This window comes from Myxine glutinosa, chromosome 12 (assembly GCF_964187855.1).
Source record: "Myxine glutinosa chromosome 12, kmMyxGlut1.1, whole genome shotgun sequence".
NCBI lineage: Eukaryota > Metazoa > Chordata > Myxini > Myxiniformes > Myxinidae > Myxine > Myxine glutinosa.
Genome location: NC_136272.1, coordinates 86543755 through 86687933, shown reverse-complemented (window position 1 = coordinate 86687933; position 144179 = coordinate 86543755). Strand labels below are relative to the sequence as shown.

Below are 144179 nucleotides of genomic sequence, written 5' to 3'. Positions count from 1 at the left end.
GAACGTAGAGCAGCAACGAAGCTGGAAAGGGTGGAAATGCGAATGGTTCGGTGGATGTGCGGAGTATCGTTGAGAGAGAGGAAGACAAATGATGAATTGCGAAAGATGATGGGAATGGAGCCTGTGATTGATGCTGTGAAGAGGAACAGGTTGAGATAGTTTGGTCATGTGTTGAGGAAGGATGAAAGTGACTGGTCGAGAAGAGTGATGGAAATGAATGTCGAAGGAAGTAGAGGACGGGGAAGACCGAGAAAGACTTGGCTAAAGATGGTGGAAGAAGAAATGCGGGCAAGGAGGTTAACAAAGAGAGATGCAGAAAATAGGGCAAAATGGAGAAGATTGTCATGGGGACTGCAAGGCTAACCCCCGGTCTCGCAGGAAAAATGGCCTTAAAATGCATGTTGCTTGTTGTTGTACTCCAAAAATTTGGATTTGAGATAAAAAGATGAACATTAGGGGAGAGTTCAGAATGTCAGCTTTTATTTATTGGAATTTATATGCATACATGTTTTACCCTTGTAGAACTATAGCACTTTTCATGTTCGGTTCCTCCATTTTAGGTAAGCATAAGTCTGGGATAGTTTAGGTAAACACAAGTATAGGTAACCATAAGTATTTGCCTGACCCTTTTGTCTTGCAGACTGACGAAGACTTTTTGAGCAAAATCTACGGTGCATACTTGCAGGTGTTTGTGCGTTCCTCTGGAGGACTGCAGCTGTGATTGTGTCCGTGACTCAGATTATTATATTGTATTTGTTTTAGCTTTTAGAAAGTGGAAAGAACAAAGTTGGTACGTTTCCAAAACTCCGAGGAAAGCAGGCTAGTGGATTTCAGGTTTTATCTAGTTTGATGCAGTGTGTGCAGTACTTTCTTACAACACTGACCTTGAACCTTTTACACAATCTTTGTGACTGCACATGCAAAATTGTCCATTTGAAAATAACTTTAAATGGATGTTTTATGCATTCGAGTTAGATGCACAAAGGTAAAATCCTAGCTTGCACTCTTTTCCAACGTGTGAACACGTGCATTTACAATGAGTCCTTCATCAGCTCTTTGTTTTCCTTACGCAGCAGTCGAGTGAGAGATCCAGAATGGCATTCCTTGTATATCACTTCCTGCACAGTGAGTGAGTGAGTTGTGACAATGAGAGTTATTTCGCTGTCTGCACAGATAAGAATGTAATTTAGTTCCGTCGCTGTGAGAGAAACAACGTTGAATCTCTTAACATCTCTTTGCAAGCTCTATCGAATGTTCACAGATGAGATCGCATTTCAAAATGGAAAGATGACCCGTGCTGGCTTGGATGACCGTTTTGCAGCTGTGCTGCTCTTCTTTATCAGCTTGTCTGCATGTCTCACTTTTACAATCTCCACGTAAACTGGCTTTGTCTGCTGCACTGACTAATCGGCTTGCTGCGTGTTTGTATAAATATCAATACCCGATCTCTACCTCATGATTGTCCTGAAGGTCACTCTGAGATGTTGTATCTTTTATGTTGTAAAAGAAAGTTTGTACAATTGTTTTTTATTGTCTCGTTTGTGCAGTGTATGAAATTTTACACCATGAAATTTTAGAATGCCAATTTAAGCACTCGGTCATTGCAGTATAACTGTATAATGTAGCAGGTCATAATCAAGCTTGTTTGTCGAGTTAAAGCTGGCGGGTTTCGTTTTGCTTCATCATTTCAAGGCACTGCAGATAGATGTTGCAACACAACCTTCAGGAAATGCGCATGTCGGGTGGCCTACAAAATGATAACATTTACAATTGCGATTGAAAAGTTGGTCTAAAAAAAAAAAAAAAACACCTTTAGCGGCCATTTTTCCCCGCAAAGCGGGGGTTGGCCTTTTTCGGGAACCGTGGTTGTTGTTGTTTTTTTGGTCCCCTTTTTGAAGCAATGTTTTACGGCCGGATGCCCTTCCTGACGCCAACCCTTTTTGCCGCCTTTAACAACAAACAGGGAATTACCAGTGAACTGGTCTACAAAGCAATAATGTATTAACTAGAACAGCACTCGGTAGAGCACATACTTCATTTGTTTTGTATCCCACTGAGACCAGATCTGCATCCTGACCTGAACCAAAATCAAATTGGATTGTTCTTGTCACCTACCCAACTCATCCACAAAGTATTGTCATCATCCTTTCAAGTCCTGAGAAATCTCACACTCTCACTATCTCTCTCTGACAGGACCTTCTGACAAACCCTCCCATCTACTTTCTTAACAATCCTCTTGAGGAAGTTGTCATTCAAACTCCTAGGTCTCATTATCAGCAATGATATTTCTTGGGCAAGCCACATTTCAAAGTTGGCCTCCATAGCCAGTCTCTGACTGAGCATCCTCTGTCGTACAAAGTCCTTCCTTGGCACACCTGAACTCTTATCCACATAAAAGGTCTTCAACTGCAGCTTGATGGAGTACTGCTCTCCCCTCTAGGCTGGCGCCCCTGCCCCACACCTTTCTAAGCTTGACGCCGTGGAATTGATTGCCTTCAAGATCATTGGAATCTCCCGTGCTGAAGCTGAGTCTATGGGTGTATCACTTTCCGATCGCAAACATGAAGGTGGTCTCTGTCTTAAACAGCCTCCTTTCTGGTATTGCACCCTTTGCTCTTTCCATGCTATGCCCCTCCCTCCCGCCCCCTCCCCCCTCAGGTTCCTGCAGGGCACACATGGTCCACCATCAACCCACCCCCTTTTGGCGAAATTACTTAAATCCAGGATCACTGCTCACCTTCACGCATTTGTTCCTCTTTTTCCTGCCTGTAGAACCAACTTCCACATTCTCTCCAATCACATTGTTCTCTCCAGGTCGTCAAGACAGCTGTTCTCCACCATCTCAGATCGTCCCAATCCAAAACCATGATCTTTTCTACCGTCCTCGGCAACGCATCGACCTCCCCCTCCTCCACCCCCCACCCCCCCCCCCCCCTCTCCATCCACCTACCATCCAAGCCCCACTCCTTCCTTGTCTCAAGTTTTTCTCTCCTGGGGTTGTCCCTCAGTATCCATCTTATCTACTCCATGCGTCATTCCATGGCCCCCATTCTTCCATACACCCATTGTTTGTCCAAGTCACCCCTTTCAACTCCGCTGTTGGTGTCTCTCAACCTCTTCCCCCCCCATTCCTCCCCTCCTGCCCTCGTCTCTGCTGTCCCTTTCGTCCTGATCCGTCTATTTTACAAACTCTTCCACAAGCCTTGACTCTATCAAAATATAAAAATGTCATGTTTGGCACATCTCTCAAGGGTGAAGAATCGCTTAAAAAGAATTCTCAGATCAGGATTTTCACCAAAATCAAATGGATTTGTCCTTGTCACTCATCCAACCTGTCCACCGCATTTCGTCTGAATCGGTCCATAACGTTTTGAGATATCCTGCTCACAGACCGACACACAAATGGATAGATCAGGGTGAAAACATAACATCCATCAAGAGCAATGATTCATTCCTCAAAAAATTATTGAGAAGGTGAAAGGCCTATTCTCACAATACAGGGAGTTGAACTCTCGGCCCTGATTGCGCAAATGCGCTTAAAAGTTGTCTTGGTGCATTGCAATATTCCAGGCCATATTGATTACCTCTGCCACCAAAGGTGGATGGAGGTTATGTTTTCACCCCTCTCTGTTTGTTTGTTTGGTGGTCTGTTTGTGAACAGGATAATCCAAAAAGTTGTGGACGGATTCGGACGTAATTTGCTGAAGAGGTTGGGTATGTGACAAGGACGAAATGATTAGACTTTGGTGAAGATCCAGATCTGGGTCTGAGAATTTAAAAAAGTGATTCTTCACATTTACAGATAGGGCAAAAATCTATATATAGCATGGTCTCAGAAAGTTGTGGATGGATTCGGACGAAACTTGGTGGACAGGTTGGGTGTGTAATGAGGACAAATTGATTAGATTTTGGTTCAAATCTGGATCCGAGAGTTTTTTAAACCTTTAAGTAATTCTTCACCATTGAGTGCTTGGGCCTAAAACGATTTATAGCACAATATTTCAAAAAGTTGTGGATTACTTATGACACGACTAGATGGACGAGTTTGTTAAGTGACAAGAACCAGCGATTGAATTTCGGTTCAGGTCCGGATCCAGATCCGGCCTATCGGTAGGTTACAAAACGTAAACCGTTCAGCCTGGCAGAGGTATGCTCTCTACCGAGTGCCATTCTAGTTGTCCCTTCGATGATCATGGGAATGTTTGTCATAATGCACATAACCGTAAGCTACGTCCAAAAAAGCATTCGATTTTTTTTCTTAAAGATTATCTTGGTCTACGATGTGATGTCCAGTGCAAATATTCGCTGATACCAACCAGAAATTAAAATAAAACAGTTTGTGGGCCACCTTATATCTTTTCCTGTTTTCTCAAATTCCCTTCCTCTATTTTCCAGGTTGAAATGGAGTTTAGTTTTAAAACCATTTGGCAATATGTTAGGTGAGTAAAGTCATTTGACTAGATGCAGAGAATTTGCACTATTTTGTGTGCTTTTAGGGTTGCTCACTTAAGCTTTAAAAAAAATTCCTGGATATTTGTATTTTAAGTGATAGTTAAAACCAGTGTTAATATTTTGCTTTTGACCTCTCGTGTTATTTGCAATTCTCAGACTTATTTTTCAGCATTCAGATGTAAAACGTTTGGAATTGAGGCAGATGAACAGGTGTGGGAATCTAAGAACGCAGGCAGTCTGGGGCTGGTCTCGAGTGAAGAGAGGGTGGGACGAGCTAGTCTCGGTGCAAGGCAATGTAAAACTGAGAACCCATCAATACACCTTAATTTGGCAAGAAACAGACTTTGGGACTCTGCTTCCTGCTGAGATATACAAGATGGATAGCAATTGCACCTGTGAAGACTCGTACTGCATGAAGGCCCACGAATACTGATCCATACCCATATTCCATTGTGTTGCAGGCCTTTAATATTTTAATGAGCTCTGAACAGTTCAGAATGGGCTTTGCTGTGCAGAGAATAGTGAGGTGTCTGCCTCATTATTCTCTGCAGAGAGGTCATTGAGAAGTCATTTTGGCAATGCCAAGAATGGTTGACATATTGTGAGGCCAAGGAGCTCCAGGGCTTGGCTCGAGAATTTGACTGAGGGATTTGAAAGCCATTTCTTTTGGAGGGACAGTGAGAAAATGGCATTTTCCTGCATTGAAAGTTATGTTACTGGTAGACCAATGGCCTATTTTTTCTATTTTGCAGAAATTTATGCTGCAGCAGCCTGCCTTTCAAAATGGTGGTGTACTGTTCTGCACTGAGTGGGGTCATCTGCAAACTTTGGCCGACTAATCCAAGGCAGCAGATGCAGACCAAGAATACGGTCTTTCCTAAAATGTTGACTTGTGGGCAATACCCTCAAGAGATCTTGAAATAGAATGCAGAGAAGAACAGCCCATTGTTTCTGATCATGGAGAAAATTTGATAACCATTCAAGGAGGAGGACCTGAATGCCATCAGCAAACAACCTGGATAGTAAGGAAGCTCAAGGGATGTCTCTGGTCTTTCATTTGAGATATAGTGCATGAAGCAACATTCCCATGATAGAATAGTTTGGAGGAAGTTGAACTAATGATCAGGTAAGTTGAACTTTACTAAAGTCCTGTGGCGATGTGGGAGTGGCAGGCTGATGCAAAGCAAAGAGGATGCTGCTGGAAATATTCGGTCGCAACTTTACCGCTCAGGTATAGTGGTGGCTCTACCGTTGATTGGGAGCAACAGCAGAGTTTGTACCCCTGCTTGAGTGATAAAGGCAACCCTTTTCAGGGACAGCACTGCTCCCTCCAATTGGAGAAGAGGACACAAAGGTTCCCTAAACAAAGTTTGCTCCACCTGACTTGTCATGTCAGCAAATTGCAGCAGACGTATCTGCTCACGTGGTGAACATTATCGTAGGAAAATTACACTATTTTGCTCCCTCGAACTTTACACCATTGTAATATAATGAATGACTTCAATATTGAATTTCGCACAGTAATTATAGAGCATGATCTCATTTTGAGGAGAAAGGTGCCCTTACACATTTTACCAGATTGGCAAAAGGGAAGACTAGAATCGCCAAGTCAGTGTTGCCTTTCCTCTGAAGATTAGGTTTGTTAGCCTCTGAGACGTACTTCCAACTGGTATTATTAAGCGACTCCAACCAACGTTTGTCAGATGTTCAACATATTAGTCATCAGCACGTATACTCCCACTGTGTCATATTCCGATGAGCTTAAAGACAAATTTTGTGAATATATTCGAGTTGCCATCCAAATGACACCATAAAATGAAGAGCTCATTCTACTTGGAGATTTTAACGCTCATGTCTCGTGTGATTTTGTCAGTCTGGAATAAGGTCATTGGTCACCATGGTACAGGTAAAGAGAACTCAAACGGATCACTTCTCAACCTTTTTAGAAAATGAACTTGTGATTACAAATATATTTTCCTAACAAGTACATCAATACAAGAGCACCTAGAGGCACACTCATTCTAAAACATTGGCATTTGATTGACTTTATAGTTATTGAGCAATGGGACTAGAATTATGTGAAACACACTCGAGTCATGAGGAGAAACGAATGCTGATCTGACCACAAGTTGGTCCAAAGGAAGATATATTCCACTTTAAGCCGCACAGTAATGGAAGACAAATGAAGCCGATTCAGAAGTTGAATATTGAAAGACTTAAATGTCACTGTTTGCAGAATAAGCTCTGAAAATATTTTGATTCCATCATTGAACCCCATGAACTTTTCAAACATGGTGGTGTTAACGTTGTTCAAAAATTTACCAGGTTCTTCAAAAAGATTTGGGAACTAGAAGCTGTACCTGAGGCGTTGAAGGATGCAAAATTAATCCACCTCTACAAATGAAAGGGAGACTTGTTAATGTTGTGACAGCCACCACGGACTCTCATTGCTTGCAATTGCTGGAAAGATATCTACCTCTGCCACCAAAGGTGGATGGAGATTATGTTTTCACCCCTGTCTGTCTGTCTGTTTGTGAACAAGATATCTCAAAAAAATTGTGGACGGATTCAGACGAAATTTGGCAGAGATGTGGCAAGGACGAAATTATTACCCTCGCCAGAGGAGAGGGTATTGCATTTGATTCCGTTTATTTGTCTGTCTGTTTGTTTGTTTGTCTGTTTGTCCGCACAGAATAAATATGATTTTCTCTGCAACCGTTGGTCCGATTGACAGGAAATTTTCGCGATAGGTACAACTCCACCTGTAGAATTTTTATTGATAATTATGACGTCATAGGTCATGTGGTTCGGCCGCCATCTTGGAAAAACCGAAAACGTTGCACCAGAAAAAATTGAGACATGGTTCATTGTGAAGAACCCTCCATGTGGAATAACATATGTTAATGATGATCTCAAATTCCCTGTTTGTCGTTAAAGGCGGCAAAAAGGGTTGGCGTCAGGAAGGGCATCCGGCCGTAAAACATTGCTTCAAAAAGGGGACCAAAAAACAACAACAACCACGGTTCCCGAAAAAGGCCAACCCCCGCTTTGCGGGGAAAAATGGCCTCTAAAGGTGGTTATATTTTTTATAATGATGATCTCATAGCCTGGTGTCGGCTTCGCGGCTAGGGTGCCAGCTTAGGATCCTAGGATCCTGGGTTCGAATCCCGGTCGATCGCTGAATTAACGCCAGGGGGTTGACTCAGCCTGTCATCCTTCCGAGGTCGGCAAATTGAGTACCAGTTCACTGGTAATTCCCTGCTTGTCGTAAAAGGCGACAAAAAGGGTTGGCGGCAGGAAGGGCATCCGGCCGTAAAACATTGCTTCAAAAAGGGGACCAAAAAAACAACAACAACCACGGTCCCCGAAAAAGGCCAACCCCCGCTTTGCGGGGAAAAATGGCCTCTAAAGGTGGTTTTTTTTTTTTTTAATGATGATCTCATAGTTGCCTCCATTATGATGTCATAATTCAACAAGTACAAAAAACGTCATCTGATCAAGATGAAATTTATTGAGCATGATCTAAGAATAAATTGGTGGAGAAAAAAAATAATGATGTCATCGGTCACGTGGTTCGGCCGCCATATTTGTTTTAACACAAAAGCCTTAAAAACCACTGAAAATACATCCTGGCGTGGGTTTGCAATCTCTGATTGCTCTTTTTCTTGTTAGATTTTGGTGACGATCCGGATTCGTATACGGCTCCTAGAATTTTTACCTTCTTTTTGGGAAGTGATTCTTCACCATTGGGAGATCAGGCCAAAAACGATACATAGCAGGATATCTCAAAAAGTTATGGATAGGTTTGGACGAAACTTGTTGGACAGGTTGTGTGTGTGTGACAAGGAAGAATCGATTCAATTTTGGTGAAGAATGTTTCTACATTATATAAATTCTGTATTGTGATTTTCTGGTCTACTCTGAGATACAAAACGTAAACTGTTCACCATGCGGAGGTATGCTCTCTACTGAGTGCTGTTCTAGTTGCTCATGTTATACTTGACCAGCCTACTAACTGCATTTCTCACTCTAATACACCAGAAAGTCAGTGTCAATTTTGTAGTGAGCACACATTTGTATGGTTGCCTATCTTGGACATCCTACCACTGTCACATAAGGCAACTGGAGGAATTCCATTTGCATTGTCTGAGAAAGATTGCTGGAATCACATGGATGGATAATACCCATGAGTCCTGTCACTGAAGTCCTTGTGGGATTACTGGCATAAAGTTTGATCTAACGCAAGCACGACTCGACTGGTCAGTTAATCTTGTGCACATGGATGACAGCAGAATACCGAAAGTACATTGCTGTAGCCAAATAAAGAAGACGCACCGTTCACATAGAGGGCAAAGGAAGCTGTACAAAGACTTTCTTAAAACGACCCTCATATCAGCTTGCAACATTTCCACCACCAACCACCTGCGAGGAAGATGCTGTAGAAAGAACATTTTGGCGAAACATTTATTAAGATTTTCTTTGTTCATTTGAAAAGAAAAGAAATGTAATCAAGAAGTGAAAAAGGTTAAAAACAGAAAAAGCAGCCTTTCACACACAAGGAGATTGCTTCACTTGTAATGTTTCTCCCACATTGGACTTCAGAGATACAAATGTACCAACGAGAGGCGAGATCCATCATCGTCGTCGACGGCTCGCTGCAACAGAGAATTGGAGCAGAGACTATGCCTGAAGCGATCAGAAGCCAAGGAGAAAAACGAATTCTTCCCAATAAAACTACCAAGGAGACAAATGAACACTTTCTGTAAAGACTGTCAATGAGATGAAAATAGAAGAGGAAGAGCAGGACGTGCTGGAGGGGAAGTTTTACATTATGAAGTCCAACAAAGAGTGAGTGTTATTTGTAGGGATGCGTTAGTAAAGAGACAGATTGAGTCAGGACAGCTGTTTTGAAAAGGGCATCGACTACAATATACAATCGACTGAGGTTTGAGGACCGACTCCTAGTCAACCACCTGAGTTATTCGTGGCAATTAGAGTCTGCAGAGAATCCATATTTGGAGAAAGTGTTATATGGAGTTATGGGAGTTGGGGGGGGGGGGGGGGGTGTGGTAGAGCCAACACAGATAATGTCAGGCAATTGAGATATAACTTACTCAGAGAGATTTTAGATCTGTTTTTGAAGCCTCCAATGTTGGAGCAACAGTAAGGAAGTTGAAATGGTGAGGAAGGGAGACTGGGGGAAAGGGTGTGAATGGATGATGGGGGGCAGGGAATGAACAAGGGGAGACAGACAGGGTCTGGGGAGCTTAGGGGAGGGTGGGGGTTAAAATGACACACAGTTGTTGATAAATTGTATCAAGTTTAACTTCCTATTGTTTGAGCATTTTATTTAGCAAGCAATATGTTATACCCTAATTTTGTTTTTATTACACCAATAAGCCATGCATTTGAGGATTTTTAATTCTCAAGTCAGATGAAATCGCGCGATGGGAATGTTATCCCAAAAATCCCATGAAAAATCAATTCTGGATAGTTTTCTTTTCCAAATCGCAGTTTCGTTATCATGCAGCTTGTGCAACTATGGATTTTGAACACAAGCGATGTCGACTCTGTATTCGTGGTCATCGTAGGTTTTTGAGTTGTTACAAGTTTTGAGTTTAGTTTGGTGAACTTTCAGGCCATCTCCAGGTACAGAGTGCAGAATTTGATCTTTTAAGGAAATTGGAAACCTCAGCAGTTTTTGGTTGTTTTCTTTTAACAACGTTATGTGTAAAGTGTTTTTATTTGTGCTCGAGAGTATCGGAATGCGATTGCAGATGATTCTATCCGGGAGATGACATGACATATACATTATCAATGTATGGAACAGATGTATCGAACTCTGTTGAACTGTGATGTGTTCTTGTGAAACGCCACGGCTTTTTTTATTGTTGGTGAATTTGGATGATTGGGTTTTAATATCACTTGTGGCTGAAGGCTTGGCAGTGCATCGACGTGCCAGTGCAATTTCGATTATAATGTGAAATGTATAGCATTGTACTTTTACTGCATTGCATTAAACCTCCTGGTTTGTACACGTTTTTCCATCTTTGTCTTTTCATTTTAACCGACCCTGTTTTTGCATGCTGTTACTTGGAGCTCGGTCGTCCTGGGTGAATGCCAAAACAAGGGTGTCTGAAATGTAAAAGCCTTTTTATGGAAAAACTATCCCGATGCGTGTTCATATTGCAAACCCTGGCTTTGTGTTTGAAATCGATTCAGTATACTCGTATCGTTCATATTGCAAGCCTCGATTCAGTATAAAAAAAAAAAAAAAAAAATCATTTAAACCCTCTTCTTCTTCTTCTTCATCTGCAGCACGAGGCTGCGGGGTAGCATCATTGATAGAGGGCGTGGCTATGCCGCTGATGCAATGCCCCCTGGTGCTTAGGGCAGGAAATTGTAATTTGTTCACGGTGCCGGCGATAGCTCGCCTACTCTTCGTGAAGGACACCGTGGGATCATTAACACCCACCAACAAATGCCGGCAGATGGGAGGCCAGTTTTACGTCCATCTGAGGGATGGCACATACATTGATGAATCGCCCTTGAGAGTCTAGGGCCCTAAGGTGTTTACCAAGGGTAGTCACACAACAATATTCACGTTACATTATCATTATTTCGAAAATGAAAAATCCAAGGCTAATTCCTTACTTTCGCGTTATTAAATTAGTGCCGAACAACATTTATATCATCGATTCATGAACCATACACCGCTTCAATCCATTAACTTTACATTCACGACATTGGGATTAAAGTATTATGGTTATATTTACTATATTATTATTATTATTATTATTATTATTACGAAAACAATACAACTGAAACGGTACACTACTGTATTAAGAAACCTGGGCTTAATTTGTCCGAAGCAGGCCGAAGATGAGGCATAACGCTTAAGGCCAATACATACCGTACAGTATTGCTGGAAAAGCCGTAACACCGATGCTTTCGATATTTCATGGTCATTTTGACAATCGGTTTGTTTGATTTTCACACTGAATGAAAAACGTAAAGGTAGACAATGGCGATTGTGATATATGACAGGTTCGGCATGAACGGCATATAAATCAAAATGGCGGTGTGTGGAGAGTCAGCCGTTGTACTGCTGCCGTAATGACATCAGACGTAATCACATCACCCTGTCATGTGACCAGATCCTCAGATCTGATTGGTATACGCTTGAGGGGGCATATATACATACATACATACATATATACATACGGACGGATAAACACTGTTCTAGACTGCTTTGCCCTATGGGTTACGCCGTAAAAACAAAGGTTCTGTAATAACAGTGAAATAAAGAATTGTGGACACCAAATGCTTTTGTCATTTTCAACTTATTTTTAGAGAAAATTGTGAGTTATTTGAAAAAAGTGCAAGGGTGCCAATATTTTTGGCGACGACTGTAGTTTGCTGGAAAATGCCGCGAATGTCAAAATCACGATTGTAGGGCATTGTTACAATGGGAAAAGGGGGGATAGGTTCTCAGCGGATCCTGATTCGCGGTAAATCCCTTGAATGTCGACACCTCGAATGTCGGGGCATTGTTTTAATGGGGGGAACGAGGGATAGGTTCCCTGCAGTTCTTGATTCAAAAGGGAAAATCCCACAAATGTGACACCTCGAATGTCGGGGAATTCTTTTAATGGCGAAACAAGGGATAGGTAGGTTCCCTGCAGATCTTGATTCAAAATGGAAAATCCCACAAATGTGACACCGCGAATGTCGGGGCATTTGTTTCAATGGGGAAAAGAGGGATCGGTTCCGGCCGGCTCCTGATTCATAGGAGAAAATTTTTAAACTTAAAAATGTTTTAGACCGTGAATGCACATGATTACAGTTTCATAAAATACTAGCAGAAGTACCCGGCATTGCCGGGTGGGGGTGGGGAGGGGGAAGGGGAACGGGGGGAGAGCGAGCCCCTTGGTAAAGCGAGCGATTTTTTTTTTCATAGCGTCATATCGTTCATAGCGTCATAGCGATTTTTTTTTTCATAGCGTCATATCGTTCATAGCGTCATAGCGGATTTTTTTTTTCATAGCGTCATAGCGATTTTTTTTTTTTCATAGCGTCATATCGTTCATAGCGTCATCACGTGATCGCTCTGAGCGAATCAGCGCCCACCTGCTTTAATTCCGTGCGCTGAAATGCGCTGAGGTAAATATGAATAAAAAATATGGATCGTCAAATATTTTGAGTTCGTCCCAGGCTCAATGGCCATGTCTATGCCAAATATCAAGCACGTAAGCCTCTCCGTTTAGGAGTCTATCGGTAACATTACACACACACACACAAACTGTGTTTTATCTATCTATAATTCCATTAATCTCTGTGTGTATGTGTGTTTGTATGTGTGTATGTTTGTCTGTGACCGCTGTTTCTCGACAACTACCGGTCCGATATACTTTAAACTTGCCAGGTATATTGCTGGGGACCCGAGGATGTGCCTTTTCAAGGTTTCATATTAATCGGAGAAGTAGTTACCGAGCTATGGCGATTTCTTTACCAAACACTGCAAGCCGTTCGCTTTGGACCAAACCATTGCATGTAAATAGAGGGGGGGGGGTTCTGTGGTCGTTGCGAATGGACCAAACCATTCATGTAAATAGAGGGGGGGGGGTTCTGTGGTCGTTACTGCCACGTGGTTTCAAAGTTTTTTTTTGTTGTTGTTGTTTGCACGCATGTTTTTTTGCACCCAAGTACGGGCACGCCCTAGGATGTTTACACACACACACCCCTACACACATTTTTTTTTTTTTTTTTTTTTTGGCAAGGAACGGGCACCCACGTACGGGCACGTCCTAGCTTATATATAGTACGGGCATGCCCTAGTATCTATAATTCCATTAATCTCTGTGTGTATGTGTGTTTGTATGTGTGTATGTTTGTCTGTGACCGCTGTTTCTCGACAACTACCGGTCCGATATACTTTAAACTTGCCAGGTATATTGCTGGGGACCCGAGGATGTGCCTTTTCAAGGTTTGAAATTAATCGGACAAGTACTTACCGAGCTATGGCGATTTAGCCGTTCGCCGTTCGCTTTGGCGTTGCGAATGGGCCAAACCATTGCATGTAAATAGAGGGGGGGGTTCTGTGGTCGTTGCGAATGGACCAAACCATTCATGTAAATAGAGGGGGGGGGGTTCTGTGGTCGTTACTGCCACGTGGTTTCAAAGTTTTTTTTTGTTGTTGTTGTTTGCACGCATGTTTTTTTGCACCCACGTACGGGCACGCCCTAGGATGTTTACACACACACACCCCTACACAAAATATTTTTTTTTTTTTTTTTTGGCAAGGAACGGGCACCCACGTACGGGCACGTCCTAGCTTATATATAGTACGGGCATGCCCTAGTATATATAGATGCTTAAATAATAACAAAAAAAAAAAAACACGACACCAAGTACCGTTTCTAATGTTTATTGAAGGAATGCGATTACAGTTTATTGAAAGTGTTCAACCATACGGTGCTAAAAAAAAAATCATGTACCATTTAAAATTTTCATTTTCCAAAAACACATAACTTTTCTGATGATGGTGAAGAATTCAAATCCAGCAAACTCGACTGATGAGTCGAGGCTCTGAAGCCAACCAAGGTGAGGACGCTGATGAGTCGTGCACCAAAAATAATGTAAGCCATGGGCCACTATAGCTGCCCGTGTACCCCTCCCACTCCCCCTCCCTCGCCCCCCCCCTCCCCCACCCACTACCTCCACCCCCCCTCCCCCACCCACTACCTCCACCCCCTCCCTCCCCCACCCACTACCTCCACCCCTACAAATCTCTGACACTATATTTTCTCTGCACAAGACGCAGTGGTTCCCAAACCCATGGTCGCAACCCAAATGAGGGTCGCGAGGGTGTTCCTGAGGGTCGCGGGACAGTCTTAAAAAACAGAAATAATAGTGTTGTCAAGTGATTACTTCACTGGCATAATATGAAAGATTATTGAAATAGTAATTAAAAAAGAATAGTTGAGCTTGATTATCGAATGCACTGTTGTTATTCGACAAACTGTGTCCACCGGTTAAAAGACCTAAAATACTCAAAAAGGACCCAAAAGACCCAATGGACCCTAAACACCCAAAAAACCCTGTAGACTGTTGAAGACACAAAAGACCATGAAGACCCACAAGGACTCTGAAGATCCTGAAGACCCAATGGACCCCAAACACCCATAGTACCCTGAACCCAAAAGACCCCGAGGATCCAAAAGACCCCCTGATCTAGACTGGTTGAATTGTTTGGCTGTGTGCACTGACGGAGCTCCATCTATGATGGGAAGTCGTTTGGGTTTTGTTACTCGTGTTAAAGCATAAAACCGTGATATTGAAGCGCGGTGCTACGCGCGCGACTTGCTACCAAGGAGGAAGCGGACAACGCGGTTAAACAAAAGTGTCTTTATTGACAAGAGGTCACTGTAGCACTGGCGCGCTCCGGGCTGCGCGCCCAGTGTATATCCTGAGGCCACGCCTACCCCTCGGGCGTGGCCGTCGCCCACTTGGTGCGCGGAATGATGTCACCACGCCAGTGGGCTTTCGTGTCCGCCACACGCGCCCCCCCCCCCCCAGAATTCCCGCGCACCTGGAGGGCCAGTTTGCGGCGCAAACGGATGACCCGGCCGAAGCGCCCTCTGGTGACCGGCGGCGTCCGGGGTGCAGGGATGCCAGCTGGGATGCCCCCGGCTGTACCCGGGATGGGTGCCGGACCGGGGGGCGGCGTGCCGGCAGTGCTGGGCGGTGCCGGGGGTCCGCCCGCCGGGGGGCGGCCCCGACGCGGGGGCCGAGCCACCGGCGGTGGGTGGTCCACGTCGAGGTGGGCTGGCTTGAGTCGATCCACCGAGACGCGGTCGGGAGTACCGCCGATGTCCAAGGTGAAGAATTTCACCCCGGTCTCCAGCACGCGGAAAGGCCCGTCGTACGGGGGCCGCAGTGGTGTCCGGTGGGCGTCGTGCCGGACGAAGACATGCTCCGCGGTGCGAAGCTCCGGGGCGACGTGCGTGGATGGGTGCCCGTGGTGCGCCGTCGGCACCGGGGCGAACCTCCGGGCAGTCTCCTGCAGCGCGGAGCGCTCCTGCGCCGCGGACCAAGGTGCCGTGGGGTCGGGGAGGAACTCGCCCGGCACCCACAGCAGTTGTCCAAAGACCAACTCCGCCGCGGATGCGCGCAGGTCCTCCTTGGGCGCCGTCCGGAGGCCCAGCAGGACCCAGGGGAGCCTGTCGACCCAGCCGCCGTCGCGGAGGGTGGCCCGGAGCGCAGCCTTCAACGAGCGGTGGAACCGCTCGCACAGGCCGTTAGCCTGGGGGTGGTAGGCCGTGGTGCGGTGCAGCTGGACCCCGAGCCCGCGCGCGACCGCCCCCCAGAGCTCCGAGGTGAACTGGGGGCCGCGGTCGGACGAGATGTCCGAGGGGGCGCCGGACCGGGCGACCCAGGTGGCGATGAACGCCTGCGCGACGTCCGCCGCCGTCGTTGACGCCAAAGGCACGGCCTCCGGCCACCGGGTGGTGCGGTCCATCATGGTCAGGATGTGGGTGAAACCCCGCGAGGGGGGCAGAGGTCCCACCAGGTCCACGTGAACGTGGTCAAACCGACGTTCCGGCACCGCAAACAGGGCCAATGGGGCCTGGGTGTGTCGGTGCACCTTCGCGCGCTGGCATGCGAGGCACGTCCTGGCCCAGCCGCGGACGGCCATCCGGAGGCCATGCCAGACAAGCTTGTCGGCGATCAAACTCTGGGAGGCCCTCGTGCCCGGGTGGGACAGGCCGTGGATGGAGTCAAAAATCCAGCAGCCCGCGGGCACGATGGGGCGAGGACGCCCGAGGGAGACGTCGCACCAGAGGGCCGTGCCCGCGCCGTTGAACGGCACCTCGGTGACGTGGAGGCCCGTAACGGCGGTCCGCAAGGCCTGGACGTCGGGGTCGGCGGCCTGGTCCGCCGCCATCCGGGCATAGTTGATGCCGAGGTGGACCGCGTGGGCAACGGACCGGGAAAGGCAATCCGCCACTGGGTTGCCCTTCCCCGCGACGTGCCGGATGTCCATCATGTATTCAGACACGGCCGAGACGTGACGCTGCTGCCGGGCCGACTACGGCTCGGCGACCTTGCCCATCGCGAACACCAGTGGCTTGTGGTCGACGAAGGCCGTGAACGCACGGCCCTCGAGCAGATGGCGGAAGTGCCTGACCGCCAGGTGGAGCCCGAGCAACTCGCGGTCGAAGGTACTGTACCGGCGTTCAGGCGGGCGAAGCTGCCGGCTGAAGAACGCCAGCGGTTGCCAAGCTCTATGCACCCATTGCTCGTGCACCGCACCCACCGCGTAGTCCGAGGCGTCAGTGGTGAGGGCGATCGGTGCATCGGGCGCCAGGTGCGCGAGCATGGTGGCGTTAGCCAAGGCGAGCTTCGCGCCCATGAACGCCCCGTCCATCTGCTCGGTCCAGGTGACGTCACCTTTGCCCGGCTTCCCCCGGAGGGCCTCGTGCAAGGGGCGCAGGAGCTGGGCGATGCGGGGCAGGAACCGATGGTAAAAGTTCACCATGCCCAGGAACTCCTGGAGCCCCTTGATTGTGCGGGGGTGCGGAAACCCCGTCACCGCCTCCACCTTGGCTGGTAGGGGGACGGCCCCGTGCCTGGTGACGCGGTGCCCCAAAAAGTCGATTTCGGCGACACCGAACCAGCACTTGGCGGGGTTCACGATCAGGCCGTGCTGGCCCAGACGTTCGAAGAGCGTGCGGAGATGGTGTAGGTGCTCTTCGCGGGACGCGCTTGCGACGAGGATGTCGTCCAGGTATACGTACACAAAATCCAAGTCGCGCAAGACGCTGTCCATGAGGCGCTGGAACGCCTGAGCCGCATTCTTCAAACCGAAGGGCATCCGAAGAAATTCGAAAAGACCAAACGGCGTGATGACAGCCGTCTTCGGGATGTCCTCCGGCCTGACGGGTACCTGGTGGTAACCGCGTATGAGGTCCACCTTCGAGAAGAAGGACATATTCGCCAAGTGGGCGGAAAAGTCCTGAATATGGGGGACGGGGTAGCGGTCAGGGGTGGTGGCGTCGTTGAGACGGCGGTAGTCCCCGCACGGTCGCCATCCCCCACCGGGCTTGGGCACGATGTGGAGCGGCGACGCCCACGCGCTCTCGGAGCGCCGCACGATGCCGAGTTGCTCCAGCGTAGCAAACTCCGCTTTAGCTACGGCGAGCTTCGTCGGCTCGAGGCGGCGTGCCCGGGCGTAGACCGGTGGCCCGGCGGTGGGGATGTGATGTTCCACCCCGTGCTTGACGGTCCCCGCCGAGAAGGTGGGCCTCGTGAGGGCCGGGAAACCCGCGAGGAGGCGGGTGAATTCATTTGCTGCCGGAAGCGTGCAGATGAACCTGGCCGGAACGGAACCGCTCAGCAAGCCGCTCGGCGAGCCGCTCGATGAGCCGCTCAGTGAGCTGCTCAACGAGGCGGGCAGCGCGCACGCGAGCGAGCTGAACGTCTCAGCCTGGACAAGCCTTCTGTGCTTGACGTCGACCAACAGGCCATTGGCACAGAGGAAGTCCGCGCCGAGCAGTGCCATAGGCACGTCGGCAGTGACGAACGACCATCGGAAAACCTGCCTTCCGAACCGCAGGGAAAGGCAGCGTTTTCCGTACGTGCGAATGGACGTACCGTTTGCAGCAAGCAACGTGGGGCCCCGGCCCGCGGACTGCTTGTCGGATGTACCGGCGGGAACGACACTCACCTGCGCGCCCGTGTCGCACAGGTAACGGCGCCCAGATAAGGTGTCCGTTATGTATAGGAGGCCGTTTAATCTGCCGGCGCTCAGTGCCACTACCGAGGGCCGGCCCGGGTGTTTCCCGACCTGCCGAATGAGCACGGCGGGCGACATTGCCGGGCCTTGTGGCCGAACCTAGCGTGGAAATGGCACCAGGTTTGCGGCGAAGCCGGAGGCCGCAGTTTCCACGGTGGTGGTGGGCGGGGCGTGGCGGCCGCCACGAGGCGCCCTCGGAGCAGGGGTGGGCACCCGCAGGAGGTTCGGGCTCGGGAGCCGCTACGGCCGCACCGAAACTCGCCCGCGTGTCCAAAGCCGCGTAGTACTTGTCGGCCTCGGCCGCGAACGCACGGGGTTCCGTCGTCGCAGAACCGGCCAACGCGAGGCGGACTCGTGCCGGCAGCTGGCGTCGAAATAACGCCCGGAATAGAGCGTTCGGGGTTTCGTCGCCCGTGAGCGACAGCATATGGTCCATTCGGACCAACGGTCGCGTGTCACCGAGCTCGGGGAGGTCCAAGAGGCGATCGGCCCGTGCGTCCACAGTGAGGCCGAACGTGGCGAGGAGGAGACGTTTGATCACCCCGTACCTGTCGTGGGCTGGTGGGTTCCTCAGGACCGACACGACGCGGGCGGCCGCGCCGGCCCCGAGGGAGGCGACCACGTGGCAGTAGCGTGTCTCGTCCGCCGTGATGCGTCGAAGCCTGAACTGGGCTTTGGCCTGCAGGAACCAGATCTCCGCCTGAGCTTCCCAGAACTCGGGGAGCTTTATCGCTACTGCGTTGGTTGCCATGGCTGTGGCGGGTTCGGGTGGTCAGTGACGGCTGACCAAAACGTCGGAGTCACCAATGCAGCGCGGTGCTACGCGCGTGACTTGCTACCAAGGAGGAAGCGGACAACGCGGTTAAACAAAAGTGTCTTTATTGACAAGAGGTCACTGTAGCACTGACGCGCTCCGGGCTGCGCGCCCAGTGTATATCCTGAGGCCACGCCTACCCCTCGGGCGTGGCCGCCGCCACTTGGTGCGCGGAATGATGTCACCACGCCAGTGGGCTTTCGTGTCCGCCACAATATCATAATAATTCGCTGTTTTTTACATCGAGAAAACCTTGCCACTTTACGTTTGCAGCTGGATCTCCATGTAGTTCTCAATAATGCTATCCAAATTGTGAATTTTGTCAAGGCCAGGGCATTAAACTCACACATTTTCCATAAAATTTGTGAAGAGATGGGATCACATCACCAGGACTTGCTGTTCCACTCTGATGTTCGTTGGCTCTTAATTCGTCGTTGTCGTTGGCTAATTAATTCAATGAAACTATATGAATAAAAACAACGTATTAAAATGACAGGTCATTAACACTGCATGTACAGCATTTAGGGTCATCAGGTCAGGACAACATTGTATTTCGGGTCGCCAACGAAAAAAGTTTGGGAACCTCTGCACTCGAGTATCCAGAACATGAAATCAAACGTTAACATTACAAAAGTTGGGATGAACTTATCATTTTGGCTCAATATTTAGAGGTACCCTCAAAACGTGACTGTGGTCAATTTGCGTCACGCTCAATTTCCATGTTTTGTATTTTGATAACTTGAGAGTCATTTTTGCAGTAATACATACAAATGAAAAGCTTAGCTTCTGTTGGTTCTTATGAAATAAATATCATCATGTTTCAGAAATATTTAATGTTAGTTGTTGGACGACATATATGTTGCTGAAAAATGCCGCAAATGTCGAAATCGCGAATGTGGAGGCATTGTTTCAATTTGGAAAAGGGGGGATAAGTTCCAGCGGATCCTGATTCATGGATCAAATTTCAAATCAAAATGGCGCTCGTTAATAGAAGAAAACAAAGCAACGAGCATACATTAATGAGATTTAATACATCAACAACTCATGTACCAATTCTATATTTTATGCCTCTCTAATGTAACATATGTTTATAAATATTAGGAATATGACGAAGGATGAAAGTAGCCTGACAGAATGTATGCACATTAACAAATGAAGAAGCTACCACCAAGCAAAATATACTGGGTATTCTATAATAATAAAAAGGTGTGTGTGTGTGTGTGTGTGTGTGTGTGTGTGTGTGTGTGTGTGTGTGTGTGTGTGTGTGTGTGTGTGTGTGTGTGTGTGTGTGTGTGTGTGTGTGTATGTGTGTCTCTGTGTCCCCTCCATAACTCCAAAACCATGAAACCTAGCAACCTCAAACTTTGCATGCATACTTAACGACCTCCAAGGGATTGCATGAATCAAAACTGGGTGTTTTGGAAGATCATTTACGCCAACAGGCTTACGTTTGGTCAGCTTGCATTCAGGTCGCTCTGCTTGGGGTCGTATTTCTTATTTTTGCTACTTTGCTTATTTCTTGTTCTATTTCATATTTCCGTTTATTTCCGCTGTGCTTATATCCGCTATTTTGTCCGCTCAACTCAAGTATGCCTTGCCTCAGAACAGGTCGGTTTCTGTACAATAAAGCTTCATATCTACTAATGGTAATACAGCTGATCTTCATATCTACGAATCGCTGTATTCCTGTATACATCACAATGCTTATAAACGCCAGTGTTTGTGTCTTTATTTATTTTTCTCAAAGATCGAGAATCTCTTCACCTGAATCAAATTTCAAAATTTTAACTCTGGAATTGACTTCAGCAGCATTTCCGACTATTAAAAAAGTGTTCACTTGTCTAATTCGGACATTGTGGGACACTAGGCATCTCAACAGTATTTTTTTTTTTTTTTTTTTTTTTTTTTTTTTTGTTGTTGTTGTATACAAGATCGAGGCTCGTGAAAGAGCGAACATTAATCACACAGAAAGATAAACCGACACATAAAACATATAACATGGGGAGCGGTAGACAAGATGGGGCGAGAGGGGGAGGAACACAAACACAACATCTGAGAGCAGGGACATCGAGAGATCTGTGGGAGGGAGAGGGCTTGGGGGGGGGGGGGAGGAGGGAGAGGTATAAAACATATGGACACTGCCGGGACTTCCAGGAAAGAAGTTGGAATTTCAAACAACGTGGATCTGGGGTGAATTAGTGGGGGTAGAAAAGATCAAGGTTTTGGATGGGGAAAGATAAGAGATGGTGGTGAACAGCTGTTTTAAAGACCTGGAGGGAGGAGTTGCTGGAGTGCTTAAGCTGCTTGGGCGAGCGCTCTACAAGCAGCTTTGGTCATGGAACATCCCGCCAGATGGGAAACCCTGCTCCCTCCTCAGATTGATTTTATTCTATCGCTTTCCTTCCTTTAAAAAGTAAAAAGTACATGTATCGATGAACGAAGGCAGCTCCCCTGCCAGCCTTTGCTGTGTTACTTAATCTTCGCCATTTTTGTACGATCTGCTTTCATTGTACGACCCATCACTTTCACATAAATATACACAAAATACAATAACGTCCATCAACTTTGTGTTGGAGTTCCAGCATGTTGGTTCGAGCTGTGAATTTCAAACTAAAGGAGAAACTTTTTATTTAAACTCGGAAAGCCTGAGACAGAAATGATCTGCTTCTGATAAATATCCTTCTTCAAACTCGAAAATAATTACAGAGAAACTCAGCCATGATAATTCTTCTTCTTCTTCCACGGAATCCGCGTGAACATTGGCAACATACACTGCTCAGATCTTCTTCAAACTCCCGAGAAACTATTTATTCAAGCTCGGAAAACATTACGGAGAAACAATCTGCCTCTGCCTTCTTCTTCTTCAAACTCGCCCCCACGTGCCTGTGATGCGACATGTGGTTCCTCACCTGCTAAAAATGTGATATTTTATTTTCCCCTTTTTTGTTCCATTTGCTTTCATTATACGACCAGTCACTTCCACATAAATACATGCATACAAATTAACATCCATCGAACTAGTGTTGGAGTTCCACCATGTTGGTTTGAGATTTGAAAAGGATTAACTGACATTTTGTGCTCCATGTGACTTGAGATATTTTTGAATTGAATTATGACAATTCCCACTTGAATACCTCTTTGAAAGTCCACTGCTCATCATCAAATGCCTGATCTTCATAAGTCCGAATTACTAATCACTTGCTAAGCCAGTTCCTTATCAACTGTTCCGTTGGCATGCTTACTTCAGTGCTTAAGCAACTTGGTGGGTGCTCCACAACCTTATTGATAAATAGCAGCCTTAGCTGGCGTTGCTCGGGGGTGGGTGGGGAACTGAGAAGGTGGGGGGGGAGGGGGGGTTCAGAGAGATTTATTTGAAATGGTGTTGAGGTGATGAGTTGAGTTGAGGTGATGCTGGCTTGTGTATATTTAAAATGGTGAGTTGAGCCAATGCCGGTGGGTAAAGGGGTCTTAAAGCGTCTTTGGGGTCTTCCATGCCGAAAGGATCATTGGGTTATAAAGGGTTTTTGGAGAATAAAGTGTCTTCAAAGTTTAAGGATCTTTGGGGCCTTACAGGGTCTCCAAGGGTCTTAGGGATCTTTGGAGTCTTGAGGGTCTTTGGGGTATTCTGGGATTTAAAGGGTATTGTTGCGGATCTCAGCGTCGGCCTTTCCCCTTTACCAAGGGGGGATGAGTCCCCTTGTCTTTTACTAGCCGACGGGACCCGGGACCTATGACGTCACTTCTGGACAGCGCAAAGTAGGGTCGTAGGATGAATCACTATTACCTAATTACTCGCGCCGCCCAGAAACGAGGAAATAAGCCCCGCCCGAATCACGGGTGTAGGTGGAAACGCCGAGCGGAAGCGGCCCGTGACCCGAGCCGTTAGCAATGACTAAACCCGATCCAAGCGGTTCGTAATCATGCCACGCTTACCCAATGGAGGAAATGACTGCAACGGTCAAATTTGGAAGAAAGGAATAACAGAATTTATTTACACTTTGTACAAGAAGAAGAAGAATACACAGTGCAGCCTTAAACAGTCTTAACTTATCCCTGGACAAACGGGCCCGTCACACTCAGACACACTCACAGGATTGCAGATGAACAGGTCGATGGTCCAGGGATGGCGTCCAGGCAGCTCGCTCTCCGGTCCCCAACTCGCACCGCGATGTAGATGAACAGATGGCAGGAGCTCTCCACGTGTCGTTTGGCGCGCACGGGATTATTACAGGGCAAACGGTTTGTAACGGGAATATGAAGAGAGAGAAGGGGAGGGAAGCGGTAAGGGGAAGAGAAGGGAAGGGGGAGAGGGGAAGAGAAGGGAAGGGGGGAGTAGGCTGGCGATTGCTAGGCTGGCTTTGGCGGTTAACTCGCGGCTCAGCCACGTACGTAATAAGCAAATAGTTCGTAATAGTTCAATTAGCGCGAACAATGCGCTTCGCAATCAAGGCTCGAAAGCGTCGTGTGCACGCCAGTCCTCTTAATGCCGTTCTCACACGAAGGCTCCGGATCAGTTCTCTCAATGGCAGTCCTCTTCCAGCCAGTCCTCTCACAAAGCGCAATTCACCCAACGAGTCCTCATATATCTCTTCGTAAGTGCCTCTCCCTTCTCATCTGCTTTGTACAACGAAGTTCTCCTGGCCAGTCCTCATAACCCAACCAACTCCACTGAACTCATCTCCTCCCAACTCATCTCTCAACTCAGAACTGCGCATCCCTTTCTCATCTCATCTGAGGTAGGGACCTCGCGCCAAGGGTTTTATTGCCACGCCCTTGGAACCCTCTCAAACTCACCAGACGTTTCTCGCCACGCCCTATCAAGCCATGCCCACCGAGCTCTGGTTGGCTGTTGCCCTCACCGTCACCGCCTTCTGACGTGCTGCTTGATGCGGCCACACCTCGACCCTCGCGCTCCTCCCCCTTTTCAGGCCTACCTCATGGTTACCCGACTAGTTTCGAGGGAAACCAAGGGCAGCGAACGCTGCTGGCGGCCGAAGCGTAACAAACTGCTGCGGGTAGCCCAAAGCGTAACAAACTTGAGGGATGCCAAATGGAGCGCGGGATCGAGTTTGCCCATGATGGAAATTGGAGGGTGGCCGCAAAATGAAAGGACCTAAGCTTATTATTTTTTTACACAATGCAGATGTTACTAGTGAAATGGCCTACTCTTACACATACTATGACATAACTAATTCTAATGGGCTTACGTGTTGGTTGTGGACTAACTATGGGGGGAAAACCTTTAACCTTTAATGATGTTATATGTACAATTCTCAAAACCTCAACAGTATTAAGGGTATTCAGGGTCTTCAAGAGTTTTCATGGTGTTATGTATGGGTCTTGAGGTGTCTAATTTCCCAAGCATCTAAAAAGCCTTCTCTCAAGCATGTAATCTAATCTCTCAAGTTTGTATAAAGGGTGTTACGGGTCTTTAAAGGCTGGGGTGGTGCATGAAAATACCCTTTGGACAATCCCTGGGTCAGACTTGGTATGTATGCCAAATTTGGTGGTTGTCAGCCCCGCGGTCTTTACAAAAAATGCAGACAGACAGACATACTTCCGATGAATTTTATTTATTAGACGAGTGGGGCACCCGTGGGAAACCCACGGGCATAGACGTGTACAATATTTGGACATCTTGAGTTAGATGCTGCATGAAGAGTTTTACAAATTGGGTAAAAACCTCACTCTCCTCCCTCACTCCTCTCCTACCGTCGCTTTCCTCTCCTCCACTCATCTCCTTCCCTCCTCATTCCCCTCCCAGCACCACCGCCCCCCCCCCCGCCCCCACACCTCACTCTCCTCTCACCCCCGTTATCCCCTCTTGCTCCCTTATCTCCTTTTACCTCCCCTCGCTTCCCCTCTCCCCCCTTCCCTTCTCTTCCCCTCTCCCCCTTCCCTTCTCTTCCCCTTACCGCTTCCCTCCCCTTCTCTCTCTTCATATTCCCGTCACAAAGCGACTGCGTTGCCTGGCAACGCCGTGTACTTTTACTCGTGTATTCAATATAATGAGCGGGCACTCACTTGTGGAAATTGTCAATCCTGATTACTGTCAGTGCTGTCATTGATATGGGTCATCTGGCAGTTCTGCATCTGACTCATCTGAGTCCACTTCCTCAGATGTGGTGGTTCAATGAGCGTCAATGATATCGTAGTGCAGCAGGATGAAGAACACATTGTTGTCTGATCTTTTGATCCGGATGTAGTTGTATCCCTTGTCATTCCCATCCATGCAGTAGAAAACTAGGCCTACTTTGGAGTCTGTTTCCTCGGGTCGATCGCCGAGTTTCAATTTCTATCTTCTTCGTTTGTCGTCCCCTATTCAGACATCAACTGGTATGCAGCCCCTTCACAGATCAGGACGACTTTTCTTCTCAGGAGCTTGCTGGCATATGACCGAGGACTCCGTACATTGCAGAGGAGATTGATGAATTGCACCTTGTTTTGATCGTTTGCCAAGAACAGCTTCCAGTCTCTGTGTTTTCACCGTTGACGGTGAGTTTCTCACTGCAGCCTCTTCGTTCACGCTCCATGGATTTGACGGAATTGGAAGTATCATATCCATGCTGAAAACTGTCTGTTGTCTTTGATTTCATGTCAAAAATCTTGCGGCAAATCAGATGGAAATTCGCTGTTGTCACCTTCATGTCGTGGAAGTAAGCATTCCCATTATGGTACACAAGTGCAGACTCCCCTGATGGTGCTGGAGCATCTTCCACTTATTGAAACATTTCAGATACTGGAAACTGGTGAGATACTGGAAACATTTCGATTTGTCTGGCTGTCAGAAATCTATCAGCTGTCCCAATTTGAAATAGAGCAGGGGTTAATGGGTACGTCATCAGTTCCTTCATGTCCAACTGCAAGCCTCGTCTTTGGGATTTCACAAATAATTGGAAGGCAATATTGCTCGAGTGCATAAAGTCAATGAACTGCAACACATGCGCATAATGGAGCTATGTGCCATGGAGGACCAACTCAACCCTTCAAAGAACATGGCTCTGGAAACAATATCACCATGTAGAAGAAGTTTAGAGCAGCACACAAGGTGGGTGAACTATCAGATTGTAATCTGGAAGAGGGCCCATATCGCTAAATGCGATATTCCAGATGCAACCGTTGTCCATGGATGGGAGTTGAGGGATGGCAAGCTGGAGCCACTACGCACCTACCAACCCTACCGATTTTCTATAGCTCCCAACGCATACCGATTTTATTAGTCAGACATACCGCATTTGGAAATTGTTATTGGAAAAAAAAAAATAGTTGTGTTTTTTCAGTTTTGCGTTCGTTTCTCACTGCCAAGATCGTATTACACGCGGCTGCTTCTACATTCTACAAAACTCGTGCCTGACCTTGATTTCTTATGTCGTCAGCGATTGGTTATCGCTTCCAAACTAAGCATGACCAATGGGACGACAGGAAACAGCGGGCATTCATTTCAAGACAACGCGCCATTTTCCATTCATGATCAAAGACTGCAGTTAACAGAGAGTACTCATGGCTTCAGTGCACGACAACAATGCAAACACCAGAAAAGAAAAAACCACCCCCACGCTGGGTCAACAAGTTTAAGCCAAGTTGGACAACACAGTTCAAGTGTATCAAGGCTTCGCGTAAGGGAGACGGACATGCCTTCTGTGATATGTGTCGATCAGACTTCTCCATCAGTCATGGGGGATACAACGACTTGAGTCGCCACATCAGCACGGGGAAACACATGAGCAACTCCCGCGCGGTGGCAACCACATCAAAAATAGCCTTCCAGCCAGTGCGACAGATGCGGACGTCAATCAACGCCGAGGTTTTATTTCAAGGACTGTTGATGGAGCACAATTTGCCTCTGGCCCTAAATGACCATTTCTCCAAGCTGGTCCCGCGGATGTTCCCCGACAGCGAGATCGCGCATCAGTACGCATGTGGTCGTACCAAGGCGACTCATATTACGTGCACCATCGCGGGTCAGTCAATTGATCGCATCAAGCAAAATGTCGGCCGGAACGATCTGATGTTTACCCTAGCAACGGATGGAAGCAGTGATGATGAGGACAAGTTTTTCCCAGTCTTGATCACCCATGAAGATCAGATAACGGGCCTAATCACAACATCATTTCTCGACATGCCAGTAGTCAATTCCGCAACTGGTGAGAATATTGCCACGGCATTAAAGGACTCTCTACGAAAGTGTGACTTAAGCCTGAAACAATGCATTGCTTTCTCGTCGGACAATGCCTCAGTAATGACTGGTCGACATCGTGGCGTCATGGGGTACCTCCAAAAAGACACAAACACAGACATCTACCTGATGGGCTGTCTGTGTCACTTAAGCGCCCTGGCATCCAGGGTGAGGAGGACGTTTTGAATATGGACTTCACTGAACAGGACAACCAGAGGTCGAACAGGGAGCTATTTGTCGGTTTCCAGGCAATGCAGCTCATTGTGAAGAACGCTCTAGAGGGGACCAGTGGAGTGACGAAATTCAGAGCAGAGGTCCGAATGTTCTACGTTGGTTCCCTGACCTACATGAGGGACAAATTCCCATTCCAGGACCCTTTGATCAGGAATGCGGGCATCGTGGACCCAGCCTCCTCCAAGACAGCTTCCATGCAGAGCCTACTTACACTGGTTGAACAGCTCCCTGCATCTGTTGCCCCAGAAGAGAACAGAGATGCGCTGTGCAGAGAGTTCTGCACATATCAGTCAGATGTCACCCTGCCAGCATATGACCCAGATGAGAGGGTGGATGTGTTTTGGGCAGCCATGGAGAAGATGACGGACCATGCCACCAGCCAGCCCATTTACCCGCTCTGTAGACTGGCCAAACACGTCCTGCTGATCCCTCACAGTAACGCCTACTGTGAGTCCCTTTTCAGCATGGTCAAGAAAATGACAACTGATCAGAGGAGCACGTTGGGACGCGGCAAGGAAGGTCACGCCAAGTCAAGCGTGTACGAGGACAGCCATGGCGTCAGAAACACTCTGCATGTGGTTTGCTGGCAGGGAAGATTAACATCTTCAAGCCGGATGGAGTCAGCTGCTTGTCGTGGAAGCCGGATGCCGACCTTCTTAAGAAGGCCAAATCTGCCACCTACCAGCCTCTGAATAGCTAAATGTGCATCTTAACTGTTCAAACCTGAAAACTGTAAATATGTGTGAAACTGTAAATATGTTATGAAATCAGAGTGGCCAGTCATTTCATTCATAAAGATGTATCAGTGAGTTTATGTAAACTCTTGTGTACATGTATGGGCACATACATGTAGAGCTTGGACAGTGAGTAATTAATGGAAACGTGACTGATGATCATGATGTCTTAGAAAAATAAAGATTGGTGAGTAGATCAACCATGTTAAGTTTTCTCTTTTTCACTCTAAAAATATGTTGATATATTTCAGCTAACTGTGGTCTCAAAATGCAGGAGATTGCACCATTTAGCTTCATTTTTTGGAAAAACTTTCAATTTTTTTTTGCATTTTGCATTTTTGAGCATACCTGCGTCGCACGCCAGCCTACCGCTTTTCTTTCAAAAAAGGTTGGCAGGTATGCCACTATGGAAATGGAGGAATGTCCATAGGAAATGATCTGACACAACAGCTCATCAATATCATCGACGAACTACCAGATTCTGAGGATGTGGACTCAGATGAGTCGGATGCAGAACTGCCAGATATCCTATATCAGTTTGGTGGAGACAGCACTGACAGTGATCAGGATTGACAATGTTCATCAGTGAATGAACTCTGTGCCCGTTTGTTATATTGAATACATTACCCAGTATACGTTGCTTGCTGGTAGCTTGTTCATTTGTTGATGTGTATACATTATGTCAGGCTAGTTTCACTCTTCATGATATTCGTAATCTTTATGACTATATGTTACATCAGAGAAACATAAAATACAGAATTGGTACATGAGTTGTTGATGTATTAAATCCCCTGAATGTGTGCTCCCTGCTCTGCTTTCTTCCATTAACGAGCGCCATTTTTGAACTTGCCATAACTTTGTCAGTTTATGTCAGAAAATCATAGTTGTAGTATCAAATGTTCGGTACGTGGACACAGTTTAATTTTACATATGACGTGGATTAATGAAGTCCCACATATGCACTTCAAACAAAAGTAAATGTAGAAACTTGATCATTTTTGTGATGCGCTGGATCTGTACACGGGGTGCGGCCAAATGTAGTCCAACAACTCGCATGAAATATTTCTCAATCATGATAATATTGATTTCAGAAGAACCATCAGAAGATAAGCCTCCATGTGGTACCTCACTTGTATGTATTACTGCTATATTGAGCACACAAATTACTGATATACTATTACTGCTATGATGACCATTTTGAGCATACCTCGAAATATTGAGCCAAAATGACTAGTTCATCCGAACTTATGCAACGTTAACATTCGATTTAATGTTCAGGACACTTTGTACTCTATAGTCTAGCTAGGCCATCCTGTCAGTCCTTTGGAAACCCTGCGATGCAGGGAATCTATATATAAATCATAGGTACTCTATGTATATTCATCGTCTGCTGGTGTTCTTGTGAGTCATGGAAAACAGCATTTATTTCGACTCGTGTCTGCGTCCTCCATGTAGTTTATTTATGTCCATGCTTCTTGATGTTAATGGGTCATAGGTCACATTTTTTAAAGGAGGGCTTGCCTGAAGCCGTGTGTGCAAACTTTATTAGAGCAGGAGACGGGGTTGTATGTGTCCGGGTCCGTAACGTTTTTTTACCATTTGAGTTTGTCATCAAATTTTCTCCAAAGGTTTATGATAATACGGAGAAGGCAAATTAATAATTTTGTCGAAAGGTCAAAGGTCAGCATCACCTCAAATCATCAATTTTCATCCAATTGACCTGAAATTTCAATTTAACATTTGAGTTTTGTCATCAAATTTTCTCCAAAGGTTTATTGTAATATTACGGCGGAGAGCGGTGTCTCCGCTCTGCTGGTACAAACCTCCTGACCCCCCCCCCCCCCATTCCGGACCAAATTCAGATCCTGGGGGGACAGGGCCTTCTCCATCGCTGCTCCCACCCTCTGGAACTCACTACCTCACACCATCAGAGACTCCTCCTCACTCACCACATTCAAAACATCACTCAAGACCCACCTGTTCAGCACTGCATTCAACATTCAACCCACAGCATTTAACCCCTGACTATCACTTCTCCTTCTCCCTCCTTTTGCTTTAAATATTTCCCTATTGATTCTTGTCTTTTTGCACTTGTTGTTTTCATGTTTTGTTATGCATTATGTTTTGCACTCTGTCAAAGCGCCTTTGGGCTTCATGAAAAGCGCTATACAAAATAAATGAATTATTATTATTATTATTACGGACAAGGCAAATTAATAATTTGGTCGAAAGGTCAGAGGTCAGCATCACCTCAAATCATCAATTTTCATCCAATTGACCTGAAATTTCAATTTAACATTTGAGTTTTGTCATCAAATTTTCTCCAAAGGTTTATTGTAATATTACGGAGAAGGCAAATTAATAATTTTGTCAAAAGATCAAAGGTCAGCATCACCTCAAATCATCAATTTTTCATCCAATTGACCTGAAATTTCAATTTAACATTTGAGTTTTGTCATCAAATTTTCAACAAAGCTTTATTATAATAATACGGAAAAGACAAATTAATAATTTTGTCAAAAGGTCAAAAGTCAGCATCACCTCAAATCATCAATTTTTCATCCAATTGACCTGAAATTTCAATTTAACATTTGAGTTTTGTCATCAAATTTTCAACAAAGCTTTATTATAATAATACGGAAAAGACAAATTAATAATTTTGTCAAAAGGTCAAAAGTCAGCATCACCTCAAATCATCAATTTTTCATCCAATTGACCTGAAATTTCAATTTAACATTTGAGTTTTGTCATCAAATTTTCAACAAAGCTTTATTATAATAATACGGAAAAGACAAATTAATAATTTTGTCAAAAGGTCAAAAGTCAGCATCACCTCAAATCATCAATTTTTCATCCAATTGACCTGAAATTTCAATTTAACATTTGAGTTTTGTCATCAAATTTTCAACAAAGCTTTATTATAATAATACGGAAAAGACAAATTAATAATTTTGTCAAAAGATCAAAAGTCAGCATCACCTCAAATCATCAATTTTTCATCCAATTGACCTGAAATTTCAATTTAACATTTGAGTTTTGTCATCAAATTTTCAACAAAGCTTTATTATAATAATACGGAAAAGACAAATTAATAATTTTGTCAAAAGATCAAAAGTCAGCATCACCTCAAATCATCAATTTTTCATCCAATTGACCTGAAATTTCAATTTAACATTTGAGTTTTGTCATCAAATTTTCAACAAAGCTTTATTATAATAATACGGAAAAGACAAATTAATAATTTTGTCAACATCAAAGGTCAGCATCACCTCAAATCATCAATTTTGATCCAATTGACCTGAAATTTCAATTTAACATTTGAGTTTTCTCATCAAATTTTCAACAAAGGTTTATAATGATAATACGGAGAAGGCAAATTAATAATTTTGTCAAAAGACCAAAGTTCAGCGTCACATAAAATCGTCAATTTTCATCTGAATGGCCTGAAATTTTACGAATTTGCATATTGTGTCACAGAATTGGTTCACCAATCAAAAGCTACAAGCCGATTGTTTTAGATCCAAAGGTCAAGGTTGTGTAAAATCACCAATTTTCACCCGATTGACCTGAAATTTAAAGAATTTGCCTATCGGGTCACTGGAAATTTTAAAAAGAATTTCCATATTGAGTCACAGAATTGGATCACCAATCAAAAGATAGAAGCTGATTATTTTTTTTAGATCTAAAGCTCAAAGGTCAAGGCTGCATCAAATCTTCAATTTTCATTTTGTATTTTCCTTTGAGCCGTTTTCGTTTTGAGAATATGGAAGATGAAGAAGACGTCTGAATCCAAACGGACATTAGCATATGTATGAGCTGTACTACCTTTGCAGTGTGTCCAGTCACCAAGCAGCTTGCTATCGCTCGCCAAGCCAACCGTTCCTTATCAAGTTTCGAATGGAGTGCTTGCTTGAGTGCTTAAGCCGCTTGGCGAGCGCTCCACAAGAAACTTGGTAAATGAACACAACACTCGATAACTTCATGTTAATCGTCACAAAACGCATGAAAGCTATTTGAGAATGCTTTCACATTTTGTGCTTTTATCACACCGACTCGACCACTGACAAACGTTTGCGAAAAGCTTTCCATTTGTTACCGTAAAACCGAGAAACCCATGAGATTAGCGTGGGTAACCATGAGATTAGCGTGGGTAACCATGAGATTAGCGTGGGTAACCATGAGATTAGCTTGGGTAACCATGAGATTAGCGTGGGTAACCATGAGATTAGCGTGGGTAACCATGAGATTAGCGTGGGTAACCATTAGATTAGCGCGGGTAACCATGAGATTAGCGTGGGTAACCATGAGATTAGCGTGGGTAACCATTAGATTAGCGTGGGTAACCATTAGATTGGCGTGGGTAACCATGAGATTAGCTTGGGTCGCCATGAGATTAGCGTGGGTACCCATGAGATTAGCGTGGGTAACCATGAGATTAGCGTGGGTAACCATGAGATTAGCGTGGGTAACCATGAGATTAGCGTGGGTAACCATGAGATTAGCGTGGGTAACCATGAGATTAGCTTGGGTAACCATGAGATTAGCTTGGGTCGCCATGAGATTAGCTTGGGTCGCCATGAGATTAGCGTGGGTAACCATGAGATTAGCGTGGGTACCCATGAGATTAGCGTGGGTAACCATGAGATTAGCGTGGGTAACCATGAGATTAGCTTGGGTAACCATGAGATTAGCGTGGGTAACCATGAGATTAGCGTGGGTAACCATGAGATTAGCGTGGGTAACCATGAGATTAGCGTGGGTAACCATGAGATTAGCGTGGGTAACCATGAGATTAGCGTGGGTAACCACGAGATTAGCTTGGGTCGCCATGAGATTAGCGTGGGTAACCATGAGATTAGCGTGGGTAACCATGAGATTAGCGTGGGTAACCATGAGATTAGCGTGGGTAACCATGAGATTAGCGTGGGTAACCATGAGATTAGCTTGGGTAACCATGAGATTAGCGTGGGTAACCATGAGATTAGCGTGGGTAACCATGAGATTAGCGTGGGTAACCATGAGATTAGCGTGGGTAACCATGAGATTAGCGTGGGTAACCATGAGATTAGCGTGGGTAACCATGAGATTAGCGTGGGTAACCATGAGATTAGCGTGGGTAACCATGAGATTAGCGTGGGTAACCATGAGATTAGCGTGGGTAACCATGAGATTAGCGTGGGTAACCATGCGATTAGCTTGGGTCGCCGTGAGATTAGCTTTGGTAGCCGTGAGAGCATGAGACATTGAGACTGGAGATTAAATGGTGAGACTTGGCTCGGACGGTTTGTAATTGATGTAATATTACTGTGTGCGTCATTGTGGTGTATAATCTAGCTAGGTCGGTAATTTCTCCATTTACGTTGTTCCCTTGTTCCGTTTCAATTCGCGCCGTATTATTGAGATATTGATTGTATTACAAGTTGCACCCGATTAACGCATGCCAACATGAATTTCTATGACAAAGAAAACGAAAAACAAGAGCTCACTTTGTTTGCGACAATCTCTTAATTTAAGGGATTGAGAATTGAGAATTGAGATCCATTGGCATTGCCACGCTGGTCCGTGGTCGTGAGGTACGGTTGACGTGCTTCCTTTGTTGTGGAGGAATCGCTGCCTGCTGTTCACCATGAGTCGCTCATACAACGACGAGCAGGCTTTCTTGGAGAAGGTGGATCGAAACACGTGGCGGATCAAGAAGGGTTTTGTGCCGAACATGCAGGTGAGCGCCGACACCGCCTCAGGAGGCCTCGTTTGTGTGTGTCGCTGCTGACATTGAACTCTTTGGCTTGTTGTCACAAATGGGAGCAGATTGTCATTGTGCATGGTGTCTGTCATTGTGCATGGTGTCTGTCATTGTGCATGGTGTCTGTCATTGTTTAAAATGCCCTGTTTTGTCCTGAAACACTTTTGGCCCACGAAGGCTGCTCTGCATTTCCAAGTGGACCTCTGATTCAGTTGGTTTTGCTTGACCCACGAGGTTAGAGCGTGCAATATCGCAGAGAATGATTTGCATGATGTTATGTGTACAATGTAGAACATGTGAATGGTTTAGTGTTTGTGTACACTGTATAACGTGAATGATTTAGTGTTTGTGTGCACTGTATAACATGTGAATGATTTAGTGTTTGTGTACACTGCAGAACATGTGAATGATTTAGTGTTTGTGTACACTGCAGAACATGTGATTCATTGTTCGTGTTTGTGTTTGTGTTTGTGTATGCTGTGGAACACGTGAATCATTTTGTGTTTGTGTGCATTGTAGAACATGTGAATGGTTTCATGTTTGTGTACACTGTATACAACATGTGAATGGTTTCATGTTTGTGTACACTGTATAACATGTGAATGGTTTCGTGTTTGTGTACACTGTATAACCGGTGTGTACCCCAGTTTAGAATAGGTACACCGTATCACTGCGTGTCGTAAGAGGCGACGAAAAGGATTGGCGTCAGGAAGGGCATCCGGCCATAAAAACATTGCCTCAAAAAGAGAACTATGACAATTACAACTACATATGGGCAAGGCACCGCCCAAAGTACCCTGTGGGGGACCCCACTCCCTCGTCAAAACTCAAGGTGGGGAACCCGATCGAAGCAAGGGTGGAAATAACTCCATTTATGACGACGAAACGTCTGATGCCAAAAGTCGAGATCGGTTTCTGAGGTTTGGGACATGGAATGTAGGGACAATGACAGGGAGATCAGGAGAAGTGGAAGTATTGGTCAGAAGAAGAGTGGACATATGTTGTTTGCAAGAGACGAGATGGAAGGGAAGTGGTGTGAGAATGGTGAAGGGTAGGCAGGGACAGAAATACAAGTTTGTGCAGCAAGGGTGCCCGGAGGGTGTGCATGGTGTTGGTGTCCTGTTTTCTGAGGAGTTTGTAGACGGTGTGGTGAGTGTGACTGGAGTGAGTGATAGGTTGATGATTGTGAAAATGATGATTGGAAAGCTCTTGGTGAACGTCATCTCGGGATATGCTCCGCAGGTTGGTCGGAGCGATGAAGAGAAGGACAAGTTCTGGTGTGCAATAGAGAAGCTGATGGAAAACGTGAAAGATGAGGAAGTTGTTGTGGTAGGAGGAGACCGAAATGGACATGTGGGAAGGAGTATGTACGGTTTTGAGGGAGTTCATGGGGGTTATGGATATGGTGTGAGAAATGGAGAAGGTGAAAGGATTTTGGAGTTTGCTGATGGAGCTGATTTGTTGATTTGTAATACTCAGTTCCAGAAAGAGGATAATAAGCTTGTTACATACACGTGAGGTGGGTCGACGACAACCGTTGACTACCTGATGGTGCATAGGCGAGATAGGGGGCACCTCCGGGACAAAAAAGGTGATCCCGGGGGACGAGGCTGTTTCACAGCACCACATGGTTGTCTGCATCATAAGGGTGAGAGGTGCGAGGAGAGCTCGGTGGGTGAAGTACCAACCGAGAATGAAGGTGTGGAGGTTGAAAGAGGTGACAGTAAGGGAGGCATTAAAAGAGAGGCTGAGTATGGTAGAAGATGATGTGGTTGAGCTTGAAAGTGGTTGGATGTCAATGAAAGATAGTCTGTTGGGAGCCGTTGGTGAGGTATGTGGATGGACAAAAGGACCACCGAGGCACTCGGAAACATGGTGGTGGGATGATGAAGTTGGAAAGAGGATTGACGAGAAGAGGAAGAAGTTCAAGGAGTGGCAGAAGGCGAAAGGTACGGGGGCAAAAAAGCAGAGCATGAAAGTTGTAAGGCAGCCAAGAAGGCTGCAAAGAAAGAGGTAGCAAACCCGCAGGAGGCATGGAGGAAAATGTTCGGAGAACGCTTGGATTCGGAAGAGGGTCAGAGAGCGGTGCTCAGGATTGCAAAGCAGATCGTGGAAGAGAGGTGTGATGTGATGGGGGTGAGTTGCTTGAAGGATGAAGTGGGACAAATCGTTGTGAACCCAGATAGAATTAAAGGAAGGTGGAAGAGATGTATGGAAATGCTGTTGAATGCAGAGAATGAATGGGATGGCAACATAGAGAGGAACACAGTTTTTGGACCGGCAGAGAAGATAACTGAGAAGGAAGTTGAGGAAGCGATAAAAGCAATGAAGAGTAGAAAAGCGGGAGGGCCGACGGGAGTTGTGGGAGATATGTTGAAGGCAGCGGGAAATTGGGGTGTGAAGGGAATGACAGAGATATGTAATCTGGTGGTGAAAGAAGGCCGCATTCCAGTGGATTGGGAACTGAGAACCCTCGTCCCTCTATACAAGGGGAAAGGTGACCCTCTGGACTGTGGCTCGTATCGAGCCATAAAGTTATTGGAGCATGGAATGAAGGTATTGGAAAGGGTGTTGGAGAGGAGGATAAGGAAGAAAGTGAAGATCCACGAAATGCAGTTTGGATTTATGCCAGGAAGAGGAATGACAGACACGCTTTTTATTGTGAGGCAGTTGCAGGAGAAGTACATGGAGAAGAGGAAGAAGTTGTTTGTTGATCTGGAGAAAGCATTCGATAGGGTTCCACGTGAAATAGTGACATGGGCATTGAGGAAGTTAGGAGTGGAGGAATGGTCGATCAGAGTAGTGATGGCATTGGACAAAAGAGCGCACACAGCTGTAAGGACGAAGGACAGGAACAGTGGTGAGTTTGACGTGAAGGTGGGAGTGCATCAGGGGTCGGTACGAAGTCCACTACTATTTGTAGCTGTGATGGAGGTGCAGGCTCAGAACGTAAAGGAGGGTTTACCGTGGGAGGTGTTGTATGCAGATGATCTGGTGTTGATTGCCGAAAGTATGGATGGACTGAAGGAAAAGATGAACAAGTGGAAGGAATGTATGGAGACAAAATGTCTGAAGGTGAATATCGGAAAGACGAAGGTGATGGCAAGTGGTAATGCATGTGGTGAGGTGGAAAGAACTGGGAAGTGTCCGTGTGCTGTGTGCAGGAAGGGTGTCGGAGTGAACTCCATTCAATGTACAATGTGCGCTGATTGGGTTCATCAAAAATGTAGTGGTCTGAGAGGGTTATTAACCAGTGTGGCAGCTGCATTCAAATGTAAGGTGTGCACAGAGGGAGCTGCAAATGGAGGAAATGTTGAGTTGGATCTTGGACACGGCGTGAAGCTGGAAGGTGTGAAAACATTTTGCTACTTCGGAGACATGCTGAATGGAGAAGGTGGATCAGACTCGGCAACGGTTGCTTGAGTGAGATGTGCATGGAAGAAGTTTCGGGAACTGAGTGGCGTGCTGACGAGGAGGGGAGTGTCGTTGAAGCTGAAGGGAAAGGTGTATGCTGCACGTGTGAGAAGTGTTATGATTTATGGGAGCGAGACATGGGTAATGAACGTAGAGCAGAAGCGAAGGCTGGAAAGGGTGGAAATGCGAATGGTTCGGTGGATGTGTGGAGTGTCGTTGAGAGAGAGGAAGACAAGTGATGAATTGCGAAAGATGATGGGAATAGAGCCTGTGATTGATGCTGTGAAGAGAAGCAGGTTGAGATTGTTTGATCATGTGTTGAGGAAGGATGAAAGTGACTGGTTGAGAAGAGTGATGGAAATGAATGCAGAAGGAAGTCGAGGACCGGGAAGACGGAGAAAGACTTGGCTGAAGATGGTGGAAGAAGAAATGCGGGCAAGGGGGTTAACAAGGAGAGATGCAGAAAACAGGGCAAAATGGAGAAGATTGTCATGGGGACCGCAAGGCTAACCCACGCACTTGCAGGGAAAATGGCCTTAAAATGCATGTTGTTGTTGTTGTTGTTCACTGTATAACATGTGAATGATTTTGTGTTTGTGTGCACTGTAGAACATGTGAATGATTTAGTGTTTGTGTGTGCTGTGGAACATGTGAATGATTTAGTGTTTGTGTACACTGTAGAACATGTGAATGATTTAGTGTTTGTATACATTTAGTGATCCCTGGTGTTGGGCTAGCGGCTAGGGTGCCGGCTTAGGATCCTACGATCCTGGGTTCGAATCCCGGTCGATCGCTGAATTAACGCCAGGGGGGTTGACTCAGCCTGTTCATAACCTTCCGAGGTCGGCTAATTGAGTACCAGTTCACTGGTAATTCCCTGTTTGTCGTTAAAGGCGGCAAAAAGGGTTGGCGTCAGGAAGGGCATCCGGCCGTAAAACATTGCTTCAAAAAAGGGGACCGAAAAACAACAACAACCACGGTTCCCGAAAAAGGCCAACCCCTGCTTTGCGGGGAAAAATGGCCTCTAAAAGTGGTTATATATATATATATATATATATATATATATACACTGTGGAACATGTGAATGATTTAGTGTTTGTGTGCACTGTAGAACATGTGAATGATTTCCTGTTTGTGTATGCTGTGGAACATGTGAATGTTTCAGTGTTTGTGTACACTGCAGAACATGTGAATGATTTAGTGTTTGTGTACACTGTATAACATGTGAATGATTTAGTGTTTGTGTACACTGTATAACATGTGAATGATTTAGTGTTTGTGTACACTGTAGAACATGTGAATGATTTAGTATTTGTGTACACTGTAGAACATGTGAATGATTGCAATTGTTGGTGTTGGTGTTTGTGTGCACTGTTAACTGAGTCTGTGGGCCTCCCGCTTTGCCATTGCAGACAGGTCGGTGCTCTCTCTCTCTCTCTCACTCTCACTCTCACTCTCACTCTCTCTCTCTCTCACACCACCTCTTTCTGGTCTAGCACCCTTTGCTCTTTCCGTGCTTTGAAAATGTCAGGTAAGACAGGCGCCCGCTCGTTAGCACACTCTTTCAGGGTGGCTGTTGATACAATATCGGGGCCAGCTGCTTTCCTGCAGTTCTGTTTACACAGCAGGGCTCTGACTGTGTGTTCCTGTATCACAAAGGGAGGGTCCTGGTGGTCCACTGCTGAAAGTTCCCGCTGGGGGGTGGGTGCAGGTACATCAAAGCGACAATACAAATCGTTAATAGTGCAGGCCCATATGTCATAACAATATTGTTTGTGTTTTTTGTTTGTTAAAATTGATTTAGCAATGGATTCTGCTTCAGAATATTATAGAGATGTAAAAAAAATAGGGTTCCATTTTTTCTTTTACGTCGAATAGGTAGTAATTCGAAGAAATCCAAGATGGCCGCCATAAAATTTGGAAAATACACTTTTGTGCATATCTTTGTATCTAGATATCATATAAACATGAATAATATGTCCTTTTATATGTTTTCAGACCCAAGGAAGCCATTTCTGCCATTGTTTTTACAGAAAAATGCAAGGAAAATAAAATAGTAGACATATACCAGCCAAAGTGGGGTCGGCCGTCGTGAAATCGGATAATTAAGTTTCCACCATCTAGTTAAGGTCTGGTTTTGACTGTGTTGACGAAATGTGAATCTGAATAGTAGTATCTATCTTTGCAGGACCGACGACAGTTCAAGAGTGTCTAGAAAATTACACCTACCTTCAAGATGAGTGACTCACCACCCAGGAAGATTGAGAAGTCAGTAGATTTCGGACTTTGTTTTGTATGCTAAATGGCCATAGGGCAAACAGACTATACAACCTTTGTAACGAAACCAAAACTCTCCTCTGTCGAGAAACTGATGGCAGGTGCTGAGGAACAGTACACGTATGGTGAAACAAAGTTTGCATCATTGAATAGACGTTTGCAATATTCCTCTGCTGAAGAATTGCTCGCAAAAGGTCTCCGCTACCATAAAGCTTGTTACAAAGATGTTACCAATAAGATGCACATTGATCGAGCAAAGGCTAGGTTTGAGAAAGGAACAACATCAGGCAGTGCCGCAGAAATCCGACTGAAAAAGAGAGGACGACCAAGTTCTAGTGATCTAGGGGAAAGCACGTCAACATCCAGAAGGTGTTCCCGAGAACAGACATTTGACGCGCTCAGATGTGTCATATGCCAGGAAGACAGAGGAAGTGAACTACACAATGTGTCAACAAAGAACATGGGACTCCAGATCAGAAACATTGGCCAAGAAACAAGTAATGACAATCTGAAAGTGAGACTGAACAGTGTCATAAGTTCGCCTGACCCATTGCAAGCAATGGCTGAGGACATGAAATATCATTTACCATGTGTAGTTAAGGCCAAACGTGCTATAGTTAAGACGGAAAAACAAACAGAAACAACCAATGTTAACTTTGGTCAGGTGTTATCAGACCTTGAACTCATTGAAATTGTTGAAACTGCGTTGAATGATACTACTGAAAATGCTGTGCTGAATATGAATGAAATTCATGTAACCTATGTCAATTTACTTAAGGAGCACGACTTTCCGGTCTCAGACAACCATAGTTATAAGCCATACCTGAAACAATTGATCCTAGACAACATTGCCGATGTTCATTTCAGCCGGCCCTCAAACAAAACAAAGCCAGAGCAGATTCTTTCCACAAAGCTCAAAGACCACATGATATCAAGCACAATTACAGCAGACAGCATCAAAGACGATTTTAAAGTACTTTTGCGAGCTGCGAAAATATTGAGGAAAGACATCGCATCTTCCCCAGCATGGAAATTTAATGGAACCTTTGCTGATTACAAGCCACCCCCGATGCTCAACATCTTCTGCAAGCATGCAGTCATGGGAACAAGGAAAGTAGGAAATAGCAACAGGGAGGACTCCATTGGTGTGAGTGCATCATTGTTGGCGCAGCACTTTGTCGGTGCTTATAAATCTGACCGACAGGTATCGTACGAACCAAGAAGCGAGGATGGATCATTCAAACAACGATTTGAAACTCCATTGAGTATGGGCTTAGCTCTCGACATACACAAAAACACACGATCCAAGGCGCTTGTAGAGAAACTTGCACATCTGGACCTCGCCATCTCCTACAAAAAGGTCATGGAGATTGAGACCAGCATTGCCAACTCCGTACTGAAGCAAATGGAGTCCACCGGAGGCATCTGTCTACCACCATGGTTGGTTCAGGACACGTTCGTCTGGTTTGCCATGGACAACATCGATTTTCTAGAGTCAACTCCTTGCGGGATGAATACCCTTCATGGTACAGCAATTGCGATCTACCAGCCTGTATCACCGGAGAAATCACCCATGATACCACCAATTGAACTTGACCGGTCATCAAAAGCTCAAACGATACATGATGCAGTTGGCTGTAAAACGTTGACCTGCAAGAAGCCAGCACCCGAGAAGAGAAAGAGCGACTGCAAGCTGCTCACATCAAAACCCGAGACAGACAAGAACAAGAAAACCGATATGACCTGGATGATTGGATGCCTGAACTTCGAGGAAGAAGGAGAAGTTGACGTCAAACTCACAGCTCCGGGGACGTGGGGAGCCTTCAATTCCTTGCTATCTTCGTCCAGTGAGAAGACCAATGTTGCTCTCGTTCCTCCGTTGATAAGGTCGCCTCCTACAGACTATGATACACTGTACACGGGTCTGATGAGAGCTCACAACATCACAACTCGTGTTATGGGGAGTGAGGCAATCACAGTCATGACTCTCGATTTGCAGCTATACGACCTGGCGATGAAGCTGTGGGTGGAACGCGAGGACATCAGGAAGCAATTCCTCTTCCGACCTGGTGAGCTACATGTTGTGTTTTGGGCCTTAGCTGCATTAGGAAAATACGTGGAAGGGAGTGGAATTGATCAGGCATGGGTCGAGGCTGGACTTTTCTCGCCAACCACAGTGAGCCAAATACTAAATGGGAGGCACTTGTATCGAGCTCTGGAGGCACACATGGTAACACTGATCGCTTTGTACAACCTGTACTTCCAGAGATTCCTGGCAATGGAACCTGAAGAAAGGGCCTATCTGAACGAGTCATCTGTTCGTCTGGGAGAGGCATATCAGAGAGACATCAGCGGGAGCATGGAGCCAGAGAAGAATCTATGCGACATTCTCAAAAAAACATTGGCCATGATGGAGTCCAGAGATATGACCAAAAAACTGGAACAATTTGAGGTCAGCACAAACAAGATACAGCGCTTCATCCTGAACTACATGAAACAGTTTGAGACTATCCTTCTGTTCATTAGAAGTACAAGACAACGTGATCTGCTGCTGCATATGGAGAGCATCGAGTCTCTCACGAAGTACTTCTTCGCTCACGATCATCTAAACTATGCTCGGTTGCTCCCTCTCTACATTTCAACAATGCAGGAGACTGAAAAGCAGCACCCAGAACTGTGGAGGGAATTCATGAAAGGGAACTTCTGTGTGACAAAAGGATTGGCAGGCTTCACATCAATAGCCCCAGACCATGGCATTGAGCAAGAAAACCGTACACTGAAGGTGATTGGAGGAATCGTAGGGATAACTCAAAATGAGAAGGCGCTTGACAAGTTCTTCCTCATTGCACCTGAGCTGTCAAAGTCACTGCACGAGTTTGCGGAGGGATATGGTCTTGGTGAAAACCAGAGCAGAAAACAACACCACGAAATCACGGGGGGAAAGCTTTCCCGGGTGATGAGCCATGCCTCCAAGCTTTCTAGGGTGTTCCGTGAACATGGCGATCCATTTATGGAAGAGGAAGTAGACGAGGTCTACAACCTGCTCACCAAAGAAGTCATGAATGAAAAAGTGTCCAGCGACATCTTAGAGCGCGACGAGATCGGACAACAGATGTTCCAGCAATTTGCCACAGATCGTTTAGCTGAGGGAAAACTTTCTGTGTGGGACAAAATGACGAAAAGAAAACTTCGAACATTCAAGAGTTCGAATGCCACAACAGAAGTGAGATCGGGCGACAAGCTGATCAAAGTCAAAGAAGAGCGAGGATTGTTGCAGAGGTTCATCGTTATCTCACGGAGCCGACCAGAGCTCGACCTGAAAGAATGTATTGGCACCTATGAATTTGGCATCGTTCCACGTTCTTTATTTGCATCTGATGGATCCCTCTTGTTGGCATACGACAAGGCAAAAATCCTTCGTCAACATCAGCATCTGGCTGAGCCTGAAGAGCAGGATGTACATGATCCACCAGGAGAACCTATTTCGACAGAAATCAATGAGCATCAAGACGCGGGAATTGCCGCTTTGAATGATGCAGCAGCACACGCTGGGGAAGAAACTAATGACCCATCAACTGACTATGAAATCTCAAGCCAAAATTTGCAGGAACCCTCTCAGATCAGCCAAAACCCAGACACAACCACAAGATCAGGAGTGATCAATGAAAACGAGACTACTTCTCGCCATAGAGTGATAATCATTGATGGCATGGCTCTTGTTAACGGGATCTCCAAAACAGAACAAATGATTACATGCAGTGACTTTGCTCAATCGTTCATTGAACGCCTCGAAAATATTGCCGTGCATTATGATGACGTGAGGTTGGTATTCGACCGATACATCGATAACTCACTGAAAGACAAAATGCGCCTAAAGAGGACAAAGGGGAAATCAACATACTATCACGTCAGGGATAGTACATTGATCCAGAAGATTTCACTCAAAGATTTCCTTTCCAATGTGAAGACCAAGGCAGAGCTTACAGAGTACTTGGCTGTGAAGTGTCTATCTTACAGCAAGGCTCATCCAAACAAGTTGAAGAAGTTCATGGTGACATCAGGAACTAAGACCACGGGCAACACTGAAGTTCCAGACAGTCTACTCACGCACAGCCAAGAAGAGGCCGATACACTCTTAATTCTGCATGCTCTCACAGTCGACAAAGATGCAGAAGTTATCATTGATTCGCCAGATACCGATATCTTCCTCCTACTGATTCAGAGATTTCACGATCTACCACCTGCTACGAGGTTTCTCACTGGGAAGGGAAAGTTGAGGAGGAGCATTGCAGTCCAACATATTCATGGCATGCTAGGAGAGAAACGTGCGTCTGCAATACTTGGATTCCACGCATTCACGGGAAGTGACATGTCTGGAAGGTTTGCTGGCAGGAGCAAGGACTGGTGCTTTAAGGTCTTCATGACATGTGACAACAAGATATGGGAGGCTCTGGAGTCTTTGGGACAAACTGATCCGTCACCAGAAGTGTGTTCCCAGCTGGAACGCTTCGTCTGTCTGCTGTACAAGTCTAAAGTTCACACGAAAGTAAACGAGCTTCGCTGGTTCTTATTCTCCAACCGTGCTGCTGAGGGAGAGAGTCTTCCACCTACCACTGGTTCGCTAAAGTTACACGTTCAGCGAGCACATTATATCGCAATGATATGGAGAAAGGCAGCAGAAAGCCATCCGTCCCTTCCATCACCTGTCGAGTATGGTTGGCAGTTACTTTCGGATGATGGGGTTTATGCCCCAAGTCGATGCCTGAATCCTCCAGCCCCAGAAGCAATAATGAATCTCGTGAACTGTGGGTGCAAGAAAGGGTGTATGGGAAGATGTAGCTGTCGCAATAACAATATTCCTTGTACTGAAGTTTGTGGGTGTGTGGGTTACAGTTGTAACAACAAAGCAAACATCAATGAACCGCGTGTGATAGATATGGATGAGGATGAATGAGGCATTCGTTTATGTGATCGTTTATGTTCATTCATCGTTTATGTTTAGGTGTGTGTGTGTGTGTGTGTGTGTGTGTGTGTGTGTGTGTGTGTGTGTGTGTGTGTGTGTGTGTGCGTGTGTGTGTGCGTGTGCGTGTGTGTGTGCGTGTGCGTGTGCGTGTGTGTGTGCGTGTGCGTGTGTGTGTATTCAAAATAAATGTTATCAGTGAAGATTGTTTATTGAATCGATTCTAATTGGGAAATTATACGATCCGATTTCACGACGGCCGTCTCCATTTTGGCTGGTATATTGCCCACTATTTTAATTTCCTTGCATTTTTCTGTAAAAACAATGGCAGATATGGCTTCCTTGGGTCTGAAAACATATAAAAGGACATATTATTCATGTTTATATGATATCTAGATACAAAGATATGCACAAAAGTGTATTTTCCAAATTTTATGGCGGCCATCTTGGATTTCTTCGAATTACTACCTATTAGACGTAAAAGAAAAAATGGAACCCTATTTTTTTTACATCTCTATAATATTCTGAAGCAGAATCCATTGCTAAATCAATTTTAACAAACAAAAACACGAAATTACTAATCGCCCTAGACTATAAGGCTGTCAGGAAGACTAATGTCATTGTTTGGAGCTATGGACCTCGTTTTGTCGTCCGTGATCTCCTGTAGGCCTTGCCACACTCCTCTGCTGTCCTTAGCATGGAGCTTAGATTCCAGTTTGTGGCTGCATACAGCCTTAGCCTTTTTCACCGCACGCTCATATGTATACTTGGCAGCTTTGTAGGCATCCATGTCCCCACTCCTAAAAGCATTGTTTTTGTCCTTGCAGGGGTTTTTGACCTCCCTACTGTACCATGGCTTATTGTTCCTATAGTATTGATGGTTACTGATTTAGCCGGAGTGCATGTGTCTTCCACAAAATGGATAGAGGAAGTGACTGTGTCAGTGTACTCATCAAGGCGCGCGCAGGCTTGTTTGAAAACAGACCAGTCTGTAATATCCAGGCCGTCTCTGAGCCTGTCTGTTGCTTCAGGAGACCACTGTTTAACAGTATTAACCCTCGGCTTGACAGACTTCAGTTTCTGACGGTACTTAGGTAGCAGTATAATTAAGTTATGGTCTGACTGACCTAAGGGGGCCCAAGCCACAGCATGAAAAGCGTCAGTAATGGCACAGTAACATATTGTCGAGGACTTTATCATACCTTGTGGCAACGTGGATCTGTTTTAGCCTGGGAAGGATTTTCCTTCGGTTCACGTGGTTGAAGTCCTCGAGAATGATCTGCGTCGAGTCAGAGTTGGCGTTCTCAACCTCTGTGATCTGGCACGCCAGCTGTCGAGCTGCGGCTGGAGCAGAGGCTTGTGGTGGGATATAGACAGCCATCATAATAATAAAGTCTCTTGGTAAACTAAATGGTCTGCACTTGATGGTAAAAGTCTCCAGCACAGGAGAGCAGGACCTAGAGAGAGTTTTGGAGTCAGTGCACCATCTATTGTTAACATAGAAGCACACACCTCCCCCTCACAACTTGTTAGAATCCACGGTGCGGTCGACCCGGTGTAGAGTGAAGCCCTCTTGGTTGAGTGCAGAATCGAGGACATTCTCATTAGCCCAGGTCTCAATGAAGCACAATGCGGAGCAATCCTTAATGTCCCGCCGGCTGTGAAGTAATATGGCCAACTCGTCTATCTTATTCACCAGAGAGTGAACGTTGGAGAGGGAGATGCGAGGCAGAGGAGAGTGGAATTTCTTTCGCCGTAGTCGAACCAAGGCGCCGGCTCGCATACCCCTCTTCCTGGTGTGCTTTTTCTGGTCTTCATCAATGATCTCTCTGACTCTCTTGAAAATCCTCTCTATCTCTTTGCTGATGACTCCACTCTCTGCCGCTCCATTCCTCATCCCTCAGATCGGCAGTCTGCAGCCCCCTTCCTCTCTGCAGACCTGGACAAAATCACAGATTGGTCAAACAGGTGGAACATGTCTTTCAATCCTGACAAATCTCACACTCTTACTTTGTCTCTCCGAAAAGACCGACTGGACAACCCTCCCATCCACTTTCTGAATAATCCTCTCCAAGAAGTTCTGTCACTCAAGCGTTTGGGTCTCACTATCTGCCATGATCTTTCCTGGGAAAACCACATTTCAAATCTGGCCTCCAAAGCCAGTTAGTCCATGAGCTAGAGGGGCCCACCGAGCACCCCCTCCCCCCCCCCCCCCCAATCAACGAAACTATATTTTTTTGAAACTTTGGAATGTACTGTTTGAGAAATTATATGTTAACATGCCATAAATTGGGACTCAGTATGGATTTTGAGAGACTGAAAGTTGCTATTTCCTCTGTTATGATGGTATATTGGTTATACTGTTATGTATATATTGTTATATTGTTATGATGGTATATTGGTTATATTGGATGTTATGATGGTTATACATGATGGTATACATAAGCAGAAGATTTGTTTTTTAATCCAACCAAAGATGGCTGACTGGCGGCCTTTAACTACAGTGCATTCAGAAAGTATTCAGACCCCTTCACTTTTTTCACATTTTTTTATGTTGCAGCCTTATGCTGAAATCGTTTAAATTCATTTTTTCCCTTATCAATCTGCACTCAATACCCCATAATGACAAAGAGAAAATAGGATTTTAGAAACTTTTGCAAATTTATTAAAAAGAAAAAACTGAAATATCACATTGATATAAGTATTCATACCCTTTGCTATGACACTTGAAATTTAGCTCACGTGCCTCCCATTTCTCTTGATCATCTTTGAGATGTTTCTACACACTTGATTGGAGTCAACCAGTGGTAAATTCAATTGATTGGACATGATTTGGAAAGGCACACGCCTGTCTATATAAGGTCTGACAGCTGACAATGCGTATCAGAGCAAAAACCAAGCCATGAGGTCGAAGGAACTGCATGCAGAGCTCAGAGACAGGATTTTGTCGAGGCACAGATCTGGGGAAGCATACAAAAAATTTTCTGCTGCTTAGATGTTGGCTTAGATTGATGTTGGCCTGGTGTTGGCTTAGCGGTTAGGGTGCTGGCTTGGGATCCTAGTATCCTGGGTTTGAATCCAGGTCGTTCGCTGAATTAACACCAGGGGGGGTTGACTCAGCCTGTCATCCTTCCGAGGTCAGCAAATTGAGTACCAGCTTGCTGGGATGAATGATCCCGGTGTGTACCCCGGTTTAGAATAGGTACACCGTATCCCTGCGCATCGTAAGAGGCGACCAAGGGTTGGCGTCAGGAAGGGCATCCGGCCATAAAAAAAAACATTGCCTCAAACAGGGAACCATGATTGTCATGGGGCCCGCAAGGCTAACCCCCGCTCCAGCGGGGAAAATGGCCTTAAAAACGATCATTCATTCATTCATTGAAGGTTCCCAACAGCACAGTGGCCTCCATAATTCTTAAATGGAAGAAGTTTGGAACAACCAGGACTCTTCCTAGAGCTGGCCGCCCGGCCAAACTGAGCAATCGGGGGAGAAGGGCCTTGGTAATAGAGGTGACCAAGAACCCGATGGTCACTCTGTTTTGAGCTCCAGAGATCCTGTGTGGAGATGGGAGAAACTTCCAGAAGGACAACCATCACTGCAACACTCCACCGATCTGGGCTTCATGGCAGAGTGGCCAGACCGAGCAGTCTTCAAACCTGCAAAGTAATTAAACTCACACCGAAAACGGAATGAGAATGTACAAAAGTAATATTTATTAAACGGAACCCGAAACAATGGAACGCGCCGATTAAAAACTAAAACCTAAGTTGGGATCCCACAACTCCGAGTTCGACATCTTGCCCCAAACGAAGTATACGGACAAGGGAATATACAGTGCGTATCAAAAAAAAAAAGGTAATCCGAATTCAAGGGGTTAATATGCAAAGGTTATTTATTTTGACAATTTACATGTGGTTTACTAATTAAGAGGAGATCCTCAGCTTTTCCATTAATACCTTCCATGCATCATTGCTGTCACACATGACCGAGTACATGTTCATTGAAAATGACAAGTTCAAATCGCATTTTTACAAGTTTGGCTAATCGATGCAAGTCAGGATAATTGGTGCAAAATGAACGTCAGATGTGAACTTTTCTCAGGAATGATTGGCCTTTATGCACCCACACCTTCAACATGTCCACCTCCCCTTTCAACACAAAGCTCACAGTGGCGGAGCATGCCCTGAGCTGCTCGTCTCACCATAGCCGGGTCAGTGCGCAAAGCATCCATTTCATGTCGAATACGGCCCTGCAATTCATCAAGATCACGGGGAGGAGTTACGAACACCTTGTTCTTTAAATGTCCCCAAAGGAAATAATCACATGGTGTGAGGTCAGGTGATCTTTGCGGCCATTCCACTGCATGGTTGAGGGCGATGACTTGGTCTCCAAAGAGTTCCCTCAGTCGATCTTGGACAGCGATAAGACGATGTGCTGGGACGCCGTCTTGGGCCCACCAGAGATATCTGAAGACACCACGAACCTGTCGCTCAAAGTTCTCTTCCAGCTGCGGAAAAACTTCATCATTGATCATCTGCAGATACCTGTTACCATTGACATTCTTTTAAAAGAAAAATGGTCCGATCACCTGACCACTTCCACAAAGTCCCAACCAAACAGTCCACTTTTGTCGATTCATGTTGGTGTCAAAATTAAATTCCGGGGGTTATCCTGTCGGTGCATATTCAAGAACATTATGGGTATTGACCTTGCCATCCATGGCGAAAGCAGCTTCGTCGCCGATAACGAGATACCGCAGGAACTTGACATCTGCTTCGCAACGTGCTATCAACCATCTGGCAAGCGCCAGCCTCCTGGCAAAATCCCCTGGCGTAAGTTGATGCCGGATGTGAATCCGATATGGATGTTGGTGGAGGTCCAGTCTTGTGATTCGGTTCAATGTTGCCGAAGGCAATCCCGTCCCATTTCGTCTTGCGAAATCAACTTGGCAGCTGGTATCCCGAGGATGCTCCAAAACTTGCTGCCTTACTGCTGCAATGTTCATTTCCGATCGCCCAGTACGCCTCATACCAGAATTCTCCTTGTTGCGGTTGAGGCTAGTGCCATGCTCTTGGTATTTTCTGGCATTCGCCCAGATAGTTTTGGCTGCTGGAGGCTCCCATTCTGGGAAACATTCTGTGAACGCATCACGAGTTCGCTGCAAACTTCCAGTTTGGTGAAAGGTTGTAACCATGAAGGTCCGCTGTTCAGTCGTAAGTTGAACCATCTTTTCAATGACTCAGACTGTCTCGAAACCCATTCACCGTCGGCCCATCTTAAATACCCATCTTAAACAAAGGATGACGCAACCGACGATTACCAGACCAGCATAACAATTTTACATCATCAACTTGGCAGTCGACAAGTAATGCGTCCATTTAAAACTGTTTTGCACCGATTTAGCCAAACTTGTAAAAATGCGATTTGAACTTGTCATTTTCAATGAACATGTACTCGGTCATGTGTGACAGCAATGATGCATGAAAGGCATCAATGGAAAGCTGAGGATCTCCTCATAATTGGTAAACCACATGTAAATTGTCAAACGAAATAACCTTTGCATATTAACCCCTTGAATTCGGATTACCTTTTTTTTGATACGCACTGTATATGAAAGGAAACGCATCGGGTGTGTGTTTGTGCTGGCTTCGTTCTACTCGCTGGAGTGTTCATGTCTGCAGTCGTCCAGGCCCCAAGCGTGCAAGCTTCTTTGCTGACGACTCTACTCTCTGTCGCTCCATTCTTCATCCCTCAGATCGGCAGTCTGCAGCCTCCTCACTCTCTGCAGACTGACAAAATCACAGACTGGGCAAACAAGTGGAACATGTCTCAATCCTGACAAATCTCACACTCTGACGATGTCTCTCCGAAAAGACCGACTGGACAACCCTCCCATCCACTTTCTGAATAATCCTCTCCAAGAAGTTCTGTCACTCAAGCTTTTGGGTCTCACTATCTGCCATGATCTTTCCTGGGAAAACCACATTTCAAATCTGGCCTCCAAAGCCAGTCGCCGACTGGGCATCCTCCGTCGTGCGAAGTCCTTCCTTGGCACACCTGAGCTCCTCACCACATACAAGGCTTTCATCCGCAGCTCAATGGAATACTGCTCTCCCCTCTGGGCTGGTGCTCCTGCCTCACACCTAGCTCGCCTTCACGCTGTTGAAACCAAAGCGTTCAGAATCATTGGAATCTCCCGCGATGAAGCTAACTCAAAGGGCCTCTCACTCACTCACCGCAGGCAGGTTGGTGGTCTTTCCGTCTTCTTCCGACTCCTCTCTGGCCTTGCCCCCCCAGCTCTCTCTGGGCTCTGTCCCGCAAATATTCCCACAGGTCGCACAAGATCTGCCTGCAACCCTCTTATGGTTAAACTGCCAAAATCAAGACTCTCTGCTCACCTTCACTCCTTCATTCCTCTTTTCTCCCGCCTCTGGAACAAACTCCCTCACTCTTCAATCCCACTCCTCCCTCCAGGTCTTTAAAACAGCTGTTCACCACCATCTCTTATCTTCCCCCATCCAAAACCTTGATCTTTTCTACCCCCGCTAATTTCACCCCAATTCCACTTTTTTGAAATACCAACTTCTGTCCAGGAAGTCCTTGGTGTCCTTGTGTTTTATACTCCCCCCCCCCTTCCCATTCCTCCTCCCCCCGGGCCCTCTCCCTTCCACACATCTCCCTGCTCTCGGATGTTGTGTTTGTGTGCTTCCCCTTCTCTCCCCATCTTGTCTTTCGCTCCCTCTTTTTGGGTATTTTGTTTGTCTGGTTGATTTGTTTGTGAAGTAAATGTTAGCTCTTTCACGAGCCTCGATTCAGTATACAACAACAAAAAAAAGAAAAAAAGCCAGACGCGGCACCGGTGTTGGCGGGAAGAAAGGCTGCCGTCCACCCGTCCACACCTCACTCGGCCCCACCGAGCTACTTGCTCGCCCTGACCTCGTCTGCTGGCGTACCACAGGCCTTCCGCACGACTCAAACAGGTCGCGTGCAGCTCGTTCCTCCGGCCGTGTCAGGCTCTGTCGCAGAATCACTCGTTTGGCGTCCAGAACGGAGAGGGCAAGATCGATGAGATCAGAGGACAAGAAAAAGGCAAGGGAAGTTCAGGGCAAGCAGAAGGTCCAGCGCAAGAGGCAGTCCAAACGAGAGGGCAAAGGGAGAGAAAATGTCGGTCCACGACCACCTGCTGTCGCCTCCAAAACGAGAAGAAAAAAAAGGGAGAGAAAATGTCAGTCCACGGTCAGAGAGCAAAGGTGGTGAAAAGAACAAGAGATCGAAGGAGACGAATCACGAGGCAGCAGAGGGGGGGGGGGGTGGTCCGGGCATAAAGGGATCCAAAAACGAGAAGAAGAAAATGTCAACTTGCCCGTTGTTTTATCGGCCGTCCCGTGACGTCAGCTCTCTTTCTCTCCCAATCAGTGCCTCACTTCTCGACCTCTCGAATGTTCTTATCGCGTCCGTCCCTTCCCATTGGCAGAGTGCTTCGTGCTCTTTCCCTCATTCCATCGGTCGGTGGCCAACCAGTCTGTGGCTTCTTGCCCCTCCCTTGACCAATCCCAGGGAGGCTTCTTGCCCCTCCCTTGACCAATCACAAGCTCTCCCTTCGTCTGCCAATCGGGGGCCTGCTTCTTATTCGCCCTGCCTCGATCTCCCCATCAACCCTTCGACCAATCCTTCGCAAGGTGGACGTGGCCTCAGCCTGGCTTGCTCGATGTGTATTGCTGTGCCAGCTGGTGATGTAGCTGGCTGCGGCTCCATTGGCAGTGCCCCGAACTGGCTTCTGGTGAGTTTTATTATTAGGGGGGGAATTAATTAGTGTGTGTGCTAATGGGGATGGATTCCTAGCTCGTGTCGATGTGCGTTGCCAACGGGACAAAGGAATGATCACAGAGGGAACGACGTACAAGGGAATTAACATAATCCCTGAACTAAATAACATGCCCCGCCCCCTCGTGGCGGGGACAAATATCCAACTTATCCGACATCCGGACGACACAGGTCCCTGACTTACTGTGCATCAAAGTGGTTCTTGCTACCCGCGATCATCGGCCGCACGACATCACACACACGCGACATCAAACACATGCTGTATCAAACCCATGCTGCATCACACACGCTACATCACACACACACACACTACATCACACACACGCACGCTACATCACACACACGCACGCTACATCACACACACGCATGCTACATCACACACACGCACGCTACATCACACACACGCACGCTACATCACACACACGCACGCTACATCACACACACGCACGCTACATCACACACACGCACGCTACATCACACACACGCACGCTACATCACACACACGCACGCTACATCACACACACGCACGCTACATCACACACATGCACGCTACATCACACACACGCACGCTACATCACACACACGCACGCTACATCACACACACGCACGCTACATCACACACACGCACGCTACATCACACACACGCACGCTACATCACACACACGCACGCTACATCACACACACGCACGCTACATCACACACACGCACGCTACATCACACACACGCACGCTACATCACACACACGCACGCTACATCACACACACGCACGCTACATCACACACACGCACGCTACATCACACACACGCACGCTACATCACACAGCACACACACACGCACGCTACATCACACAGCACATATATACACACACACACGCGACACACACACACACACACACACACACGCTACATCACACACACACACACACACACACACACACACACACACACACACACACACACACACACACAACCGCTACATCACACGCACGCTACATCAAACGCACGCTACATCACACACACCCACATCACATCACACACACGCACGCTGCATCACACACACGCACGCTACATCACACACACACACGCTGCATCACACACACACATGCTACATCACACACACGCACGCTACATCACACACACGCACGCTACATCACACACACGCACGCTACATCACACACACGCACGCTACATCACACACACGCACGCTACATCACACACACGCACGCTACATCACACACACGCACGCTACATCACACACACGCACGCTGCATCACACACACACACGCTGCATCACACACACACATGCTACATCACACACACACACGCTACATCACACACACACACGCTACATCACACAGCACACACACGCACATGCCACATCACACACGCGCACGCCACATCACACACGCGCACGCCACATCACGCACGCCACATCACACACGCGCACGCCACATCACACACGCGCACGCCACATCACACACGCGCACGCCACATCACACACGCGCACGCCACATCACACACGCGCACGCCACATCACACACGCGCGCGCCACATCGCACGCCACATCACACACGCGCACGCCACATCGCACGCGCGCGCCACATCGCACGCCACATCGCACGCGCACGCCACATCGCACGCGCACGCCACATCGCACGCGCACTACATCTCACACGTGATTGCAAAACCCTGTGTCTCGCTGCATTGGGAACGGACAAACTAGCATTACAGTTTTTTTCGATTGCTTAAACACGATTTTGAAAACGGCCCATTTTGTCAAAACACTACACACAATTCGCACAACCACACACACAAGTAGCAGAACACCTCAGATCCTTTGCAAAATGAAACACTCTTGTAAAAACTATACACTAATTTATAAAAACCATATTTTGTTAACATATGAAACACACACGTTTCATATGACATAATTCTGTTTGAACCAGTTACACACTGCTGTTGCTAACCTAAAACACTTTTAGCAATTCTACTTCTCAGTGATTAGAGTACTGTAAGTGAAGTACACAGAGAAAGTGCAAATCTATCTATAATTCCAGTAATCTCTGTGTGTATGTATGTATGTAAAGCGCGGCGTTACGCGCGCTGCTTGTGAGCAAGGAGGAAGCGGACAAGCGGTAACATATAAACGTCTTTATTGTAAGACTACACTGTAACACTGAACTCCTCCGGGCTGGTCGCCCGGTGTATATCATGAGGCCACGCCTACCCCTCGGGCGTGGCCACCGCCCACTTGGTGCGTGGAATGATGTCACCACGCCAGTGGGCTTTTGTGTCCGCCACACGCGCCCCCCCAGAATTCCCGCGCACCTGGAGGGCCAGTTTGTGGGGCAGTCGAATGACCCGGCCGAAGCGCCCCCTGGCGATCGGCGGCGTCCGGGATGCAGGGATACCAGGTGGGATGCCCCTGGCTGCCCCTGGGATGGGTGCAGGACCGGGGGGCGCCGTGGCGGCGGGGCTGGGCGGTGCCGGGGGTCTGCCCGCAGGAGGGCGGCCCCGACGTGGGGGTCGGGCCACTGGCGGTGGATGGTCCACATCGAGGTGGGCCGGCTTGAGGCGGTCTACCGAAACGCGGTCAGGAGTACCGCCGATGTCCAGGGTGAAGTGCTTCGCCCCGGTCTCCAGCACGCGGAAAGGCCCGTCGTACGGGGGCCGCAGTGGTGTCCGATGGGCATCGTGGCGGACGAAGACGTACTCCGCCGTGCGAAGCTCCGGGGCGACGTGCGTCGGTGGGTGCCCGTGGCATGCCGTTGGCACCGGGGCGAACCTCTGGGCGGTCTCTTGCAGAGCGGAGCGCTGCTGTGCCGCGGACCATGGTGCCGTGGAGTCGGGGAGGAACTCGCCCGGCACCCGCAGCGGTTGCCCGAAGACCAACTCCGCCGCGGATGCGCGCAGGTCCTCCTTGGGCGCCGTCCGGAGGCCCAGCAGGACCCAGGGGAGCCTGTCGACCCAGCCGCCGTCGCGGAGGGTGGCCCGGAGCGCGGCCTTCAATGAGCGGTGAAATCGCTCACACAGGCCGTTAGCCTGGGGGTGGTAGGCCGTGGTTCGGTGCAGCCGGACCCCGAGCCCCTGCGCAACCGCCCCCCAGAGCTCCGAGGTGAACTGGGGGCCGCGGTCGGATGAGATGTCTGAGGGGGCGCCGAACCGGGCGACCCAGGTGGCGATGAAAGCCTGCGCGACATCGGCCGCCGTTGTCGACGCCAAGGGCACGGCCTCCGGCCACCGGGTGGTGCGGTCCACCATGGTGAGGACGTGGGTGAAACCCCGCGAGGGGGGCAGAGGTCCCACCAGGTCCACGTGGACGTGGTCAAACCGGCGTTCCGGCACCGTGAACGGGGCCAACGGGGCCTGGGTGTGCCGGTGCACCTTGGCGCGCTGGCACGCGAGGCATGTCCTGGCCCAGCCGCGGACGGCCTTCCGGAGGCCATGCCAGACGAACTTGTCGGCGATCAGCCTTTGGGAGGCCCTCGCGCCCGGGTGGGACAGGCCGTGGATGGCGTCAAACACCTGGCGCTGCCAGCCCGCGGGCACAATGGGGCGAGGACGCCCGAGGGAGACGTCGCACAAGAGGGCCGCGCCCGCGCCGTCGAACGGCACCTCGGTGACGCGGAGGCCCGTGACGGCGGTCCGCAAGGCCTGGACGTCGGGGTCAGCGGCCTGGTCCGCTGCCATCCGGGCATAGTCGATGCCGAGGTGGACTGCGTGGGCGACGGCCCGGGAAAGGCAATCCGCAACCGGGTTGTCCTTCCCCGCGACGTGCTGGATGTCCGTCGTGTACTCGGACACGGCCGAGAGGTGACGCTGCTGCCGGGCCGACCACGGCTCGGTGACCTTGCCCATCGCGAAGATCAGCGGCTTGTGGTCGACGAAGGCAGTGAACGCCCGGCCCTCGAGCAGATGGCGGAAGTGCCTGACCGCCAAGTGAAGTCCGAGCAACTCGCGGTCGAAGGTACTGTAACGGCGTTCGGGCGGGCGAAGCTGCCGGCTAAAGAACGCCAGCGGTTGCCAAGCTCCACGCACCCATTGCTCGTGCACCGCGCCCACCGCGTAGTCCGAGGCATCGGTGGTGAGGGCGATCGGTGCATCGGGCGCCGGGTGCGCGAGCATGGTGGCGTTAGCCAAGGCGAGCTTCGCGCCCGTGAACGCCGTGTCCATCTGCTCGGTCCAGGTAACGTCGCCTTTGCCCGGCTTACCTCGGAGAGCTTCGTGCAGGGGGCGCAGGAGCTGGGCGATACGGGGCAGGAACCGATGGTAAAAGTTCACCATGCCCAGGAACTCCTGCAGCCCTCTGATCGTGCGGGGGCGCGGAAACCCCTTCACCGCCTCCACCTTGGCCGGCAGGGGGACGGCTCCGTGCCTGGTGACACGGTGCCCCAGAAAATCGATTGTGGCGGCGCCGAACCGGCACTTTGCGGGGTTCACAATCAGGCCATGCTGGCCCAGGCGTTCGAAGAGCGTGCGGAGGTGGCGTAGGTGCTCTTCGCGGGACGCGCTGGCGACGAGGATATCGTCCAGGTAGACGTAGACAAAATCCAAGTCGCGCAGGACGCTGTCCATCAGTCGCTGGAACGCCTGAGCCGCATTCTTCAGACCGAAGGGCATGCGCAGGAACTCGAAGAGTCCGAATGGCGTGATGACCGCCGTCTTCGGGACGTCCTCCGGCCTGACGGGGACCTGATGGTAGCCGCGTATGAGGTCCACCTTCGAGAAGAAGGACCTGCCCGCCAAACGGGCGGAAAAGTCCTGAATGTGGGGGACGGGGTAGCGGTCGGGAGTCGTGGCGTCATTGAGACGGCGATAGTCCCCGCACGGTCGCCATCCCCCGCCGGGCTTCGGCACGATGTGCAGCGGCGACGCCCAAGCGCTCTCTGAGCGCCGAACGATGCCGAGTCGCTCCAGGGTAGCGAACTCCGCTTTTGCCACCGCCAGCTTCGTCGGCTCGAGGCGGCGTGCCCGGGCGTAGACCGGTGGCCCGACGGTGGGGATGTGATGGGCCACCCCGTGCTTGACGGCCCCCGCCGAGAAGGTGGGCCGCGTTAGGGCCGGGAAGCCGGCGAGGAGGCGGGTGAATGCGTCCGCTGCCGGAAGCGTACAGACCAACGTGGCCGGAACCGAATCGTTCGGCAAGCCGCTTGGCAAGCCGCTCGTTGAGCTGGGCAACGCACATGCGAGCGAGCTGAACGTCTCGGCCTGGACAAGCCGTCTGCGCTTGACGTCGACCAGGAGCCCATTAGCGCACAGGAAGTCCGCGCCAAGCAGTGCCATGGGCACGTCGGCGGTGACGAACGTCCATCGGAAAACCTGCCCTCCAAACCGCAGAGAGAGGCAGCGTTTTCCGTACGTACGGATGGGCGTCCCGTTCGCGGCAAGCAGCGCGGGGCCCCCACCCGCGGCGTGCTTGTCTGACGTGCCGGCGGGAATGACACTCACCTGTGCTCCCGTGTCGCACAGGTAACGGCGCCCGGAGAAGGTGTCCGTTATGAACAGCAGGCTGCTCGAACGGCCGGCGCTCATCGCCACAATTGAGCGCCGGCCCGGGCGTTTCCCGACCCGTTGAAGGAGCACGGCGGATGACACCGCCGAGCTTCGTGGCCGAACTTGGCGTGGAACCAGCACCAGGTGGTGGAGCTGGAGGAGCGCGGCTGGCTCCGCCAGGCCGGTGGAGTCGACGGGTTTCCCCGCGGTGGCGGTTTTCGCCGCGGCGGTGGGCGGGGCGTGGCGGCGTTCACGAGGTGCGTATCAGCATGCTGCTGAACCACAGCGTGCTGTAGAAGATGATGCTGTGGAACATCAGCGTGCTGTAGAAGATGATGCTGTGGAACATCAGCGTGCTGTAGAAGATGATGCTGTGGAACATCAGCGTGCTGTAGAAGATGATGCTGTGGAACATCAGCGTGCTGTAGAAGATGATGCTGTGGAACATCAGCGTCGAAGGCCGTGACGGCCACGCCAACGCTCGCCCGCGTGTCCGAAGCGGCGAAGTACTTGTCCGCCTCGGCCGCCAATGCTCGGGGTTCCGTTAGCCCGGTCCCGGCCAACGCGAGGCGAACCTGCGCTGGAAGTTGGCGACGGAAAAGCGCCCGGAATAGCGAACCGGGGGCTTCGTCGCCCAACAGTGACAGCATATGGTCCATTCGGACCGACGGGCGCGTCTCACCGAGCTCGGGGAGATCCAGGAGGCGATCGGCCCGTGCGTCGTCCGTGAGGCCGAACGTGGCTAGAAGTAGCCGCTTGAGTGCCTCGTACTTGTGGCCGTCCGGTGGGTGGCGAAGGACGGACACAACTCGAGCGGCCGTGCCGGGCCCGAGGGAGGCGACGACATGGCAGTAGCGCAGGTCGTCGTTGGTGAGGCGCCGAAGCTGAAATTGGGCTTCGGCTTGAACGAACCAGACTTCGGCCTGGGCCTCCCAAAATTCGGGAAGTTTAATCGCCATTGCCTTGTCGTTGGCCATTGCAATGGCGTCGTGTTCGGAAGGATCGCTACGGCAGATCCAACATCGAGGGTCACCAGTAAAGCGCGGCGTTACGCGCGCTGCTTGTGAGCAAGGAGGAAGCGGACAAGCGGTAACATATAAACGTCTTTATTGTAAGACTACACTGTAACACTGAACTCCTCCGGGCTGGTCGCCCGGTGTATATCATGAGGCCACGCCTACCCCTCGGGCGTGGCCACCGCCCACTTGGTGCGTGGAATGATGTCACCACGCCAGTGGGCTTTTGTGTCCGCCACATATGTATGTATGTATGTATGTATGTCTGTGACCGCTGTTTCTCGACAACCACGGGTCCGATATACTTTAAACTTGCCAGGTATATTGCTGGGGACCCGAGGATGTGCCTTTTCAAGGTTTCATATTAATCGGACAAGTAGTTACCGAGCTATGTCCAAAAAACTATTCAACCAATCAGAGAGCAGCGAGCTATCACGTGTGCCGAACGTGCCGAACAGACTCTGCCTCGGACGGCACATTTGAGAGCGTATTCATTTATTTCACGTTGGCAAACTATGTTGGCGTTAAACTATGTTTTAAAACTAATTACGTGCACGCTATGGCGATTTCTTTACCAAACTCCGCAAGCCGTTCGCTTTGGACCAAACCATTTCATGTAAATAGAGGGGGGGGTTGTCACCGTACTCGCAAGCCGTTCGCTTTGGACCAAACCATTTCCTGTAAATAGAGGGGGGGGGGATTGTCACCGTACTCGCAAGCCGTTCGCTTTGGACCAAACCATTTCATGTAAATAGAGGGGGGGGATATAATTTTAGATATATATATAGTACGGGCATGCCCTAGTATACAATAAATTCACCAAACACTACACAAGACCAATGCTGCAGACTGATGAAAATATAATTTATTTCTCTCCATATACCCAAATCAGTCAACCTGGAGAATCACAACAAAGCATGTCCCAGTTTTCATGCTACTACAGTAGTGTGCATAACACTGTAAGCTCAGCAAATATCAGACAAACATAAAATACTGTATCCAGTACAGGTTACAATTACAGTAAAAAGAAAAAAAAAATGAAAATACAGTTCAGAAAATACTAGACATTATCTCTTCGCCTAGCTGGATCTGGCCAGAGAATTTCATCAACATCACAGACGATATCCTCATTGGCAAGACAACGTGGGAAGAACCGTCTTGAATGTCGAATCCATCCTTGCACAGCTGCGGCGTCGATTTGGTCACAGGCCTCCTCCATGGCCTGAATGAGGGGTACCTGAGCCTGGGGCCAGAGATCGTAAACCCTCCACCGCCATGCCGAGAAAAACTCTTCGATTGGGTTTAGAAACGGAGAGTATGGTGGAAGGTATAGTACTGTAAACTGTGGATGGTGTTGAAACCAGTTCTGGACCAGAGCAGAGCGGTGGAATGACACATTGTCCCAGAGGACAATGTATTGCATCTGGTGCATTTGGTTTACTGCTGTGACGATGTTGTGCAATCGGTCCAAAAATGTGAGAATGTGAGGTGTGTTGTAAGGGCCCATATTGGCATGACGGAGGAGGACCCCAGTCTGTGTAATGGCAGCGCAAAGGGTGATGTTACCCCCACGTTGCCCTGGGACATTGATTATAGCCCTGTGGCCAATGATATTTCTGCCTCTCCTTCTTGCTTTTGTGAGGTTGAACCCTGTCTCATCTATGTATATGAAGTCATGTGGGATTTCCTCAGCATCCATCTGTAAAACGCTCTGAAATACAGTGAAAGACAAGATTGTGTAGTTCAGCATAGATCTAGTATACAGTAAATTTACATGTAAAAAGGTTACGTGTGCAGTATGCAACATCACAGTGCTAAAGTGAACAAGACATACCTCCACATACTCATGCCGCAGCTGTTTGACCCTCTGAATTCCGCTCAAAAGGCACTCGATAAAGTTGTTTCATTTGAACCTGATGTCTTTTCAGGATGCGTGCCAGTGTTGACTGAGAGACCTGATGGACATTATTGAAAATGGCATGGTCACCGATAATGTTGGCTTGAATTTCTCTTAGCCTGATAGCATTATTGGCCAAAACCATGTTTATGATCTCTCTCTCTTGTTCTTGCATGAATATGGGCCCCCTTCCTCCTTGTCGTTCTCGACCCTCAATCCTATGTAGAAAAAAATACATGTAACCTACTGTAAAATGTCACAGGAAGGGGTATCAAAAGTGCTGATATGGTGCATACAATAAGCAGCTGATTACTGTAACTGTAGACAGATTTTTTTTAACCTGTTTTCTTGTCGAAATGTCCTAATGACAGATGCCACTGTATATCTGCTAAGATTTGGCTGAACTCTTAGTCCAGCCTCCCTCAGCGTCAATCCGTGGTTCACGTCATGGTCAACTAGTGTTGCGCGAATTTCCTTTGATAAATTTGGTCCTCTTCTTCTTTGAGCACGTTCTCCTCCTGCTTCAGGTCTTCCTCTTCCTCTACCTCCACCTCGGCCTCTGCCTCTGGCACGGCCTCTGCCTCTGCCTCTTCCTCTTCCTCTACCTCCTTCTCCTCCTCCGTGGATTCCCCCTGTCACCCTCACTCTTCTTCTTCTGACTCCTTCCATTTTGGTTGAAGACAGGTGAACTCACCTGCTGCATTTTTATAGTGCTTAAACCTGATTGGTGTGTCTACAATTAAGCAATCATGTGTTTGCGCACCTGATGGCTGTGTTTAACCAATTGGCTCATAGGTGTGGTAATTTGACAGTCAGTGCTTTGGAATTGCAAGGAAGTGACATGATATACTTCTGTGTCTAATGCATACAAGTGTGTTTAGTGTTTTGCAAATCACTGTGTGTGTTGTTTTGCAAAAAGTGTGAGGCTGACATTGTGCTTGTAGTGGTGCAAATCTGGGCAGATGTTTTGCTCCTTGAGTGTAAGGTTTTGATAATTGTGTAATACTTTTGATTTTAGTGTTCATGCAATCGAAAAAAACTGTAAAAGCATGTTATTTTATTTATATTTTTAAATAAAGCAAATTAGAGTTGATCTTGGGCAATCTATACCCCCTACAAATGTAACAATACTAAGGCTGAAAGTTCAATGTAACTTATTTCCTTTAGCCATATGTGAAAGCATCTTCAGGTTTTGTTTTGTGTTTTCTACAGGTGGAAGGTGCGTTTTACATCAATGATTACCTGGAAAAGCTTATATTTGAAGAACTGCGGAATGCCTGCAGAGGTGGAGGCAAGTACTTATAATAATAATAATAATTCATTTATTTTGTATAGCGCTTTTCATGAAGCCCAAAGGCGCTTTGACAGAGTGCAAAACATAATGCATAACAAAACATGAAAACAACAATTGCAAAAAGACAAGAATCAATAGGGAAATATTTAAAGCAAAAGGAGGGAGAAGGAGAAGTGATAGTCAGGGGTTAAATGCTGTGGGTTGAATGTTGAATGCAGTGCTGAACAGGTGGGTCTTGAGTGATGTTTTGAATGTGGTGAGTGAGGAGGAGTCTCTGATGGTGTGAGGTAGTGAGTTCCAGAGGGTGGGAGCAGCGATGGAGAAGGCCCTGTCCCCCCAGGATCTGAATTTGGTCCGGATGGGGTGGGGGTCAGGAGGTTGGTACCAGCAGAGCGGAGGTTGCGGGTGGGAGTGTGTCTGGAGAGGAGGTCAGCCAGGTAGGATGGGGCCAGGTTATGGAGGGCTTTGTAGGTCAAGAGGAGGATTTTGTACTGGATTCTCTGGGAGATGGGGAGCCAGTGAAGCTTGTAAAGGACGGGGGTGATGTGGTCACGGGTCCGGGAATGGGTGAGTAGACGGGCAGCGGAGTTCTGAATGTATTGGAGTTTATTGGTGATTGTTGAGGGTGAACCATAGAGGAGGCTATTGCAGTAGTCCAGACGGGAGGTGATGAAGGCGTGGATGATGGGTTTCTGCAGCCGTGGAGTAGAGGGATGAGCGGAGACGGGCGATGTTTTTCAGGTGAAAGAAGGCTGTCTTTGTGATCTGTTTGGTGTATTTGTTGAAGGAGAGGGTTTGGTCAAAGATGACGCCAAGATTCCGGATGAGAGGGGAGGTGGATACTGGGATACCGTCGATGTTGAGGGCAAAGTTATGGGTGGATTTTGTGAGCGTTTTTGGGCCAATGATGATTATTTCAGATTTATCACAGTTAAGTTTGAGGAAGTTGATTTGAAGCCAGGATTTTATTTCAGAGATGCAGTTTGTCAGGATAGAGTGGGTGTCGGTGGAGACGGACTTGGTGGAGATGAAAAGCTGGATGTCATCGGCGAAGCAGTGGAATTGGAGACCATGACGGCAGATTAAGTGACCGAGGGGGGACAGGTAAAGGATGAAGAGGAGGGGGCCAAGAACTGAACCTTGGGGGACATCTTGGGGGAGGGGAGCAGTGGGGGATTTGCAGTTATTGATGGAGATGAACTGGCGTCTGTCAGAGAGGTATGATTTAATCCAAGAGAGGGCAGTGCCGGTAACGTTAAAGGTGGATTCAATTCGGGTGAGGAGGATGGTGTGATCGATGGTGTCAAAGGCAGCGCTGAGGTCGAGGAGGACAAGAATGTTGAGGTTGCCAGCGTCAGAGGAGAGGAGAAGGTCGTTGGTGATTTAAGTGCTCTTAACTTATGGGCTCTTTATGGACTTGTACTTAATACCAAAACATATAGTGCCTTCAGAAAGTATTCACACCCCTTGACTTTTTTCACATTTTGTTGTGTTGCAGCCTGAATTTAAAATGGATTAAACTGAGATTTTTTTTTTTGTCACTTTGTGAAAGCCGTTCTTCAATGAAATAGAAAGTCTAACTGTGTGAATGTTACAGGCTTTGGTGGGTTCTTACCGGCCATGAAGCAGATTGGAAACGTGGCAGCTTTACCAGGCATTGTCCATGTAAGTCCGTTTGGATTTCATGCATGCACGGATACATGGGAGAAGGGATTTGATTATAACTTTTGTATTGTCCAGCTTGGTTTTGCTGCATTTCCAATTACTTTTAATGGTTAAATAACATTGAAATTACTTGGTTCTAATTTGGTGATTTGGACTAAGTGAGTGGTTTTGGCCCAAAAATAAATTTAAATCGACACTTGCTGATAAAACCAGGTAAAGCACTAATCTTTCATGATTGATTGTGCTTGCAGTTGTTATTATTGGGTTTTTGTTGTTCTTGTGGAATGTTTATGATCACCCCTTCCTCATCCTTCCCTCACTCTATTTGACCAATTGGTTTTGGCGTTGATGTTTCTGGTCTGTGTGTCAGTTGCTTAATCTTGCAAAGCTCAATGCCACCAAGATTATCAGCTGCAATTGACCGTTTGTTTGTTAACGTTTATACCATTAAATGTAACGGTTGATAGTTTGCGGGATGCAGTTTAAAAAAAAAACTTTTCCATTGTGATGGTGCTCCTGTCTCTGCAGAAGTCCATTGGTCTTCCTGATGTTCACTCTGGATATGGTTTTGCCATCGGGAATATGGCGGCGTTTGACATGAATAACCCCAAAGCTGTAGTATCTCCAGGTGAATAATTCGTTGGAATTACTTCCTGTTGGTGGAAGGACGCGGGAGGCTTTGCTCAGTGTTAAGTCTTTGAAGTATTTTAATGAACTTTATGGAGAGGTGGTTGTGATGAGATATCCAATGCTGTGTTTGGGTAGGTGGTGTGGGATTTGACATAAACTGTGGCGTTCGATTATTACGTACGAACTTGGATGAACAAGATGTGCAACCTGTGAAAGAACAGCTGACTCAGTCGTTATTTGACCACATCCCAGTTGGAGTGGGATCTAAAGGAGTGATCCCTATGGTTGGAAAGTGAGTATTCGGAAAGTTTGTGGATACCTTTACCTTTTGGAAGTTACCTTTTACCTTTTTATCGTTGGTTAACTTTTGGAAACGGTTCAACTCGACTTTGGTTTTACTTTGGTTTGCCTTCATACAGTATGCACGGTTACTCAATGTACCAATCAAATTGGTTTTCCCAAGCTGCACGTAATATGCAGATACAGCTCTCTGGATGAACACTTCATTTTATTCCCATTTTAATTAACTTGTTTATTTTACATATTCTCATTATTTTGCACACGTTGTTGTTTGGCATGTCACTGTGTTGGGGGTAATATTGATTTCCATTTGTTAAGATTTATCAACATTTTGAGTTTATTAAATAAACCCGTTCCACTTCACTCACCTCGATGGGCTTTTCTCCATTTGTGACATGCATGATTGTGATTTGTACCTCGTGTCATGTTACACATAGAAAGATTTGAACATAATTCGCACATTTTGCTGTGTCCTTCCTTAATTGATAAAATTTTCCACTACACTTTAAATTATTTTATTTTTCTTCACCATAAAGATTAGATTTTGGTTTAAAATATATTGTTGCAACTGGTGGATTGGCCGGTCTGAAACTTGACGAGACCACATTGGTCCTCACGATTGCTGACTGATTTGGTCGTTCTGAGCTGTGACACCAGCCTTTCTGCCACAACACCAACAGTCACGTGAAAAAGTAAGTACACCCCATGTAAAGTTTTGACTTCTTCAACATATTTCAACATACAGCTATTTGATCTTCATTTCAACAATATTGATAGATAAAGGTGATATAATATAACAAATATCATGAAACATTTACATTTTGTCGTCCATTGGATAATTTAAATAAACATAAATGCAAATTTCGCATGTGGAAAAAGTAAGTACACCCTTGGCTCTCATAGGTGGTATTGCCCCCTTTGGCAGAAACAACCTCAAGTAGGTGTTTCTTATAACTGTCTACCAGTCTCTGACATCGACTGGGAGAAATTTTTGCCCACTCCTCCATGCAGAATTCTTTCAGCTGTGCGATGTTTGAGGGGTTTCTTGCATGCACAGCTCGTTTCAAATCCCCCCACAACATCTCGATGGGATTTAGATCCGGGCTTTGACTTGGCCATTCCAGAACCCTCCATTTCTTTCTTTTCAGCCATTCCTTGGTGGATTTACTGGTATGTTTAGGGTCATTGTCATGTTGCAAAGTCCACCTTCGGTTGAGCTTCAACTTTCTGACAGATGGCCTCGTATTATCCTCAAGCACCCTCTGGTACAATGAAGAATTCATAGTGGATTCTATGATGGTGAGCTGCCGAGGCCCTGATGCAGCAAAGCTGCCCCACACCATAATATTTCCACCACCATGCTTTACAGTTGGTATCAGGTTCTTGTGGTCAAATGTTGTCTTTGGTTTTCGCCAAACATGTCTTCTGTTACTGTGGCCAAATAGCTCTACCTTTGACTCATCTGTCCAGAGCACATTGTTCCAGAAGTGCTGGTCTTTGCCTTGGTGTTCATTGGCAAACTTTAGTCTTGCCCTGATGTTCTTTCTGGACAGCAAAGGTTTCCTCCTGGCACACCTCCCATGTGGATCAAATTTGTGCAGCCTCTTTCTAATGGTAGACTCGTGCACTTTGACATCAACAGTGGCAAGAGCTACCTGTAGGTCCCGTGATGACATGCTGGGGTTCTTAGAGACTTCTTTCAGCATCTTGCGGTCTGCTCTCAGGCTGAACTTGCTGGGGCGGCCTGGCCTGAACAAGTTGGCAGTTGTTTGGAATCTTCTCCACTTGTAGATGATCTTCCGGACAGTCGAATGATTGATTTCAAATTGTTTGGAGATCTTTTTAAATCCCTTCTCAGACTCGTAGGCATCTATAACCTTCTTTCTGAAGGCCTCAGAGAGCTCTTTTGATCTAGGCATGGTGACGCCGCACACTTCAACAACAAAGAGCAAACCAAACTAAATGTCTGAGGTTTAAATAAGACAGGTTCCTCCAAGATCCTCTCTAACGATATATAAACCACATTTATATTTTAACCATATATTTAAACCACATCCTCTCTAACGATGTTCTAATCATTTGCACCAGAGCTGGTGCACCTGATTCTAATTTTAGGTATTTGAAGTAGTGATAAATGTAGGGGTGTACTTACTTTTTCCACATGCGAAATTAGCATTTATGTTTATTTACATTATACAATGGACTACAAAATGTAAATGTTTCATGATATTTGTTATATTATATCACCTTCATCTATCAATATTGTTGTGGATTTGAGAATCCTGTGTTTTTTATTGTTGTAAATATCACCCTGTGTAAGTGTAATGAATTCTTGTAAATACCTCAGCTTTGTGTGTAAAGGTCAAAGGTCGTCCTCTTAGTTAGTCCATATACATGCACGTAGGCCACCATATACCCTTTAAAATAGTTATTTCCTTATTATGTGTATTAGTTTAAGGCTGTGTTTCCAATTAGTTGACTCTGCATTGCATCAAATTGAAATAAGGTAGAATCCCCTGTCAAGTGCATTGCCTCTATTACCAACTGCAATCGCCGCCATTGCCATGTGCTCTAACTCGGGGAAGAAGGGCGTGGCCCGCCCATCATCATAGGAAGGAGGAGTGAGCCCTTGCCGATCAACCAATGAAGCACGAGGGGTTTGGCTTGAGGGGGCGGAGAAAGAACGATCGGGCAGGTTCGCGAAGATTTGAGGGTGTGGCCCTATATAACCCGTCACGCGACGCCCCCACCAGGAGAGAAGGGATGAGTTCACCTAAAGGAGTCCACCGCAGCTTTGAACAAACCGCAGTTTTAACCACCGCAGCTTTGAGCGTCGACAGCGGTGACGGCAGTTGCGGCCACGAAGCAACGTCGCCGTGCGGAGACGATTGGGGAGAGTCGGCGGCTGCTCAACTCAAGCCGGGATCACACCCACCACCCGCATCCTTCCCGCCTTGTGATTCCACCTCCTCGTCCGTCCAGTCATCCACCTCCAGCTGAACCTTCCTCCCCTTCCAGCCATTCGTTCCTGCCTTCATTCCCCATTCATGTAAGTCTGATTGTCGTCCGTCTTCTGTGTTGTCCTGGGGTATAAGTTAAGCCTGTTTAGATAAGTTAGTATTTGCACTGTGTCTTCTCGTCCTTCCATCCTTCTGTAAATTATTTTCGTATCTTTCCTTCTCCTTGGTTCCTTTAATTGTGTAAATATTAGTAATAAATTATATTTGTTCTTCCTTACCTTCTGGTTTCCTCACATCCGTTCGTCCTTGTCTTTTCCCAATTGAATACCTGTGGCACGATTTGGCCAACGCAATAGGAATCGGGTCTAGTTTCTGCTAATGGTTCGTGCCGCGGCTGCTAATCCGCTCGGCAATTAACATCTTGTCCGCGGTCGCGAACGGGGTTGCTCACCTGCCTCTCCGGAGGGAGCTGCGCAACTTCAGGACTCACGTCGGTCAGTCGCACACAAGGGGATTAATCCCCCCTTAAGGGAAAAAAAACCCGACGTTGAGATCCGTAACAATATTGTTGAAATGAAGATCAAATATCTGTATGTTGAAATATGTTGAAAAAGTCAAAACTTTACATGGGGTGTTCTTACTTTTTCATGTGACTGTACATCCAATGGAACCACCATGCCATTTGATATGTCATGCTGATCGTTGCCATGCACCCGCTACTCAAATGGTGACAGAGCGGAATTGTTGTGCGCAGGCACGATCTTGTCCTGGCTGCTCGTCCTGCGTATGTATCACCCGAACCCTATCTCCCCTTTAACGGGAGTGTTTAATAAATCTGGCGATCAAGACACCTGAATTCGTCCAGAAACCGTGTTTTATTTATTTATTTTTATTTTTTTATTTTTTTTTGTATACAAGATCGAGGCTTGTGAAAGAGCTAACATTAATCACACAAAAAGACAAACCGACACACAAAACACAAAAAACAAGGGGAGCGGCAGACAAGATGGGGAGAGAGGGGGAAGGACACAAAAGAGAGGGGGAAGAGGGGGAAGGACACAAACACAACATTTGAGAGCAGGGACATCGGGAGGACTTGGGGGGAGGTGGGAGAGGAATAAAACATATGAACACTGCAAGGACTCTGGGGTGAATTACCGGGGGTAGAAAAGATCAAGGTTTTCGATGGGGGAAGATAAGAGATGGTGGTGAACAGCTGTTTTAAAGACCTGGAGGGAGGAGTGGGATTGAAGGGAGTGGGGGAGTTTGTTCCAGAGGCGGGAGAAAAGGGGAATGAAAGAGTGAAGGTGAGCAGAGAGCCTAGACTTTGGCAGTTTAACCATAAGAGGGTTGCAGGCAGATCTTGTGCGACCTGAAGGAATATTGGGGGGACAGAGCACAGAGAGAGCTGGGGGAGCAAGGCCAGAGAGGAGTCGGTAGAAGACAAAGACCACCAACCTGCCTGCGGTGAGTGAGTGAAAGGCCCTCGGTGTTGACTACATCGCAGGAGATTCCAATGATTCTGAAGGCTTTGGCCTCAACAGCGTGAAGCCGAGCAAGGTGTGAGGCAGGAGCACCAGCCCAGAGGGGGGAACAGTATTCCATTGAGCTGCGGATGAAAGCCTTGTATGTGGTGAGGAGCTCAGGTGTGCCAAGGAAGGACTTCGCATGACGGAGGATGCCCAGTCGGCGACTGGCTTTGGAGGCCAGCTTGGAAATGTGGTTTTCCCAAGAAAGATCATGGCAGATAGTGAGACCCAAAAGCTTGAGCGACAGAACTTCTTGGAGAGGATTGTTGAGAAAGTAGATGGGAGGGTTGTCCAGTCGGTCCTTTCGGAGAGACATTGTAAGAGTGTGAGATTTGTCAGGATTGAAAGACATGTTCCACTTGTTTGACCAGTCTGATTTTGTCCATGTCTGCAGAGAGTGAGGAGGCTGCAGACTGCCGATCTGAGGGATGAGGAATGGAGCGACAGAGAGTAGAGTCGTCAGCAAAGAGATAGAGAGGATTTTCAAGAGAGTCAGAGAGATCATTGATGAAGACCAGAAAAAGCACAGGGCCCAGAACACTACCTTGGGGAACTCCAGCCTGAACAGGAAGAGGAGATGAGAGAAACCCATTCAGGGCCACACGTTGACTACGACCAGAGAGGAAGTCCGCCAGCCATGCGTGGAGATTTCCATAGATACCAAAGGAGGAGAGTTTGGTGAGCAGAGCAGGGTGCCAGACCATATCGAAGGCACGTGAAATGTCAAGGGAGACGGCTCTAATTTCCTGTTTGGCGTTGAGGACCTCCATCCATTGTTGAGAAAGCAGAAGCAGCATGTCCAGAGTAGAGTGACCAGGTCTGAAACCAAATTGATGATCAGAGATCAAGCCATTGGAGAAGAGGAAAGATTTAATATCTGAAGCAATGATGGATTCCATGACTTTGCTGATAATTGGGAGAAGGCTGATTGGTCTGTAGTTGCTGGGATCTGTTTTTGCACCTTTTTTGTGCAAAGTGGTGATGTTGGCTGATTTCCAAACAGATGGCAGATGACCTTGAGCAAAAGAGAGGGTGAAGAGAACAGAAAGAGGGAGTGAAAGAGCAGAAGAACATGATTTTAGGACCCGTGGGCTGATGCCGTCAGGACCAGTTGCAGAATCAGAGTCGAGGGTTGACAGAAACTTTTCCACCTTGTCAGGAGGAAAGGACACAGAGTCCAGGAGCAGCTGGATACGACTGGGTACGGTGGGTACAGAGAGGGATGGGTTTGGGACACAAGATTTAGAGGCAAACACAGAGTTGAGACATTCAGCTTTTTCACGTGCGGAGTCAGCCGTTAAGCCGTTTGAGGTGAGGGAGGGGATGGAGGGGGAACAAACACCAGAAACAGATTTGACCAGACGCCACCAGGATTTGGAAGAGGGAGACAGATAAGAGAGTTCGGTCTTGAGAATGGTGAGATATTGTTTCCTGGCTCTCCTGAGGGTGGACACACACTTGTTTCGGGCTTTGTGAAAGGAAATGAGATTTCCTTCCGTTGGATTTGCTTCCGTTGGATTTCGTTGGATTTGTTTTATAATGTAGTTGAACCACATGGGGTGGGAATACAAGAGGCAGCAATTCTGCAACAATAAATTAATAATAACCCACTAGCAGGGTACTCACCACCTGGATGGGTACAGTTTGCGCATCACTTGCTGCAAAAAGGTATAGTCTCTGTTTTGCAAGAAGACTATACATGTTTGTGTGGTGTGTGCTCAAAAGATTCTAGATGGTCGAAACTATACATTCCAATATAATAGTAGTTGGTGTCAAAGGTGTCAAAGGTGTTGAAAGGGTCTCATCTATCAAGCATGTAAAAAGGGTCTACAAAGGTGCAAGTGATCGAAAGCTCTTAAATGGTCAAGGGTTCAAGCTATCTAATCTGTCTGATGGGCATAAGGGGTCTAAATGGTGTTGAGGTCTAAGAGGTCGAAATGGACTTAAGGGTGTAAAGGGCTAGAGGTTTTAGTGGTCTTAAGTGACGTTCCGCAACCTATGCGTCGCGACCCAAACTTTGGGTCGCGAAGGATTTTCAATGGGTCGCACGATCGTTTCAGAAATCGTGGGGAAAAAAAACTTTATCGACGATTTACTTCTCCCAACTGAACAGAACAGAGATCAAACGAGCGCCGACACAAACATTATAGTGTGGACTCTTGTACCGCGATGTACCGCGCGTGCATCCGGTCAGTCAGATCATACGTTTAGTTTCCGACACGCAAATGTCCATTGCTTTTCATTCGAAAGATTGAGCTGTGAGCGTAAGGTACTCGCCATGGCTAGAAAGTATCAGCCTGTGTTCCTGAACTATGGGTTCACCTTGAATATCGATAAGCACAATGTTCATCGACCACAGTGTGTGATATGCCTTGACGTGTTGGCCAACGAGTCCCTCAGGCCCCAAAAGCTGAAACGGCACCTCGAGGAGAAACATGGAGATCATGTCAACAAGTCGCGGGAGTTTTTTCTCCTGAAAGAACGCGAGATGAACAACAGCAACTCAGTAATGAGTTCGGCTGTTTTTCCATCGAAGGGACTGACCAAAGCCAGCTGCCTGGTGGCGGAGAAGATAGCCAAAGAAAAGAAACCGTACACTATTGCGGGTAAGTTTTTTGTTTTTTTTCGTAAAAGTATTTCACTGCATTGGCGGTTTGTAGGTTCATAAAATAATACATGGCGCTGTAAGTGTAGTTCAATTTAGTTTTTCATTTCGTCTTTGGAATATTGACGTGTCGGGTTCTTGCTTACTATTACTCGTGCCATGTATACGTTGGTACATCACAACTTCGTAAGTTTTATTGTTTGTTGCAATACAGCCATTCTTAAACTTTGCCTCTTTTTTAAAAGTACGTCCGGCAATCACATCGTACATATTTAATTTTTATAATGCCTTGGAACAGCGGTTCTTAACCTGGGGGTCGTGACGTACGCGCATGCAACAACAACAACAACAACAACAACAACAGGCATTTTAAGGCCATTTTCCCTGCAAGAGCGGGGGTTAGCCTTGCGGTTCCCATGACGATCTTCTCCATTTTGCCCTATTTTCTGCATCTCCCCTTGTTAACCCCCTTGCCCACATTTCTTCTTCGACCATCTTTAGCCAAGTCTTTCTCGGTCTTCCCCGTCCTCTACTTCCTTCTACATTCAGTTCCATCACTCTTCTCAACCAGTCACTTTCATCCTTCCTCAACACATGACCAAACCATCTCAACCTGTTTCTCTTCACAGCATCCATCACAGGCTCTATTCCCATCATCTTTCGCAATTCATCATTTGTCTTCCTCTCTCTCAATGATACTCCACACATCCACCGAACCATTCGCATTTCCACCCTTTCCAGCCTTCGTTGCTGCTCTACGTTCATTACCCATGTCTCGCTCCCATAAATCATAACACTTCTCACACATGCAGCATACACCTTTCCCTTCAGCTTCAACGACACTCCCCTCATTGTCAGCACGCCACTCAGTTCCCGAAACTTCTTCCATGCACATCTCACTCCAGCAACCTTTGCCGAGTCTGATCCACCTTCTTCATTCAGCATGTCTCCTAGGTAACAAAATGTTTTCACACCTTCCACCTTCACGCCGTCTCCAAGATCCAACTCAACATTTCCTCCATCTGCAGCTCCCTCTGTGCACACCTTACACTTGAATGTAGCTGCCACACTGGTTGATGACCCTCTCAAACAACTACATTTTTGATGAACCCACTCAGCGCACATTGTACATTGAATGGAATTCACTCCGACACCCTTCCTGCACACACAGCACACGGCCACTTCCCAGTTATTTCCACCTCACCACATGCTTTACCACTTGCCATCACCTTCGTTTTTCCGATATTCACCTTCAGACCTTTTCTCTCCATACATTACTTTTTTTTCTTTTTTTTTTGTATACTGAATCGAGGCTCGTGAAAGAGCTAACATTTATTTCACAAACAAATCAACCTGACAAAATATATTAAAAGAGGGAGCGGAAGACAAGATGGGGAGAGAAGGGGAAGCACACAAACACAACATTTGAGAGCAGGGAGAAGTGTGGGAGGGAGAGGGCTTGGGGGGGAGGAGGCGTGGGAAGGGGGGGGGGAGGAGGCGTGGGAAGGGGGGGGGGAGGAGGCGTGGGAAGGGGGGGGGGGAGGAGGCGTGGGAAGGGGGGGGGGAGGAGGTATAAAACACAAGGGGACCGAAATTAGCAGGGGTAGAAAAGATCAAGGTTTTGGATGGGGGAAGATAAGAGATGGTGGTGAACAGCTGTTTTAAAGACCTTGAGGGTGGAGTGGGATTGAAGAGAGTGAGGGAGTTTGTTCCAGAGGCGGGAGAAAAGAGGAATGAAGGAGTGAAGGTGAGCAGAAAGTCTTGATTTTGGCAGTTTAACCATAAGAGGGTTGCAGGCAGATCTTGTGCGACCTGTAGGAATATTTGGGGGACAGAGCCCAGAGAGAGCTGGGGGGGCAAGGCCAGAGAGGAGTCGGTAGAAGACGGAAAGACCACCAATCTGCCTACGGTGAGTGAGTGAAAGGCCCTTGGAGTTAGCTTCATCGCGGGAGATTCCAATGATTCTGAACGCTTTGGTTTCAACAGCGTGAAGATGAGCTAGGTGTGAGGCAGTAGCACTATGCCCTCAATGCCTATGTCACTACTTCACGTGGAACCCTATCGAATGCTTTCTCCAGATCAACAAACCCAAGAAACAACTTCTTCCTCTTCTTCATGTACTTCTCCTGCAACTGCCTCACAATCAAAAGCGTGTATCGTTCCTCTTCCTGGTCATCATCATTCCTCTACTTCCACTTGTTCATCTTCTCCTTCAGTCCATCCATACTTTCTGCAATCAACACCAGATCATCTGCATACAACAACTCCCACGGTAAACGCTCCTTTACGTTCTGAGCCAGCACCTCCATCACAGCTACAAATAGTAGTGGACTTAGTACCGACCCCTGATGCACTCCCACCTTTACCTCAAACTCACCACTGTTCCCGTCCTTCGTCCTTACAGCTGTGCGCGCTCTTTTGTACATTGCCATCACTACTCTGATCAATCATCCTCCACTCCTAACTTCCTCAATGCCCATGTCACTACTTCACGTGGAACCCTATCGAATGCTTTCTCCAGATCAACAAACCCAAGAAACAACTTCTTCCTCTTCTCCATGTACTTCTCCTGCAACTGCCTCACAATAAAAAGTGTGTCTGTCGTTCCTCTTCCTGGCATAAATCCAAACTGCATTTCGTCAATCTTCACTTTCTTCTTTGTCCTCCTCTCCAACACCCTTTCCAATACCTTCATTCCATGCTTCAATAACTTTATCGCTCGATACGAGCCACAGTCCAGAGGGTCACCTTTCCCCTTGTATGGAGGGACGAGGGTACTCAGTTCCCAATCCACTGGATTGCGGCCTTCTTTCACCACCAGATTGCAGATCTCTGTCATTCTCTTCACACCCCAATTTCCCGCTGCCTTCAACATATCTCCCACAACTCCCGTCGGCCCTCCCACTTTTCTACTCTTCATTGCTTTTATCGCTTCCTCAACTTCCTTCTCGGTTATCTTCTTTGCGGTCCTAAAACTGGGTTACTCTCTGTTTCCATCCCATTCATTCTCTGCATTCAACAGTATTTCCATATATCTCTTCCATCTTCCTTTAATTCCATCTGGGTCCACAACGATTTGTCCCACTTCATCCTTCAAGCAACTCACCCCCATCACATCACACCTCTCTTTCGCTATCTGCTTTGCAATCCTGAATACCGCTCTCTGACCCTCTTCCAAATCCAAGCGTTCTCCGAACATTTTCCTCCATGCCTCCTGTGCCTTTGCTACCTCTTTCTTTGCAGCCTTCTTGGCTGCCTTATAACTTTCATGCTCTGCCTTTTCTGCCCCCATACCCTTCGCCTTCTGCCACTCCTTGAACTTCTTCCTCTTCTCGTCAATCTTTTTTTTTTTTTTTTTTTTTTTTTTTTTTTTGTATACTGAATCGAGGCTCGTGAAAGAGCTAACATTTACTTCACAAACAAATCAACCAGACAAACAAAATATATAAAAAGCGGGAGCGGAAAACAAGATGGGGAGAGAAGGTGAAGCACACAAACACAACATTTGAGAGCAGGGAGATGTGTGGAAGGCAGAGGGCTTGGGGGGAGGAGGCATGGGAAGGGGGGGGGGGGGTGGAGGGAGAAGTATAAAACACAAGGACACCAATGACTTCCAGGACAGAAGTTGGTATTTCAAAAAAGTGGAATTGGGGTGAAATTAGCGGGGGTAGAAAAGATCAAGGTTTTGGATGGGGGAAGATAAGAGATGGTGGTGAACAGCTGTTTTAAAGACCTGGAGGGTGGAGTGGGATTGAAGAGAGTGAGGGAGTTTGTTCCAGAGGCGGGAGAAAAGAGGAATGAAGGAGTGAAGGTAATGGAGAATCTTCTTTCCAACTTCATCATCCCACCTTCCTTTTGTCCTTTTGTCCATCCACATACCTCACCAACGGCTCCCAACAGACTATCTTTCATTGACATCCAACCACTTTCAAGCTCAACCACATCATCCTCGACCATACTCAACCTCTCTTTTAATGCCTCCCTCACTGTCACCTCTTTCAACCTCCACACCTTCATTCTCGGTTGGTACTTCACCCGCCGAGCTCTCCTCGCACCGTTCACCCTTATGTTGCAGACAACCAAGTGGTTCTGTGAAACAGCCTCCTCCCCCGGGATCACCTTTGTGTCCCAGAGGTGCCCCCTGTCTCGCCTACGCACCAGCAGGTAGTCAACGGTTGTCGTCGACCCACGTGACGTGTGTGTGTGTGTGTGTAACAAGCTTATTGTCCTCTTTCTGGAACTGAGTATTACAAATCAACAAATCAGCTCCATCAGCAAACTCCAAAATCCTTTCACCTTCTCCATTTCTCACACCATATCCGTAACCCCCATGAACTCCCTCAAAACCGTCCATACTCCTTCCCACATGTCCATTTAGGTCTCCTCCTACCACAACAACTTCCTCATCTTTCACGTTTTCCATCAGCTTCTCTATCGCACACCAGAACTTGTCCTTCTCTTCATCGCTCCGACCAACCTGCGGAGCATATCCTGAGATGATGTTCACCAAGAGCTTTCCAATCATAATTTTCACCATCATCAACCTTTCACTCACTCTCGTCACACTCACCACACTGTCTACAAACTCCTCAGAAAACAGGACACCAACACCATTCACGCCCTCCGGGCACCCTTGCCACACAAACTTGTATTTCTGTCCCTGCCTCCCCTTCACCATTCTCACACCACTTCCCTTCCATCTCGTCTCTTGCACACAACATATGTCCACTCTTCTTCTGACCAATACTTCCACCACTTCAATACGCGAACAAAATACTGTGTGTGGTATGTACCTTTGTTAGGTTCCTAAAAATGGGCTCAACAAATTGATGTTTTTTATGACCCCTTCATGACCCCCGGAAAACCCCAAACGACCCCCAGGTTCCGGGCCACTGCCTTGGAACAAAATCGCGAATAATCATAAAGTGAAAGAAATTTTCATGTGTTATTTTGTTTATCTTGTATTGCAGAGCAACTCATCCTGCCATGCGCCAAGGCGATGTGCAGAGAAGTGCTTGGAGAGACAGCGGCTTCCAAGATAAGCACCAAGCCGCTTTCTGCCGACATAGACATGGTATGGGCGAAGACATCGAGCACCAGCTGTACGCAAACCTATAGGCCAACAAGTTTGTCATCCAGTTGGACGAGTCAATGGACATCGCACAGAAGGCGTTGATCCTCATCTTTGTTTGTTATCGGCATGGCGATGATTTTATGGAGGATCTTGAGGCATGTGACGAACTACAGACCAAGACCACGGCCGCAGAAATATTCGCAGTCGCCAAAAAACACATCGCATTGCATAGCCTCAGGTGGGAAGACTGTGTTGGCGTTTGTACCGATGGTGCGGCATCGATGACAGGTCGGCGCAGCGGTGTATGTGGCACCAGAGGCAAGCTGGACCCACTGCTTCCTCCACCGCGAGGCATTAGCGGCGAAAGAGATGTCACCTGGACTTGCCGAAGTAATGGACATTGCAGTGAAAATAAATCAACCATCTCAGGAAGAGCGCCCTAAATTCGAGGTTGTTTGCAGAGCTGTGTCAGGAGCAAGATGCAGAACACACCACGGTGCTGTATTTTGCAGCTGTTCACTGGCTCTCCAGAGGAGATGCTTTGGCAAGATTGTATGAACTTCACGACCAGGTCCTCACATTCTTGGAGGTGGCTAGGTCAGACCTGGCAGTCTACTACAAAAACAACAAATTCATCGCAACATTGGCTTACATGGCCGACATCTTCAACTTGTTGAACAATCTGAACATATCGTTCCAGGGCAAAACGAACAAGCAGGCGAAATCCGTGTTCGTAATGTATGACAAGATAGCGGCGTTCAAGTCAAAGCTGGATCTATGGAAGAGAAGAGTACAGACCAATGATGAATTTGACATGTTCGAAAACCTGGATGATCTGCTCAGCAAGAGTGTTGAGGAACGTGTGGACATTAAGGATGTCATCGTCGAACATCTGGTGAACCTGCGCAAACGATTTTGACGAATACTTTCCTGTTGATCCACGCGTGGAGAAGAAGTGGATCCAGGACCCTTATTCAGTCGACGTTCAGCAGTGCTGCAACTTGTCCAGCAGTTTGAAAGAGGACTTGATCGACATCGTATCCGACGGTACACATGAGACACTGTTCAGGAAGGACACTTTAGTAAAGTTTTGGCTGACAGTGTCTCATGAGTACCCAGAGATTGCACATCTCGCGGTAAAGTTCCTGATGCCATTCACGACGACGTGGATGTGTGAGGCAGGTTTCTCAACGGTGACATATCTGAAGTCAAAGTATCGAAACAAACTGGAGACAGTGGCCCTGTGCGCCAACCTGAGAATCGCATTGTCGCCGCTTCAAAGCCGAATCGATGATCTCGTAGCCAATATGCAAAGTCAACCATCGCACTGATGTGGATAATCCACATCTGCAATGTTGCTAATGGAACATTTGAATTAGGCTTGTAAGTTTCACTTTCGGGTTTAATCAGTGAAGGTTGTTTATTTCATGTTGTTCATGATAACGGAACATTGAACCTGGATATAAGTTCAGATGCATATCGGGTTTTTTTCAGTAAAAGTTATTCTTGTTTTGTTTATCAGTTCATGTTACATTTTAAGTTCATCATCTATTCACGATGAAGATTAAAATAAAGTTCAAACACCTTATCTTGGCATGTCACTTTAATAATTAAAGTTTTATTCTATTTCACATAAGATACACCGCCAATGAATGTTGTGAGATTCATCTTCATCTTCATCATCTTCATCTTCTTCATTAAATCTTCATCCGGATTCATCGTCGGGGCGGATTCATCTCTTCCGAAGCTGCTAACAAGGCAGGGAGTTTACGTCTGATTGGCTAACAATAACATCAAGTGGGCGGTGTCTGTGATGGAAGTCGCTGCTCATTCTCAAGGGGGGCGTGGACTCTTGCTCTCTCTCTCCTCATGGTCGTGGAGATCCGTACAAAATAACAACAAGATAAGGACAGTGTTTGGTATGATTGTCGTCACTTTGCTTTATTGTTCAATTACGAATTGTACTACTGTACAAAGATGATGACCCGAACCCTTACCAAGATATTAACGTCATAAGCAATCGATATTTCCGTGACGGTTTGTGGGGGGGGGGGGGGGGGGGGGTTCGATGGGTCGCAACTGAATGCCTAGGTTTTTTTTATTGGGTCCTGGGCTAAAAAGGTTGCGGAACGCAGGTCTAAAGGGTATAAAAGGTCAAAAGGATGAAGGGCTCTAAAGGTGTCAAAAGGGTCTTTCAGGTAAGATGGGTCTTCAGGGTATTGGGGTCTTAAGGATATTCAGATCTTAGGGGTCTTAAAGGGTCTTTGGAGTCTTTGGAGTCCAAAGGGTCTGAAAGTTTAAAAGGTACAATCCAATATTACGTAATTAATAGACGTGCATGTAGTCAGGGTGTAACTGACGTTCAAACAGTATGTAATTAATAGACGTATAGTCACATGGCTTCACTGACTGATAAACGGGCCATGCTTTTCATTTAAGTATATGTAGATACGCACCCAAGACTCAACGAACAAGCGACAGTTCCTTAGTTATCTGTCTTTCAGGCCTCGGACATTCCACAGAAGGACGAGACTAAAATAATGGAGGCTGCACCTGGCAGGACGCAGTAAGTCCGAAGTGGGGACACTTCCAGGCAGGAAAACAGTTTGTGGCTGCTGAATAAACCCGGCTCGAGGAGGAGAGTGGATGCGGCCTGTTGTGGGATGGGGTGTAGCTGGAGCTGCATTGGCTTCATGTGGGGGGGTTGGGGAGGCGTCATGTCATGTCATGAAGGGAAGAACCCCCAGTGTAGTTCGCATGCAGTTTCCACTGTAAGCTCTGTGTGCATCTGGCCCCTGCTGTTCGGGTCACCCCAATTTATAGCTGTTGCCCTTCCTAGTAGCTGTGATGTCACTAGCCCCTCCCCGCCCAGTCGCTATTTGTTGCATCATGGTGGTGCTCCCGCCTAAACTTCGCACATGATGGCCTGTTGAATGCTTTAAAAAAGCATTTAAGACGGAGTACAAAGGTAACGGCATTTAAACGGTTATGAAGGGAAAGTGGTTTTGGACACAAACAGGTGGGGAAGGGTGATAACCGCTTCATGCACAATGATGCATATCCTATATCACAGTTGAATTACCTCATGCTTGTGCTAAAACATGCAAAATTGGAAATAACTACCTCTATACTATCCAAAGTTACCATATAGTCACATGTCATTTCCACAACCCTATACTAGTTGTGGGGTTTGTATGCAATGACCCTATGTAGTCAAAAGTTACCCTATGCAAGTCATTCCCACAACAGTATTTAGCTTGCCTTCTGCCTCCCTTGTTCTCACCCTTCCATAATGAATTGTGTGCCCAGATTATTCCATTGGGTAAACGTCCGAATGCAGTATTCTTGACACAAATGACCATTTTGGTTATTGTCATGTTGTTGTCAAGTTGTCCATGTCTTTTTTTTTTTTTTCCAACCTTTTTGTTTGCATGCTTTAATGACGGTGTGCCATCAGCATGAAGCATGCCACGCAGAGTCTGCAGTGAGTACACTGTGTGTTTTGTAGGGATTTGGAGGAGGCTTTGGAGATGGGAGTGGACTGGTCCCTCCGTGAGGGCTATGCTTGGGCTGAAGACAAGGAACATTGTGAGGAGTACGGACGCATGCTGCAGGCTGATTCCAACAAAGTTTCTTCGAAAGCCAAGAAGAGAGGATTGCCCCAGGTGTCATTTTGATTCTCTTGCAGTTTTCCTGGCTGTGATTTTGTTGTTGTTTTTTGAAGCCCAATTTGTTTAAATTTAACACTTGCCTTTTATAGTTTACCTTTTTTCCACCTTTACCTCTGCCACCTAATGTGGACGGAGGTTACGTTTTCACCTCCGTCGGTCTTGTCCACAATATATCTCAAAAATTAATTATCGGATTCTTTCCGATCCGATTGAGTATCGGATACTCAAGTCCATGTACAATTCCAATTTCGTTCTTTCATCACGCTTATGTCTTTTAATAATGTCGAACTGCACCACTAAAGTTACACTCTGTCGCTGCTTCTTGATGTGAGGTGTGCTTGGCAAAGCACCTACGGGTCTCTTCTTACTCATGCACGACATCGGGTTTTAACATTTAATCTTCACAGCTTGGTTTATGAAGAAACTAGCAGGTGTACCCGGCATTGCCCTGTGATGTATTTATCGTCCTGGTGGCATTTTGAAGAGATGTTTTTTTTTTTTTTTCTCTCTCTTTTTGTAGGTGCCAAAAACACACCCCTACCTTCCTTCACCCAATAAGGAAAATTTATATTTAATATGATATAATCCAACACACACAAATTAATCAGGGATAATTTAATACTACCTTTCACATAGCTTTGGTGATTAGCCTGGTGTTGGCTTAGCGGTTCGGGTGCCGGCTTGGGATCCGAGGATCCTGAGGTCGAATCCCGGTCGATCGCTGAATTAACACCAGGGGGGTTGACTCGGCCTGTCATCCTTCCGAGGTCGGCAAATTGAGTACCAGCTTGCTGGGATGAATGATCCCGGTGTGTACCCCGGTTTAGAATAGGTACACCGTATCCCTGTGCATCGTAAGAGCGTGACCAAGGGTTGGCGTCAGGAAGGGCATCCGGCCATAAAAACATTGCCTCAAACAGGGAACCATGATTGTCATGGGGCCTGCAAGGCTAACCCCCGCTCTAGCGGGGAAAATGGCCTTAAAACGATCATTCATTCATTCATTCATTTTCACATAGCTACAAAGGCTCAGGCACCATTGAGTGATAAAAAAACCAAACAAAAAGAAAACATGTATATATATATATATATATATATTTGACTAAGGAAGCGCACTTAGCCAATGACATGACACTGACGTCATGCACATAAATTATACCAACACATCACCTCCAAACTAGGAGGCATTCGTGCGATACTCAAGTCTTTGCAGACCGAGATTAAAGCTCTATGGTCACAAATAGACAAAGGCAGAGATGTCGATCTAGATTTCACCCTTATTATCGGCTCATCAGGGCGACATACTGCAAATTGTTTGTTTGTGACCAATCTAAGCCATTAATATACACAGGTTGAACCCCCTATCGGGGTCATTTGGGACATCGGTGTCTTTTGGGTCATTTGAGTCTTTATGGTCATCTGGGTCTTTGGGGTATTTTGGGTCTTTGGGCTCCACTGGGTCCTCAGGGTCTTTAAGGGTCTCTTTGGTGTTTTGGATTGTTTGGTTCTGTGGGGGCGTTAAGGGTCTTTGGGGTCTTCAGGGTCATTTCGGTCTTCTGAGTTTTTTCAAAAAATTTTTTTTTGGTCTTTGGGGTGTTTTGGGTCTTTAAGGGTCTTTAGGATATTTTGGGTCTCTGGGGTCTTCATGGTCTTATTCGGTCTTTGGTGTATTTTGAGTCTTTGGGGCATTTAGTGGTCTTTGGGATATTTGGGCCCTTGAGGTCTTTAAGGGTCGCCTGGGTCTTTTGGGTCTTCATGGTATTTTGGGTGTTTGAGGCCCATTGGGTCTTCAAGGACTTTTCTGTCTTGTGGGTATTTTGGGTCTTGAGGGTCCTTTGGGTCTTCAGAGTCTTTGGGGGGGGGGGGGGTGGGTCTTCTGGGTCTTCATGGTCTTTTGTGTCTTTAACAGGGTATTTTGGGTGTATGGGGTCTTTCGGGTCCTCAGTCTTTTTGGTCTTTTAACTGATGGACACACAGTCGTGTTCAAAGATTGCCCATTAAACCCCCTCCACTCAAATCCCTCCTAAAGCACTACTCAAAGCCTTTAAGACCTACCCTTAAGAAGGGACACACACACACACACACACACACACACACACACACACACACACACACACACACACACACACACACACACACACACACACACACACACACACACACACACACACACACACACACACACACACACACACACACACACACACACTTTTATGTGGTAGATAAATAAATAAATAAATATTCCAAAAAAACTGAACTTTTTTTTTTTTTGCCTAAAACGCCTCCTGGCACTCACTGATGAACCACTGAAAGTTTGACGAAGACCCGTTCAGCCATTTCTGGGAAAAAATGGCGACAGACAGACAAACGGCTCCTATAGTGAAGGTATGCAATGCGAATTGCATATGTACCGCTTTACACAATGGCCGCTCTTGTTCAAGCGGTTGAGGAGGGATACTGCACAGTGGAGTGAAAACTCATCTCTGTTACGCAGCCTCTGTTAAAAGCTGGAAGTAATTTCCCCACGTGTTTAATTGGTTCACGAGTTATCAAGTGACCACTGTGTGTGTGTGTGTGTGTGTGTGTGTGTGTGTGTGTGTGTGTGTGTGTGTGTGTGTGTGTGTGTGTGTGTGTCTGTCTCCTGTCTGTCCTGTCCTGTCTGTCCGCAGCATAACTACCCGATGGTATCATTCGATCTTGATGAAACTTGGGTGGGAGGTTGATATCATGATCTCGTTGTGTCCTGCCTAGAGTGGGCGTATGGCGCCCATTGTGGGCTTAGCCACGCCCGAAAAAGATGTCTTTCGGGGTAATCGAGTTCAAGCTACATCTTCTCCGAGGGGTTTGGTGGAATCTGACAGGGGTTTTGGTGTTTGGCTAGGCCAATGTCATGTGTCTAGCCCCACGGAGCTCGATTTTTCATTTTCGCGTCAAGGTCACGAAATTTATAAAAGTCGATTTTTGATGGTTTTATTACATTGTTCGCTTCCTGATAGGGTGAAATGTCGTACATGATCTTATATTATCACATACATCATGAAATACAAGTTTTCCAACAAATTTCAGAATCTTCGACCTTTGAAGGTCACAAAGGTCAAATTTTCAAAGTTGTCGGGATCGAACCGAATTGTCGGTGTTGTGTAGCTAACTAGTCTCATAACAGATAATACATTCCTATTTATGTATTTTCAATGTCGGTTTTGACTTTTAAAAGTCACAAAGGACGGCTATTTCAAAATAGTCCGTCCTTTGTCATTGAATACCGCTCGCTCGTGAACCATCGTCGTCTCCTGACTTGTACAATTCAAATTTTTCTAAAACTTTGGGATCATCCTTCTCACCTTCAATCCACTCAAATGTCTTGTATATCTCTCGTTCTTGTTCTCCGATCCATGTTCCAAGCCAGCCTGCCTTGCGTTTGTCGGGCAGATCGTCCAACGGACCGTCGAACACCCTAAACACACTTAAGACCCTTTAAAACCATGAATATGCCAAAGATCCTTTGGACACCAAAGATCTTGAGGATCCCTAAGACCAATTAACGGTTTAAGACCCCAAAGACCTTTAAGATAAGATCCTGAATATCCTTTTAAACCTTAAAGACCCTTAACACCCCAAAGACCATCAAGACCCTTAAGATTTTGAAGACCCTTTAGACCCCAAACACCCTTTAGACCTGGAAGACTCTGAAGACTCTTCTTGGTTTACATATATTACAAATTCTGCTGGTTAACACATGTATTTGAGTTTCTTTTCTCTCACTACCTTTGTATGTACATAAAGAAATATATTTACCGGTATACACCCCTTCTCCTTCATAATCACTTTGACATTCCCACAAAATGCACAGGCTCTTCAATGTATTAATAAATATTTGAGACGAGCTGTCATTTTGTCTGTCGGCATCGGTGGACAATTTGTACTCGAGGTTTCCTCACCTTTGTTTGGAACCTAATGTTTTGGGCATTAACCCTTTGTTGGAGCAAGAGAGGCTTCTTATCTACCAGCATGGCAATATACCAATGCATGGCAATATACCAATGCATGGCCATGCCTTCTTTTTGTTCCTACTCTCCAACAGCACAGCAATGGACTGACCCAAGTCAAGACATCACTCTCTTTTGGTCCTTTCCCTCGATGAGCATAGCAGTGCACTAACCCAAAGGCACACCCTCTTTTTGTCCCTTCTCTCCACCAGCATGGCAATGCACCGACTCCAGACCACACCCTCTTTTGTCCCTTCTCTCTGCCAACATGGCAATGCACCGACTCCAGCACACACTTTCTTTTGTCCCTTCTCTCTCCCATCATGGCAATGCACCGACTCCAGACCACACCCTCTTTTGTCCCTTCTCTCTACCATCATGGCAATGCACCGACTCCAGCCCACACTTTCTTTTGTCCCTTCTCTCTCCCATCATGGCAATGCACCGACTCCAGACCACACCCTCTTTTGTCCCTTCTCTCGACCGTCATGGCAATGCACTGACTCCATACCACACCCTCTTTTGTCCCTTCTCTCTCCCATCATGGCAATGCACCGACTCCAGACCACACCCTCTTTTGTTCCTTCTCTCTCCCATCATGGCAATGCACCGACTCCAGACCACACCCTCTTTTGTTCCTTCTCTCCACCATCATGGCAATGCACTGACCCAAGACCACACCTTTTTTTTGTTCCTTCTCTCCATCATCATGGCCAGGCACTGACCCAAGACCACACGCTCTTTTTGTTCCTTCGCTCTGTTCGCATGGCAATACAGTGACTCCAGACCACATCCTCTTTTTGTCCCTTCTCTCTCCCATCATGGCAATGCACTGACTCCAGCCCACATTTTCTTTTGGCCCTTCTCTCTACCATCATGGCAATGCACTGACTCCAGACCACACCCTCTTTTGTCCCTTCTCTCGACCATCATGGCAATGCACTGACTCCAGACCACGACCTCTTTTGTCCCTTCTCTCCACCATCATGGCAATGCACCGACTCCAGACCACACCCTCTTTTGTTCCTTCTCTCTACCATCATGGCAATGCACTGACTCCAGACCACACCCTCTTTTGTTCCTTCTCTCTACCATCATGGCAATGCACCGACTCCAGCCCACACATTATTTTGTCCCTTCTATCTACCATCATGGCAATGCACCGACTCCAGCCCACACTTTCTTTTGTCCCTTCTCTCTCCCATCATGGCAATGGACTGACTCCAGACCACACCCTCTTTTGTTCCTTCTCTCCCATCATGGCAATGCACCGACTCCAGACCACACCCTCTTTTGTCCCTTCTCTCTCCCATCATGGCAATGCACCGACTCCAGACCACACCCTCTTTTGTCCCTTCTCTCTCCCATCATGGCAATGCACCGACTCCAGACCACACCCTCTTTTGTCCCTTCTCTCTACCATCATGGCAATGCACAGACTCCAGACCACACCCTCTTTTGTTCCTTCTCTCCAACAGCATTGCAATGCACTGATTCCAGACAACACCCTCTTTTGTCCCTTGTCTCTACCATCATGGCAATGCACCGACTCCAGACCACACCCTCTTTTGTTCCTTCTCTCCAACAGCATTGCAATGCACTGATTCCAGACAACACCCTCTTTTGTCCCTTATCTCTAACAGCATTGCATTGCTGCTCTGCTCCAACGAAGGGTTAAGACTCCACAAACTTCAACCTCACTTTTCCTCCCAAGGCAGTTAACCTCCCTTTGTCAACTTCCAGTTAATAAAACATATTGTATCGTTCTGGAGTAGAAGTGAGTGTGTAAAAACCCCACTGTTATTCCAGGTGGTCAACACTGAGATGTTTCAGGTAAATGAGTACAAATATAGACCTTGATTTGAAATGTCAAATACAACAGTAATCTTTATTTTAAAGCATTTCTGTTTTCGACTTCGTTATTGTTATCTCTTGTATGTTTGAATTTTCCTCATTTTGTCATCTCACACCCAGCTGGGAACTTTAGGTGCAGGGAACCACTACGCAGAGGTTCAGGTGGTAGATGAGATTTATGACATGCATGCTGCACACAAGATGGGTATTGATCATATCGGACAAGTGTGCCTCATGATACACTGCGGCAGTCGAGGTCTTGGTCACCAGGTGGCTACAGGTGGGTGCAGTTCTGTAATTCTCTTTGTCAGCATTATTCTCGTTTCTTCAGCGTTTGTAAAGGATGTAGTGACTGGAAGAAAGAGAAAAGAAGAAAAGAAGCAAAAAAACCATTTGCCTTATGTGACACGATCTCACAAACGTGCATATATATGGACACGCTCAATGAGCTTTGACATGTTTTTGATTCTCTCATCCATTCCTCAGAAGCGTTGGTAGCAATGGAAAAGGCTATGACGAGAGATAACATCGTCGTGAATGATCGGCAGTTGGCCTGTGCACGCATCAACTCCACCGAAGGACAGGACTACCTTAAAGGCATGGCTTCTGCTGGGAACTATGCTTGGGTGAACCGATCCTCCATGACCTTCCTCACCCGCCAAGTTAGTGAAGCTGCTTTGTGACACATCTAATTAATGTACTGTTGAATTCCTGTAATCCGTGAAATGTGAACTTTTTATTGTGGCTTTTCCTGAATGTTCTCTTACGACTCACTGCAGGCCTTTGCCAAGGTCTTCAACATGGCCCCAGACGACCTGGACATGCATGTGATTTACGACGTATCGCATAACATTGCGAAGGTGGAAGAACATGTCGTTGATGGCAAACAGTGCACTCTGCTGGTGCATCGAAAGGGATCGACCCGTGCGTTTCCTCCGCACCACCCACTCATTCCTGTGGATTACCAGGTTGACGACGCATTTTCACACTCCGATGACCAAACCTTTGGTCATGACACCTGTTTTTATACATGAGCTTTTGTTGAATAGTCATCTCTTCTGTTCTGGTGAAGGAAGGACAAAATTGCACTTTCTTATAAATCATACTGTATATCAATCCCAAATCATTCTGAATAAATATAATAAAGTGATCATATTTATGATTCCGCGCTTCTCCTGTCAAGGGAACCACCTTCCTGAGGTTGTGCTGTCCCACTCTTACCTCCAGTCATTCGAACAGGCAGTGCACATATATTTTGTGTCATTACCCATCCTGACCCATTTTCTTTCTCACCCCCATTAACCTTTCCTGATCCAACCGTCTTACTAGCAGGTTGTTTCCTCCCCCTCTCCTTTCTCCATCCTGTTTCCTGTTCATTCGTTCTCTTGCTCATTGTGTTCATCTGTTACTTCCACTGACCCATGAGCCGTTCATTTGCTCTTCCATTAGCCTCCATTTTGTTCGGGGAAAAAACCAAAATTGATTCTGGGAATTTGGATTCTTATTGTCATGTTTATGTATTTATTTTCCTTTGGTGTCTAAATTGTAATGACAATGTTGTGTCCGTAAAGACTTCCTGTTTTGGTTAATTGTATGGGGAAGAGGCATTTGCACTGAGTGTAAAGTGCAGTAGTTGCGATGCACGGAAGCTTTTGTTTTATTTTCACTTAAATTACATTCACACATGCTTATCAATCTTGTTCGTGTTGCGCGTAAATTTTCTCTTTTACAACCCTTACCGTTTATTATTTACCAACGTGTAGGCTCTGAGGAACTGAATGACGAGGGGTAATACAGTAGGTTCATAAACTACCAGAGGGTTATTGTGGTGGATGAAGAGGGCACACACAAAAACGACTGATCATTGGATGGACATCCTCTCAATAATTTGAACGCTTGGTCCAGATTTCCAGACCAAACTGGCCATGCGCCATCGTGACCATGCCCTAAACTAAAGTTGTGCTCCCCATGGCCGCATTACTCCTGGGGAGAGGGCCATGGTCTCCCTCCCCTAATCTCTCATATTCACTAAAACATATTTTCCTCACAAACTACAAATTTGGTATGATACATCAGAACAGTAAGGTCTCGTGGGGTTGTACAACCCATCCGGTTCTGCCCCGGAAGAGGCTGAAAAGGCGGATTTTGCCTCAAATTCAGGTAATTTATTTAATAATCTTCTCAGAAACCGTGGAGAAATGATCATCAGTCCCCCACGGGGCTATTTTTTCCCCTGTTATTGCAAGGACTGTGGCCTGACGGTGAAGCTGCACCTTCACTAACCTTGTTCATTTTGTAGCAAGTCGATGCATATTGGGAATGTCTATTTATCTATTTGTTTATTTGGGTGTGCTCAGTGAGACCCACATTTTCTGTTATCTGCGTTATCCTATCCAGGTTCCTCTTGATGATTCCATCTTTGCTCTATACTTACCTGGGTACCTTATGATTACTCCAATGCAGTATTTGGTCTTCCATTTAATTAGGATGACAGATGGAGTGTTGAAAGTCTAGATTGAGATGGCTTGAGCGTATTTACAATGACGATTTAAACCTGTCATTCAAGCTTTCTTTGTTCTACCTTCCAATGTGCCCCTTTTCCATTTTTATGGCATAGTATTTCGCATTCAGGAATTTCCACCAGGGGGAGTGGGAGGAGTATGGATGTGGATGTGGGTTTGGGTGGAGGGGGTGAGTAGGAAGGGTTGATGTTTGAGGGTAGGGTAGTTTTGTAGTTTTTTGTGTTGAATCACTGTTATTGCACATTGGAGGTTAGTTAGCATTACTAAATGTTTACCTATTATAGTATGTACTTGGTGATGCACAATTGTTAACTCAACTGGACTATGTCAAGCTGAGTTTTTGTCGACACCCAGTGTCTGTCGTCTGTCTGTCTGTCGTTTGTAAACAATTCGATGTCTACGCTCTAAAAGTCACAAATATTGATTAAATTTGATGAAACTTGTTATGCAGCATCTTTAAGACATAAACTAGTTTGGGATTGCATTTGGACGTTGCACGCCCAAAAATGGGCGTGGCAGGGCGGCCATATTGAAAAATCTATTTTTGTCAATCTGGTACTTCCTAATGTAGCTAGAAGGCTGAAACTTGGTGTGTAGACAGTATGTAACAAACCTTAACACATAATAAATTCAAGTCTGAAATCTGAGAAAAGTAATTGTAGTTTTACTTTTCATGCCTCACTTAAAACTCAATTTTTTCTAGTTTCCTGTTTAAACATGAGATACCTTCAACGTTACTGCACCTCTTTAGCACATATAAACTATATAGTTTGTGGTCCTATTATGCATATTCCAACCATATTGATATAGACCAGTTGAGTTCAGCTTCCCTGGAACCTCTAGTTTTTATTTTATTTTATGGTAGTTTAACTTTCACAACTGGTGGATTTTTATTTTTGTTTTTTTCTCTGTCATATCACAGCTCATTGGACAGCCGGTGCTCATTGGTGGTACGATGGGGACTTGCAGCTACGTGCTTACGGGCACCGAAAAAGGCATGACGGAGTCGTTTGGGACCACTTGCCATGGAGCGGTATGTGGTGGCGATCTGCAGTGTTTCCAACATGGATGTGTGTTCGTTTTGCGAGATTTGTGTGGAGGATGGCATAGCAGTGATGGGGTATGTGACTGAGGTTGTTGCTAATATGATGGAGATCAATCCAATCACTTGCGTGAAGAGGAGGCTCATTTCTGAGGGACCTGCTTTCAAAGCCAAGTATACCTTTCCGGATTTGTCTCTGTTGTCCCGATTGTTCACTTTTGTTTGCATTGACTGTTGGAGTTGTGTGCTTATTTCCATGTCTTTGCCTGCCTGTTTGGTTATTTACATCTCGTGTGCTCTGCCACTTGTTTGGCTTACCTATTTAATCTCCTACCTGTACACGTGTTTGTCGTTCAACCCACTCATCGTCTCTCACCATCTCTCTTCCACTCTCGTTTTCACTCCTTCCTTGTATGTACAGAAAAAGCCCTCTTACCCCATGTTTTGATGGTTCATTCATTTATTTATTTTTACCATGTGCTTGGCACTGTTTGCTTGATCAACTCATTCTCTAACTCTTTCTTTCTTCACCGGCCTAGACCAAAACACTGCATTGGGAGCATTCCAAGGCATTGTTTTTGCCCACTTGAGCTGTTCCTCGTTTTCATTAACATTCCCTGGAGAACTCTTCTTTTTGATTCCCTGGAGAACTCCTTTCGCTGATTAATTACTTCACCCTCTGCCGTAGTAGAATCTACATCCTTCAGATAGGCATGCAGCACACTCGCTCTTTTAGCATCCTTCACAGACCGGTCAGTTACCTCTTCCTTCTCTGTTGACTTTGATAGAATCATAAGCTCATGCAGCACTTCAATAAATGTCAATCCTGACAAATCCCATGTTCTCACTTTGCCTCCTCTTGAGGTTCAGTCACTCAAACACGTGGGCTTGACCATCAGTCATGATTTTTCTTGGCAAACCACATTTATCTAGATTGCCTCCAAAGCTAGCCGATGACTTGGCATCGTCCATCCTGCAAACTCTTTTCTTGATATACCAAACTCTTCTCCATTTGCAAGGCCTTCATCCGCATCTTGATAGAGTACTGCTACCCCCTTTGGGCTGGTGCACCTGCCTTGTGCCTTGCTCAGCTTGACACCATGGAAACCAAGGCCTTCAATATCATTGAAATCGCCCACGAAGAAGCTCAATCTCTGGGCCTGTTGGTCACGCATCACAAACAAGACTGTGGCCTCTGTTCTTTCTGGTCTTCTGCCATCTCCGTGTTCTGTTCCCCTCCCCCTCCACTTCCCCCCATCCCCCCCCCCCCCTCCTCGACGTAGTCTGCTCGGAACTCGCTTTTGGTGAAACTCCCAAAATCCAGGTTCACTGCTCACCATGGACTCGCATTCCTCTTTTCTTTCACCTGTGGAATCCACTTCCTCAGTCTCTTCTATCTCTCTTCCCTCCAGTACTTCAAGATGGCTGTTTACCACCACCTTAGGTCATCCCCCATCCATACTCATTTTCTATCCTCATGAATCCCCCATAAAACCCCCCACCCATAAGGTTATTATACATCCTCCCCCCCCCCCCCCCCCCCAATTCCTTACCCCGACAGCATTTTGCAAACTTGATGTAAAACTAACCGAATGTTCAATCGTATTGAATTGATAAAATGTCGCACTTTTCTCTTCCACAATGACTCTTTATAAAACGTGTCATGACACTTGGGCTGGAGCCTTCCAATTTTTGTTGTGTGCTTTTGTGTTTGCATATATTAAAGCGTGTTAATTAAAATGGATTTAAGAATATTTATTTTATTTTATTCCTTTATTAATTGTTGATCTGGAGAAAGCATTCGATAGGGTTCCACGCAAAGTATTGCCATGGGCATTGAGGAAGTTAGGAGTGGAGGAATGGTTGATCAGAGTAGTGATGGCAATGCACAAAAGAGCGCGCACAGCTGTAAGGACGAAGGACGGGAACAGTGGTGAGTTTGAGTTGAAGGTGGGAGTGCATCAGGGGTCGGAACCAAGTCCACTACTATTTGTAGCTGTGATGGAGGTGCTGGCTCAGAATGTAAAGTAGGGTTTACCGTGGGAGTTGTTGTATGCAGATGATCTGGTGTTGATTGCGGAAAGTATGGATGGACTGAAGGAAAAGATGAACAAGTGGAAGGAATGTATGGAGACAAAAGGTCTGAAGGTGAATATCGGAAAGACGAAGGTGATGGCAAGTGGTAAAGCATGTGGTGAGGTGGAAAGAACTGGGAAGTGGCCCTGTGCTGTGTGCAGGAAGGGTGTCGGAGTGAACTCCATTCAATGTACAATGTGCGCTGAGTGGGTTCATCAAAAATGTAGTGGTCTGAGAGGGTCATTAACCAGTGTGGCAGCTACATTCAAATGTAAGGTGTGCACAGAGGGAGCTGCAGATGGAGGAAATGTTGAGTTGGATCTTGGAGACGGCGTGAAGCTGGAAGGTGTGAAAACATTTTGCTACCTCGGAGACATGCTGAATGGAGAAGATGGATCAGACTCGGCACTGGTTGCTGGAGTGAGATGTGCATGGAAGAAGTTTCGGGAACTGAGTGGCATGCTGATGAGGAGGGGAGTGTTGTTGAAGCTGAAGGGAAAGGTGTATGCTGCATGTGTGAGAAGTGTATGATTTATGGGAGCGAGACATGGGTAATGAACGTAGAGCAGCAACGAAGGCTGGTAAGGGTGGAAATGCGAATGGTTCTGTGGATGTGCGGAGTATCGTTGAGAGAGAGGAAGACAAATGATGAATTGCAAAAGATGATGGGAATAGAGCCTGTGATTGATGCTGTGAAGATGAACAGGTTGAGATGGTTTGGTCATGTGTTGAGGAAGGATGAAAGTGACTGGTTGAGAAGAGTGATGGAAATGAATGTAGAAGGAAGTAGAGGATGGGGAAGACCGAGAAAGACTTGGCTAAAGATTGTGGAAGAAGAAATGCGGGCAAGGGGGTTAACAAGGAGAGATGCAGAAAATAGGGCAAAATGGAGAAGATTGTCATGAGGACCGCAAGGCTAACCCCCGCTCTAGCAGGGAAAATGCCCTTTAAAATGCATGTTGTACTCAAAACATCTTGCGAACGTTGTCAAGTTTGAGCAGTGATGTGAAGTATGAAAGATACAAATGGTAGTCTTTAAGTCGAGGTTTGATCAGCAAAGTACATGTACCTTTCATTCAATTTCTCCTTTTTAGAAATCTCATCCACCTCCTTTTGTTGATGAATGCCTTCCAATGTTTGGTTGGTTTTGCTAAAGGGTTAATTGATGTGCATCCTCTTTCTGCTTGACTGTTTGTAAAATTTCCTCAGAGTTGAAACTCCCTGACGAGTCTGAGCTCTGTATCAAAGACTCCAGTGTGTTGATGGTACGTGTGGTGGTTTGCAGGGGCGTGCTCTGTCTCGAGCCAAATCCCGCCGTAACTTGGACTACCAGGAAGTGCTCAACAAGCTGGCGGATAAAGGCATCTCCATTCGTGTTGCCTCCCCCAAGCTGGTTATGGAGGAGGTGAGATTGGTTGCATTGTACATACCTTTCCTTTTTTGCTCCTCTGATTTGTCTTTGTGCTTTGCTTTCCATGTTATATTCCCTTCCATATATCTATTCTTTTGTTTCCTCGACATTTTTGCAGGGATTTCTGCAATATCGTCAACCCCTCTCCCCCACATATCCTTCTCAATATCCTCAACCCCCACTCCTTTAAATCCTTGATACACCTTATCACTCTCACCTCATTTCTTCATTTTCCTACGATTCATACCTCATCTCTTCAGTTTCCCTCGACTCGCACTGCATCTCTTTATTTTTCTTTGCCTAGCACCTCATCTCCTTCATTTCCCTTGGCTCTCACCTAATCTCCTTAATTTCCCTTTGATTGCACCTCATCTCTTTAATTTCCCTCGGCTTGCACCTCATCTTTATTTTGCTCGCCTCGTACCTCATCTTCATTACTTTCGACCGGCACCTCATCTTCATTTACCTCGACCCGTATCACATCTCCTTTTCCCTTGATCCGTACCTCATCTCCGTTTCCCTCCACTCGGCCCTCGTCTTATCCTCTGTTTCCCTCGACCCACCACTTATCTTTGTAGAAATCTGCTTGATCATTGCTGATTAACTCAACGTATTTTTTGAGGAGGGCGAGATTGGGTTTTTTGTTTGAATGCCAATTTATTAAGGGAAGGGGGTGTGATGGTGTATTTATTTTTTGAGGGGCTTGCGGAGAACCAAATCGAACGCTTTGCGGAGATCAACATAGGCTGCAAACAGCCCCTGGCCAAACTCTCGCTTGCATTCGGTGAGGACACGAAGTGCAAGGATACGGTCAATCGTTGACCTCTTTGGTGTAAAGCCCGACTGCTCTGGTCGCTGGTTCTCGAGCAGATGGCGGCGAACCCTCTCAAGAATGATCCAAGCAAAGACCTTGCCTGGCACCGAGAGTAGCGTCTCCCCTTGGTAGTTGTTGCAGTCCTGGTGATCACCCTTCCCTTTCCAGAGGGGGACAAGAAGGCCCCTCTTCCAGTCAGTTGGGATGATGCCTGTGTCCCAAACAGAGCACAGAACTGCCTGCAACGACTCAAGTACAGCATTTCCACCAGGCTTGAGAAGCTCACCATGGATGCCACAAAGCCCAGGAGCTTTGCCCCCTTTCAGCCAGTTCACCACCACCTGTATTTCCACAAGTGAAGGCGGTTCACAGTTAATTGGGGGGGCGGGGGGGGGGTCAGCATTTGGGATGGCAACATCCCTGACATCCAACTCAATAGCCGGTGGGTCAGCGTGGTACAGCCGTTCAAAGTAACCGGCCCAGCAGGCCTTAACTTCAGATTCCTCTGCTCTGACTGCAGTACACCTCGGCACAGGATTAGAGGAACGGAATGCATGGATTCCTCTGTAAGCAGGACGACAATCACATTTCCACAAGTGTTGCTCTCCCCTTTCACAGATTCCTCACACCTAGGCCTCCTTGTCCGCCCTCAGCAAGCGTACAGTCTTACGTCTCAGCTCCCGGAATAGTTCAGCACTGCCATCGAGCCTGGCCCTGCAACTCTGGTCGATGGTATCAAGTGTCCCCTGAGAGACAAAGTTCTTCTCCACCTGACGGTGGGTCCCAAGACAGCCACCGGCAACATCAAGGATGGTGCTCTTGAAGGCACTCCACAACTCCTTGGGATCCCCTGAAGCATCCAGAACAAACTCCCCCACTCCCTTCAATCCCACTCCTCCCTCCAGGTCTTTAAAACAGCTTCTTTTTTTCTTTTTTTTTGTATGCAGAATCGAGGCTCGTGAAAGAGCTAACATTTATTTCACAAACAAATCAAACAGACAAACAAAATATATAAAAAGAGGGAGCGGAAGACAAGATGGGGAGAGAAGGGGAAGCACACAAACACAACATTTGAGAGCAGGGAGATGTGTGGGAGGGAGTGGACTTTGAGGAAGGAGGCGAGGGAAGGGGGGGGGGGGGGGTGGGAGAAGTATAAAACACAAGGACACCGAGGACTTCCAGGACAGAAGTTGGTATTTCAAAAAGGTGGATTTGGGGTGAAATTAGCGGGGGTAGAAAAGATCAAGGTTTTCGATGGGGGAAGATAAGAGATGGTGGTGAACAGCTGTTTTAAAGACCTGGAGGGTGGAGTGGGATTGAAGACAGTGAGGGAGTTTGTTCCAGAGGTGGGAGAAAAGAGGAATGAGGGAGTGAAGGTGAGCAGAGAGTCTTGATTTTGGCAGTTTAACCATAAGAGAGTTGCAGGCAGATCTTGTGTGACCTGTAGGAATATTTGGGGGACAGAGCCCAGAGAGAGCTGGGGGGGGGCAAGGCCAGAGAGGAGTCGGTAGAAGACGGAAAGACCACCAACCTGCCTGCGGTGAGTGAGTGAAAGGCCCTTGGAGTTAGCTTCATCGCGGGAGATTCCAATGATTCTGAACGCTTTGGTTTCAACAGCGTGAAGACGAGCTAGGTGTGAGGCAGGAGCACCAGTCCAGAGGGGAGAGCAGTATTCCATTGAGCTGCAGATGAAAGCCTTGTATGTGGTGAGGAGCTCAGGTGTGCCAAGGAAGGACTTCGCACGACGGAGGATGCCCAGTCTGCCTTGGGGAACTCCAGCCTGAACAGGAAGAGGAGATGAGAGAAACCCATTCAGGGCCACACGCTGACCGACTAGAGAGGAAGTCCGCCAGCCATGCGTGGAGATTTCCATGGATACCAAAGGAGGAGAGTTTGGTGAGCAGAGCGGGGTGCCAGACCGTATCGAAGGCACGTGATATGGCAAGGGAGACGGCTCTAATTTCCTGTTTGGCATTGAGGACCTCCATCCATTGTTGAGAAAGCAGAAGCAGCATGTCCAGAGTAGAGTGACCAGGTCTGAAACCAAATTGATGATCAGAGATAAATTGATTGAGATTGATGATCAGAGCTGTTCACCACCATCTCTTATCTTCCCCCATCCCAAACCTTGATCTTTTCTACCCCCGCTAATTCACCCCAGATGCTTTTTTTTTGAAATTCCAACTTCTTTCCTGGAAGTCCTTGCAGTGTTCATATGTTTTATACCTCTCCCACCTCCCCCCAAGCCCTCCCCCTCCCACATTTCTCCCGATGTCCCTGCTCTCAAATGTTGTGTTTGTGTCCTTCCCCCTCTCTCCCCATCTTGTCTACTGCTCCCCTTATTTTTTGTGTTTTATGTGTCGGTTTGACTTTTTGTGTGATTACTGTTAGCTCTTTCACGAGCCTCGATCTAGTGTAAAAAATAGAGACCCGCCCCCCCCCCCCCCCCCAGCAAACTCCTCAGCTACCCTCTCCTCCTTGAGCTTGCCCACATCCAGCCTAGTCTTGGATGATAGCATTCTCTTGGATATGAGCTGCAACTTTAGAGTTGCTACAACAATCCTGTGGTCATTGTTGAGGAACTGAGCACTCCGGTAGACCCTGCAGTTCTGGAGCATCTGCCATCGACCGTCAATGAGCACATGGTCAATCTCCTTCGCCATACCACCAGCATTGGAATACCAAGTCCAGCGATGAGGCTGTGGGCGCTGAAACCATGAGCAAGCCACCCTAAGTCCATGACTTAATGCAAAGCCAAGGAACTTGGTGCTATTCTGGTTCACAGTCTCAGATCTATGGGGACCAACACATGCCTCATAACCATCCCTATCAGTGCCAGTCGATACATTGAAATCCCCCAAGACCGGAAGAGTATCTCTTTTGGGGCACTGATCAACCACAGACTCGAGCGTGGCATAGAATGCCCCCTTCACGGTGAGATCACTTTCCTCAGTCAGAGCATATACAGAGACCGGGGGAATGACACCCAAAGAGTGATGAATCCTCAGTCTCATAATACGCTCGTTGTCTGGTGTTACCTCGACTATCATGGGAGTCAGCTTATTGGACACAGCTATGGCGACTCCCTGGGCATGGTAACTGTCAAAACGACCAGACCAGTAGTCGGTGTAACCATGATCTCACCACTATCTGGCCTCCGTACCTCAAAGTGCTGCAACACTGATGTTCAAACGCTGGAGCTCAGATGATAGCAGAGACAGGTGATCATCCTCTCTTAGAATGAGAATGTTCCAGGCACCTACCAGAAGGGACCGCCTCAGGTTAACCCAAGGAGACAGTCGTCTGGTGGACGACACCTCAGCACCACCCCGACACACCCCCACAACCCAACCCAGGAAAGTTACCCCGTGCTTTTCCTCCTATTATCAAAAAATGGGAGTCCCGAAGGCTTTGCCCCGATCCCGTCATTCGGTGAGCTGCCCTGTGAAGGGCAGCTGCACAGGAGGTACTCCCACGGAGTGTTTTTTTTTAGTTGTGTTGTGTGTTTTTTCGTGGGTTTGAGGACATCCGCAGACACAGTTGGGCACCGTATATGGGTGGCCGTTGGCTCACAGGGAGCCCCTCCGCTCTTTGACAGGTCTTGTTGTAGCCCTGCTGGGTGATCATATCCAATCACCCCGCTGGGGGTGACTAGACCAATAAATAAATAATTTTTCCTGCCCCCAATAAAAATGGGACTGCAGGAGCATAGGCTTTTGTAGAGTTTCCTTTTGCTGTTTATTTATTTTCCTCTGTGTGTGTTTAAGTCACTCATTCTGTGCTCTCGACTTGAACACTAAACGTTTGCCACGTGATTTATTACCCTCGCAGTTTGCTTGCTCTGAGCTGTGCACACGTGGTTCAATGATTAAAACAAATGGACCAGAGATGCAAACATGGACGTGCAGCGTAATTCAGATAATTCATTTTTCGTTAAACTTTTTATCTTTCCAGTTTGGGCCTGGCCGTTTCCTCGGGTAGACCGTGGTAATGACTGTGCAGACTGGGGTAATGGTTGTGTAGATCGGGGTAGTGGCCGTGTAGACCGGTGGTAATTAATAGCCGTGTGGACCCGGGTGATGGCCGTGTGGACCCGGGTGATGGCCGTGTGGACCCGGGTGATGGCCGTGTGGACCCGGGTGATGGCCGTGTGGACCCGGGTGATGGCCGTGTGGACCCGGGTGATGGCCGTGTGGACCCCGGTGATGGCCGTGTGGACCCCGGTGATGGCCGTGTGGACCCCGGTGATGGCCGTGTGGACCCCGGTGATGGCCGTGTGGACCCCGGTGATGGCCGTGTGGACCCCGGTGATGGCCGTGTGGACCCCGGTGATGGCCGTGTGGACCCCGGTGATGGCCGTGTGGACCCCGGTGATGGCCGTGTGGACCCCGGTGATGGCCGTGTGGACCCCGGTGATGGCCGTGTGGACCCCGGTGATGGCCGTGTGGACCCCGGTGATGGCCGTGTGGACCCCGGTGATGGCCGTGTGGACCCCGGTGTTGGCCGTGTGGACCCCGGTGTTGGCCGTGTGGACCCCGGTGATGGCCGTGCGGACCGTGGTAATGGCCGTGTGGACCCCGGTAATGGCTATGTGATGCATTCAAAATGATTCACGTCCTTCAGGTGGATTTCCATTTGCTTTGTCTCTCCAGACTGTTTCTGTTTGAGGGCTTTTCATATTCCACTCTAACATTCCTTGATTCGTACATGTTGTTCGGAGTTCTAAAACTAACCAGATCAAGTGAAGAGATCTTTGTATTTTAAGCTCCAATTATTGTTTCAGAAATTCTCAGCTATAGAATTGATTTTTATTTTATAATTAATATGAATGTTGCAGACGTCTCAATGTGTTTTTTTTTTTAATCAACATGACCCCACTCTCTCGATTTGAATCTCATCGTCTAATGCAGACATTTTGGAATATCCCATCTCCTCACAGTCATGCTGTAAACGAGCACAAGGTCTTGCTGCCAAGTAACTTGGCGTGGCGCTAATACGTCACATTCGGCATTAATGTGCCGAGCGTTGGAAATGGTAGACGAAACGTTTCGAGAAACGAGGCAAATTTTATTAGTGATTATTAAATGATTTGTAATTGGAATGCTGGGATTCCATGCATGTTTATATCCGGAGTGGGCACGGTTTTTTTTTCACGGGCTTCATTCTGGGTTTTGATTGCGTGCGGTAGTGTTGGAATTGATTTGATGTTTGATCATGGAGAATTTGAGCTTCCTGGTGAAACGTTCCTCTTTCCTGTCTTTGATGTGATGTCAGCAAACTGAATGTTGGTGTCATTTTGTCAATAGCATGTCATCATCCTCCCAAGCTATTTTTAACTATGAATCCTCTTCCTTACAAAATAGCATTATACAAAGCACTGTGTTCACATGATCGAAGTTCGAGGTCGATGTTCCTCGAGTCTGTAGGAGTTCCTGCTTTGTTAACCCGTTATTTGGTATTGACACGCAACATCGACACCACTTGTGAATGTCATGAGATTTGTGTGGAATGGAGAAGGTTGTTTGTGAAACTTTTATTTTGAAAATTTGTGCAAATTAATTATGGTGCAAAACAATTGTTTATTTTTCACAAAAAAATAACTTGTTCTGCTTGTTCCTTTGTTTGCTCATTTCAACCTCCACCCCTAATACTACAACCTTTGTTTCTCTTTAAATAACATATTTGCTTCTACTATTCAAATCTTTGAAATTATTTGTCTCACAAATTGAAACGTACACCTTAAGATCACCTCACATACTGACTTCTTCTTCACACAACTTATCTCCCAATCCTAACATCAAACATAGGGGCAATACCTCTGGCGCTCACCTGGTAGAATAAACAGTATACTGAACTGACTAAAGGTATTTTAAACCAATTTCAATGGTTGCTCGAAGACAGGGCATCATGTAGAATCATACGAACATAATCATAAGACTTTAAACAAACAAACAAAAAATACCTATTTTGGGGGGCACCCCTCCGACCCCGTATACCTCCTCGGACCCCAATTTTTGTAATGCCTTTTACAAACATTGCTACATCATGGGTTGCAGCAAACCAGGATTTTAGGACCCGTGGGCTGATGCCGTCTGATCCAGTTGCAGAATCAGTCGAGGTTTGACAAAAACTTCTCCACCTTGTCAGGAGAGAAAGTTAGCTTCATGGGTGATGAACGTAACGTTGTGATCAAGTTTCATCGGAATTGTATTTGCAGTTTCTTAGAAGAAAGCAAATTCCTATTTTGGGGGGTCAAACCTGGATCCACTTTGACCCTTGGCAGACCCCTTACACCTGGATTTAAAAAAATGCCATGAACAAACTTTAGTCACAACATGCTAAATGTCATTTGTGCCAAATTTGGTCACAATCCCATCAGCGGTTTCGTAGAAGAAGTTGCAAGTGTTTACTGATGGACCGACGAACGGACGACACGCCATTGCATAAGCTCCCCCAAAAATAGGTATTTGCTTTTTCCTCTGAAACTACACATGCAATGAAACTTGACCACAACCTTCACCACCCGTGACGTACCAAAGTTTGTTCACGGCATTAAAAAAAAAATCTGCCCCTTTTTTTTTCTTCTTTTTTTTAAATACAAGATCAAGGCTCTTGAAAGAGCCAACATTGATCACAAAAAGACAAACTGACACATAAAACATGATAAAGGGAGCGAGAGACAAGATGGAGAGCAGGGACATCGGGACATCTGTGGGAGGGAGAGGGCCTGGGGGGTGGAGGCATGGGAAGGGGGGGGGGGGGGGGGAAGGGGTGGGAAACGTAAAAAACACATGGACACTGCTAGGACTTCCAAGAAAGAAGTCGATATTTCAAAAAAATGGATCTGGGGTGAATTAACAGGGGTAGAAAAGATCATGGTTTTGGATGGGGGAAGATAAGAGATGGTGGTCAACAGCTGTTTTAAAGACCTGGAGGGAGGAGTGGGATTGAAGAGAGTGAGGGAGTTTGTTCCAGACGTGGGAGAAAAGAGGAATGAAAGAGTGAAGGTGAATGGAGAGTCTTGATTTTGGCAGTTTAACCATAAGAGGGTTGCTGGCAGATCTTGTGCGACCTGTAGGAATATTTGGGGGACAGCACAGAGAGAGCTGGGGGAGCAAGGCCTGAGAGGAGTCTGCAGAAGACAAATTGAGAAATTGTTGCTGTCTCAACAATGGATGGAGGTCCTCAATGCCAAACAGGAAATCAGAGCTGTCTCCCTTGACATATCACGTGCCTTCGATACGGTCTGGCACCCAGCTCTGCTCACCAAACTCTCCTCCTATGATATCCATGGAAATCTCCATGCATGGCTTGCGGACTTCCTCTCTGGTCGTAGTCAACGTGTGGCCCTGAATGGATTTCTCTCATCTCCCCTGCCTGTTCAGGCTGGAGTTCCCCAAGGCAGTGTTCTGGGCCCTGTGCTTTTTCTGGTCTTTATCAATGATCTCTCCGACTCTCTGGAAAATCCTCTCTATCTCTTTGCTGATGACTCCACTCTCTGCCGCTCCATACCTCTTCCCTCAGATCGGCAGTCTGCAGCCTCCTCACTCTCTGGAGACCTGGACAAAATCATAGACTGGTCAAACAAGTGGAACATGTCTTTCAATCCTGACAAATCTCACACTCTTACTATGTCTCTCCGAAAAGATCGACTGGACAACCCTCCCATCTACTTTCTCAACAATCCTCTCCAAGAAGTTCTGTCGCTCAAGCTTTTGGGTCTCACTATCTGCCATGATCTTTCTTGGGAAAACCACATTTCCAAGCTGGCCTCCAAAGCCAGTCGCCGACTGGGCATCCTCCGTCATGCGAAGTCCTTCCTAGGCACACCTGATCCCCTCACCACATACAAGGCTTTCATCCGCAGCTCAATGGAATACTGTTCTCCCCTATGGGCCGGTGCTCCTGCCTCACACCTAGCTCGGCTTCACGCTGTTGAAAACCAAAGCTTTCAGAATCATTGGAATCTCCCGCGATGAAGCTATCTCTGAGGGCCTTTCACTCACTCACCGCAGGCAGGTAGGTGGTCTTTCTGTCTTCTACCGACTCCTCTCCGGCCTTGCTCCCCCAGCTCTCTCTGTGCTCTGTCCCCCAAATATTCCTACAGCTCGCACAAGATCTGCCAGCAACCCTCTGATGGTTAAACTGCCGAAATCTCGGCTCTCTGCTCACCTTCACTCTTTCATTCCACTTTTCTCCTACCTCTGGAACAAACTCCCACACTCCCTTCAATCCCACTCCTCCCTCCAGGTCTTTAAAACAGCTGTTCACCACCATCTCTTATCTTCCCCCATCCAAAACCTTGATCTTTTCTACCCCCACTAATTCACCCCAGATCCACCTTGTTTGAAATTCCAACTTCTTTCCTGGAAGTCCTGGCAGTGTCCATATGTTTTATACCTCTCCCACCCTCCTTCCCATGCCTCCCCCCAAAAGCCCTCTCCCCCCCAAAGCCCTCTCCCTCCCACAGATCTCTCAATGTCTCCATGTCTCTCGGTCCCTGCTCTCAAATGTTGTGTTTGTGTCCTTCCCCCTCTCTCCCCATCTTGTCTACCGCTCCCGATGTTATATGTTTTATGTGTCGGTTTGTCTTTCTGTGTGATTAATGTTCGCTCTTTCACGAGCCTCGATCTTGAATCCAAAAAAAAAAAAAAAAAGTAGATGGGAGGAATCGGTCTTTTCGGAGAGACATCGTCGGAGTGTCAGATTTGTCAGGGTTGAAAGACATGTTCCACTTGTTTGACCAGTCTGTGATTTTGTCCAGGTCTGCAGAGAGTGAGGAGGCTTTAGACTGCCGATCTGAGGGATGAGGTATGGAGCGGCAGAGAGTGGAGTCATCAGCAAAGAGATAGAGAGGATTTTGCAGGGAATCGGAGAGATCATTGATGAAGACCAGAAAAAGCACAGGGCCCAGAACACTACCTTGGGGAACTCCAGCCAGAACAGGAAGGGGAGATGAGAGAAATGCATTCAGGGCCACACGTTGACTACGACCAGAGAGGAGCAAGCCATGCGTGGAGATTTCCATGGATACCAAAGGAGGAGAGTTTGGTGAGCAGAATGGGGTGCCAGACCGTATCGAAGGCACAAGATATGTCAATGGAGACGGCTCTGATTTCCTGTTTGGCATTAGGGACCTCCGTCCATTGTTGAGACAGCAGAAGCAGCATGTCCAGAGTAGAATGACCTGGTCTGAATCCAAATTGATGATCGAAGATCAAGCCATTGGAGAAGAGGAAGGATTTGATCTCAGAAGCGATGATTGATTCCATGACCTTGCTGATTATTGGGAGCAGGCTGATTGGTCTGTAGTTGCAAGGATCTCTTTTTGCCCCTTTTTGTGTAAAGCTGTAATGTTGGCTGATTTCCAAGTAGATGGCAGATGACCTTGAGCAAAAGAGAGGGTGAGATACAGCAGGAGAGCAGGATTTTAGGACCCATGGGCTGATGCCGTCTGGTTCAGTTGCAGAATCAGTCGTGGTTTGACAAAAACTTCTCCACCTTGTCAGGAGAGAAAGACAGAGTCCAGGAGCAGTTGGGTTCGACTGGGAACGGGTGGGTACAGAGAGAGATGGGTTCGGAACAAAAGATTTTGAGGCAAACACAGAGTTTAGGCATTCGGCTTTTCACGTGCAGTGTCAGCTGTGTAGCCATTTGAGGTAAGGGAGGGGATGGAAGGGGAACAAACACCAGCAACAGATTTGACCAGACGCCACCAGGATTTGGAGGAGGGAGACAGGTTTGAGAGTTCAGTCTTGAGAGTGGAGAGATATTGTTTCCTGGCTCTCCTGAGGGTAGACACGCACTTGTTCCGAGCTTTGTGAAAGGAACGGAGATTGTCTTCCGTTGGATTTGCGTTCCGGGAGGCAAAGGTAGGTTGTTCAAAGGCATCTTCCTCACCCCAATATTCAGTGTACCATGGACGGGAGGAAGGGTACGACAACTGAAGACGCGATGGGATAAATCTGTGCATGAGAGAGCAGTTTACTTTGGAGGAATTTCCAGGAAGAGTTGATGTCAGAGGCAGTAGAGATGGGAGACCAGTCCAGATGATTGATGGCTGACCCTTTGGGTGTCTTCGGGGCGGTTGCCCCCCAAAATAGGTATTTGCTTTCTTCTTAGAAACTACACACGCAATTTCGATGAAACTTGACCACAATCTTAATCACCCGTGATGTACCAATGTTTGTTCAAGGTATTAGTAAAATTTTGGTCTAAGGAGGTATATGGGTTTTTGGGAAGGGGGAGTGGGCTTGACCCCCAAAATAGGTATTTTTTGTTTGATTAATTATTTTTGCTTTCACGATCTATACTATAAAAGTGAAATTGCATATGTGTGTTTACATATTTTTTTGTTTGTTTATACATGCTTTATAAACAAAAACACGACTGAACCAAATCCAGCCATATTTTGCATGTTTGTAATGGTACCCCAAGGATGGTTTCTGTTGGGGTAGCTGTTGGAGGGGGGTTCATATGATGTTGGTTGATGAAGGTGGTTTTGGCAGACTTCCAAGCAGATGGAAGATGACCTTAGGCAGATAGAGTGGAATGTTTGTGAAGTTCAACATGTCGTCTTTTGATTAAATCTGTCAGCAAAGCGATGGGTTAAATGGCCTATTCCTATCTTACTGCAAGCTGCCATATGAAATAATTTCCAGATTGTGATTGCATTTGACCGAATCGGGCATGTGTTCCTACTGACATTGTATTGGTCACAGAGATTTTTTTTAAAAAAGGATATTTTAAAACACTTGATTATGCTTCTACACGCCCAAACAAATCGACTTTGCATACCCATGGACGATATGCATCTTACTCGAGAATTCCTCACGTTGTCTGCATCTGTCTCATCGGTGTTGATGATATTTTACATTTCCCATTTTCTGTACAGAGCCTGGTCTTGTTCAAGTTCGAGGCCTCTTTGCCACTTTGAAGAAGAATCTTCAATGCCTTCAAAGTGGTTATTGGCCGCTTACCGTGAAGGACTTTTGCTTCCCAATTGGTCTCTGTGTTCTACATGATCTTCCCTTGTGCATTTCTGCACAAGTCTTTGTTCACCAATTATAAATCCAACATTTGTTTTTTGTTTTTAGGAACTCTGAGAGCGGCATTTCATTCAGCAAATGCAAAATCTTTATTACTCTTTGACCTTTCTTCTCCTTCTCAGTGCAGAGTCTGCCTACGTCTGCCTTTGAGAGAAGAGATCTTTGTTTTGAACTTCAATCATTATTTAATTTGAAATGTTAAAGCAAAATTATTATTTCATTTGGAATATTTTGGTCTTACACCCTCTTGCCCTCTTCGTGCTCTATCCCCCCCCAAATATTTGCAGGATGCACGTGGTCCACTAGCAACCCCCTCCTCGTGAATCTGCCTAAATCCAGAACCACTGCTCACCTTCACTCATTTATTCCTCTATTCCCACCTGTGGAACCGCCTTCCACACTGTCTTCAAACAGCAATATGCTGTATTGTTGTTATCCTATAGGGATAACAGGAATAGGTCTTCCCCTATCCTATAGGGGGAAGCTTAACTAACCCTCCCCCTGTAGGATAGGGGGTGGGTTATACCTGTTGCAGGGTTTGTTTCTACAATTAGTGTCCCCAGTTTTAATGGTACCACGGCGTTTCATTGACCCCGAAGAGTAATAACTCGAGTAAGGTTTATCCAATCTGAACTGAATTGCCCTCTCTTGATAGCCTTGAGCAAGGTGCATTTGTGCTTTATGGACATCATATCCCTCTGGGTTAAATGTCAAGGTCAAATGGCGGTCTGAATAAAATAACGTATTTTTTGGCATTACTCAATTTTGCCAATGTGGAATTTTCAAACGAACAAGATGTTCTTGCATCATAATAGTGTTGACCGGCACTGACCTGATTGATTTTTCCTGCACCTGATTTTTTTTTTTTTGAAGTATCCTTAACCTACCTTTTTTCGGATGGTGACCTGGAAATGTGGTTTTCGAATGGTGACCTGGAAATGTGGTTCAGTACCTTTTTTCGGATGGTGACCTCATTTACAAAAAACACCTTTTGGATCATAACTTGAATAATTTTCATGACGACCACACCCATTCCCTATGGGAGCAGCAGGAAGGGTCATTCTTCTCTGGGGTATGTATATTATAGTAGATCTAGGGTCAGGCCTCAAGAAGGTCGAGGGTGTGTTCATTTACCAAGTTTCTTGCAGAGCGCTCACCAAGTGGCTTAAGCATTCAAGCAAGCACTCCATTGAAAACCGTTGCTAAAGCACAGCTGGCTTGGCTTTCTTGCTTGGTAACTGAACACACCCCGGATTTCCTCCCTTTCAGTTTCCTGTTCAACAACCTGACCCAAGTCGGGTTTTTTGACCTGATTTTTGTCCCTTATTCTACCTGTCAAGTTTGGTTGTGATTAGATCAATATAATGACCGAATATATCGCTGTCAAAAATCACAGACTGCCAGACCGACACCAAATTGCGTATTTTAGTATGATGCGAGTTTTATAGATATATTGTAGATGGGGAAACATTTTCTTAATTTACATTCTATCCCTAAATGTTGAAGGGTCAAGGTCATATGGCGGTCTGAAAATAACATGTCCGTATTATATTGCGGGTGTCGGGGGAGCGTTACCCTTGGCTATGCTTTGTGATCGCAGATATCTTGTTAATAGATGCAATTTTGAGGCAAAACAAAGTACAAGTTTTTCCCTCTTCCCATTCACTCCTTCCCCCAACTTGAGGAGCATTTAAAACAGGTGAGTCGGTAAGTGTTGATGCTCTCTTTTTGTACAATTTGTGTTCACACGAGACTTGCATTAAGCACAAACTGGGAAAGTATTTACAACCAAATTACAACTCTGTACTAAGCACAGAATACAGTAGAAAACAATGACAAATGCTCACACCTGTGGGCTCACTTCCACCATTTTACCATCCACGGTGTTCCACGACACCTCATTAATTTGGTCCCATGCCTGGATACAACAACAAAACAACATGCATTTTAAAGGCCATTTTCCCTGCTAGAGCGGGGGTTAGCCTTGCGGTCCCCATGACAATCTTCTCCATTTTGCCCTATTTTCTGCATCTCTCCTTGTTAACCCCCTTGCCCGCATTTCTTCTTCCACCATCTTTAGCCAAGTCTTTCTCGGTCTTCCCCGTCTTCTACTTCCTTCTACATTCATTTCCATCACTCTTCTCAACCAGTCACTTTCATCCTTCCTCAACACATGACCAAACCATCTCAACCTGTTCCTCTTCACAGCATCAATCACAGGCTCTATTCTCATCATCTTTCGCAATTCGTCATTTGTCTTCCTCTCTCTCAACGATACTCCGCACATCCGTCGAACCATTCACATTTCCACCCTTTCCAACATTCGTTGCTGCTCTACGTTCATTACCCATGTCTCGCTCCCATGCCTGGATACGTCATTGAAAATGTCAGTGTGCGCATGTGTTCATGTACAGTGATGCTCAACAGAAGGCACAGAAGGGATATGTTTATTGAGGTATTGGTGTCTTCATTTTTAGCTCGGCGATCAAGGTGTGCAGTAATAATAGCATCGTCACATGATATGCAAAGCGCAGCAACACTCGGTGTGCAATGCATAGCAACTATAAGAGATTGCACCACACTTGAAACACAGGCCCAGTGGAGCAGATGTGGACTAAGACCACCGTGACACTTGATGTTACTTTCGTTGATGGAATAATTCATCGTTTTAAACTTGAGAACAAAACTTGTGTCGTCATCGTCATTGTCATTGTCATCGTCATCATCATCATCATCATCATCGTCCACCGTGCTCTACACAGAGAGTCGGTTCTGCCAAAGCAGATTCTTGGCTAGGGTTACAATCCTGAATGGGTTTGGTCACCACCCTGCCACTTGGTCCTCCACTGAGTGAGTAGGAATTTGTTTTTTTTTGTTCAGGGTGCCAATGATGGCTCACCTACTCTTCAAAGGAGCCTTTGACATCCACCAATTAATGCCACTAGATGGGATGCCCAGTTTAACGTCCATCCAGAGACCGGCACACATTTTGATGCATCACCCGATCTGCAAAATCTTTAACTTTTAGATCCCTTTGCTGTCCAAGTTATGAAATAAGGAGTTCTTTAATTGTAGCACAATGGACATTATCCACAAATGGAGGAATTGTGCCGCCAAGTCAACCATATCCTTCCACCATCTGCTCCTGATCCGAGCCATTGGAAGTTCTCGTTCAAATATTCCATATGAAACTTCATTTTCTTTTTGCTATTTATTTACTTTTTACTGTGATCTCAGATTCATCAAGGAACTTGTACATTTATCGCATTCAGTACGAGGGACATTAGTCGACATCATTGTGTGGTTACAAGGACTTGGACAATGGAGAAACACGTAAATGGGATTTGTACCTGGATTCCCTGCGTCATGAGCCAGGGGTTGATGGGAACACCAACAGGCCAACCCAAATGAATGGTGTACCCCTTTCTCTGGTGGGTGGTTTCGGTGGTGTGTTGGTGAAGAGGCCTTGCTTTTTGAGGTCTCTTGACATGCTGTAGGAGGCGCTATGATGATTTTGATGGATTTGTTCAAAGCAAAAGGTGAATATCAATGCTTTTTTTTTCTTTTCTTTAATTGACTATTAAAATTATCCTGATTGAGTATAATTTCATAATGACCATAATTTTATCCACTTCTTCCCTTTTTGTCTACATTTTTATTTTAAATAAATCTGGAATGCACACATTTACATTGACAGTCTGCATTGATCTTGTCACCTTGCACCTCCTGTCCCCTCTGTCCCTACTGGACCCTCCTCCTGTTGTTTGATTGTAAAAATGAAAATTGTTAATTTTGAACGCTGCTTTCCTGTGTCTACATTACCCATCAGTGCATGGAATTCTCTGCTTGGAGAATCATCCCACTTCGGAATGTGCTATCTCCCAAAAAACTGAGTGAGGTCAGGCCTTTGGATTTCATGCTCTGTTCTTCCATTTTCTGGCCTAAAGGACAAAATGTGCTACCGACTCCTCTCCGGCCTTGCTCCCCCAGCTCTCTCTGTGCTCTGTCCCCCAAATATTCCGACAGGTCGCACAAGATCTGCCAGCAACCCTCTTATGGTTAAACTGCCAAAATCAAGACTCTGCTCACCTTCACTCCTTCATTCCTCTTTTCTCCCACCTCTGGAACAAACTCCCTCACTCTCTTCAATCCCACTCCTCCCTCCAGGTCTTTAAAACAGCTGTTCACCACCATCTCTTATCTTGGTGGATACCCCAATCCCCATCCCCATCCAATCACCCCCAATCCCCATCTAAAACCTTGATCTTTTCTACCTCCGCTAATTCACCCCAGATACACTTTTTTGAAATTCCAATTTCTTTCCTGGAAGTCCTTGCAGTGTCCATATGTTTTATACCTCTCCCACCTCCCCCCAAGCCCTCTCCCTTCCACAGTTCTCTCGATGTCCCTGCTCTCAAATGTTGTGTTTGTGTCGTTCCCCCCCCTCTCCCCATCTTGTCTTCCGCTCCCCATATTTTGTGTTTTATGTGTCGGTTTGACTTTTTGTGTGATTTTTCGCTCTTTCACGAGCCTCGATCTTGTCTCCAAAAAAAATAAAAGAAAGTGCCAAATGTGGTTTTTAACCTGAACGTCAGGTTGGTGATCAAAAGGTGATCCATCACTGTTTCCCAATGTCGACCCAATTCTCAATTCTGCAGTTTTTCAGAAAACATCACATAAGTGGTTTATTTTGTACAAAGGATGAAATCAACAGGATCGAGGTATGCTAACCGCCATGGGAAGCAAGGAGAAGCTGTCGTTTTGTGCGTTAACCCTTCAAATGGGAGCGAAAGAGGGTAGCGGCCTTTGCAAGCAAGTTGTTCATTCGTTCTTCATTCTTGTTGTGCACAAAGTTTACCGGTGGTGAGGCGTGGGAAGAAGTGAATGTTAAGAGGTTTGCAGAGGCTCCTCTGTGCACAAGGATCTTGTGTTTCTCTCATTCATCAGATTCATAATTGGTGGTTGCCACAGATTACTTCTCTAAATGGGTCTCATGCTGCTTTGATGGATTCCTGCTGCAGATTCCCTCAGCTCCAATGCGCGGCTTTCTTTGCTTAAATTGCAATATTGTGCAGCTCTTTGGCACCGCCTCGGTTCTGAGTGCGGTTCTTTGTCTGAGGAACAGTCAAGCTGTTAATGTGAGGGCCAATTGTGTGGCTGCATGCCAGCACGGGCCTAATCTGAGCTGGACATTTTGCTTGTTTCATGAGGCTTTGTCCGAATAGCTCGATGTGCGAAATGCACAGATTATTATCTGAATTGATTTGATAAAATAATTGAGCCGTGATGGATGTGATCTTGGCTCGCTGTGATCCCAGTGGAATTCGGTGTGAGGAATCGGGTGTTCACAATCTCATCGGACGTCACATTACTTATGCTTTGGAGGAATCTGCTTGTGGGTTTTTCTCAAGGACTTTGCAGGCGTTTTTATAAAAGGTGATTTGTGCTTTTCAACATGAAACAGAGCCTGGTGTTGGCCTAGCGGCTAGGGTGCCAGCTTGGGATCCTAGGATCCTGGGTTCGAATCCCGGTCGATCGCTGAATTAACACCAGGGGGGTTGACTCAGCCCGTCATCCTTCCGAGGTCGGCTAATTGAGTACCAGTTCACTGGTAATTCCCTGTTTGTCGTAAAAAGGCGACAAAAAGGGTTGGCGTCAGGAAGGGCATCCGGCCGTAAAACATTGCTTCAAAAGGGGGACCGAAAAACAACAACAACCACGGTCCCCGAAAAAGGCCAACCCCCGCTTTGCGGGGGAAAATGGCCTCTAAAGGTTTTTTTTTTTTTTTTTTTTTTAACATGAAACAGACGGTATCGTCACAGTGTGAGACTGATGGCAAACCAGGCTGTTGACATACTTGAATTCCTGTTTTTTGAGTTAAGTCGCTACTCATGCTTCATAGCAGAATTTGTAGGCCGTTTGTTTATTTCGGTTCTTGTACAAACCATCAAGTCGTTGCTATGGTGATCTGGCAAGAGCATGTCGGAGAGGTAATTGGGAGAGCTGTTGTGATGTTCTCTGTGTGGAGGCGTGAACACCTTTTGCGGATGCTGCAACTTGGATTGAAATGGACGAACATGCCTGCTGAGCCGAGGTGATGTTCCTTGGCAACATTATTACTCACGCTTGGATTTTTAACTCCTTTTGGAATCCGTGAATTTCCTTCTTTCTTTCTTTTTTAAACTTGTGTTTTAGATCTTGCCAGATTGTTGTATTCTTTCCCTCTGATGATGCAACATTCAAACAACAATTTTGGTCCATGCTGCAAGTCTTCTTCGTTCGTATGCAGCACAAGGCTGTGCGGTAGCATCATTGGCTGAGGGTGCGGCTGATGTAGGTTAGGGTAGGATTTACAATTTGTTCAAGGTGCTGGTGATAGCTTGCCCACTCTTGGTGAAGGACACCATGGGAACTTTTATATCGAATTCTGGCAGACGGGGTGCCCGTTCAAAGGCCATCCAAAGGACGAATTGGGATGACGGTTTAAAGCTGGGTCAGGATTTGAACCTGACCTCAAGTGTGCGTACCTCAGGCTGCAAAGTTTTTGTGACACCTGGAGGATCTGCCGGGTTGCTTACAGGTGTGTCCAAAAAATGAATAGGCTGGAAAAGTAGAAGGAATTTTTTTTCCCTGTAAATGTTTACTTTTAAACGGTTCTTACTCAGCCTTGACTTCAGTTTCTTGTTGTACCTTACCTGCTTGCCTTTTTTATTCCACAACTGGAATCAAGACGTTTCAGTGAAACATCTCATCTCATTATAAGTAGAGGATATCTTCTTCTGTATGTGCCTCTTCAAACGGTCTCCAGTATTAAGATGAGCGACTTGCAAAAACGGAGAGAGTGGCACACTTCCATTTGTGGTTGTTGTCAGTATCAACCCTGTTCTTCCAGGGACTGAGTTGTGGTATATAAAATAACTTTTTTTTTCATCCATTCGACCTTCCATCAAGCTTCCCGGCTTTAATGCAAAAAGATTAAGTTTTCAGGAAACCTTGTGGTTATTGCAATGGTAGTTAATATACCACAATTCGTTGTCTATTTGATGGACGCTTTTTTGCCTCCAGCTACAAACATATTGAAAACCGTACACCTATTGAATAAATGGGTAGCTTTCCCCAACGTTGTGCTTACAATCTCCTCTGATGTTTTCAACAACTTGTAGGTATTTTAATTTCATTGAACTGGTGTTTCGGTGAGTGAGGCTTTATCCATGAGACTCGGTGAGTGAGGGAATGTTCATTAGATTTCACCTCGATTCTCGAAGAGGTTGATTTATGAAAACGGTCGTGATGTCCAGATGTCCGTCCGTCTGAAAGTTAACGTTTCGCTATTTTTGCTACTCCTGCCTTGTCACCTGGCTGATTGTTTTGAAACTTCACACATCAATACAAGACAGTATCCCACACAATCGCTCGGGCTTTGATTTTTCTGTTTTGACTCATGTGGGCTCCAGGGGGGATTAACCCCCAAACATTTGATCCCTACTCGACCCTTATTTACCAACCGGTTGCCCTGAAACCTGAAACAGCCCTTCCATTCAATGGCCCGCACAATTGCTCAGGCTTGGTTTTTTTTTTTTTTTTTTTTTTTTTTTTTTTTGGATCATGGGAGCTCCAAAGGGGAGGGGGGTTCCCACAAATCATCAGAGGCCTGAATGATGATTTCAAGAGATGACGGTCAGCCCACTCGAGGGATTGGGGGGGGGGGGGAGTGGGTAGTTTTCCCGATAGGTTCCTGATTCGCGAAAATCCGCCAATGTCGAGGAAAATCTGCGAATGTCTGGGGCATTGTTTCAATGAGGAAAAGGGGGATAGGTTCCCAGCCATGAAAAAGGCCGCGAATGGTGACACCGCGAAAGTTGGGGCATTGTTTCAATGGAGAATAGGGGGATAGGTTATCGGCCCGGCCGTGGCCGAAGCCGTTGATTCCGCCGTAGCACGCTAACGCGTAGGCTCGCGCGTCCCTGGTCCGCCGGGGCTCCGCGGGTGTCCTACCGTGCCTGACGCCGCTATTCTCTCAACGTTCGGGAGTAGGCGCCGGTGCCCGGGGACGGATTTTCAATGAGGAAAAGGGGGATAGGTTCCCAGCCATGAAAAAGGCCGCGAATGGTGACACCGCGAAAGTTGGAGCATTGTTTCAATGGAGAATAGGGGGATAGGTTATCTGTTCCTTGAAGCTGTCAAACCATCCCCTGCTCGCTGTGAATGAACTGGGGCTGGTCGTACCCTTATCGCTCAGCGCATCACTCCTGCTCGTGCCACCTGTGCCAGCCAGATGCTTGTAAATAAGTCTCACCTTTGCACGAATTAGAGGTCCACTCAAAGGCATGCTCTTCTGCACATTGTCCTCTTTGATATGCTGAGAGCCTTCTCCATCCTTACTATGTTGACGTCTCAGACCTGGGCAACCACCTTGGTGCTCGCCACAACACTTTCTCGGATCGCCTTCTCATTCTTCCGTATGTAGCGAATGGTGGATTCATTTATGCCGTAATGCCTACCCACAGAGGCCACACTCTGTCCTCTTGAAAGCTGGTCCAACAGCTCCATTTTCTGGCTCGGGCTCATCCCTTTCTTCTGCCTCTTGGCAGTTGTCGCATCTCCGGCATGATATTGCACTTGGGAGCCATGATCAAAGGATGAGCAGAGTGAGAGGCAAAAACACTGGTGAAAGCAACGGGAAAAGAAGAATGATCCAGACCCAGAACGCTGTGGACATTAGTAGTCATGTGGGCATTGTGGGTAGCTGTGAGAAGTGTGAGTAGTCTGCCCATTGTTTGTGGGGGGTGTTATTGGGTGATGCCATATTCAGTAGTCGGATGTAGTAGGATGCGGTTAGCTTGCGGTTGAGTGTTTTCATTCTGTACAGTAACTCCTACGGGATGATGTGTTATGCAGCTGGTCGGACATGCCTGAAGCTATGTTTATCGTGCGAATGGTGGGATATGCCATGCAGGTTGCTTATAGCGCAGCTAAAAAAATGTTTACGCGTCCTCTAAAAGCCATGAAAACGCGAAGCACAGCGCTGTGAATGTAGGAGCAGGTCGCATTTTATCAGCCGCGAATACGCGGGGTCCGTGAATGTTGGAACCTTGAATGTCGGAACCTTGAATGTCAGCGTCCAAGTGTACAGCAAATTCAGTGCAAACAACGACCAACGATACCAAGGTCAATTTCAAACCCGGAGGCAAACTGTGCAGAAGTTCTGGAGCAGGATTCAACAAGTCAGCAGCTCTCTAGTGCAATCTGGTTTACCGTCGCTCTCAAAGCCCTCGTTGCTTTGGAGAAATAAATGTTCACAGCTCCGGCACACTCAGTTCTGCACACTTGGAGACTCTTCCTGCCGATATCAGGTGCTTTCCTCCATTATACACGACAGCCGTCCTCAAAATAGCTCCTTCTCCTCCAGTGGACAGTCACTCTCTCGGCTTTTACGCCTCTTTCAGAGCAGCTGTAACGTGCCGTAACGGCCAACAGCCTTTCTACGTAATCTGCATCGCCAACTGACAACAGCCCATGAGATAACCGCTGATCTGGCCTTGTGCTGGGCAGCGTGAGCAAACTCCCATGTTGAGGCAATTGCTGGCTTCCTCAATGCTGTTTTGCCCTGACAATCAGCTCCTGTGGTGAGGCTAATGGCTGGCTATCTCAATGCAGATTCGCCACAGCTGCACATTCTCATGGCTGTAGCTGCAAATCTCTCATGTGAGCTTTGTCAAGATATGTAAACAGGGAAAAATAACATTAAAAATTCACAGCCAGAGGTTTGAATAGGGGAGGACAACAGTTGGAACGGAACAACAAACATCTCTGTACATGCGCAACGTATATCAAAACAAATGGTAAGAAACAACTATCATTGTACTAAACAGTTTAATTAACACCTAAAGAGCATTCCCACAACAATATCATTAAAAATCCTTGAGTAAAAAGAAAAGCTTTAAATTGGTGGGTTCTCTCAGCAATGAGATATGGCAGTGAAACATGGTCTCCAACAAGGAGGGTCGAGAAAAAAATGATCACCATGTAAAGGGCCATGGAAATGTGCAGTCGTGGTGTAACCGAGTAAGGGATGAGAAGAGAAACCAGTGGAATGGCAAAGTTTGCAATTGGAAAAAACATAAACTAAAATTGAACTGAGCTGGACATGCAGCAAGAATAATGGACAACTGGGGGACAACAAGACTTCCAAACTGGAAACATTTGGTCCTCTTTTATTCCCTCCTGTGGAACCTTCCACTTCCACATCCTCTTCAATGTCACTTCCCTGCAGGTCTTCAAGACAGCTGTTCACCACCATCTTGGACTCTCCCCAATCTAAAACTATTATATTTTCTACTCTCGTTAACTCCACTCCACCCAAATCTCTCCTCATTCCAAATTTCCAGTTTTCCCTCCTGAGAGGTCTCTTTTGTATCCATCTTGTCCACCTCATGCATCCTCTCCAACCCCATTCCTCCCTACTCCAATTGTTTGTCCGCCACTCTCTATCTTGGCCTTTGGCTCTGCTGTTGGTGTTTCCACCCTCTCCCTGCTGTTCATTTTGTCCGGTTGTGTCGTGATCCGTTCAGTGTACTAGAAATAGCTCTTCCATGAGCCTCAACTATGTATTGTATTTTTAAAAACTGGCAACTTTTAGAAGGAGTTGAGGTTGACCAGATATCAGATGGAGAGATGAAATTGCAAAGGTTGCTGAAGTACAGTGGCCTCATATTTAATTACATGGACCATGTTGGGGAACGCCTTGGTCCTGCAGTGAACTAATTCGGCAAATCTGGTCAAGTTGATTGTCTTGAATTTTTTTGTATTTGAAGCCCGAACTGTTGCCAGCCCCAACTTGTCCCCTTCATCACTTGGTTTAATTGTCCCCCGTCCCCCGTCGCACCGCGGAGCGAAAGGGGGACTATGGTTTTCCCGTGCGGACGTGCGTGCGTGCATAAGCGAAGGACCGAATTCTAATCTGGTGTGTGGGTGCAACTAGGCATATATGGAAGAATTCACGAGCCTCGATTCAGTATACAAAAAAAATAAAAATAATAATAACCCTATTGAAAATTAGGTCGCCACGTCAAAATCCAAGATGGCCGCCGCCATGTATGTCTGAAACTTGTGAGCGGAATATCTTGAAAAATAAATGAACTACTAACTTCTAATCTGTTGTGTAGGTGTATCTAGGCATAAGGAAGAACGCTATTGAAAATTGGGTCGCCACGTCAAAATCCAAGATGGCCACCACCATATATATGTCTGAACCGTGGGAGCGAAATATCTTGAAAAATAAATGAAGTACCAACTTCTAATCTTGTGTGTGTATGTATCTAGGCTTAAGGAAGAACGCTATTGAAAATTGGCTCGCCACGTCAAAATCCAAGATGGCCGCCACCATATATATGTCTGCACCTTGTGAGCCAATATCTTGAAAAATAAACGAACTACTAACTTCTAATCTGGTGTGTGGTTGTATCTACACATAAGGACGAATGCTATTGAAAATTGGGTCGCCACGTCAAAATCCAAGATGGCCGCCTTGCGTCTTCCACTTTGTCAACTCGCATCACTTCACCGACGGGGGACCTAGGCGTAACGCTTGTTGATGTTTTGTTTTCTTGTACATGTATTTTGTAATAAGAATTGGTGGAAAATATTGTTGGTTTGTTTGACCTTTCGGTGCACTTTCGTATTTGTGTAAAAATTGGCACAGGTGAGTGATTCTTGGTTTGAAAAGTGGGTCCGAGCATAATTGGGGCAAGACCCATTAAGGTAATTATCTGCCTTTCTAATCGGCTCTGGTGCATTTTTCTGCATGGGTTGTTTCCAAAGAGATTTAAAAAAATTCATTTTGAAATATTCCTCATCAGCACACGCTTTCAGTTTGTCTTCATGAAAGGAAATCTTACTCTAAAATATATTAATAGTGTAGTTTGATAAAATTGCTTTTAGTAAATATTTGTTGACAGAAATAACTTGCATTGTCCATGTGCGTTTCAATTCATGAAGCCATAAATGCTCGTTGATGAGCCAGCGTCACGTATTGGATACATTTCTGGATGACTCGTCTTACCTTTGTCTCCTCAGGCTCCAGAGTCGTACAAGAATGTGACGGACGTAGTAAACACATGCCATGCCGTGGGAATCAGCAAAAAGGCAATCAAGCTCCGGCCCATCGGCGTCATCAAGGGCTAGAGCACTTGCACTCCTGTTCTTGCACCACCACCTGTCTTTACAACATGGTACCTCGCTTAATAAACAACGTGGTACAACATTCTTTTTCTGATCTCTGAATTAAAATCGTACAGCCCTCATTCATCGTCTCGAGCATTTGTTGTTTGCCTGGCGTATTGACACAGGGTCGACACCGCATTGTTCACCATCAGCTTTCTTCTTCTTTTTTTCTTTTTTTTTTGGTATACAGAATACAATAAATCTCCACATTACAGAATACAAAAATATGCAATAAATAATTAATCGATTAAATGATTAATCAATGAATCTAAAATATCCTTGATAGCCACATCACTTGGTCACTGTCGTGTCCAAATATTAGCTTCCCAGCTCAAAAGGGGCCTGAGATATTGCCCAGATGAGAAAGAAAATAAATAAATGATTAATAATGAAAATAAATAAATAATAATCTTTTTTTTTTTTTAATTATCAATTGGCTAATAGAACACATAAACCACCACCATTTCATCCGAATCTGTAACTTTAAAAATAATAATTAATTAAGTCATTCATTAAATAATTAATAGATTAATTAATTAATCAATTCAAAAATACCCTTTACAGCCAAATAACTTGGTCATTGTCATGTCCAAATATCAGCTTCCTAGCTCAAAAGGGGCCTGAGATATTTCCCAGATGAGAAAGAAAATAAATAAATGATTAATAAAATCATAAACAAATTAAGTATTAATCAATTGGCTAATAGAACACATAAACCACCACCATTTCATCCGATTCTGTAAGGTCATTTTTTTACAGGTCATGGTTTTACATGTTTACAGGTCATGTTTTTGGCTGAGGTTGTCATGGCTGTGTTGCTGATGTAACACCCCTGTAGGTTCGGGCATTTTTTTTTTGGTAGTTGTTTTTTACGTTTTAGGCCCGTTGATGGGCACAGATTTTGATGTGGTCAATACACCTTCGTTAGGTATCACATGTTAGGTATGTTGTGGCCACGTTGCATCAAAATCGTGTGTTTGGTTCAAGTGCTAATGACTGAAGTGCTTACTGACTCACAGACACACTCACTCACTCACTCACTCACCCACGGACACTGCTGATCGGATAAGCTCACCGGACTAAAGTGCAGGTGAGCTAAGACAAACGACATAAAATAAATTGGGGAAAATTGTAGCATGCGGTACCTTACTGTATTACATTCATGTCACAGGTTTTGACCACAGTGCGGTCATTCTTGGTTGAGCCTTGCCAGAGAGCACTATTGAGTTGCTGTTGACCCTCCTTGGTTTCTAACTCTCCCCCGCCTAACATCAGATGGTGGATGGTCCAGGGTGCTCTCAGGTGTAATCTGGTGTGGTTTGTGCAGCTATTAGCATTCTCATGCTTCTCTCTGCCATTTCACGCTCATTACTTGTTTTTTGCGTGCCCATCCCCAAGGGTAAGCCAGTAAAACATGATCGGATTGAGAAGCATGTCGGTATTAAAATATGAAACTATTTTTTGATAATTATGCCAGTAATTCGATACTGAGGGAGTCCTTTTTAATATTGATCGAATTTTCAGCCTCGTCTTTGGGGTCATCCTTTCCTTGGCTGGTCTTATCGGATCGATCAAGGGGTGCCTTTGGCTCCCATGTGTTCAATTAACGAACACTGTACGTTAACCCTGAAATTAACCCTTAATGTTGACAAATGGATATTGTTCAGCACTGTTGCTTTGTGTTTTTGGGAAATGGATCATGGATGTAATAATTTGTACTTTATACTCTGCAGCTGTGTTTTGTCATGCCATGTCTGCCTCATGCCAAGCTTGGTGTGGCGGTATTCCCTGAACATTGGCATCGATGTACCCACAACAGTCACACCAGCTGATGATGCTTAACATTGGATTTTTATTAATAATAACACCAAGAAAGATGCCGTGCATAGTAGATGCTTGCGAAATCCAAATACACAATAGTTGCCATGGAAACAGCAATTTCGTAATTTTACCTAATCAAGTGTTTTACATGATTGATTGGTATGTGTAACAGATTGGGTTTGTACATTTTCTAATCGTGGCCTAATAGGTGTTTTGCATGTTTCGGATGGCCTTGACCTTGACCGGTGACTAATTTTGACCAAATTGTGCTCACATATACGAGACACATATGTACAAATAAGTTGTGTAAGTTTCAATTGACGTAATGAATAATTATTGAGGTATGGCAATAATAAGGTCACAAAGTCCCATTTGATTTCATTGGGGTGATCATTTGTGTCGTTGAAACCGTTGACATGTCAAAACAGCTAAATCGATCATTGGGATTTTTGGTGAAACAATTTAGTGATCCAAAATGCAAATTCTGTTCAAATTTCAAGTCGATAGGATGAAAATTTACGATTTTAGAAATTTGACCTTGAGGTCCAACTTTTTGACATGGACGATTGGGAAAATGGCTGAACAGAAGTGATCGACCAACCACTGATTTTCATTTGCTGGCTGAGTAGAATGCAGCGAAGCAAACCGGAAGTCTCAACAATGACTGTCAAGTTATCTCAAAAAGTAGTCAGGAAACGTCACCTTGCTATGACCTGACCTTTGAACCTCAAAACGTCAGGCTTCCAGCTTTTGAGTCAATAAACTGATTGGTTAAGTTTCGATATATCTCAAAAACAATAAGGGTTCTAGCTTTTGGCTAGTTCTACCATGTGGTGAAGTTTGTTGAAGTTTGGTCTGCTATTATAACCTGGAGGAGAATGTCTGACAAACAAACAAATTCAAAATCACTCATGGAGCGACACTTGGCAAAACGGAACAAAGTCGAATGGCGCTCAGTTGAGCATCCTTTTCACCTCAAAAATAATTAGTGGTTGAATTCAGTGACCTGATATACAAATCGTCTTCAAAGTTTAAGTTAATCGGATGAAAAGTGACTATTTTAGAAATTTGGCCTATGTTGACCTTTTGGCAGATGTTGACCTCAAAAATAGTTGGTGGTTGGTTTCAGTAAGCTGATATGCAAATCCTTTTCAGATTTCAAGTCAATCGGATGAAAAGTGAGGATTTTAGAAATTGGAAAAAAAAGGGGTTGACCTTTTGCCTATGTTGATCTCAAAAATAGTTGGTGGTTGAATTCAGTTGGCTGATATGAAATCCCATTTAAATTCCAAGTCAATCGGATGAAAATTGAGGATTTTAGAAATTTGAAATAGTTGTTGACCTTTGGTGTTGGAGAAGAGGACAAGGAAGAAAGTGAAGATCGACGAAATGCAGTTTGGATTTATGCCAGGAAGAGGAACGACATGTAAGGTAGTTGCATCTCCTTTATTGGAAGGCAGTTGCAGGAGAAGTACATGGAGAAGAGGAAGAAGTTGTTTCTTCGGTTTGTTGATCTGGAGAAAGCATTTGATAGGGTTCCACGCAAAGTATTGACATGGGCAATGAGGAAGTTAGGAGTGGAGGAATGGTTTATCAAAGTAGTGACGGCAATGTACAAAAGAGCACGCACAGCTGTAAGGACGAAGGATGGGAACAATGGTGAGTTTGAGGTAAAGGTGGGAGTGCATCAGGGGTCGGTACTAAGTCCACTACTATTTGTAGCTGTGATGGAGGTGCTGGCTCAGAACGTAAAGGAGGGTTTACCGTGGGAGTTGTTGTATGCAGATGATCTGGTGTTTATTGCAGAAAGTATGGATGGACTGAAGGAAAACATGAACAAGTGGAAGGAATGTATGGAGACAAAAGGTCTGAAGGTGAATATCGGAAAGACGAAGGTGATGGCAAGTGGTAAAGCATGTGGTGAGATGGAAAGAACTGGGAAGTGGCCGTGTGCTGTGGGCAGGAAGGGTGTCGGAGTGAACTCCATTCAATGTACAATGTGCGCTGAGTGGGTTGAACAAAAATGTAGTGGTCAGAGAGGGTCATTAACCAGTGTGGCAGCTACATTCAAATGTAAGGTGTGCACAGAGGGAGCTGCAGATGGAGGAAATGTTGAGTTGTATCTTGGAGACGGCGTGAAGCTGGGAGGTGTGAAAACATTTTGCTACCTCGGAGACATGCTGAATGGAGGTGGATCGGACTCGGCAACGGTTGCTCGAGTGAGATGTGCATGGAAGAAGTTTCGGGAACTGAGTGGCGTGCTGATGAGGAGGGGAGTGTCGTTGAAGCTGAAGGGAAAGGTGTATGCTGCATGTGTGAAGTGTTATGATTTATGGGAGCGAGACGTGGGTAATGAACGTAGAGCAGCAACGAAGGCTGGAAAGCGTGGAAATGCGAATGGTTCGGTGGATGTGTGGAGTATCGTTGAGAGAGAGGCAGACAAATGATGAATTGCGAAAGATGATGGGAATAGAGCCTGTGATGGATGCTGTGAAGAGGAACAGGTTGAGATGGTTTGGTCATGTGTTGAGGAAGGATGAAAGTGACTGGTTGAGAAGAGTGATGGAAATGAATGTGGAAGGAAGTAGAGGACGGGGAACACCGAGAAAGACTTGGCTAAAGATGATGGAAGAAGAAATGCGGGCAAGGGGGTTAACAAGGAGAGATGCAGAAAATAAGGCAAAATGGAGAAGATCGTCATGGGGACCGCAAGGCTAACCCCCGCTCTAGCAGGGAAAATGACCTTAAAATGCATGTTGTTTTGTTGTTGTTGACCTTTGGTCTATGTTGACCTTTTTGCCGATGCTGATCTCAAAAATAGTTGGTGGTTGAATTCAGTTAGCTGATATGTAAATCCCATTCAAATTTCAAGTGAATCGGATGAAAATTGAGGATTTTAGAAATTAGAAAAAAAGTGGTTTACCTTTGGCCTATGTTGACCTTTTGGCCTGCGCTGATCTCAACAATAGATGGTGGTTGAATTCAGTTCGTCGATATGTAAATATTATTCACATTTCAAGTCAATCGGATGAAAATTGAGGATTTTAGAAATCTCAAAAAAGTGGTTGAACTTTGGCCTGCAGTGCATTCACAAAGTATTGAGACCCCTTCACTTTTCTCACATTTTGTTATGTTGCAGCCTTGTGCTGAAATCGTTTAAATTCATTTTTCCCTTATCAATCTGCACTCAATACCCCATAATGACGAAGAGAAAACAGGATTTTAGAAAGTTTTGTAAATTTAAAAAAAAGAAAAAACTGAAATATCACATTTATATAAGTATTCATACCCTTTGCTATGACACTTGAAATTTAGCTCAGGTGCCTCCCATTTCTCTTGATCATCTTTGAGATGTTTCTCCACCTTGATTGGAGTCCACCTGTGGTAAATTCAATTGATTGGACATGATTTGGGAAGGCACACACCTGTCTATATAAGGTCTCACAGCTGACAATGCAGATCAGAGCAAAAACCAAGCCATGAGGTCGAAGGAACTGCCTGCAGAGCTCAGAGACAGGATTGTGTCGAGGCATAGATTTGGGGAAACATACAAAAACATTTCTGCTGCATTGAAGGTTCCCAAGAGCACAGTGGCCTCCATAATACTTAAATGGAAGAAGTTTGGAACAAGCAGGACTCTTCCAAGAGCTGGCCGCCCGGCCAAACCGAGCAATCGGGGGAGAAGGGCCTTGGTAATAGAGGTGACCAAGAACCCGATGGTCACTCTGGCTGAGCTCCAGAGATCCTATGTGGAGATTGGAGAAACTTCCAGATGGACAACCATCACTGCAACACTCAACCGATCTGGGCTTTATGGCAGAGTGGCCAGACGGAAGCCTCTCCTCAGTGAAAGACACATGATAGCACGCTTGGAGTTTGCAAAAAAGCACCGAAAGGACTCTCAGACTGTGAGAAACAAGATTCTGTGGGCTTTCATGTGTCATCACAAACCGGAGTGATCAACATACTTGCAAAAAAAATTGCCAAGTAACAAGCATACTCAGGAAACAAATATCCATGTCAATCTTCGATTTCACTAATCTATCTATAATTCCAGTAATCTCTGTCTGTACGTTTGTACGTTTGTACGTTTGTCTGTTTGTCTGTGACCGCTGTTTCTCGACAACTACCGGTCCGATATACTTGAAACTTGCCAGGTATATTGCTGGGGACCCGAGGATGTGCCTTTTCAAGGTTTTAAATTAATCGGACAAGTACTTACCGAGCTATGGCGATTTAGCCGTTCGCCGTTCGCTTTGGCGTTGCGAATGGACCAAACCATTCATGTAAATAGAGGGGGGGGGGGGTTCTGTGGTCGTTCGCTTTGGCTTTGCGAATGGACCAAACCATTCATGTAAATAGAGGGGGGGGTTCTGTGGTCGTTCGCTTTGGCTTTGCGAATGGACCAAACCATTCATGTAAATAGAGGGGGGGGTTCTGTGGTCGTTGCGAATGGACCAAACCATTCACATCGAATCATATCGAATGGACCAAACCGTTCGCTTTGGACCAAACCATTGCATGTAAATAGAGGGGGTGGGGGGGTTCTGTGGTCGTTGCGAATGGACCAAACCATTCATGTAAATAGAGGGGGGGGGGGTTCTGTGGTCGTTACTGCCACGTGGTTTCAAAGTTTTTTTTTGTTGTTGTTGTTTGCACGCATGTTTTTTTGCACCCACGTACGGGCACGCCCTAGGATGTTTACACACACACACCCCTACACAAATTTTTTTTTTTTTTTTTTTTTGGCAAGGAACGGGCACCCACGTACGGACACGTCCTAGCTTATATATAGTACGGGCATGCCCTAGTCTATCTATAATTCCAGCAATCTCTGTGTGTGTGTGTGTGTGTCTGTGTGTGTGTTTGTTTGTCTGTGACCGCTGTTTCTCGACAACCACGGGTCCGATATACTTGCAACTTGCCAGGTATATTGCTGGGGACCCGAGGATGTGCCTTTTCAAGGTTTGAAATTAATCGGACAAGTAGTTACCGAGCTATGTCCAAAAAACGATTCAACCAATCAGAGAGCAGCGAGCTATCACGTGTGCCGAACGTGGCGAACAGACTCTGCCTCGGACGGCACATTTGAGAGCGTATTCATTTATTTCACGTTGGCAAACTATGTTGGCGTTAAACTATGTTTTAAAACTAATTAAAACTAATTTGCGATTCTTTCGCTTTCCTGCGCATTTTTTTTTTTTTTTTTTTTTTTTTTTTTTTGTATACAAGGTCGAGGCTCGTGAAAGAGCGAACATTAATCACACAGAAAGACAAACCGACACATAAAACATATAACATAGGGAGCGGTAGACAAGATGGGGAGAGAGGGGGAAGGACACAAACACAACATTTGAGAGCAGGGACCGAGAGACATGGAGACGTCGAGAGATCTGAGAGAGGGCGAGGGCTTTGGGGGGGGGCGTGGGAAGGGGGCGGTGGGAGAGGTATAAAACATATGGACACTGCCAGGACTTCCAGGAAAGAAGTTGGAATTTCAAACAAGGTGGATCTGGGGTGAATTAGCGGGGGTAGAAAAGATCAAGGTTTTGGATGGGGGAAGATAAGAGATGGTGGTGAACAGCTGTTTTAAAGACCTGGAGGGAGGAGTGGGATTGAAGGGAGTGAGGGAGTTTGTTCCAGAGGCGGGAGAAAAGAGGAATGAAAGAGTGAAGGTGAGCAGAGAGCCGAGATTTCGGCAGTTTAACCATCAGAGGGTTGCTGGCAGATCTTGTGCGACCTGTAGGAATATTTGGGGGACAGAGCACAGAGAGAGCTGGGGGTGCAAGGCCGGAGAGGAGTCGGTAGAAGACAGAAAGACCACCTACCTGCCTGCGGTGAGTGAGTGAAAGGCCCTCAGAGATAGCTTCATCGCGGGAGATTCCAATAATTCTGAAAGCTTTGGTTTCAACAGCGTGAAGCCGAGCTAGGTGTGAGGCAGGAGCACCGGCCCATAGGGGAGAACAGTATTCCATTGAGCTGCGGATGAAAGCCTTGTATGTGGTGAGGAGCTCAGGTGTGCCGAGGAAGGACTTCGCACGACGGAGGATGCCCAGTCGGCGACTGGCTTTGGAGGCCAGCTTGGAAATGTGGTTTTCCCAAGAAAGATCATGGCAGATAGTGAGACCCAAAATCTTGAGCGACAGAACTTCTTGGAGAGGATTGTTGAGAAAGTAGATGGGAGGGTTGTCCAGTCGATCTTTTCGGAGAGACATAGTAAGAGTGTGAGATTTGTCAGGATTGAAAGACATGTTCCACTTGTTTGACCAGTCTGTGATTTTGTCCAGGTCTTCAGAGAGTGAGGAGGCAGCAGACTGCCGATCTGAGGGAAGAGGAATGGAGCGGCAGAGAGTGGAGTCATCAGCAAAGAGATAGAGAGGATTTTCGAGAGAGTCAGAGAGATCATTGATGAAGACCAGAAAAAGCACGGGGCCCAGAACACTGCCTTGGGGAACTCCAGCCTGAACAGGAAGAGGAGATGAGAGAAACCCATTCAGGGCCACACGTTGACGACGACTAGAGAGGAAGTCCGCCAGCCATGCGTGGAGATTTCCATGGATACCAAAGGAGGAGAGTTTGGTGAGCAGAGCGGGGTGCCAGACCGTGTCGAAGGCACGTGATATGTCGAGGGAGACAGCTCTAATTTCCTGTTTGGCATTGAGGACCTCCATCCATTGTTGAGACAGCAGAAGCAGCATGTCCAGAGTAGAGTGACCTGGTCTGAAACCAAATTGATGATCAGAGATCAAGCCATTGGAGAAGAGGAAAGATTTCATATCCGAAGCAATGATGGATTCCATGACTTTGCTGATAATTGGGAGAAGGCTGATTGGTCTGTAGTTGCTAGGATCTGTTTTTGCACCTTTTTTGTGCAAAGCGGTGATGTTGGCTGATTTCCAAGCAGATGGCAGTTGACCTTGAGCAAAAGAGAGGGTGAAGAGAACAGAGAGAGGGTGAGATAGAGCAGCAGAGCAGGATTTTAGGACCCGTGGGCTGATGCCGTCGGGTCCAGTTGCAGAATCAGAGTCGAGGGTTGACAGAAACTTTTCCACCTTGTCAGGAGGAAAGGACACGGAGTCCAGGAGCAGCAGGGTACGACTGGGTATGGTGGGTACAGAGAGGGATGGGTTTGGGACACAAGATTTAGAGGCAAACACAGAGTTGAGGCATTCAGCTTTTTCACGTGCGGAGTCAGCTGTGTAGCCGTTTGAGGTAAGGGAGGGGATGGAGGGGGAACAAACACCAGAAACGGATTTGACCAGACGCCACCAGGATTTGGAAGAGGGAGACAGATAAGAGAGTTCGGTCTTGAGAATGGAGAGATATTGTTTCCTGGCTCTCCTGAGGGTGGACACACACTTGTTTCGGGCTTTGTGAAAGGAAATGAGATTTCCTTCCGTTGGATTTGCTTTCCAGGAGACGAAGGCAAGTTGTTTCTGGGCAACAGCCTCACCACAAGATTCCGTGTACCATGGACGGGAGGAAGGGTATGACAACTGAAGACGAGATGGGATAAATCTGTGCATGAGAGAGAGCAATTTACTTTGGAAGAATTCCCAGGATGAGTTGATGTCAGAGGTGGTAGAGATGGGAGACCAGTCCAGATGATTGATGGCTGCTTGAAGACCGTGCCAGTTGGCCTGAGTGAAATGCCAGACTCGTCGACGCTGAGCAGGCTCCCTGAGGATGGTCAGAGAGATGTCCACTTTAACAAGGACATGATCCGATCGGAGCAGAAGAAGAGCAGCAGACATTTTCAGGGAAGTTAGTCATAACCAAGTCCAGAAGAGAAGATGTTCCGTTGACTGAGATCCGGGTCGGGAAATTGACAGATTGTGTCAGTCCCAGTGAGTCGCAGAAGTCCTTTGCTGAGGAGCCATGGCTGGTGAGAGAGGTACCCACACCCAGCCAACTGGCATGATGACAGTTGAAATCACCACATATGAGGAAGAGAGAGTTGGGATGAGTAGATAGAAGTTGGTCCATATCATCAGACAGCGAGATGTAGATGGAGTCATCACTGTTTGGTGGACGGTACAACACACATATGAACAAGAGGTGGGAGCGAAGGGGAAGCCGTAGCCAGAGGTATTCCTGGGGGTGAGGTGGAGAGAGTGCAGTGCAGGGCGAGTGAGGAAGAGTTTTTGATAAAGATAGCAACCCCGCCTCCAGGACGAGGCTCAGGTCTATCATACCGGAGGAGGGAGTAGCCCGGGAGAGATACTATGGAATCAGAGACATCATAAAGGAGGAAAGTTTCTGTTAAGCAGATCACGTCTGGTTTGACAGAAGCAACCTGTATGGAGAGATCAGTTAAGTTTGAACGAAGGCCCCGGATGTTTGAGGTCCATACCGTTAATGAAGAGGAAGGGGGAGCATCAGATACAGAACAGGGGGGAGGAGGGGTAGGGTAAGATGTGGAAGAGGTGGAAGAGGTAGGGAGAGCTGTTGAAGGTGTGTCAGAGATTTCAGAATAGCTCGGAGAAAGGGAAGGATGGGGCGGACAAAAGGTTTGATGGTGATTGGGTGAGCCACAATGAGGTGTTATTTGAGGAGGGGGAAGAGCGAGGCAGAAGGTTGGGGGAGATGGAGGTGAGAGTTTGAAGGGGGAAGAAGCGGGGAGGACGCTTTGAGGAGGGGGAGTGAGAGGGGGGAAATTGAGAAGCAATGAGGGTGGGGAGATTTGAAGGGGAGGGGTGAGGGGGAAGTTTGGGAGGGAAGGGGCAAGGGGAGGGATTTGAAAGGGATGGGATATGGGGGAGATTTGGAGGGGAGGGTTGAGGCAGGAGTCTAGGAGGGGAGGGGCGAGGGGGCGTCTTGGCGGGGAGGGGTGAGGGGGTCGTTTAGGAGGGAGGGGGCAAGGGGGGAGATTTGAAAGGGATGGGTGATGGGGAAGATTTGGAGGGGAGGGGTGATGGGGAAGGTTTGTGCATGCTATGGCGATTTCTTTACCAAACTCCGCAAGCCGTTCGCTTTGGACCAAACCATTTCATGTAAATAGAGGGGGGGGGGGGGATTGTCACCGTACTCGCAAGCCGTTCGCTTTGGACCAAACCATTTCATGTAAATAGAGGGGGGGGGGGTATAATTTTAGATATAGATATAGTACGGGCATGCCCTAGTAATAATAATTATTATTATTATAATAAGGCAGTCCCCGGGTTACGAACGCCCGACTTACTAACGCCCGTACTTATGTACCGACCTCCGTAAAGCCTATTATTTAAAAGTTTTTTTGTTTTTTATTGTGGTTCTATACAGAATCGAAGCTCGTGGAAGAGCTACTAACATTTATCACACAAAAATAAATCAAACAGACACATAGTATATAATAAGGGGAGCGGTAGAGAAGAGAAATATGAGAAAAGCTCTGTTCAAGCCACCCTTGATGTTTACTTTAAGAAAATTGACCAGCACCAGGTCCATCCTCTCCAACACCAGGTCCATCCTCTCCAACACTAGGTCCATCCTCTCCAACACCAGGCCCATCATCTAGGAGAGATATATCAAGGTATGATCGTTTCAAGGTTTGCAAGACATCAATTGGAACGAGAGTAAGTGTTAACCTTTAATCATTATCTTTTCTTTTCTATCTAAACAGTTTAAGAAATGTTTCTTGAATGTTTTTTATACCTATAGATGTTTTAGGTAAAATATATACTATATACTAAGACAAACATTTGACTAATTGACACTAGATGTGAACCGTACGTAACTGTTCCGACTTGCATACAAATCCGACTTACAGACAGACGTAAAAACGGAACTCGTTCGTAACCCGGGACTGCCTGTAATTAATAACTGGAGCGAGGTCGATGGTGCGCCATCGCAAATCCCCAAGCAAGGTTCAAAGATGGCAAAAGGTTCCACCAGGAATGACCCAATATCAAGTTTTGAGCTATAATTTTTTTGGGGCCTTGTGACCCCAAGTCCCCACTCCTTCATGCGTGAACCGGGCATCCTTTAAAACCCTCCAAAATCCAGCCTTCAAAACCGTCATTTTGTTTCAATCGAAGTTTACTTGTGCCAGTTACGGATGAATTTGATGAAATATTTTCTTTGGAGTGACAAAGCTGAACCTGAAGAGCGGTGTTGAGGGTGTGGCAGGGCAAGATCAGGGCTACATTTACCATTGGCCTGGTTTTTTTTTTGGTTTTATTTCTGGACAAGATGATTCCCTATTGTCCTGGAGATGTTTTCATGCTGCGGGCCAGGAATTCCATCAATGCTGCCATGTTGTTCTCCATCACGCGTGTGGATTAGTTTGGCCGTCGATGGGTTTTGAGGTTCCTCGGCCCATGGGAGCTGCGCTCCTGCTAATAGTCACGTGTCGTGGTTGCAGAAAACCGCTCTGCAGCGAACACTGCTTGTTAAATGTTTAAAACAAACGCTCGGCCTGTCGTCTCCACAGCGAAGGCATTAATTCAGCCTTCCTGAAATGGAATTGGGATCGTCACCCATCATGGTGACATTTTGGACCGTCAGCGGGACTCGGGCCCAATGGCAAACCTTCCTGCGAGTGTCTGCATGTTTAAACTTGAATCCAAAGCCATTTACAAGGATTACTATCATTACACCCAATTTCCTTCCTTTTTCAGCTCCCATGCAGTTTTTGATTGGGAAGGAGATCGTAGTTTCTGGACCGTTATTATTTGTAACTGAGATTCTGGAGATGAACGTGTTACAACCATTAAAAGCACATTGTCCACTTTTCCAAGGGCCAGGCTTTTGAAGGATTGCTCTGGTTTATCCAGAAATGTTCTCCGGTTTCATTCGAAGAATTGTTCTTGGGAATCTGGGATTGGGATTTTGATTCCTGCCCTCGATTCTGCTGTTCTATTATAGTTCCGATGACGGGTGAAATTACCTGTATGGCGACGATATGATCTGCGGTGCCTTGATGTGGTTTTGCAGTCTCAGGCTGTGATGGTGGAGTTTGATGTTTTCCTGTAATTACGTTTGATAAGTGAGGCCTTTTCACATCGTCAAGGGAAATGCATCGTTTTTTGTGATAAAAGAAGACGTGAAGCAATTTGTGATAGCTGAGTGGATTAATATCGGTTAGGCCTTTGCTGGCAAATTGGTTACACGCGGAACTGTCATTACTCACCGGAACAAGGCCAGGGACGTTAGGTGGTGAGAAGGATTATTTGCAATTTACTGTGAAGCGTCAAAACGGTCTATGAGACTCATCAACCCTGACCTTGGTGTTTCTGTCTGATGTCTGTGTACGTTTCCCGTGAATTTTACTGTGGATAAGCCCGATTGGTATGATTCATGAGTTGTGGGTTACTCCATTATACCCATAGTTCACACATATCTACTACATAAAATCTATACCACGATATAAAATGACGCAATCCTCTGATATGTGTAATTAAATGATCTAAAATGGTGGGGCCAATCTCCCCCTAATGTCTCTTACATGCTTGGAGTATCCAGGGTCATGTGTGGGCACAAAATAATCCCCCCACGCTTCCTCCCCCCACCCCCCGCAACAATTTCATCTCTACATGGAGAATAGTGTCAGTGATTTAACACTGCCCCTACCGGAGGGAGCGGATATGACTATTAAAATAAAAGGAAATCTGTCCGTCCATCCGTCACCCGAAGAAGAAGAAGCAGGACCTCGAGCTGTTTTATTGAAATCGATTCACACAAGTCCGAGGCACACACGTCATTAACGTATTAGTTATTGAATCGTATAAGTATAAAGTTTACTCGAGTATAGTATGAAGACCAAGCCATCGATCTGGTCTTCCCAGGATGAATGCAGCGCAGACCAGAACATGGTGCGTTCAGAACGCGTAATTCTCCCTTCACACGTAAAGAGCGCTCGACTATATCCAGCACGCATTAGATCACCACACCCCAAAATCCCCCTCTTCTTCTTCTTCAGTTTCACTGCAGGACGATGTTCAATTTACTGTTGTACGACATTCGGAATCCTTTAGTTTCAAAAGACACAGAAGGAGCATACAAAATTGTATATAGCAACAAATTAGGTCACCTGATCAATTTGGGGTTATTTCTACTTTTGTAAAACAACAAGATCATTGTTTAAAGCTGCAACAAAAAAGAATTGGTTCGGGAGTGCAACATGGCAATGATGGGCCAATTGCCCCATCATTTCCTGTTTTAAGCTCATCCAGGAGCCTGCGACCACCACCACTCGGCGAAGTCCTACGGAGACTGTGGATCCTTTGTACTGGATATCACTTTCCATTCTGCATTCAGAATGTAAATATTTAAATGCACGTGGTTTGATATCCGACAGAGAATCACCTTCCAACATGGAAGCTTGGTAGATGCAGGCCAAGCTCCTCCCCTCTCCCCGTCCAAGGGGACACCCGACATACGATGGCAGATCATACAAAATGCTGCTGTTTGTCTGATCGACCGCATTTTTTAAACTTCAATTTGATCAAGTACAGGTATTTGAAAGTTTTTATTGTGTCGTTGACCTTCCACATGTGACAATAATGCAGTAGAGCAAATATTGGAGCAATCGGCCCAGGGTATGGAATTGTATATAAATCGAAGAAAAGGCTTCACATAGAAACGACTCGCTCTTGTATATTGTTGTGGGAATGCCTTTTCGGGGGTAACATTGCTTTGTACAGTACTGCAATAGTAATTTACCATTTTGCATGTTCAGAACAAGAAAGAGTAATCAGAGATTGCAGACCCTCGCCAGGACTTTTGTGTGGTGTATTTTGCGTGGCGTTAGCTGCTGTGTTTGTGTGGTTTATTGACGACATAGATTTATGTTCAATGCAATATGTCTGCCAAACCATGTTACCGATGGCATCGTCAATTTAATTCTCCTGTACAATCTTTGTGTAGATCATGCACAATAAATTTCAAACTGATCAGATCAAGCGTTCTACTTGTCCAATTATGACATCATAATGAAAGCACCAATGAGATCATCATGAATACATGTTGTTCCCCATGGGGAGTAGTTGACAATGAGCCATGTTTCAATTTTTTCCCATGGAGCGGTTTCAGAGATATAGAGGTGCAAGTTTTTTTTCTTCAAGATGGTGCCTGTACCACATCTATGACGTCACAATTATGATTTTAAAAATTCTACAGGAGGAGGTGCTCCTAAAGTGAAAATGTATTTATGAGTCGGACCAACAATTGCAGAGAAAAGCATACTCACATTCTGTGCGGACAAACAGACTGACCAAAATGCAATCGACTCTTCTCTGGCGAGGGTAATAAGCATGAGGTAATTTAATTGTGATTATAAGACGCGTCATATGTACATAACGTTTTTGCCTTCCCTCCCCACACGTGTGTCTAAAACCGCTATCCCTTCACACCCTTTTCATGCTTTATCCCTTCGTAATCTGTCTTTTATGTTCTTTAAAACACGCCAATAGGCCATCGGTGCTAGTAAAGGCAGGAATGGCACAATGATGTGGAAAAGTCACCATTTGATCTGGGTGAACACCCTGAGGAAGGAGGTGTTGACACCATATTTCGCTCTCGGACAGAGTTTGTAAGGTCTGTGGTTCCAAAAAGACAAAAAGTCCAAGTTTTGAAAGCATGGGGCTCGGCGTCTTGGCGGTGTTTGCCGAGCTTGAGGTATAAGTATAATATAAATTTCCATTAGGGGGTGTAAATCTTTGCTGGCAGGAAAACCAAGAGGTGTATACACCACACACACTCACACTCGCCTCTGAGCTGTCTCTAACTTGGGTTGGAATCTTGGTCTAGTTATAAACTACCATCCTGATGTTTGACAGACAGGGTGAGGCATGAATGTGCGTGCCGTCCCTCGGATGGACGTTACACGTACGTCACAAGCGACAGCATTAGTTGGTGGATGTTAAAGATCCCAGGGTGTCCATGAAGAGAAGACGACCCATCGTCGGAACCATGAAAGGAATTCCAAATGCTCCAGTAATCTATGGTGTGTCCATAATCGTATGCAGGAAGAGGACGTTACATCATTTTCTAGTAATTTCCAGAAGTTGTCTTTGTCCTTGAGAATTTGTACACGAGATGTAAATTTCGAAATGGGAAGAGAGGTGTAAATTCGTTTTGAAGTCTCTTTTGCTCGATCCGTTGGAATTGACTACCTGTCCTGTGAATTTACACCCGATCTTTGGTAAAATGAAACGAGGGATGCATCATGGTGGCTTGAACAAGTTTCGTTGAAAATGTTTTTCAGTTTTTCTTGTCTGGTTTTGGCATCAGACCCTGGAAACCCAAGGCCAAAGTGACAGGTGGTGCTTCTGGACGTTTTATGACATTACCAGTCAGGTAACCTTGCCTGCAAAGCTTTGAACGGTATAAACCTGGAATACAACCACCTCCGAAATGTAAAAAAAAAAAAAACCTTTTGGTGTCAGCTGTGGCAAGGATCTGGACACTGCTGGAGTCGAGATGAGAGAAAGAGCCTTTTTATTTTTAAAAGAGAAAAAAGGAGCACCATTGATTATTCATAGCATTTTTGCTGTGTGTGGTGCAGTGGTGCATCGCCTATCAGAACGCGGTTGGCCGATCGGTCTGTCCATTGGCTGTGTAATTGAAAGGACAAGGCTGGGCACTGCCATCTAATACAAGGCTCGTGCGGCATGTTTAAAGCATCCATGTGTGGTGTGGCCGAGCTGGGGACCAGCAGTGGCCTTTTGGTCGCCATCTTTGTGACGTCACAAACGTATTTTTTTGTAATATCTATTTGTGTGCCAATTCCCATTTGAAGTCATTAATACAGTTTTCTGTCCATTGTCTCCTGATGTTCTTGTAAATGTACACTGATCTTTCTTTTCTGTGTTATGGGCTCCTCTGTAAACCTCACACTTCCAAAGTAATTTTGTGACTTTTTTTTATCTGCCACATTTGTAGTAAATGGCAAAAGGCTAGCAATGACTTTGGGAATTGATAGCATGATGCTGGGTTTGGGTTCTGCCACATCCTTGCCACATCCTTGCCACAAGTGTGTGGGTGATTTAGTCTACCTATACACTGGCCGATACAAACCACGTGCAAGGAACAGACATTTGGTCTCGTCTGTTGAGGGCGAATGGTGCAACATCCGCAAATTTGTGGCCATCCTTGATTTAACCCCCAGTCCGAGGCAAGCCTACCTACCAGCACATGTGCTAGTGACTCACCAACTGGCATTATCAATGAACACCTTACGACGTTGGCCTTGACCTATCCTCGGTGTTCTGGCCGACATCGTAGCCTCCCCAAACACTAAAGGGATTTCATATTGGATCCTGCACTTGTCATCTCGGTCTTCTGGGTCCTCGGGGACTTTTGGGTATTTTGGGTTCTCTGGGACCATTGCGTCCTCAGGGACTTTTGGGTCTCTGGGTCTTTAGGGGTCTTAAGGATCTTAGAGTCTTCAAAGGTCGAAAGGGTCTCAGTAGTCTAAAGCGTTAAAAGGTACATTTCAATATTACGTAATTAATAAATAGACGTACGTAATTAATAAACACAAAAAGTATGGCACACACACACCTCGTCCATTTATTTATATAATAATATAATTCTTAAAGATTCACTCTTTGTGTGCGTACGTAATAAATAGATTCCCCATACTAAATGTGTATTCTGCTGTATTTATGGTGTTCCAGCTGTAGTCCAGCCACATGATGTCGAAACGATTCAGGAGGCTGCCTTAACCCTTGGATGCAGTGAATGGGCCTCTGGAGACCCACAATGTTTTTTTTGTTGCAAAAACTATGTTGTACAATTATTTTTTTGGAATGAGCCTCATTTTCACCGACTTTCATGTTGTTACACAAAATTCAGTGACAAATAAAAAATATTTCATTCAGGCTCGTGGGAAAATCTTCATTCTTCACTTATAACACGAAAATCCTACACGAATGCAGGCCTGGGGCTTTTGAGGGCCTGCATAAATGTTGTTGTACTACTATGTTATATCATTATTTTCTTGATTATGAGCCTCATTGTATGCTCCTATAACTTGGTTACAAATAATTCAGTGAGAAAAATGTGAAAATTTCATTCAGGTTCGTGGGAAAAGCTTCATTCTTCATTCATAACACGAATGCAGGCCAGGGCCTTAGAGACCAGGCATAAATGTTGTTGTACTACTATGTTATATCATTATTTTCTTGATTATGAGCCTCATTGTATGCTCCTATAACTTGGTTACAAATAATTCAGTGACAAAAATATGAAAATTTTCATACAGGTTCGTGGGAAAAGCTTCATTCTTCATTCATACCACTAATGCAGGCCTGGGGCATTAGAGGTGCCTCATAATTTTTTTTGTGTTATAACCATGTTATATATATATTTTTGCTTTGCATGAGCCTTCTTGTATGCTCCTATAACTTGGATATAAATAATTCGTTGGAATAAATGTAAAAATATTTCATTCAGATTCGAGGTAAAACCTTCATTCATTACACATTACACATTACCCATAACACATTAACATTACCCATAACACATTACCCACAACAAATTACACATAACACATAATCATAATAAGTAAATAAAATGCCCGGGCCTCCCAGGACTGCATTGATGTTGGATTTTTGACAATGTTGTGGACATATACATTCTAAATAAAAGGATCAGTGAATCATATTTTTCGAGCAAATACTCCTCCATGAGCCTCAACTTTTCAGAGAAAAAAAAAGTTGAAAAACCAAGAACTAAAAAAATAATTTCCCCCAAAAAAGAAAAAAGATTCATTAGTTGTATGGGATTCTTCCAAATAATAGGATCAATGATTCACATTTTCTGAGCAAATACAGATCCAGAAGCATCGACTTGGATTGAAAAAGGATATGAAAGAAAGAACAAATCATTAAAAAAACAAAAAAAAAACGTACAGATACATTCAAAGTACACCGCCCCCATGCCAAATAATTAAATATCCTACAGCGCGGCATTGCCGAGGCGCCTCTGGCGCCCGGCAATACCGCAGTGCACCTCATAGAGGCTGCATTGGGAGGGAGAGGTGTACGCTAATTGATTGATTGATTGTATAATTAAAATCAATAAAAGATTATCACAAAATATTTTCTTAATCAATTGGCTAATAGCATAACTGAACCACAAGTGCTTCATCCGAAGATGTATCTTTTAGAAATTTCATTAAATAAGTCATTAATAAATAATTAAATAATTAATTGATTAATCAATAATTAATCAATTAATCAATAAAGAATTAATCGATTAATCAATAAATCAAAATTATCCTTGATAGCCACATCACTTGGTCACTGTCATGTCCAAATATTAGCTTCCCAGCTCAAAAGGTGCCTGAGATATTGGCCAAATGAGAAAGAAAATAAATAAGTGATTAATAATGAAAATAAATAAATAATAATCATAAAAAAATTAAATTATTAATCAATTTGGTCAGAGAACACAAACTACCACTATTTCATCAGAATCTGTAACTTTAAAAAAAAAAAAAAAATTGGCATTAATCGAATAATTAAATAATTAATCGATTAATTGATTAATTAATAAATCAAAAATAGCCTTTGCAGCCAAATCACCTGGTCATTGGCATGTCCAAATAACAGCTTCCTAACTCAAAAGGTGCCTGAGTTAATGGTCAGAAGAGAAAGGAAATTTGATTAATTAAATAAGTACTTAATTTTTTTTTTTTTTTTTTTTTTTTTTTTTTGTATACAAGATCGAGGCTCGTGAAAGAGCGAACATTAATCACACAGAAAGACAAACCGACACATAAAACATATAACATAGGGAGCGGTAGACAAGATGGGGAGAGAGGGGGAAGGACACAAACACAACATTTGAGAGCAGGGACCGAGAGACATGGAGACATCGAGAGATCTGAGAGAGGGCGAGGGCTTTGGGGGGGGGGGCGTGGGAAGGGGGCAGTGGGAGAGGGATAAAACATATGGACACTGCCAGGACTTCCAGGAAAGAAGTTGGATTTTCAAACAAGGTGGATCTGGGGTGAATTAGCGGGGGTAGAAAAGATCAAGGTTTTGGATGGGGGAAGATAAGAGATGGTGGTGAACAGCTGTTTTAAAGACCTGGAGGGAGGAGTGGGATTGAAGGGAGTGAGGTAGTTTGTTCCAGAGGCGGGAGAAAAGAGGAATGAAAGAGTGAAGGTGAGCGGAGAGCCGAGATTTCGGCAGTTTAACCATCAGAGGGTTGCTGGCAGATCTTGTGCGACCTGTAGGAATATTTGGGGGACAGAGCACAGAGAGAGCTGGGGGTGCAAGGCCGGAGAGGAGTCGGTAGAAGACAGAAAGACCACCTACCTGCCTGCGGTGAGTGAGTGAAAGGCCCTCAGAGATAGCTTCATCGCGGGAGATTCCAATAATTCTGAAAGCTTTGGTTTCAACAGCGTGAAGCCGAGCTAGGTGTGAGGCAGGAGCACCGGCCCATAGGGGAGAACAGTATTCCATTGAGCTGCGGATGAAAGCCTTGTATGTGGTGAGGAGCTCAGGTGTGCCGAGGAAGGACTTCGCACGACGGAGGATGCCCAGTCGGCGACTGGCTTTGGAGGCCAGCTTGGAAATGTGGTTTTCCCAAGAAAGATCATGGCAGATAGTGAGACCCAAAATCTTGAGCGACAGAACTTCTTGGAGAGGATTGTTGAGAAAGTAGATGGGAGGGTTGTCCAGTCGATCTTTTCGGAGAGACATAGTAAGAGTGTGAGATTTGTCAGGATTGAAAGACATGTTCCACTTGTTTGACCAGTCTGTGATTTTGTCCAGGTCTTCAGAGAGTGAGGAGGCAGCAGACTGCCGATCTGAGGGAAGAGGAATGGAGCGGCAGAGAGTGGAGTCATCAGCAAAGAGATAGAGAGGATTTTCGAGAGAGTCAGAGAGATCATTGATGAAGACCAGAAAAAGCACGGGGCCCAGAACACTGCCTTGGGGAACACTGCCCAACACCAGGGAATTAATCGCTAATAATTAAATAACTCCTCAATTTATTGATTATTCAAAAAACAAAAAATACCGTTTTTGAGAAAGGACTTTCTCACTACTGCGCCGAAATTTCAGCTTCCTAGCTCAAAGGATGGCTGAGATATCGTCCGGACAAACAAACAAGAAAACAAGAAAACAAACAAGAAAGAAAACAAGAAAACAAACAAACAAACAAACAACCAGAGTGAAAACTGAGTACTCTCTTTCAGCGTGCGTCACTGCCGAGCCCCCTTCGGTGCCCGGCAATGACGATTTGCAATGCCTGGAGATGGCATAGGAAAGGAGTGGTGCACAACAACCAGAGTGAAAACTGAGTACTCCCCTTTCAGCGTGCGTCATTGCCGAGCCCCCTTTGGTGTCCGGCAATGACGATATGCAGCGCCTGGAGGTGGCCGAGGAAAGGAGTGGTGTACAACTATTAATCAATTCGGTCACAGAACACAAACCACCACCATTTCATCAGAATCTGTAACTGTTTTTTTTGTTTTTTTAGTAATTAATCGAATAATTAAATAATTAATCGATTAATTGATTACTTGCTTAATCAATAAATCAAAAATATCCTTGATAGCCACATCGCTTGGTCACTCATGTCCAAATATTAGCTTCCGAGCTCAAAAGATGCCTGAGCTATTGGCCAAATGAGAAAGAAATTAAATAAATGATTAATAATGAAAATAAATAAATAATCATAAAAAAATTAAATTATGACCAATTCCGTCAGAGAACACATAAACCACCACCATTTCATCAGAATCTGTAACTAAAATAAAAAAAAATAAAAAAATCGTCATTAATCGAATAATTAAATAATTAATCGATTAATTGATTAATTAATAAATCAAAAATATCCTTGATCGCCACATCACTTGGTCACTGTCATGTCCAAATATTAGCTTCCCAGCTCGAAAGGTACCTGAGATATTGGCCAAATGAGAAAGAAAATAAATAAAGGATTAATAATGAAAATAAATAAATAATAAACATTTAAAAATTCAATTATTAATCAATTCGGTCACAGAACACATAAACCACCACCATTTCATCAGAATCTGTAACTGAATTTTTTTTTTTTTTTTTAGTAATTAATCGAATAATTAAATAATTAATCGATTAATTGATTAATTGATTAATCAATAAATCAAAAATATCCTTGATAGCCACATCACTTGGTCACTGTCATGTCCAAATATTAGCTTCCGAGCTCAAAAGGTGCCTGAGATATTGGCCAAATGAGAAAGAAAATAAATAAATGATTAGTAATGAAAATAAATAAATAATAATCAGAAAAAAATTAAATTATTAATCAATTCGGTCAGAGAACACATAAACCACCATCATTTCATCAGAATCTGTAACTTAAAAAAAAAAAAAAAAAATTGTCATTCATCGAATAATTAAATAATTAATCGATTAATTGATTAATTAATAAATCAAAAATAGCCTTTGCAGCCAAATCACTTGGTCATTGGCATGTCCATTTTTCAGCTTCCTAACTCAAAAGGTGCCTGAGTTAATGGTACGAAGAGAAAGGAAATTTAATTAATTAAATAAGTACTTAATTAATCGCTAATAATTAAATAACTCCTCAATTAATTGATTAATCACAAAACAAAAAATACCATTTTTGACAAAGGACTTGCTCACTACTGTGCCGAAATTTCAGCTTCCTAGCTCAAAGGATGGCTGAGATATCGCCCGGACAAACAAACAAGAAAGCAAGAAAACAAGAAAACCAAGTACACATACATTCAAAGTACACCGCCCCTATGCCACAAATTAAATATCCTACAGCGCGGCATTGCCGGGGCGCCTCCGGCGCCCGGCAATACCGCAGTGCAGCTCATTGAGGCTGCATTGGGAGGGAGAGGTGTACACTAATTGATTGATTAATTGTATAATTAAAATCAATAAAAGATTATCACAAAATATTTTCATAATCAATTAGCTAATCGCATAACTAAACCACTAGTGCTTCATCCGAAGATGTATCTTTTAGAAATTTAATTAAATAAGTCATTTATAAAAAATTAAATAATTAATTGATTACTCAATAAATAATTAATCGATTAATCAATAAATAATTAATAGATGAAATGATTAATCAATAAATCAAAAATATCCTTGATAGCCACATCACTTGGTCACTCATGTCCAAATATTAGCTTCCCAGCTCAAAAGGTGCCTGAGATTTTGGCCAAATGAGAAAGAAAATAAATAAATGATTAATAATGAAAATAAAGAAATAATAATAATAAAAAAATTAAATTATTAATCAATTTGGTCAGAGAACACATAAACTACCACTATTTCATCAGAATCTGTAACTTAAAAAAAAATAATTTTTTTTGTCATTAATCGAATAATTAAATAATTAATCGATTAATTGATTAATTAATTAATCAAAAATATCCTTTGCAGCCAAATCACCTGGTCATTGGCATGTCCAAATATCAGCTTCCTAACTCAAAAGGTGCCTGAGTTAATGGTCAGAAGAGAAAGGAAATTTGATTAATTAAATAAGTACTTAATTAAAAAAAAAAAAAAACCACCTTTAGAGGCCATTTTTCCCCGCAAGCGGGGGTTGGCCTTTTTCGGGAACCGTGGTTGTTGTTTTTCGGTCCCCTTTTTGAAGCAATGTTTTACGGCCGGATGCCCTTCCTGACGCCAACCCTTTTTGCCGCCTTTAACGACAAACAGGGAATTACCAGTGAACTGGTCCTCAATTAGCCGACCTCGGAAGGATGACAGGCTGAGTCAACCCCCCTGGCATTAATTCAGCGATCGACCAGGATTCGAACCCAGGATCCTAAGCTGACACCCTAGCCGTTAGCCCAACACCAGGGTTTAATACTTAATACAATACTTAATTAATCGCTAATAATTAAATAACTCCTCAATTTATTGATTAATCCAAAAAAATAAATACTGTTTTTGACAAAAGACTTGCTCACTATTGTGCCGAAATTTCAGCTTCCTAGCTCAAAGGATGGCTGAGATATCGCCCGGACAAACAAACAAGAAAACAAGAAAACAAACAAGAAAACAAACAAACAAACAACCAGAGTGAAAACTGAGTACTCTCTTTCAGCGCGCGTCACAGCCGAGACGCCTTCGGTGCCCAGCAATGACGATTTGCAATGCCTGGAGATGGCATAGGAAAGGAGCGGTGTACAAAAACAACCAGAGTGAAAACTGAGTACTCCCTTTCAGCGTGCGTCACTGCCGAGCCCCCTTCGGTGCCCAGCAATGACGATTTGCAATGCCTGGAGATGGCATAGGAAAGGTGCGGTGTACAACAAACAAGAAAACAAACAACCAGAGTGAAAACTGAGTACTCTTTCAGCGTGCGTCACTGCCGAGCCCCCTTCGGTGCCCGGCAATGACGATTTGCAATGCCTGGAGATGGCATAGGAAAGGAGCGGTGTACAACAAACAAACAAACAAACAAACAAACAACCAGAGTGAAAACTGAGTACTCCCTTTCAGCGTGCGTCACTGCCGAGCCCCCTTCGGTGCCCAGCAATGACGATTTGCAATGCCTGGAGATGGCATAGGAAAGGTGCGGTGTACAAAAAAAAAAACTTTACACGAATACATCCGTTGGGCCTCCGAGGCCCAATGGCTGCATAGGTGTAGGATTTTTGACAGTTGTGGACATACACATTCTAAATAAAAGGATCAGTGAATCATATTTTTTGGAGCAAATACTCCTCCATGAGTCTCAACTTTTTAGAGAAAAAAAAGTTGAAAAACCAAGAACAAAAAAATTATTTTGCAAAAAAAAGAAAAAAAGAAGCTTCATTACTTGTATGGGATTCATCCAAATAATAGGATCAATGATTCACATTTTCTGAGCAAATACACATCCATGAGCTTCGACTTGGATTGAAAAAGGATATGAAAGAAAAAAAATCTGTAAAAAAAAAAAACATTACAGGAATGCATGCGTTGGGCCTCCGAGGCCCAATGGCTGCGTTTATGAAGGATTTTTGACGCCTGCATCTAAGAATTAACATCGTCGGGTCTTGGGGTTGAGGCCCTGTCGTGACGTTAAATAACACCCGGTGAGTTGACTCAGCCTGCCATCCTGAGGTCGGAAAAACCAGCTCACTGGGAACAGGGGGCACTGCATCATCAGCACAGCTACTCGGCCCACCACATCGTATTCAAATATGCCTGCTGAGTGTCCCTTTGGTTCGGCATTCCTACACCAGGTGAGCAAAAAGCCGTAAACTCGTCCCTCACGTTTCCCGCGAATGAACGAAACATCCCTCGGTCTCTTGGTGAAGAGTCGGCGAGTTATCGCCGTCATCCTGGACTATTTTAATTCCATACCCCCTTCAGTGGAACGTCAAGCCTGACCAACCAGTTCGTGAAAGACTTAGCCAGCACTCCTCGCTGCAGGTTGAGTATTTACGACAACGTGACCTGCTGTGGGTATGTTTTACTATTATGTCGGGCGTGATCCGCGATGTCGGTTCGTTGTGGGGAATCCTGCTCACCGCCGTGGAGCGAGTTCGTGTACAGTGACTAATGAACGTTCCCAGACATCTCACCTGCACACCTTCTCTCGTGTTGCTGCTGCTTCGTGTTACCTCCATGTTTGGGAGTTCCATGTCCCACTGATCCCTGGTCTCGTTCTCCCCCTGAAAAACAAGGAAAAAACGAAGTTAAAATTTGTTTCAAAATCCATGCGGTGTTGGCTCATGACGTCATCCAATCTTAACCTTCGTTACTTCGCAAGATGAACAAGAAAAAGAGCAGAGATTGCAAACCCTCGCCAGGATGTATTTTCAGTCGTTTTTAATGCTTTTGTGTTAAAACAAATATGGCGGCCGAACCACGTGACCGATGACGTCATCATTTTTTCTAAACTAATTTATTCCGAGACTATGCTCAAGAAATTTCATCTTGATCGGATGAAGTTTTGTACTTGTCGGTTTATGACGTCATAATGGAGGCACCTATGACATCATCATTAACATATTTTATTCCCCATGGAGAGTTATTTACAATGAGACATGTCTTAAATTTTTTCTATTCAGCCCTTTCGGAGATAGAGGTGAAGTTTTTTGGTTTTTCCACGATGGCGGCCGAACCACGTGACCGATGACGTCATAATTATCATTAAAAACTTATATGGGTGGAGTTGCACCTATGGTGAAAAGTTCCTGTCAATCGGACCAACGGTTGCAGAGAAAATCATATTTATTCTGTGCGGAGAAACAGACAGACAAATGAAAAATCACTCATAGAGCGACACTTGGCAAAAGAGAACAAAGCAGAATGGCACTCAGTAGTGCATCCTTTTGGCCTCACAAATAGTTGGTGGTTGAATTCAATTCGCCGATATCTAAATCCTCTTCAAATTTCAAGTCAATTGGATGAAAATTGAGGATTTTAGAAATTCAAAAAAAAGTGGTTGACCTTTGGCCTACATTGACCTTTTGGCCTACAATGATCTAAAAAAATAGTTGGTGGTTGAATTCAGTTTACCGATATGTATGTCCTATTCAAATTTCAAGTCAATCGGATGAAAATTGAGGATTTTAGAAATTTGAAAATAGTGGTTGACCTTTGGCCTATGTTGACCTTTTGGCCTACAATGATCTAAAAAATAGTTGGTGGTTGAATTCAGTTAGCCGTTATGTATATCCTATTCAAATTTCCAGTCAATCGGATGAAAATTGAGGATTTTAGAAAGTTGAAAAAAGTGGTTGACCTTTGGCCTATGTTGACCTTTTGGCCTAAGCTGATCTCAAAAAATAGTTGGTGGTTGAATTCAGTTAGCCGTTATGTATGTCCTATTCAAATTTCAAGTCAATCGGATGAAAATTGAGGATTTTAGAAATTTGAAAATAGTGGTTGACCTTTGGCCTATGTTGACCTTTTGGCCT

General features: G+C 45.8%; 2 protein-coding genes and 1 long non-coding RNA gene across 6 annotated transcripts in view; 2 read left to right on the top strand and 1 right to left on the bottom strand.

The window, feature by feature from the left end:
- The window catches only part of LOC137437582 (mRNA-decapping enzyme 1B), a 226631-nt gene extending 216144 nt beyond the window's left edge, over positions 1-10487 (top strand). For all 4 annotated transcript variants that reach the window (XM_078766066.1, XM_068132031.2, XM_068132032.2 and 1 more), the window contains one exon: positions 641-10487. In XM_078766066.1, coding sequence (XP_078622192.1) covers positions 641-721 — 81 coding nt within the window. In that variant the 3' untranslated portion in view covers positions 722-10487. The remainder of the gene's footprint in view (positions 1-640) is intronic.
- A 23057-nt stretch (positions 10488-33544) lies between these two features.
- On the top strand, positions 33545-117615 carry RTCB (RNA 2',3'-cyclic phosphate and 5'-OH ligase). The gene is made up of 12 exons (XM_068132038.2): positions 33545-33927; positions 62045-62123; positions 63724-63791; positions 64320-64419; positions 64557-64713; positions 80398-80554; positions 86521-86680; positions 86887-87062; positions 87180-87368; positions 89845-89955; positions 93326-93445; positions 117389-117615. Exons 1-12 carry the CDS (start codon positions 33835-33837, stop codon positions 117494-117496), a joined length of 1518 nt encoding a protein of 505 aa, XP_067988139.1. The 5' UTR covers positions 33545-33834; the 3' UTR covers positions 117497-117615.
- Positions 59806-61318, bottom strand: LOC144888438 (uncharacterized). Its single transcript, XR_013621013.1, has 3 exons — positions 61173-61318; positions 60770-61050; positions 59806-60646 (listed from the first exon to the last, which is right to left on the bottom strand). It is a non-coding gene; the product is annotated as an uncharacterized LOC144888438 (long non-coding RNA).
- Positions 117616-144179: the final 26564 nt, after the last annotated feature.

What these genes read in the sequence shown, in the direction of transcription:
- RTCB (XM_068132038.2), top strand. Translation starts at nt 33,835, where the DNA reads ATGAGTCGCTCATACAACGACGAGCAGGCTTTCTTGGAGAAGGTGGAT. An exon ending in GTTTTGTGCCGAACATGCAG is followed by an intron (nt 33,928 to 62,044) that starts GTGAGCGCCGAC and finishes TGTTTTCTACAG; the next exon opens with GTGGAAGGTGCGTTTTACAT. An exon ending in GAATGCCTGCAGAGGTGGAG is followed by an intron (nt 62,124 to 63,723) that starts GCAAGTACTTAT and finishes TGAATGTTACAG; the next exon opens with GCTTTGGTGGGTTCTTACCG.